Raw genomic sequence first — 144179 nt, forward strand, 5'->3', positions numbered from 1 at the left:
GCAGGAGGACGGGTGAATAAGTTTCACCGAAATTCCCGACTCATACGAAATATCTAATTTGTTGAAGTTGCCTGGCGGTTCAGCTCACGCCGCTACGGATCCTGCTAGTTAGCGCACGGCGCTAATGGGCGAATTCCCAGCCCTGACAGAATCTGCTTCCAGATCAGCAGGCCGGGCGTCGCACGCTGCGCTGTAAATGTATCTGTTAGCAGGCTGAGCCAAGACCCTTAATACACACAGCCTGCATTAATCTGTAATATTCTTTATTGCATATTATATATTATTTTATATACCTCCTTCCTAGCGCGGATCCTTCAAAGAACTTCAAAAATGTTTAACAACAGTTTAACGGCAGATATAATGGTTAATGTTATATCGCAGTAAAATTCTGTGAGGGAAAAAGTAACAGACAGAGGAGAGGAAATAAAAGCTTCTGTAGGAGAAGATAAAGACCTCCGGGACTCTGCAGTCTCGGGAGGGGGGGGCTCTGATGTCCGTCCCAGTTGGGCCCCGAGGCTGTGACGTTAGACCCCCCAGTCCTTTGCAGCACCAGGCACACGAGTGCAGGGGAGTGGAAGGTACGACCGAGGGCAGTACTAGCAGCAGTCATTCTGCCTGGAGTGTGTGTGTGTGTGTGGGGGGGGGGTGGTACAGAGGCTGGGGGGCTCCTCCTGACACCCGGGGGCCTATTGGCTTGGGGTTTTCCAACCAGCAGTTTGTGTGATTATCAGAGGAATCACAGAGGCTAAACTTCTGCTTGTGATGGAAGGTTGCTGGTTCGAGGCCCAGGCTCAGGAGAGTAGTCACATGGCCGTGGGCCCTTACCCCCCCCAGCCGCAGGGGTGCTGCATGTTGGCTGACCCTGTGCCGTGACCCCCCAGTCTTACTCTCCCCTGCATTTGTGTCTGAAAGTGAAGCACTCAAGTACCTCTACTTGTGCAAATGGCAGATAAAGAATAATTTAATTTCACACTGCCTGACATCCATAGCGATTAATCTCTGACACGGCTGGATTATGACCCAAACCAGTGCCCCGGGAGCTGGGCGGCAGGGGCCCTCGGAGCACTACTGGCTGTGAGTCGTAATATTTATGTTGCAGGCCAGCGGTGTAAAGATACATTGTGATGAATCGATGATTAAGGTGGCGACTCAATGCACTGATCTCTCCGAATCGATTTTTGGGGGTAAAACACAGATAATCCTGTTTCTGGGCTGTGTGCTCATGCACTGCAGGTAGATGCGCAAAATGGCAGTCCTGGCGCGTAATTTTCCAAAATGTTGGGTAGCAGGATAATTCTCATTAATATTCACGAAGGAAGCGCTTCTTGGTGATCTTTCAGCAGTGACGCTTTCGGAAATCTCGCCCGCTTTGGAGTGCTGAGCTCTCTCTCTAATGCTTCAGATAATCTTTGCACTGCGATGCTTTTGGCACCGTTAAGTGGCACTAAAATGGCATCATTTTTGCTGTGGTAGCAAACCCTGAAGTAGCTGGCCAGTTAGCTAAGTAAAACGTAATGTTAATCTCAGAGCTGGACGCCATATTGGGTAACGTATCAGTATTGGCCGATATTCATAAAAAATTAACATATCAGCATTAGTCCGATGTTTCAATTGTGGCTGATATTTGGAACTGAAGGCACATCGACTAAATTGATGCAGAGGATTGCAGTCAGTGTCCAGCCATTTTCTGTAGTGGAGAATGAGGGATTTCATTGGCTCATTTACCACTTATAAGAGCTTTCAGAGTACTGGGCCGTGACATGTTTATAATTCATTATTATATCTGGCCTCCTGAGATCCATGTTTCGTTTTCCACAGAATAATAAACGATGTAACGTCGTTCCGCTAATCCCCCCCCCTCCCCATAAGCTAGCGCTCCCTTTAATGCGTTTTATTTTCTTCTGTTCAGTTCAGTAGTTGTTCTCCCTGTTTAATAATAACAATAAAAGTTAATGTTCTGCGATTTTAGTTTCTTTGTATTCCATTTATAATGTGTAATTAATGTCCCATGGTCATATTTGTGATTTTTTTTTTTCCCCGAGCAAAGTTAAAGGTTTTAATTTAACTAATCAAAATAATTGATTAATCAAATCGAATCGTGATAGAAATGAAAGACTTCTGACGCATCGAGTCGTTCCTTTAATAATTGCAGTGGAATCAAACTGCGGCCAGTGATTTACAGACCTACTGTGAGCTACACGCTACGACCCTCATATACAGTGCAAATTCATCATCAGCCCCCCCAGCAATTCAGTCATTAGGTTATGAGCTGATCATCAAAGCCCTCTGACCCCTCTGCATGCACAGTGGGGCACGATTAACAGCTGGGTCACTGCCCTCTATCTGCAATATGCTGCTTTGCCTTTTACAGGAAACTTTCATAAAACTGCTAATTCAGAAAAGCAAACAGACTGCTAACATTCGACACTGGCAAATAATGTTGGCTAGCTAGCTTGTCAGATAACAAGTGTAAAGGATGTTCAGACAGACAGGCATTCAGACAGACAGACAGGCTGGCATGCAGACAGACGGGTAACGTTAGCTAGACTCGCCAAGTCGAAACATGCACGTCCATGGTACTTTACCTAGCTATGTGGATGTGGTCATCTCAGCTGGACAGTTATTCATGCTAAACATAAGACTCAACATTTTCATACTGTGTTGGTGTAGTTTTGTTGTTTATCCAAAATGTGCTTTAGTAGCATTACTTCTTTGTGTCAGTTAGAAATAATGGCCAGTAATGCAAGCTCTGTAACTTGTCACATATAGTTAGCTAGTTCTAGATGTGACAGACCAGAGCATAGCAGGCTGGCTAGCATATATGGCCTTATAGCGGGATGCAGACCCTTTACTTTGTACGTACACTGCACCTGTATGTACACCCAGTGACGGGGGGCTGGGAGGGGGGGGGGGGGGGCTCCAAGGTGCCTAGAGAAACTGATCTTTTGCTATCATGTTCGCTGCTCCTAACTCTCAGTGCTCAAGGCAGGAAGGAAGTGGACCATCTCATTTTGTGGTCTGAATCCCCGAAATCTGACCCTTTGTTAGTCATTTCATGGACTACAATATTAAAATGTATGCAAATGTGACATTTACATCTCAATGTGTAAGAAAAAAATCAACTCAGTGCTGAAAATTCTTCATTATTATCATTTTCTGTTTATGGTTCACACTGCGGTTAGATGCTGTAATTACCAATTACGGTCATGCAGTTTGTGCATAATTGGGTGTTAATGCGAGAAATCGGTGTCCTTTCATTTTTTATTAAAGTTTGTGTTGTGTTCTTACACATCACCGTGTAATTATGGCCTGTAGGTACAGAGATGACAGAGTCCAGTATTATCAGAAAGGTTAATGTATACAGGAAGAATGTGTGCCGTCCGTTTTTCAGTGAAACGAAAGTCAATTCAACCAGTTGTAAATGTTACACAAATGTTAAGTGTAACTTAAGTGTTGCCGCATGTTGTGATTCACTGCGTAAATGGAGTTAAAATGAGTGCTTAATAAAGATGTTAAAGGTGAAAATGCCAATGTTGAGTGGTAGTGGAGCGCATGACAAGCCCTGTTTTGGAGATCTGGAAATGATCAGCAAGATGAATGCTTGTCTTCAGCGTCTAATTGCTGTGCCGTATTTGGTTGCTCAGTTTGCGCGGGCGTTTGTCCATCAGCTTCTGCCTAAAATAAAATGAGAGTTCAAGTGAGCGCGGGTGGCAGGCCGGTTACAGTGGGTGGCAGGCCTGTTACAGCGGGTGGCAGGCCTGTTACAGCAGGTGGCAGGCGGGTGAGCGCGCACGGCAGGCCGGTTACAGCGGGTGGCAGGCGGGTGAGCGCGCACGGCAGGCCGGTTACAGCGGGTGGCAGGCCGGTTACAGCGGGTGGCAGGCGGGTGAGCGCGCACGGCAGGCCGGTTACAGCGGGTGGCAGGCGGGTGAGCGCGCACGGCAGGCCGGTTACAGCGGGTGGCAGGCCGGCCAGCTCAGACAGGACGATCTAGACTCAATGCAGACACCGCCGGATCCTGGCCCCATTCAGTCTATAGCACATCCCTGTGGACATTTGACGAGCCTGTGAAAAATTGCCTGTTATTCCAGCTTTCATGTACGCACGCCTGGGATACTCTTAAATTGGTCCCCGTGTAGGACATGCTGGACACATGGTAGGGAGTATTGGGTCATTCTGAAGCACAGCTCTTAGTGAGGATGAGGAGCAGTGAAACACTCAGCCTTTTTATGTGAGCGGTGTGTGCGCGTGCATGCCGGTGTGTGTGTGTGTGTGTGCGCGTGCATGCCGGTGTGTATGGGTGTGTGTGTGCGCGCATGCATGCCGGTGTGTATGGGTGTGTGTGTGCGCGTGCATGCCGGTGTGTATGGGTGTGTGTGTGTGCGTGCATGCCGGTGTGTATGGATGTGTGTGTGCGCGTGCATGCCGGTATGTATGGGTGTGTGTGTGCGCGTGCATGCCGGTGTGTATGGGTGTGTGTGTGCGCGTGCATGCCGGTGTGTATGGGTGTGTGTGCGCGCGTGCATGCCGGTGTGTATGGGTGTGTGTGTGCGCGTGCATGCCGGTGTGTATGTGTGTGTGTGTGCGCGTGCATGCCGGTGTGTATGTGTGTGTATGTGTGTGTGTGTGCGCGTGCATGCCGGTGTGTGTGTGTGTGTGTGTGTGTGTGTGCGTGCATGCCGGTGTGTGTTTGTGTGTGCGTGTGTGTGTGCGCGTGCATGCCTGTGTGTGTGTGTGTGTGTGTGTGTGTGTGTGTGTGTGTGTGTGTGTGTGTGTGTGTGTGTGTGTGTATTTAACCAACATTTTCCAGTTCTCCACACTCTAAACTTCAATTTTATAAAAGATCTGTGAATGCAATTAAACTAAAATAGCCAAAGTCTTTTGTCTTATTTGGTAACTTATAGTGACTGTTAGGGCTGGGTAAGGGGTTCGGGTTCGGGTTAAGTTTAGCATAGTTAGGAATAGGGTTGTGCCTTGTAACAATGCATTATGTGATAATGCAGAATTATGTAATGACAGATTTTAGCAAAATTTCATTCATTAATATGGTGTTATTGCATTATTTTTATAGTACATTAGCCTATTTGTCTGCATATCTGTCCTATTATTATTATTATTATTATTATCATCATCAACAGATATTTATTAACCTTGTTGTTATTCTAGCACATTGTCCAAAAACCGAAAATGAGCATCAGCATGCTTGGCTGATCCTTTTTGGGTGACTTCTGTGTGTCTGAGACAGAATAGCAGGTAAACGAGTGGGTTGGCTGACTCATTCATTTATGAATGATGTTATGAACTGCTTTACGAAAGGATTTTGAGAAACGCTCGTTTATCATCGAATGATCTTTAGTTTGAGGTAACAAACTACTTAGTGTCAAAAAGCTTTTGGTGGAAATACATGCCTGAAAATTTACCCAAATCTACCAGATGAAAATGCGTTTTTGTCAAGTAATCACATAATGCAGTGTTGTTTTGCATTCTTACATGCCCATGGAAATTGATGGATGATCCCCACAAAGATATGAATACATATGTCTGCCTGCTTGCCTGCCTGTCCATCTCCCCGCCTGCCCACCCGTCTGCCTGCCTGCCTGTCTGTCTGTCTTAATACCTGCCTGTCTCTCTATCTGACCGTCCTTTACACTCCTTACATCTTTAGTACTCTCACTCTCTCTCCCTATTGTCTTCCCTTTATATTTTATTTCTGCTCCCCTTCTCTCTTTCGCTACCCTTGCCCCCCCCCCAATATAAGGTACAGGTTTGTTCCAGTATGTCAGCTCTTTGACCCCCCCCCCCCCACTTCACATCCACCTTCTGAGATTACAGTCACACAGGGGTGATGAATCCAATCAGCCGTGTCTCTAACCCTGTTCACTGAGACACCTGCCCCGTGATCCCATTCAAATCGGGCCACTGGGGGACTGGAGGTGTGTGAGTCCTCATGTTCTGACCCCGCTGTGTCCCGTCCACTGTGCACTGTATGCGATGGTACAGGAAGTTTTCAGATGAAACTTGACCCCAGAATAGGAAATGGCCAAGAAAGATGTCTGCAGATGTTCGACTCATTCTGAACACAGCTGGGTTTCACCCTGGCGCCGATTGGCTCTCCGTCTCTGACTGTCTCTCTCTGTCCTCGGTCCTGCCAGCTGTATGTGAAGCTTCGCTGTGATGACGCTGCCCTGCTGGAGCACGTGGACCAGCTCCTGGGTGAGCTGCAGCCCAGCGTGGAGGAGGAGGGCTCCGAGGACGAGGATCTCCCACTGGACGACATCGGTGACGACTTTGTGCAGAGCAGCGATGAGGAGACGGCCATGGAGCACTGATCAGAGCCCCCTCTGCCCCCCTCTCAGCTTCCTGTCTGCTTCCCTCCTGCACCATTTTCACTGCCTTTGTTGCTGAAGCTGCGCCAAAGATTCACCTTCAGGCTGCAGCAGTGCTCAGCGGTGACTCCATGATGGACACGGAGTCGCACTCCGTCGGCCAGACCCTGGTGACAGATGGTGCTCAGATTCCACGCAGGTCTGTAATCTTAATAAAGAGCCTGTCAAAGACGGACCCAGTTGCAAGAAGAGAATTCTTTCTGGGATTAAACCCCTCCAGTTATACACAGTCTCCTCCTTCGCTGAATTAATTTCTCTGCATTTTAAATCGGGATCATATAGGAAGTTAATTACCCTCATCATGCCGCGCAGCCACACGGTTCTTAGGGCCTCCGTTTCATTACGAAAGTGTGCATGCAGGTTTTAGGACGTCCGTGGTGGAAGAGCAGCCTGTTTGTTTCCGGGGGACGGCAGTGCCTCTTCTCCTGCGTCTCTGTAAGAATAGCTACGCTTGGTGAAATGCGTTTGTAGCTCCCTCTGTTGTTCTCTGCCCATCTTAAAGTTGACTCTGAGGGTCCCGTCTTCTCCGTGCCCAAGTGCCGTCCCCTTTAAAGCCCCCCTTGGCACCACACACGCCTGTTAATGCGGCACCACACCTGAGGGATAAAATCCTCGGGCGCTCATCAAGGCTGCCATGTCTTACAGCCTTAAATAGCCGAACGCCGACGTCCTTCGTGTCAGCGGCGGGCAGAGGAGAGATGAGAGCCTCAGGTAAACAGTAGGGGTGGGGGTGTGTCTGGGAGCATCACCGGGGGGCGGGGGATTTGATGGGAACATCGACTGGTCAGAGCAGCAAATTCATTCAGATGCACATATCACACATCTCTGTGAACATTTCTTTAGTCCGGTAACCAGACAAAATGAAATGTCCTGAAGGATAATTCCACGTTAGTGGAGAAGGTGTGTCTTTTGTGACTGGAAGTCATCAACTTGCAAGAGACGTGTATGACTGTCTTTGCGGAGACCTTTTCCTGGCTGTCAGACCTGCTGCAAAATGACAGTTCTGGATGGGTTTTATATGCGGCACATTCCGTATTTCGCTGTGTAATCTGTAAAATGTTGAACTACTTTATCTCAGAGTCATTTCCCCTTACTGTCAATTATCTGCAAGCATGTTATTTGTGCTCCGCGGGTGACGGGCTGCCAAATTTTAACAGCCACCGATTTGCCAGTTGAAGAGGGGTAAGCATGTGTCCTTTACAGCTGGAGGTGCGAATGTTTGGGGGGAGCGTCTCTGGGTAACTTCTTACCAAAAGTAGCTGAGGATGGTATGCTGACCAATGGCAGGCCACGCTGTGGGTCAGGTGGTTTTGTTCCCATGGCAATGCAAAGAGGGACGAACCTGGAAACACCTACAGGCCGGACTGCTCCCGTGTAGTTGTGGCGCCGCCTGTGGCGTGACATGCCCCCCACACTCGGAGACGTCTCTAATAGCCCCTGGTTCCCCAAAACCCGAGTGGTCGGTGCCATCAGCATACAGCCCCCCCCCGATACCACGACCCCGTGGTGGAATCCAACTCCCCTGTGTCTAACTTCCTCTCCCCTCCTCCAGCCTGGAGCTCATTAGCCAGATCACTGGTCCTCAGTCTTATTTTGTGCCCCCCCCCCTTATAAGTTGTTGACCTTTCATTGCCCTCACCTCCCATGTACCCATCCCACCCGTACAATTTGTTAGATCAGTCATATAAATATATATATATTTATAGATGTCACTATAAATATAAGAAGAAAAAGAAGAAAAAGAAATGTAAATTTGGCTTTAGCTCCGCTACGTTTTCGCACACCCCCTATCCTGGGATTTGTCGTGCTTCCTGCCTCACACTTTGAGAACCACTGAGGCAGATGAACCCGATTTCCTGAAATTTTTTTTCAGATCGAGCCAAATCTGGCTGTCCTGCCCGATCTCGGAGCACAGATGTTTGCCCGACCCCCTCCCGGATGATGCCGGCGGATAAAGAGCTCTGTCGCTGTTCCTGCTGCCCCCACCTGCCTCTCGGAACGCCCCAATCACATTGTTTTTTTAATTAGCTGTTGTTCATCTTGTAGCTGGAGGTGTGACTGGCTATTTGATGTGGTCAAGGTTGCGGAGGGCCAAATGCATGCCCCACCCCCTGCCCACACTCTCTGTTTGGCAGACTGGGGGCACATATTTTTCCTTTATTGGACGTGAAGGCCGGAGCCCCCGCCTTATAACTCAGCTTGTATGAGTATATAAAACACACGTCTCCGTTTGTGGGGGCCAGTGAAAGTGAGTCATGAGTCTGCTGAACCATCCACAGCGGTAAGACCTGTGGACACAATTCCAGGCAGGATTTATGTGTTGAGCAGAGATGGGCCTCTCCGGGGCTGTCGGGACACTGTGCCTGGGCTGAATTCACGGTGAGTAACGGTATTTAGTGGGCCGAGCTCGAAGACGTCTGTTTTGGGGCATGACGAGGCGCGCGAACACTCAAAATTAATAAACAGAATAAAGACTCCCAGTCCGGGCCGGCTTTGACTGGTGGGTGCAGTTCCCATAGTTACATATTGGTCTGCCCCTCCGCCTGAGAGATCAACAGTGTGTGGAGATGGTGGAGACTGTACCACAACAGAGGCGAGTGCTTTGCCATGGGTATCATCTGAGTGAATCTTCCAGAAAGGGAGAGGCGGAGTTTTGTGTAGTGCTGATGAAAAACGTGCGATGCAGGCTCCAGGTCACCCTGTGTTCCCCACTGCTCCTGTGCTCCTCTTTGGTTTTATCTACTTCCTGCATTATCCCGCTTTCTTCCTAGTATCATAATCATTTAAAGTCAAATGTGGGGACATAAAAGAACAGGGGGTAGCAGCACAGCTCCAGCATTTGTTATGTGTGTAATGAAATGATGTGTGTTACAGCCCTTGTGATTGGTGCTCTTCCTGACCCGTCCATTCCATAGTTTTTCTCTCTTACTGAGCTTGTTGTTTGTGTTCCTGCTGTATATATATAAAATTAAGAGTAATGGACCAAAAATAGAGCCTGGAGGTACTCCTCTGTTAAGTACTATTAGAGTACTTTTAGAGAAACGCTTTTGTTTAATAATATGATAATATGTCCTGCCTGCGCATGTATGTACGCACACGCATGTTGCCATGGATTCAGTCAGAATGGGCCGTAATTCATTTCACTTTTAATGAAGAAAAGAAACAAGCTCTTTGTAGATTAAATCCAGTGTTATGCCGTGTGAGGATGCGAAGTGTGAAGATGACAAAACAAAGGGGCTTTTCAAGCAATTAAACAAACATGCGGTGATAATCACTCCTGTGCTGTGCAGAAAGATTCATTTTCTGTAGCCGGGTTCCACAGTCCCTTGTGAAGGTTCAGCCGCGAGATGTTGCAGGTATTTTTATGCGGCCTAGTGGGTTTAATCAGAACAGCTGTAACCTCAGATGGGTAGCGGTGTCGCTCCTACCAGAGACAGCGGCAGAAAACGTGCAGCTGTGAGTGTAGACCGCCTGCGGAGAGTCACCGCGGCGAATATGCCCGCCTTCCGCGGTAAGCCCGCTGCCGTACACCTGTTCCACCCTCAGCGGCAGCAGGTGGCGTCGCGCCGGATGCTGATCATTCTTACGCCTGTGACACCGTGTGTGTGACATGCATACGGCGTGTTCCTCCGGCGAGCGGAGCACGTGACGCACGGCTGTCTGATTGGTTCTCCCGCACGCTCTTATCCCTGCTCTTTGCTTCCTTGTTTCTGTGTGTCGGTTCGCTTTGTGTCGTCCTGCCACTGTCATGGGTCGCAAACGAACATTACACTTTTCAGGGAAGCAGTGAAGTCCATTTTAAGCACATGCTCATGCTCAGATTGCCGGCGCTGCCCCCCATGCTGTGTGCTATATATATAAGGTTGTTAATGGTGGGGGCGAATGAATATGGGACCTGATTAGCACGCTGAAATCATTTTTGAACATCAGGAGGTGCCGTACTAGGAAGTGATTCCTGCTGTTCTTAATGACAGCCTGGATCAGGCCCAGAGCATCCCACAGTCAACATCAGCTTTATCTGCTTAAACCCCAGCCAGAGCTCCAGGTTAGGAAGCACCCCAGACCCTGGGTGAGGAAATGTAAGGTGCCCTCACCAAAGTAGCCATCCGAATGAGTCCCGCACAGTGACGGCAATGGAGCGGTAAATCACTGGGTGTTAAAATCACAACTGTTTGAGGAATAAATATGCCACGAGTTTGAGCGTTCGGCTTATGGCCGCCTGTCCCCACCGCGGCGCACGCAGGGTAGAGGTAGAGAGGTACTCTGCCTAGCAAGCTGGCCCGGAGTCCCGCAGAGCCAAGGCACTTTATCCGATACGGCCCAAAGTGCCCACCTGGGATTTTTCTCTCAAGCTGAAAGGCTCTTTTGACGCAGGCGCTGTTTATTTATCATGAAAGCTTGATATAGGCTGTCGCTGTCCCCTCACACTTCCCGCTTTACCTGCCCTATCGTTTCTCTCAGTGAAAGAAATCGAGTCAGAGATTTGCGTCTGTTGGCGGGAGTTCGGTCGCTTGGCTGTTTGTGAGGCTCTGTTTCTTTCCTGGGTTCCTTTGCCACCTGGGCAGGGTGATACCCAGCGGTACATTTGTGTTCTTTTAAGAGTTTCTAGCTCTGGAAGGTTCCCCCTACTTCTACCTGGTTGCCCCGGGTCCCTCACCATGGGTCGCGCTCGCTCTGGGAATCCGTGCCGTAATTGGATCATTTTAATTTGAATAACGGTAGTAATTTGGAAAGTCGGGCAGCCTTGGAAATGTTAGACAAGGGTCCGCCGTGCCCTTTGGCGTGGAACAATAGCGGCTTGGTTATGAGTGTGTGTTATTTCCCAGTGATGTCCACCGCGGCCTCCAGCCGCCGTCTGCGTGTGCGGAAGAGTTATTAACGGCGTCTGGCTGCGGATGTCCTCCGTACGTGACACGACGCGAATTAGGCTCGGGCTCCGGGAGGAACCGGGGGGGGCTTTACGTTCTGCTCTTCCTTTGTCACCCCAAACAATCCACCCAACAGAAACTCATGCAGACTAACAGAATAGAAATAACTAAGGACGAACCAGAAAGGCGTAAGTGCAAACTTTCATGAAATACAAAATCTGACACAGTGATATTTAAAAAATTGGCAGCCTCAGTTGCAGGAAGCCGCCTCAGCCGTGTGTCATGTTTCGCTCGTTGACAAGCTGCAGAAGGCGAGAACGTGAGCAGATCTGTCGTCCTCCTGAGACGCTGCGACACACAACGCACTGGATGCAGCTCCACTGCGTTTTAAACACCTTGTGAATTGACACTTTTTTTGTTATCCATGGTTATTGCTGGTACATTTATTTAGTTGTTATTAATATTACTATTATTATGCTTTTGTAGTAGGGGTATTAATTAATTACTAGTAATATGTAGATATTCATTGGATAAATGGATAAACATAAAGTGTAAAACCTTAACTGATGCTTCTCTGTTCAGAAGCATGACTGCAATTTCAGCAATTTCAGTTCTGAGTTGGGTGTCGCATGATTCCAGCCGGGAGGAAAACCATCCGTATAAAAGCACACATAAAGTAACAAAGGGAATGTCGATGCTCACAATCTCGCCGAGCGATCTACGTGCCGCTAAATTAGAAAATAATCTCCGATCTGAGGGCACTGACGCTGATTAAACGGTTGCTTTGACTGCCCTGGGGGGGAGGGTGGGGGGGGTTAGTTAAACGGGCACTTTGTGGGAAGGTGGAGGGACTTTCCTGACAGAGCACAGGTGCGGGGGCCCTTGAGGACACGGCTCATTCTGCTGGAGTGCCTTTACCAGGCCTTATCAGGCTTCAGAACCACCGTCTAAACAGCCTTTTTAACGTCAGAAAAAAATAAAACATTCTTGAAGGTTCATTTGGCCCGGGAGCTTAGTTGAAGCCTTATCTTTTGGTGTGATGCACGGACTTGTACAAAAAACGCATTTATCTCTGGGATACCTCAGTTTTTATAGTTTCCCGCCATCAAAACTGCCCGTTAGCTGCTTTCAAGGAAGCGCCAAGCGTCTTTCACATAATCTAAGATGGTGGAAATTATATAATCCTGTTCTATCTAGTTTCGTTAACGTCCCCAGGAAGGGTGTCTGAAGAAAATTTATGCATTTAAAAAAAAAAAGGAAAAAATGGTTTATTCCACATCGTTAAATCCCTGCGAAAACATCTGTCTCACTGGGTACACACGAGGCGGCATCAAAAGTAGCGTCTGGAAACGTCAGTCCTGGATTTTCATAAAAGTGTCACAGCGATTAAGAGATTAGTGCTCCATTTTCCCACCGTCAAGGTCGACGTGTAGGATTTTCCCGGATTCCGCCGTAATTTGAGTCTGATAGCATCTTTGCATTTTCACCTTCAGACAGCCTGACTTGGGCTGCAGTGATCCCGCTTTTGCGTGCTGGCGGAATGCAGGCAGGATCCTGTGTTTCTGTCTGAATCATCTACAGGCCTCGCAGATGGATGTGTGAAGCTAACTGGGTCTGTCTGTTTACAGCTGAGATCCTGCATTTTTGCATAGCTTGCGTGATTAATTGTCAGTTATACCCCATTTTATTTATTATTATTATTTTTTTAGTTTCTGTTGGTATGGCTATGTTTAACACCATTTTTTACACCATCTCACAACCTATTACGTTTGAATAAGTTACAGGCTTCTGAGCTTCTACACAGACCCAGCGAGGGAATGGGGAGGGGGGGGGTCTTTGCTCCGAAAGCAAGAGGTGCATGTCTGATGAATGCCAGTAGCGCCTTAATGCCTGCGAGTGCATCGCAGGTCCGTTCTTATGCCGTCAGTAATGAACGAGTCTGTTTTCCTTCTCTTTGCAGCAGCACTTGGAAGCACTTTCTCGTGCTGAGCTCTAATTATACCACAAATGTGCGTATCTTCCCACTTCCATTACCGTGAAGATGGAGGTAAGATCCTGCAGAGTGTGCCGATGTCGAGCCTCGTCCACGTGGAGCCCGGGGCCTCTGGGGGTTACCGAGCCCCATCCGTTTTCGGACTTGGGCGGGAGGCTGCTTATTGATGTCTGTTGGGCGTGCCTTTGATGGCTCTGCTAATCGGCGGTGAGAAGCGTGCTGCCGCCGGTGTAATGAGCTCCGGGCTTTCTTGTGGGCGGAGCCAGACGCACACGGATCCTTCGGAGGTTTTGTGTCGCCCCCCGAGACAGCAGGACCCCGTCCTAAAGCTGCAGTGAGACCACCGTGTTTCTGCCCCCCACCCATTTCAGTTCCTCCTTCACAGAATTGATCTTTTCCGTCATTAATGACTTATGTTTACTTAATGACGCTTACGGAGATAGATGTGGCGGTGTGGGCCCGGGTCCCCTCTGAGCAGTCGATCACACAGGGCGGGGGGGCGGCAACGGTGTTGTTTAACAAAGTGCTGGGGTCTCTGGGGGCAGTGGGAGAATAATCGGCAGCTAACGAGCGTCGGTGGGCAGATGTGAGGCGGCGTCTTGTCACATTATAGAAGTGCTGCCATTAGCCGGCTTTTCAGCGGCTGAGACGCTCCGGAGATGCTCAGAGAGAGCAGCCGCAGATTTGAGGAGATCTTCCGCTCGATAGGATTCAGCCGGGTGCGTAATGGGTTAAGCCATTTCACAAGCTTTACTGGTAATAACTGGAGTTTGACATGCCTGTCTTGCAATTTTCTTTGCGCGTTTCCATTGAAGCGGCTCGCGGGGGACCATCCCTTCATGCTGCCGTGAAATGCGCCTTCCAGAGCTACAGATGGTTGGATTATCTGCCGTTCTCCGTTGATGGCTGCGCTGCTCCACTGGGACACTTGTCCCATCTCTGTTTCACACCCCGGTCGAGGGGCGTTAAGTGGACGGTGCACCAGGGGCCCGATTCTGTCCGAGACGGGACTGATTCACGCCGCTTGGACTCTGCCCACACAGCTTAATTCTGTTACGAGTTACTCTTACGGATGCTGGGTGTTAGTGTGCAAAAGCAGCTATTTATATGAATAAAATTATTATATAAGAGAGTTCCAAGCCATGAGTTGAGCTAGTATGCTTGTTTCTGGCTGGAGGAATCCAAACCGTTGCTGAAATGACTTAATTAATTAATTAGGAGGTAAAATGGGCTGCATGTTGGTCTATGTTAAAAGACCCACACTTTCCTCAGTCTCAGTCACTAGCGGGGCTACTGGTGGCCCCTCCGCAGCAGCCGTGGGGGCCCAGATGGAGAGTGGACCGGCTGAAGCGGAACCTTCCTGATGTGGACGGGGTGGCAGTCGCTCCAGGTTTTGGGCCTTTGTTCCTTTCTATTTTAGCTTTTCCTACTTTGTTTTGTTGCAGTTTTAAAAGGCTGCTCCTTTTTTCTGCTGTTCCGGATTCTTTTACACCAGTAGTAATAGCTGGTGGCTCAGTTTGGTGGGTGTGTATGGAGCGTTAGGGTTAGCACCAGTGTCAGTGTTATTCTACAATCTGCTGTGTTTAACACCAGTGTCAGTGTTATTCTACAATCTGCTGTGTTTAACACCAGTGTCAGTGTTATTCTACAATCTGCTGTGTTTGTCTGCTAACGTCAGTGTTATTTTATGGTCTGGTGTGTGTTTGATAACATCAGTGTCAGTGTTAGTTTACAGTCTACTGTGTGTGTCTGTTAATAACAGGGTCAATGTTATTTTACGATCTGGTGTGTGTTTGATAACATCAGTGTCAGTGTTATTTTACAGTCTAGTGTGTGTCCATTAACATCAGTGTCAGTGTTATTTTACTGTCCGGTGTTGTAAATCCCAGAAGAGGTGCTGTGAGTCCACTCTCCTCCAGAACAGGCTGTCAGCAAGGCAGTCTGTGCACTCTGAGTAATCAGTAACACAGCATATCATAATAACACGAGTCTGTTTCCATGCGGAGGCATTTGCACAGCAGTGGAGCACGAGCCAGCAGTCTGTGTCTGTTCCGAACATGGCTGGGCTTCTTAAAACGACACTGACCGTCTGTTCAGCTTTCATGCATCCACCTTGAAATGCACTTGAATGTGGTCCTGGGATTAGATGGGGTGGTGTAGCCCTAGTGATCATCCCCTGCTATATCACAGATTTTCTATAGCTGCTTATCCAGCACTGGATCGTGGCACGTTTGGAGCGTATCCCAGAATGCACTGGGTAGGAGGCAGGGGACACCTTAAGCACAAATACATACACAGATCTCACTCCTCTGGAAGAACATGCCTTTGGACTGCAGGGCAAGGCCATACAAATGGGGGGGGCATGCAGATTCCAGTGAGGCGGCCAGAGCAGGCAGAATGCCTTTGTTCCTGTGGCAGGAAGTCGCAGTGCCAGTCAACCCCCCCACCCTGCTCAGATTCTCCGGAATGTAAGAATGAGGTCTGGACGTGACGGCTCCTGGCGAGACGGCCCTCTGACCCCTGCTAAGCTGCCGTTACGCCCCCCCCCCCGCATGGCGCCAAGCCTCCACGCCACACCTGATGCTCAGGCCATTTTCACCCCTGCGGAGGCTGCTGGGAAGGCAATGTTCCCGATGAGATTCCCCAACCTCCTGCTGGGGACCTGTCATCCGGCACCCCCCCCACCGGGGACCCTTCATCCAGCACGCTCTGAGGGATTCCTGCCTAGTGGGAGCTGTAGCACAATCCCAGCGAAAATGGGTTCTGGGGTAGCACACAGTGGTGGCAGCCTCATTAAAAAACACCGCTTTTCTTTCTGGAGTGTTTTTAAGTTGTTTCACAATGATATTTTGGTTTTCTTGATATCTGGCCTTTATTTAGTCTCATAGGTCGACTTTTTGTTCTGTTTAGTGCATATTAACCCTAGTAACCAGGAAGTAAACACTAGGTATGTGCTTATTAGCTGGCCGTGTGAGTAAATGTCCAGGTGCTCATACCCCATCAAAGAACGCATGTTTCCGAGCGTCAGCTGCAGTCCACTGTGAAATTACAGGCTGCTTTTAAATAGAAATCCGACCTCATATTTTATAATTGCAAAGGAAATGTATCACAGAAAACTGTACATTTAACAAACCAATAAAACTAATTAGGCGGCTTTCAAATTACGACTAATGGAAAAAAACATTTTTTGTTTTACATTTAATAATGGTAATTGTGGTGTAACTTCAATACACAATCATGACTCGCACTATCCGTATAAACCGAAGTGGACGGTTGGTTTTACCGCGTTTATTTTTCTGATTTGCTTGGCAGTAAACTCAATTGGAAACAGAGCGTGCGATATATTTGAACGTACAATCAAACCTTACAATTATTACTTTCCAGCAGCTATGATTAACTCTGGTATCTTTTTGTTTAATTTTGCGCTCGTGGGAGTCTCTGACAAACTCGCAATGTGCGACATTCCGAAATGCGCCACACAAAACTATACAGCCAGCAGTATTCTGGCAGGCTGAGCGGCAGTGGCATTACCGGGTCCCACCTGAAGGGGGCGCTGAATCATTGAAGGGCACTTAGAGGAAGTGGGATGTGTGTTACATAAGAATGGCTGAAAGACACACAGCAGAATGACAAGCTGAGGAGGTGCAGGGTTTCCCATAGACCACACAAAAGAGTGTGGGCGGCTCTTTTGATGGAGCGCTAACTGCAGTGGGTACGACTGAGCAAGAGAGGGGCGGGGGTCACCCCCAAGGGGGGGACACACAGGCACGTCGGGAATCCTGAACATGGGAAAGAGAACAGCATCCGTCGGTGAATCGGGGGGGGGGGGCAGACCCAGAGGGTAAAAGTGGTGGTAAATTCACAGGGGAACAGAGGTAGCTGCCCTGTCTGAGAGAAGCTTAGTGACAGAAACCCCCCGAGAGTGTTTGACAGAATTAATGGCCGAGTCTGTGGAGTGTTGGGGCTAGTGATGCGGGGGGGGGGGGGGGTAGGGTAGGGTGGGCCAATCAGAAGGGACGGAGCCTGCGCTGGATCACCCGTTTTATTTCACTTAACAAAAATACTGGTTCGGGGGAAACATCATGGAGAGCAGGAGGCCCGGAAAGTGGGGGTGGGGGTTAAGAAAGGAGGGTTCTGAAGTGGGGGCTGCAATGCAGCTTTGGGAAGAGGAAGACAAGCGGCAAGCAGATTTCTTAATGTAGGCCTCTATGGCTCAGGTGTAAATCTAGCGTAGGAGGGGGGCCAGGAGCGAGTAGGGCATGCCCCCAAGACAGGAGTGCTAAGTCATGTTTGGGGGCGGAGGGGGGGAGTAGGGGGTTTGTAGGGAAGCAGTCAGTCACGATGAACCAACAAAATGTGAGATTGAGGAGGACCTTGGGTACTGGGACCTGCTGAGTGGAAGGCTGTCAGTCCTCTAATGTTCCAGAGCAAAGTTCAGGGCACAGAGTTGGGGTGGCAGGTGGCCTCCTGACGTGGAAGTTCCCGGTCCAGATCCTAGCAAGGTCCTTCTGTTGTACCCTCAGGAATGAACCTGAATTGCCCCTGTAAGAATGTTCACAAATTCAAATGGATAAAAAGGTAATTGCTTTGGCTGGGAGCCCGTCAGTAAGTAGCGCCGTGCGTCTATCTACGACCTGCGGCGTGGCTGTGTATTTATCTCATACCGATATTCTTCACCCAGTGCTCACCACCCCCGAGTTTGCACGCTACTCCATCACCCTCACATCACCCCCGAGTTTGCACGCTACTCCATCACCCTCACACCACCCTAGAGTTTGCACGCTACTCCATCACCCTCACACCACCCCCGAGTATGCACGCTACTCCATCACCCTCACACCACCCCCGAGTATGCACGCTACTCCATCACCCTCACACCACCCCCGAGTTTGCAAGCTACTCCATCACCCTCACACCACCCCCGAGTTTGCACGCTACTCCATCACCCTCACACCACCCCCGAGTTTGCACGCTACTCCATCACCCTCACACCACCCCCGAGTTTGCACGCTACTCCATCACCCTCACACCACCCCCAAGTTTGCACGCTACTCCTTCACCCTCACACCACCCCCGACTTTGCACGCTACTCCATCACCCTCACACCACCCTCGAGTTTGCACGCTACTCCATCACCCTCACACCACCCCGAGTTTGCAAGCTACTCCATCACCCTCACACCACCCTCGAGTTTGCACGCTACTCCATCACCCTCACATCACCCCCGAGTTTGCACGCTACTCCATCACCCTGGCATACATCTGTGACCACAGGAATATGCAGGCAAAGTTTTTATCTCTTTCAGTACACGGGCGCCCCCCCACCCACTCCCACCCCCCACTCTTGAAGGGCACAGCCTGTATTGATGCACTAGGGGACAGGAAGCAAGCACAAGGTGCGGGTGTCCCCAGGAAATCGGAAAATCCCCCAGATTTCCAGATGTGACTCTGCTATAGCAGGCAGGTTTTACTGCTCCCTCCATAAAGATTCTTTCTCTCAGGTTCCCTGAAGTCATTAAAGCAGGTTTTACTGTCAAAATCCAAAGGTGTCATGCTGTTCCTTTAAAAAAAGACTGGCAAAGAAAAGAACACAGCACAGAATGTAAAATTTCACAGTGCCACTAAAATGCGGGCCAGAAGCATCAGCACCTTATCTGAGAGCCTCATCCCTCTGATTATTGCCTTGTACGGGGAGTACGATGGGCACCAGGCCATTTTATTGAAAGCGTCTTGGGAGAGACGTCCGTCTGCCGCTGGGCAAACAGCGTTTAGGCGTTCATATCTACTGCAAATGTCAGGTGTGCCTTGGCTCCGATGTCCCAGTGGATTTCATTAAGGGGTCGTGCTGTGATTGTAACCTCAAACTACCCAGAACTGGTGACTTCATTACACAAAATCACTGGTTTTTCTGACCAAATAGCAAAACAAAGAAATGAGGTAGATATCCAGCTTTGGGGACACAGTGCTGATCATGGTTGTTTAGAACCGTGCCGTTGAAACAGAAAACCTTTTTATTTCTCCGCTTTATTGCCGAGGATTTTGCCAACCTTGCGTTTGAAATATCTTAACAGCCAAATTACAAAGTATTCATCACTGCAGTTAAGGCTGTGCTTGACTGGCATCCTGTGTAAGATGGTGTGCTTTTCTGGGCAGCCGCCGGATCATTGTGACAGGGCCTGGACGTATAGTTACTAAACATTGGTGGATCAGGACTTGTTCCCCTCCTTGAGATGTTAAGGTGACTTCAAATGAAGGCTGCGGTAAGGCAGTGCTCTGCTGTGAGGGGGCGAGTCCCGATGTCAGTCCAGAGTCCATCCCGTTAACGATACGTTAATTAAACAGCACAATCAGCCGAGCATCACATCTGAGTGCCACAACCTGGGCTCGGATACATCGTAATTGCCGAGAATGACGTCTGTGTTGAGAGGTGGTTTGGGAAATGCCACGATACTTAGAGATGTAGCATTAATAACGAGAGGGGGGTGGGGGCGGGGGGGGACCTGCTGTCAGGCCCCCGCTGCCGGAGATGTGTGCACGCTGCCTTTTCGGTTGTGTAATCACAGCCATTTTGGGAGCGTGTTTGGGAGCGTGGGGGAAGGATGAAGTTCCCCAAAGCTTGTTTCTTCTGCTCAGCGGGCAGCAGTGGTGTGCAGACAGTTCCTCGAGAAAGAAGTCAAGAAATGAATCCATTAAATACAAATGAAATTAGAATGGCTTGCCCTGTTCTTTGAGTCCTGGATCAGTGTCACCCAAACCACAGTCTTTCAAACTGTAGCCCTAATGGCACTTAGACACGACTGCACAAGTCATCAAAACACCATTTCCTGGTCTTTAGCTCAGGCTACTGAAAGACCATTATCTCCACTCTTGAAATTCACTCGGTCCTTCCTACAGAATGTGTTAGGAAGATCTTACTCCAGATTCTTTCAGTAGCTATAATGATTTAAAGAGGCTGATAAGAGAAATTTTAGGTTACTTATCCTCGTTTAAAGGCAACGTTTTGGGTTCTCACCTGTTTCACCTGTTTATTCGCTTCTAAAATGGCTGCATGGAGCCTCCGAAGGAGGAGCGTCCATGGAGCCTGATGGAGATGATGAGGTCCGGCACCTCCAGGCCGCCACTGCATTTATACCTTCCTCTACCTCTAGGGAGGTGCCTCCTAATTAATCCAAAAATTAAGACTTAATTAGATCTTGAGGAAGAAAGAATAATTTGGGATTAAAAGATTAGAGTTTGTGTCATCAAAACAAACGGATAATGGCCCCAGAAGGCTGACGCTTAAGTGGGTGCCCATCTAGAGTTAATTATAAAACTAATCGGGTCAGACCTTGGACGGGAAGCTGTGATTGGAATAAAACTCTGAGTACCTTTCACATTTAAAAATGAGTAGCTCCTAAATCGCAGTGCACGGGGAGCATTTCCACTGAAGACCTTAATTTAGCGTAAAATCATAGTTGTATCTGATTTTTTTTTTATTTGCCTAGAATTAATACAGAGATGAGCTGTCTGATGTGGGAAAGAAGTTTTGCCTTCTAACGCGGCCGTTACTTAGCAGATTCCATGAACCGTTTTCGGTTTTAATTCTTCCTCCAGTCTAGTCCCAGTAAGAGAGATGACCAGGCGTTCTAGGTGACCCAGTTTTATTGAGAACCCTAACCCCCATCAACGAAATCTGGACCACCAACTCTTAGCCCAGTGTTTCCCAACTCGGTCCTTGGGGACTCACAGACAGCCCACGTTTTTGCTCCCTCCCCGAGGACCAGTTTGGGAAACACTGCCTTAGCCTAAGAGTTCCTGACTGCTTTCCCAAGTTACCCTCCCAGCTTCGCAGGAATTAATCTCACAAAAGAATTCACTGGATGGAAATCAGTCCTCCTGTTTAAACGGTTCATTGGGGAACTTTCCCTCCCTCACGGCTGTGAGATTCAAATCCTTTTACAGTCCAAAACGAAAGTGTAAAGTATAAGGTTATGCTCTTCAACATGTATAGATTTAGCTGAAGTTTCGACTTCTTTATCCTTTAGCTATTTTTTTAAACATCTTCTGGTCATTTTTATCTTGACACTTTTGACCATGAGCCAGATTTCATATTAATCACTAATTGCACAATGCAGTGGTCTCCATCCACTGATCAATAACTTTGTTTTAACATAGGGGGTGGGTTAGTGCTGTTTTGGGCCTTGAAAAACTTTTCGGAGCACATACTCCCCAGCTGTACAGTCATTCCAAACGCTGCATCACTGATTAAAATGCAGCTCGGATAACGTGACATCGCAATTCCCACGCGTCTCAGCATCCTTAGAGCTTTTGGAGATAGCGCCACATCATCCGGCGGATTGTGTTTCGTGAGATTTACCGTGATCTGCATTATAAACATAACAGACTACCTCGCTGTCCGTGAGTGTGTTTTACAAAGGGAAGTGCACCAGCCTCCCCAGGCGACTTCCTGCTGCGGGTCAGTGCAGATCGACATTCTGGCTGTAGCAGTACTGCTGCCTTCCTGTAGGAGGAGCCCCCTGCGCCGTGCAGATAACCTCATTAAACATGAGGGCCGTGTGCTGCACTTACAGAAAGTGCTACAGTAAGGTAATAACAGCAGGAAATGCTTTCAGCAAGTGGTCCCTGGTCTGAGGTAAATGTGATTAAATCGCATTGTGTTGCTGTTTGACTGTTTAAAAAAAGTATATATTTCCCTGTTGGATGACCTGCAGTGGAAAATAAAAAAGAAAGAGCAAATGGCTGCAGGAATGTAACTGGCAAAAGTCTCAAAAATAATCTGAATGATACAAATGATCTCTTTCTGCTCTTTGCAGATGCCAATGGATACCATGACAGCTGTCAGTAACCACGATTCTCGCAGCCCTGAGGCAAAAATATGATTTAAATATGATCCTGGCCCCTATCTCGTACATTTTTCCAATGGAGGAGGTTGAACTCACGGCCTGTAATATGGTAGTTTAAGTAGTATTATAGCCATAATTTTATATCGTATATCACACAAAATAAGTTCAAATCAGTATACCGAGAATGATTCGCTTCAGAAACTCATGGACAGTGTCTAAGCATTTAGCTGTGCGCCCAAAAACAGCATTTACTTAGCTGTGCTCCCAAAACACAGCATTTAAGTTAGCTGTGCTCCCAAAAACAGAATTTAGTTGGCTGTGCACCTAAAAACGGGATTTAGTTTGCTGTGTTCCCAAAACACAGCATTTAGTTTGCTGTGCCCCCAAAACACAGCATTTAGTTTGCTGTGCCCCCAAAACACAGCATTTAGTTTGCTGTGCCCCCAAAACACAGCATTTAGTTTGCTGTGTTCCCAAAACACAGCATTTAGTTTTCTGTGCCCCCAAAACACAGCATTTAGTTTGCTGTGCCCCCAAAACACAGCATTTAGTTTGCTGTGCCCCCAAAACAGCATTTAGTTTGCTGTGTTCCCAAAACACAGCATTTAGTTTGCTGTGCCCCCAAACACAATGGGTCATATACATCATATATGACAACGCATGAACTTCATATTTTTTCACATATTAGGAAATACATGTTTATTAATAAACTTTTATATTGCTTTTATATTATTCTAATGAAAGACATGTATGATCGCTGCACTTTCAGTTGGTTTAATTAAACTCAGCTATGGTTCACAGTGAATAGGATTTTTCCTTTTCAAAATACTCATTCTAGTTGTGTGGAACCACAATGATTCAGCTGAGTTTATTCAAAGAGTCATTTAATTTTACATTGTCCATCAATGTAGGACTTATAACCGTTTAACAAAACATGAACTTCATATGCATTTTCCATGAATAAAGGACATATATACATGTCTAATGACACATTAAGTTAATATGCACTTCATATCTATTTTGCGTGTCATATAAAGAGCTTATATGATACTGGGCCCAGTCTGTATCCTCAGTCCCGTGATCTCCAGCCTGTCCTCCCCTGAGACCCTCCCCCTGCCCCCCCAACACATCCCCACATTGCCAGGAAACCTTTTCATAACACGTTCTCTAATGTTCTTCTGCTGGTGAAAACTCGGTGTACAATGTTGTCTCTCCCCTCCATCGTAAGCAATTTTACAGGGCAGAAAAATAAATATGGATGGGGGGGCCTCCACGGCCCCTTCCCGCTCTTGCTATGCCAGTTCCTGAATAAGTGTGCGACTGTGCCTTCGCTCGGATGACACACTCATCAGAGTAACAGCAGGTAGCTCCAGCCCAAGGCTGGCATTTCAGCACAGGAGGAAGAATCCTGCTGAGATAAAATGAGCTCCTTCCCACCCCTGACTGGGTCACTGGGTGGCCTTTCGCTCTGTGCTCCTGGGTCTCTCTCTGCCTCCAGTGTGAGGTTGGTCTTGGGGCTGCATCTGGAATAAGAGTTCAGGGTCTTCAAGCCTTGGCCTGTAATTGTCGACAGCAGTTTGGCAGCAAGTATCATTCACGCCTCGCCGTTAAAGAGGTGTCGTGTGTTTATTCCAGTGTTGCCAGGCAACAATGAATGCATTTTGGATAATTCTGGGCTCGCCCCAAACTTCCACTTCACGCTTTATCCCCGATAGCTCAGCTCGTCTTGCAAGTGCTAGTCGGTCGGTAACGGCCTGATTAAGAAGAGGTTGGCTCATGCACAGAGAGAAGACACTCGTCTGTAGCACTGAAAAACAGGTAGTCATGTGGGCAGATGATTGATTTCCGTAGGATCCCTCCAAGTCCCCGTCTGGGGCGAACGATCGCTCAAATAGAAACACGTTTTGGCAAAATGAAATGGATTCATGACACCTGATTTATCACGGTAAATCCTCATGTCAGCGGCCAGGCTGCCTCTGAAGTAAATTAGTTTCTGGGTTTAATGATGTATAAAAGCTTCCAGGATAAAAGGCAGCCCTATTCAGCCAGGCCAGGGGAGAGGCAGTCAAAGAAATGGGCCACTTTCCGTGGGAAATTGCTGAACAAAAGCCGCTTTGTTTCCTAAACCACAGAGCGCAGTAACATTACAGGCAGCTTGAGGACAATGCAGGCCAAATCAGCCAGAAGACGACCGGGGCTAGAGTTAGGCTTTCTCATTTATGGGAGGAACGGGTCTACCTGCTTAAAGCAGGGGCGAGTCTATTACAGACCGAGTGAAGTTCTATGTCTCCTCCCGGAGTGGTGAGGCCTTTGTGTGAGGCAGATTATGAGTTTGGGAAACAGTAGGTCTGAAAGGTCTGGGAGAAAAAGAATCAATTCGAGTTGATTGGAAAAAAAAAATTATATGTTCCAGACACGGCAGCCTGAAGTATGCTGGTTAAAGAGCCGGATTTGACATGCACAATGTCACAAGTGTAATTCCCAGGAGACTTAGAGTCGAGGGTTTGAATGAGGAAGTGCTGGGGGGCGTTTTCCGCTCTTAGCAATGAACCGTCAGCTGGCTCCTGGAAGCTAGAAGCACTCGTCTGTGACTTTTTTTGCTCAGGCTTTGGTTTTACCTGAACTCATCATTTTGATGAATAATCTCTACACCTGCACTGACTCCATCCTAACCTGACCACTATGGCTGGTCGATACTGTATTTTTGACATTATATCGTGCATACACAATAATCACCAGGGCTTCAGATGATGGGGGAGACATTTGGCTGGATGCCAGGTCTTCGGTGGTGTATTATTTACGCCCACAGTTTAAGCAGATTAGTATTAGGGCTAAAATATTAATGAGGCATTTTATGACGCCCAAAACGTAATTAGTATGCGGCATACATGGATAAACGAGTTGGACTTTAAACTGCAAGAAATACCACTGCACCACTGCTGTTTTTTTACCTTGTTTATCCACAGTATCTCCTCTTTTAAACAATGCCATTGCTGCTCCTTTCATCATTGCTACTTTGGTGCATTTCACACTGAAGTATACCAAACCATAGTATACCAGAACAGTATTATGTGGTGTGTCCCGCTACAGTGCATATCACACTGAAGTATACCAAACCATAGTATACCAGAACAGTATTATGTGGTGTGTCCCGCTACAGTGCATATCACACTGAAGTATACCAAACCATAGTATACCAGAACAGTATTATGTGGTGTGTTCCGCTACAGTGCATATCACACTGAAGTATACCAAACCATAGTATACCAGAACAGTATTATGTGGTGTGTCCCGCTACAGTGCATATCACACTGAAGTATACCAAACCATAGTATACCAGAACAGTATTATGTGGTGTGTTCCGCTACAGTGCATATCACACTGAAGTATACCAAACCATAGTATACCAGAACAGTATTATGTGGTGTGTCCCGCTACAGTGCATATCACACTGAAGTATACCAAACCATAGTATACCAGAACAGTATTATGTGGTGTGTCCCGCTACAGTGCATATCACACTGAAGTATACCAAACCGTAGTATACCAGAACAGTATTATGTGGTGTGTCCCGCTACAGTGCATATCACACTGAAGTATACCAAACCATAGTATACCAGAACAGAACAGTATTATGTGGTGTGTCCCGCTACAGTGCATATCACACTGAAGTATACCAAACCATAGTATACCAGAACAGTATTATGTGGTGTGTCCTGCTACAGTGCATATCACACTGAAGTATACCAAACCGTAGTATACCAGAACAGTATTATGTGGTGTGTCCCGCTACAGTGCATATCACACTGAAGTATACCAAACCATAGTATACCAGAACAGTATTATGTGGTGTGTCCCGCTACAGTGCATATCACACTGAAGTATACCAAACCATAGTATACCAGAACAGTATTATGTGGTGTGTCCCGCTACAGTGCATATCACACTGAAGTATACCAAACCATAGTATACCAGAACAGTATTATGTACCAAAAAGTACATAATGTCCAAACAAATGTTTTGCCTGTCATCTAAATGTTGCCTATCATCTAAAGCCCTGGTAATTGATCATGCTCTCACGTAAACAGCGGCTGGGTGTGGTATGTGATTAGCATGTGAGGATCCCCACTCAATTAGCCCCCTGTAGGATCCTCCCATGTAACCTCTGGGCACATTTCACCTCCTCATGCTTCACCGCTTGGCTGGAGACACTCTCTGCCCTGATAATAGAGTCTTTCTCGTTTGGCGAGGAGTAAATTAGCAGATCATGAGAGCTTCACATGTTAGTGTAGGCACCACCATAGCATTTTCTGTTGCAGACCATCTTACCTTCAAGGTGTGTTAGCAAGACACATGGAGGTCCAGCTGGGAGTTCTTCTGTGGTTCTGTCTCCCTCGCTGAGCTTCTTGCTGCATTGTTTGTATGGGAGAAACATCCCATCAGATGGAGAATAACACACTTGGAACCTCCTTCATCTGGACCCCTTTTATCTTGCATCTGCGATAATGTGCAAATAACTCTCTAGTTTCCTGTAGCTCCATTTCAAGGACACCAAGTACCGTCATTTCCCTAAAACTCCTACAGAGACCCTGATGTTCAGGTGCCTCCATCTGCTCCACTGTCCAAGGTTCAACAGCCATTTCCTTCAGACCCCTATGTTTAGTGTGATGAGATGTCTGCTTTAAAACCGACTGCAGGTCTTCTCACACAGATCTTACAAGTGGGGTTTTTTTCAGCCAGCAGACAGTGCACAAGGTAACAAGCAGCTCATTAAAGTACTAGACAGTCTGGCTGAACTCCTAACCCTGAAACCATGGTTCCTGTAATGATTGCCTGGGTGCGTTCATAGGTAGGCTAGCATTCTGTCCAGGGTGGACCTCAGTCCCTGCTACCTGAGATAGTCTCCAGGTATCCTGATACCCTGGCCAGGAAAAGCAGTTAGAAGATAGGTAGATGGATTGCTGGATGGATGGATAGGTAGATAGGAGTTGTGTAGCCTACGTTGTAGCTGTCAGCCCAGCATCAATTTGTGTACAAGGCCATGAAATGGCCAATCAGCACTTGTCTTACACCTTTGCAGAGCTGTCCAGTGCAGCATGTTTAAGCTGTCAGTTATTCCATCGGCAGTCGAAATCTGGACCAAAGCTTCGGTGCGAGGCGGTCAAAAATAATTTAGAAGAGTTTGGACAGGAAATTCTGTGAAGTTCACGGGAGGATTGGAAATCCATTCTCATTATTTCTCAACATCTTAGAAGGAATATGTTGCAAGGAAAGGGATTTTTTATATTCAGACCTGGGTGGCAGGCTTGGAGATGGGAGGGGTACGTTTAGTATGCTTGGTGTGTGGAGCGCATGCGGCCCCCCTTTAAGGCGGCACTCATGGAAGCTGACATTCCTCGTCATCTCTGCCATTCCACGGCAAATTATCTGCTTATGTCCCACGAATAATCGAATTTGAACCGATTTGGGAGTGATTGTCGGCACCCAGCGGATGGTGCAAATCCTATATAGATGTTCATAAGCACTACGAAGGCTGCATGTATCCCCTGCAGGTCTGACAACACAGGAAGCCAGCTGCTCATTTGCCCAAACTCCTGTTTGAAAATGACATGTGGGGCAGGTGGGGCAGGTGGGGCAGGTGGGGCAGGTGGGGCAGGTGGGGCAGGTGGGGCACGTGGGGCAGGTGGGGCAGGTGGGGCAGGTGGGGCAGGTGGGGCAGAGACGGGCTGCCACAGGAGTTAGCGGCATGTGAACAGGGACGGATATGTGAGCAGCTAATCATGGGGCAGATATCCATATGAATCCCAACAGACCATGAGTCTCCTCCATCCCCTGCGCTTCTCTGACAGTACCGGTGTTCACCTCACAGGGGTGCTGTGTGGCTTAATGGGTTAGTACACTGTCACCATATTGCGAAGGCTGCCGGTTCAAATCCTGATGTCACTGTTGGGCTCTTGAGTGACGCCAGGGACTGGTTGATTCTACCTTCTCAATTGTACTTTGCTTTGGGTTAAATCACCTGCCAAATAAATAATCGATGTAATTGAAAAGCAGTGTCCATAACTGCTTCAGCACATAAAGTGCCTAAGTCACTGGGAGAGCCTTCTGAGTCCCCCCCTGCCCCCAGACTGTGAGCTCCTCTCTGCCTCGGGCTCCCTTGCCATGTGAAGGTGAGGGCAGGGGGTGGATTTACAATAATCCTGAAGCGGGTGAAAGCTAATTTGTCCGCGAAGAGAAACAGATAATCCAGGCAGTGTGGGTCCCGACACTTTCATGCGTTTTTTTCTCCGTCAGTTTAATTTTAGCCTTTATGGGATGAACAATTGCCCGTGAGATCTTTGCAATCCCGATTAAACGAGTTACCTTTAACATAATAGTCATGACAGGCCTTCAGGCGAGTTCAACTTTCTCTGTCAGATATTAAATAGGAAACAGTGATCCGCATGCATCCCAGAGACCCGCACAGGGCAGGATCTCTTTGTGTCGCTCCTTTAACAATGGCCCACTCATATGTGTGAGGTACTTACTTCTGACATGAAGGAACCAGGCCCATGCCAGCTGATTAGCCTTTTCTGCTTGGACTGTAGATTATGGTGATTCTTAGATATGAGTCAGATTTTAAAATGGAAGTTTTTCATGCGCTCACCCCTTTATTATGTGACACATTGTAAGGCAGTATTCCTGGCAATTTTTTCATAGTTTTATTGATGTTTAGAGGTTGCTTAACAAGATCAAAGTCTGTAATGGTAAATTATCAAAATACATTGTAGCACTGCGGTGACTAAGGCATTGTGGAGGTGGCGAATGAAGAGGAGGCTCTTTTAAAAGGGCGAACACGCCATTTTATTGTAGCCCCTGAAAAGGCATTGAACAGGCACCGGAACCAAGTATAACGAAAAGCGGCGAGGTTAGATGCTGGACAATAAGGCAGAAATATGGTGGGTAATCTACACAATAACTAGACATGCGAGGATCGGTCAGGGTTCTCACAAGACAGGGCAAATCACACACTCAGCAATTGGGAACATGTATTAACAATCGCAACAACAACAACCGTACAAGAGCCTATATACAATGTCCCAGCATGCTCAGGCACTGCACTGAGGTCGACTGTCCCAGCAACCACCGCCATAGACATTTCTCCGCCATACCCATGAGCATGTCATGAATGAATGGCGGCCAGCGGTCCCCCCCTCAAGGGATAGCTCACATACAGTAACCAGGCTGCCAGAGCTGGGCAGCCAGCAGGCTCTGGTGGTGCGGGTTCCCCCCTGCCTCAGCCCTTCTTCTTGCTTGACTTTGTGGGGACCTGTTGCGGACCACCAAGCTGGGTCTCTGACCGGGCCTCCAGCCTGCTGGATTTGGTGGCCTCACTCAGCCACTCAGTTCTGGCTGCTACTTGCTACCTCAGCCTCTAAGGAGAGGCACGCGCTCTTGCGGCCATGCAGTGCAGCCTCTTGCTTTGCAGACTCATTTAAGTGCTCCTAGTCCTGCTTGTCCCTTTCTCACTACTTGTCCAGCTTGCGGCGTTCCTGAGTTACTCGGACCGCCCAGCTGTGGCATGCCTCTTCATGCTGAAGCAGAGCAGCCTCTATCTGCTGCCTCTGTTGGTCACACTCGCAACTGGGGTTGCACTGCGGCTCCTAACAGCTGATGAGTGGGGAGCCCTCAATTGATGGTGAGTGGTCGGCTCCTTGGAGAATCCTTGGGTACCGCTGGTTTGACTTTGTGTCAAATGAGCGGTTGCTAGAGTCCCGAATGAGGCACATTACCTGCATTGTGAGGGAGTGTCAGTTTCGGCACTACGGCCATGTGGAGCGCTTCCCTGAGGGTGATCCGGCTCGCAGGATCCTCATTACTGAGGACCCAAGGGGCTGGACCAGGCCAAGGGGATGCCCACGTAACACCTGGCTGCAGCAGATGGATGGTCATTTCCTGAGGGTGGGACTGGACCATGCCTGGGGGGGGGGGGTCGCCATGTAGTGGGTGCAGGTTGAGGTCCGTTGGGCAGGCATGAGCGGCTTAAGGGCGCTTTGTATGGGTCCAGGGTTTCTCAGCCTGTTACCTTGTCCCCTCGCAACCCCGGCAGGTGAGCCTCCCGTCTTGGTGGCCGTGGACCTGAACCGACCTTGCTGTGAAACGGCCCCTGCCGGTTCTTCTGCTCTGCCACTGCACAGCCTCCCTTGTCTGCCAGGCTTGGTGGATGATGTTGAGGAGCACCCACTCCAGCCTTCGTGGATGAGGAGTGCCCGCTTCCCAATTCTGAAACCAATGTAGCGCCAAGCAGATGAAGGCATTACAGTGGTGGAAAATGACAAATAGACTGTTTTCAAGGGGACAACATGCCCTTTTATTACAGGCCTGAAAACAACTAACACAGGCACTGAACAATCACCAGAGCCAAGATATAATGGGGGAAAAACAGGGAGGCTAGACGCTGGACAATAAGATATACACAGGGTAGGTAATTTACACAATAACTAGAGACACGCGCGGATCAGTCATTGTTCACACAAGACATGGGTAAATACACACTTGGAAATTGGGAATGAGAATTAACAATGACAACATCAACAACAACTGCGCCACAAGGGGCTATTTACAATGTCCCAGCATGCTCCAGCGCTACAATACTACATTTCAGGCAAATAAAATGGCAACAGCAACAAAGAATATTTATTTACCTGCAAAAAAAAGAGATTTTCATAAATAAGTAAGAGCAACACAAAGTGCAGTTTGTAGTCGGCGATCAATAAATTGACACTATGGTTAAATATTTAAGATGGCTAAGGCCTATTTTAGTCATCTACTGTTAGAAATATTCTCTCTGTATCTTCGGTCATTCATTTTATTGTCAGCAAAAATGTGCTAAATATCTTTTTTCAAGGGTGTTTTCTCAACTATATTTCTTAATATTTTATTTAACTAAAAAAAAAAAAAAAAACATTTTTGACCTAATGAAACGCTATGTAAAACTACAAAAGAACAACAAAAGGTATTTTAAAAAGTTATTATTGCACGGTTGAATTTTTTACCATCAGTATTTTTCATAATTTTTAATTTACATGAACTGAATGCTAAAAAATACCGTTATAGAAATCGAGAAAATAAAACGAGTGCAGAAAAATAACAATCAAATGAAAGGCCTGAGAGATTACAGAGTCTTACCAATGGTGGATGATTAAATGAGGCTTTAAACATTTGAGCTGCTTCCAACCTCGAAAAATCATCAAAAAATTCCCGAAATGTTTTCTTGTATAAGATGATAAATTTGGTGGTGAATTTTGCATTTTTAAGGGTCACCCTACTGTAGATTGTGGATGCATGTGGGACCAACCAGCCCTTCAGAGGGAATGTGCCATTCAATGTGAATTCATGCAATTTAATGTGTATTATATATTTTATTTATATTTTGTTTAGAAGAATTACTCGCCATCCCGATAATCGTGGCATGTAAGTAATTATTTCTTAATGAGGGATTTTTAAAGGTTGGATTTTTTCATTCTGAGATTAAGCTGCTTCACCAAAAGGTGATTTTTCTTTCTAACCCTTTATACTTATCTTTACCTCGGCTGCTAATCATTGTTAATTGTTAATTGTTAATTGTACTCTCAGTGGCTGCATTTATACACATTGAGGCCCATCTCTACCTCCCATGTGATTCGCTGTTTGGCTGAGCAGGTTGTTTTTTTGTTCATAAGCTACCCAATAAACTGGCCACTGACTGTAATTTGTAAGTGTGTGTGTGTGTGTGTGTGTGTGTATATATATATATATATATATGTATATAAACTGTACACAGCACCATCAGTCGTACGGAAGAATTTTTTTATATATGACAAATAAACAAAACATCAATTCATTACTGTTGTTTACCTGCTCTTCAGCTCTTGTTTGTGCGTCAACCTAATAAATTGTATTGGGGACTGGGCCATTCTTAGACCACATGACACCTTTTTAGGCGAAATATCCCATGAAGCTCTTCAACTTTCATGAAACAAAGGCGTGAATAATCAAATAAATGTACAGCCAGGAGGAGGCCCTGAGCTGTGCAGCTGACACATATGATCAAAGCAATGTGGTGTCTTGTCCGCCTGAATTATGGATTTTGTTGCGAGAAATACTGGCTGGGGATGGGGGCGGGGGTGTGGGGGCTAACGCCATGTCTGTATCGATCGGGCCGGTCAGGTGAATAGACGAGGGGCAGCCATGAGTACAGCTCAGCTGGCATGTGCTGATGAAGGAGAAGGTTAGCGGTCGTCCCGTAGGACCCTCTGCATCCGTCCTGGTTTGCTTTATTCCCCGTCACGCGACGACGGCTCATGAAAACGGCAATCGCTCCAGCCTGAGTTAATGGTTACTGGCGGCCAGCGAGATGGATTGGCGCTCTGCAGATTTCTGTGCCGGGCCTGCTGCCGCCAGGGAGTCACATCCATAACGGGAATTTCACCGGCGTATCACTGCGGAACCGCCTGGAGCCCCAGGGCACTCTTAACCTCTTTATCTTTTCCAAATATTTTAAGAAGGAGCAGAGTTGTGCACTTACATGGAGATAGAGGACTCCTAAGACTGGCCGTCACCCAGTTTGGGAGCTAGAATTTCAATGATTAATTGTTATTGTTGACACACCGCAGCACACAACAACAAACTGTGTCCTCTGCATTTAACCCACATGTGACAACGTAACATAGCAGGGGGCAGCTAATTCAGCGCCTGGGGAGCAGTGCTTGGGGGCGGTACCTTACTCAGGGTACCTCAGTGGGGTCTTGCTGGTCAGGGATTTGAACCTACAATGTTTCAATTATAAGTGCACTTTCCTGACCATTAAGTCACCACTGCCCTGGTGGGACCTGCAGGAATGAGCTCCAGCCTATAGCGCGCTTGGCCTTTAACTGTAATTACAAAGAGATTAATCGCCTTGATATGAGCGCAGCCGTCATGGTATGACAGGCAGCCGTCGGCCCTAATGAGATGGGAATAAAACCTTTGGGGGGGGGTATCATATGGGGGAGCGGGTGAAGGACACACATCGTACCTGAGGGACCACACTTGAGGGAGATGATGAAGAGAAGGTCTGTGTTGGTGAAACAGGACGACATGTGCTGACTGTGAAATGGGTGGGGGGGGGTGCAGATGGAATGCCGGATGAACAGGTGACCCCTGGATCTTTAACTTTCCGCAGTGTTTCCAAGTCCAGTCCTCGGGGAGACAGTTAGTCCATGTTTTTGTTCCCTCCCAGCTCCCAGTAGGAGCAAAAACGTGGACTGTGTGTGGGTCCCTGGGGGCCGGATTGGGAAGCACCGCTCTAGACTGACTGAGGGGGTGGCCCCGGCTGGAGCTCACAGGGAGGGTGTCTTAACTCCTGGAAGATCCAACCGTCCCTAAAAAGTGAACCTGGAACATGCAGCCGGACTGAGCTCTCACACTTTTTGCACAGCCTGGACCCCCTTCCCACAAATCACAGTGGTCATGCTCTTCACAGCCGAAGTGCCCTGGGGCAGGTGGGCTTGTCGCCCCCTCATGGTGGCCGTCCTCTGCCTCCATTGTCCCTGGTGCACGGCTTAGATCTGGAGCACAGATTAAACTTTCATGCTCAGGGGGAAACATGCGATGATTTGGACGGCTTTTCTTAACAGCTGCTAATTATCCCTGCTCCACATTTTAGTCAGTCTTTTTGAACTGATGTCCCGTAGTTCTGGCACGGCTGTCCCCCTCTGAGTAATTACAGCACAGGGAGTCGGGGGGGGGGAGGGGGGGCAGTCCTCTCGCAATCCACGGCCCTAGCTGGAGCCCCCCACAGGCCTCTTCTGCTGCCTCCCATGGACACCAAAAATCATTTAATTCTTTGAAAAGCGAGGGGATGGGTGTTTATTTGGTATTATTTGTTTTTATACTCATCTCCCACCCACGTGTTTACATGTCTGTCGAGGGCTTCAAGTAACGACTGCGCTCCTCTTGTGTGGCCTCCCGGGCCGTCTGCGACGTCTCCCTGCAGTCGGGCTCACCTCCGGCATGGCAATTAGCGCCCCCCTGACCCAGTAAATAAAACAGGGCTTTGATCTCCTGTTGGTGGCAGCCTCCGTCCACTTATCTGCGCAGTGACAGCGTGCGGCCACGTGCCTGGGTACTTGGTTCTCTACCGAGGAGCCTGCCTGCCTGATAAAACTGTCATATCGCAGTGTGACGGCCTGGAAAGGCAATGATCAGGCATGTTGAATTTTACATACCTGTAAGTGACAAAACGCTCGCCTGCATTTGACATTCCAGCTGCCTCACCCTTCTCAAATGTCTCTCAAAGGAAAAGAAACTTCAGGCTTCAAGTAAGGAATTATCCTGCGTTCGATTATTTCTCTCCGAATCGGAACTCGGATAAAAACATCGCGAAACGTCACGAAAAATGTCACTTCCTGTTGGAAACACGCCTCTTTTATGACGTTGATGTCGGACCGAATTTTCTTGTTCGAGTTTCCCCTGTGACGTAATTTCAACATGGTGGCTTGCACGGTCAGCAGTAATTCTATTTTATAAATCGTTAAAAATGTTTATTTAAAAATAATCTCACTCCAAATCTGCTAAAATATAAAGCAACAACACACAGCAGCATATTCATGGAGGCAGCCATGTTTGTTCCGAGATGTGGTAGCTGGAATGGGAGATTGTCGGACATGATGTCACTCACCTCGGAATTTCCGAGAGATAATCGAACGCACCATTAGCTCCTTAAAGAGCAGCCAATGGTGATGTCATAGCTGGCTCTGACCATGTGGCCTGCAGACAGAGCAGAGCAAACTCACCTCCGGACGTAACATCGTCTCATTCTCTAGGACTGATGCCTTTGCGCTCAGGATGCTGCACCTGTGCTCTGAACTTGACAGGGTCCCGAAAAGAAGCTTCCAGAAACGACTTCCATCTTTAATGCTTTTATCACCATATGTTACACACACACGCCAGGTACTGACAAATTTGGCAAAAATAACAGTAAACAAAAAAATCAGTTTCCAAAGGGTATTGTACAGTCATGTACAGGTCTGTGTGCCTTACCTCAGCAAATGGTTTTTATTTACATTACAAAGTACAGTACAGAAATACAGTTCAAGTCATACTTTAAATATCTTCAAAAATATTATTGCGTTTCCCTACTTTTCCATTCGTGCATGGGAGTAGCTACAATTAGGCCTTAAGGCCTATGAGTGATGCACCGCTCAGACTCACTCAACACAACTGTACAGTGAGGCAGCAAAGGGCCGTTCTCAGCCCCTACCTCTCCACTTCACCACTGTACAGTGAGGCAGCAAAGGGCCATTCTCAGCCCCTACCTCTCCACTTCACCACTGTACAGTGAGGCAGCAAAGGGCCGTTCTCAGCCCCTACCTCTCCACTTCACCACTGTACAGTGAGGCAGCAAAGGGCCGTTCTCAGCCCCTACCTCTCCACTTCACCACTGTACAGTGAGGCAGCAAAGGGCCGTTCTCAGCCCCTACCTCTCCTCTTCACAACTGTATAGTGAGGCAGCAAAGGGCCGTTTTAAGCTCCTCTTCCACGTGAGTGTGGGCAGATTATGATACAGCTGTAATCCGCATGATCTCATTCAGTCCCGGCAAGTTTACACTCTCCCCTCCGCCAACACAAGGCAGAACAACATGTGGAGGATCGACTTCAAAGGCTAATTACGCTGTTTCGGTAGTGAGATGGTTTTAGGCATTCGATTAACAGTGAGACGGTGCCCATGGAAGGCTGAAGTGTAATTTATGGCTTAAAATTAAATTCCGGTGAAGGCAGTGAGTGGATGATGCTGACTGCAGGGAAATGCACTCTGAGAAACTTTGTTATGTTTCCCAGTTAACTGAGCACTGTCACTGTGAGACACAGTGAAGTGAAAGGACAGCTATAGCCTGGACCACACTGGAACTGACTGCTGTCTTTCTGATCCGAGCTGTCGTGTAACATATTCTAAGTATGTCTCTGCTGTCATGTGAGATAATCTAACCATGTCTGCTGTCCTGTAACATGATCTAAACATGTTCCTGCTGTTGTGTAGCATGATTTATGCTCAGCTCTGTTGTCCTGTAAAATGATCCAACCATGTGTCTGCTCCTGTCTTATCGACCTGATTGGCCTCCGTTCTTCACAGTGTGGATGGAGGCCGGTCTGTCTATGTGGAAGGTCTGGAGTGTGGCTGGAGGTTCTGGCCTGGAAACAGAGGTTGCAGTAGAGGGTGCAGGTGTAGGGTGGAGCTGGCGTGGGCCAAAGGGCTAGGAGCCAGCAGGGCTGGAAGGAGGGAGCCGGCTGGGACCGGATGGAGGGTCAGGTGTGTGGGGCGGAAGGTGGCTGTGGGGATCAGATGGAGAGGGGGGCCAGCCAGGAGGGTCGTGGGGTGGGCGGGGAAGAGAGCGGGTGTGACCGTGGGCAGCTGGATGGGTGCGAGGCGGGGCTGGGGGAGTGGGTGCAGGGGCGTTAGCGGTGCAAGTGGCTGGGCCAGGGAGGAGGCGAATGCGGCCAAAGCCCGGTGGGGAAGCAGTGTGTGAGCGAGGCCAGTGACTGGCATCTGCGGTGGGAGAGGCAGCCGGTGGAAGGCAGGCACCGGGGCAGCACTGGGCGGCTCCGGTGGCACCGCAGGGACGGCCTTGGCATGCTGCTGCTGCTGCTGCTGCTGCACATGCCACTGGGCTTGGAGCTGAAGCTGTTTGTACTTGTCGATCTCATCTGCAGAGAAGGTGATTGGCTGCTCGGCCAGAGGCGGGGAGAAGCTCTTCTGGGGCCTGCTGGACTCCAGCGGCTGTCTGAGATACGCATCACTGCTAAAGGGGTGTTCTGCAGACCAGGATGCTGTGCTGGTCTCTGTCTGGGCTGGGGATCGGGGGCAGACAAGTCTCCCTGAACAATCCAGAGGAGATGGAGCTGGGCCCTCCTCCGGTTGGTCCGGGACGACCCGGGGCTCTGCACTGCCCTGGCTGAGCTCACATCTCTCCTTCTTGGCTCTCCTCCTGACAGCGGGCAGCTTTCCTATCAGAGGTAACCACATGGCGGTATTCATCTTTTTCCTCGTGGGGTTTGTATCCTCTGCAGGCCTGTCCTCTAACTCTTCGGCCTGATTGGCATTTGAAGCAGCAGCGTGGTCCTTTTCATCTGCCCTCAGCAAATGAGGCTGGTCTCTGGTTATTTTCCTCACAACGGAGGCAAGCTTGACAAGACGGGACGTTCCCCGGGAGACCAAATTGGAATTTCCCTTGGAAGACCTCACTGGCTGGGGTTCCTCGAAGCTGTGGGCTCTGCCTCGGGGTCTGGGCTGGGCCTGTAGGCGTCCTGGGCTGCCCCAGCTCAGTTCGGAGGTGTCCGTGCTGCTACATGTGCTGGAGCTCCTCTCCTCCCTGCACCACCCCTGTCTTTCACTTCGCTCTACCTGTGTGACGGGACGCCTCCTCTTATGGACTAAGCTATCATCGCTGCAGCTCTCATCCGGCCTGCTGCCACTTCTTCTCTTCAGTGACAAACCAGGAGATGACCCAGTAGAGGACGGCCATCTCCTGGCCCGGTACAGTGGCCCCTCATCGTCGGAACACAGGTCAGAGGTCTCTGTCACCCATGTGGAGCTGGATTGTGCCGCAGAGCGACTGCCATGGAGCTTGAACCGATTCTGCCTGGCAGAGGAGTGAGCAGGGTGGGGAGAGGATTTGCCCACGGGGCCTAGTGCTGCTGTTGCTGGAACCCGATGCATTTCCTTTGCGTTCGGTGCAGTGGAGAGTGAGTGCGCGAGAGCCTTGGATCCACTCATCGTCACCATATTCCTTCGGCTCAGCATTGCCAACTTCAGATGCCTTTTCCTCTTGCTAAGTGTGAGCCTTTTCGTACCCGCACACTTGTCACTTGGGTCTCCCACGGACACCTGGTAGTCAGCATTCTGAGTACACAGAGCGCCGGGCTTTCCATTACCCTCCGCATTATGGGTTTCACATTCTATGTGACTCCGTTCATTCTTTGGCTTTGAAATTCCAAGACGGTTTTCCAGGTGAAAAGCTCCTCTTTGGCCCTCCCTACTTTCCCTGGACTCATCAGCATTCCCCGGAACCATGTCACATATGTCTTTAGTTAATCTCCTCTTGCTTTGAGCGAGGTTGAAGTAAAGAGGGTTGCAGCTGTAGGATATGTAGGGCTCCGATTTTGTGTACCGGACTTGTTCTTTAGGCCATTTCAACATGGTGTCCCCATCTCGGGCCAAAACATTTACAAACAAAAGCTGTTTCTTATCTGGGTCAGTGTTGACCACGATATATCTCTGTCCATGGTCACAGGCAGCCTCCGATCCCAAGTCTCGCGTTCTCATGCCCTCTCGAGACCCGAGAGTTTCCCGGATCACAGTGCCTACTCTCTGGGACGGGCTACCTCCCACCTCTGCCGGGTTCTCTACAAAGGTGGCACGGAGCCTCCTGTCAGCATCTTTCGGCTTTTTGTCTGACTGCCTTACTCGGGGCTGGAGTGGCGATGTGAGGGAGCCCTCCTCTTTGGCCCTGCTGAGCTCCCGTCCTTCCCCCTCGCTATCCCATGACGTCTTCCCACTCATCAGGTCTCTCCGGGTGCCACCATCAACCGTGTCTGTTGTGAGATCTCCATGGGATGCCACCCGTGCCCAGAAGGCCTCTGGGTCTTGCCTCTGCCTCCAAAGTGCCACCCTGTCTCCAGGGGCCTCCTCCACACTGTCGTTGAAGACCGATGCAGACGACTCTAGCTTCAGCTGAGTTTTCCTGGAGAAGCAGAAGGAGACCCCTGACCTGCGGCCGCTGTGATCCCGGCTCCCTTGCGATGGCTTCTTGCGACTGTGCAGCTGTTCTCTCTGCGGCGGCGGGAACCTGGAGGTCACCACTGCAGAGGTCCCCCCGGAGCCTGGGAGGAGGTGCCGGGCCCCGAGCCGAAACTCCCGCCCGGGTAAGAGGCGTTGGCCATGTTGCTGGGATCTGTACTTCCCTGGACCTCTGTCAAGTACAAGCAGAAACAAGGACATGAGCCAGTGATGGATCCCCAGTGAAGAGCCATTGATGATAAACGCAGCGTGAAACCACCTCCTCCTCCTCCTCCGCCTACTCCTCCTTCTAAAGCTGCAGCTTAATTGTGCTCATCCATAACTCTGTGATTTAGCCAGGAGCCCGAATTAGCTGCAGATTAAATTACTGACAGATGTTCAGATCGCATTCTGAAAGCCAAACACTGCATTGTTTTTTTATTATTATGGACTTTGAAACTTTACAGACTGGGGCTGGATTTACTGTACACTAAACGGAGCATGGGCAATCTGTGGTTATGAACATAAGGATGAAGATTATGAAAGGAACAGGTTTAATTTATTGATTTCTCAGAGCCCCCCTATACACTCCCCTCCCACTGGACCCTGCCCCTCCCTTGTTGTAATTGCCCCATGCATGCCCCCCATGAACCCTGTCTCTCGGGTGGGTGTATTTGCCCCATGCACTCCCCCCCATGGACCCTGCCCCTCAGCTGGGTGTAGTTGCCCCATGCATGCCCCCCCATGCTCACCGATCAGTCTGTTGCCGCAGCTCAGCCAGCTGGTGGAGCCGTCTCAGTGCTCTCTCCTGCTTCCTCTCGTCCTTCCAGGATTTGGAGGCCACGTTTCGGGCAAACTCCCTCTGCTTGAGCTCCTTGAGCCTCTGTGGGGGAGACAGGGCCTGTCACATGGACGCGGGACCATGGACCCGCGACTCGGCTCTCAGCATTCAAAACTTCCAAACAGTCCGAAGGCCATCACCTTCCCAGCTTCCACATTAGGGGTGATAATCCACTGGACGTCTGGCCCCCAGACTCCCCCTTCAGTCTCATTTAACAGCACATAACATGGCACTGGGGCTGTCCTGTGTTACTGCCTGACGGTAAAGTGCGACCAGTGGTATGCAAACGGGCATTTCCCTCTTAGCATTGTTTTGCCTCATTTTGGGATGCTAAAACCCAGCAATTCTTATTACAAGATTAATGATAATGATGCTGTCTGTCTCCGTGATAAAATCTCTACCAAAACGAGATTGCTTTTAAATGACATTAGTATGAATACGCAGCGGCCTCTTGGGACTAGAATCTGTCATGCCTAGTGTGTTCTGTGTTCTGTTTTCACCACGTTCTTCCTGCGTGTGAGCTTTTGTCCTGGATTTTAAAAAAAATAGACGCTGTTGTGGAGAAGAGAGCAGGAATAACGGGCAGCCGGTGCTGTTTCATTACCCCGACAAGCCAACGGCGTGACCCGATCAGCACAAACCCTCTGTTATGCACTCTGCCTTTTAAATGGGAAGACTGGTGACGCCAGAGCGGCGAGGAGGGAGGCGGGGTGGGAGGCAGGGTGGGAGTCTGATCAGCTTTCAGTCATGTTCAGACATCAGAAGCTCTGGACTCATTTAGCACCGGGAGACCCCTAGAACCCATTGGTGGTACCGGGTGGTCCAGTAGGGGCAGTGTGCCACCCCAGACTTCATATGAACGTACTGCTGAGCACAGTGAGGGAGATGCTATGTTGCTGAAGGCACAGCCCTTCAGATGAGACTCTGCACTGAGGTCCTGCCTCATTAATGACTCTCATTAAAGATCCCATGGCATCTATCCAAAGTGCTGGCCGTTAGCCCTGTTTCTCTGGCCAAGCGACTTCTCAGAAGCTTCCAGGCCACCTGACCATCCACCAGCACAGGAGCCAGCAGACTGTTTATATCTGCTGAGATTTTCTGAGCCTGGATCAGTGATGTGCTTCACTCAGGCCCAGGCCTTATGGTGTGAGGCTCTGTGGAGGAGGGCGCAGGTTCAAATCCTGTGGCCGACACTTGGGCAAGGTTCTTAACCCTAATTGCTCCAGGGACTAGCTGATCCTGCTTTCTCATCCTAATGTGTAGATTTAAATGTAGTATGTAAATGGTAAATGGTGCTACACCCAGGCCTTACTGGGCTTAGACCACACTACACCCAGGTCTTACTGGGCTTAGACCACACTACCCCCAGGCCTTACTGGGCTTAGACCACACTACACCCAGGCCTTACTGGGCTTAGACCACACTACACCCAGGCTTTACTGGGCTTAGACCATACTACACCCAGGCCTTACTGGGCTTAGACCACACTACACCCAAGCCTGACTTTTGGAGAATAACTCTGAATATCGGCCTCACAGATCAAAGTCCTGCAGATTCTGGTCCGTATTTGACTTTGTCATTTGGTGGTGGGGCGGTGGGGGGGGGAGCAGTACTAACAGCAGCAGAGGAGAGTGTGTATCTGAAAGGCTGCTGGTTCACACCCCAGGGGAGCCTGTTCTGTTGTAGCCAGGGGCAAAGTGCAGCCTGAACTGGGTCAGCAGATGCACTCAGCTATAACCACTCAGCAGCCGCACACACAGCCAAGTAAGTAGTTAAGCAAAATAAAACCCCGATGTGACTAACCCAGAGAGGCACAGAGGCAGGCTTGCCCTCTCATCAGCCCTTTAATGGACCATAAAGGCCCTCTGCAAGGCTGTCCCTCTGAGGAGAAATCCTAGTTAGTAGTTCGAGTGAAAGGAGCTCAGCTTGTACGTATGATATATCAGTACTGTAACACTACGAGCGTAACGCAGTCTGTGTGGCTTTCATCTTCAGAAAACCTCAGCATCAGCTAAAGTCATACGTGTAGAAGCTTGAGAATAAACAGAGCCAGAACCCAGGGGGAGGAGACAAGGCTCCTGGCACGTCCCTCTGAGGCCGGGTCTTTGCCCTCGAGCTCTCTAAGCTCAGGCAGGGAGAGCTATTAACCCCGAAAGCTTCGCGTCCCTGTGAGGAAGGGCGTGCTGACACTGCTCTCCGGCTTTGGGCGAGTGGCCGGTGGGTCAGGCTGCATGGCTGATAGGAAAACACCCGCTGCTCGGGAGATTGCGTGAGATCAAACGGAAAAGTGGCGTTAAGCGACGGCCGTGTCGATGTGTGGCTCCGGAAACAATCAGTCAAGCGGGATTCTGAGCTGAGGCGGGAAGCTGGAGGCTACAGCAAGGCAGTGTGGGGCGGGTTTCCGAAGCCGCGGCACTGTTCTGGGCCTTCGAGGCACATCGCTCTGGTCGACTTGGGTCGGCCACCTCCTGGCCAAACCACACGAGCTCCGACACTCAGAAACGGACAGATGGTTCATCGGCAAACTACAGAAAATGGGCTGAGAGTGACCATGTGTGCGCTTCCCCAAGCTCAACCAATAAAATTCATTCACAGCAGTGGGTGGGGCCACAGGGGCACAGGCTAATTGGCTGCCAGAGTGCCCCCGTCCTGTCGCTTACAAATTCAAAGCATATCATTGGCTAAAAAAAATCCTAGAATCAACCCTAGTTCACCGAGAATGATGGGCCATGGTGATGCAGACATGTTTTTCTTGCCACCTGTTCCCTGGAGTGGATCTATCTCCATGTTCCTTTGAAGCCGCAGTCCAGCTGGATATGACAAGTTCCGCGTGTTTCCTACTCCTGGTCACGCTAAGGAATTAGCCGCAATTACTTAAATTTGCGCAAAGCATTGCTGAGAATCCTTCGAGTCTCGCCTGCTGACGAGCGACAGGAGGTGGGATGGCTGTGGTCTGAGGCTCAGGTATGACACGCGCCCTGACAGCTCTAACTAACCGTGACCTCATGCCTTTCAGCTAAGATTAGCAGATTTGCTGCCCTGAATTACTTAGCAGACATGGCTGCCTGACGGTAATCCAGTGAAACGTCTCTGTTGGCCCGAATCCTGCATGTATATCCACAGGTAGGGCGGCCACAACAGGAAACACAGACTCACGTGTCCGTATTTCAACCAAGAGCCATGCTAAGTGGACTAAATGTAAGCTTATTTCTTGGAAAAAAAATATGATTCTGTCAGCTCATTTGTAAGATGGTAACTTAAAGCGAGCCATTTATAAGATGATAGCTTAAATGAGTCATTTGTAAGATGGTAACTAAAAGTGAATCATTTGTAAGATGCTAACTTAAAGTGAGTCATTTGTAGGATGGTAACTTAAAGTGAATCATGTGTAAGATGGTAACTTAAAGCGAGTAATTTGTAAGATGATAGCTTAAATGAGTCATTTGTAAGATGGTAGCTTAAAGTGAATCATTTGTAAGATGCTAACTTAAAGTGAGTCATTTGTAGGATGGTAACTTAAAGTGAATCATTTGTAAGATGGTAACTTAAAGCGAGTCATTTGTAAGATGATAGCTTAAATGAGTCATTTGTAAGATGGTAGCTTAAAGTAAATCATTTGTAAGATGCTAACTTAAAGTGAGTCATTTGTAGGATGGTAACTTAAAGTGAATCATTTGTAGGATGGTAACTTAAAGTGAATCATTTGTAAGATGGTAACTTAAAGCGAGTCATTTGTAAGATGATAGCTTAAAGTGAATCATTTGTAAGATGGTAACTTAAAGCGAGTAATTTGTAAGATGATAGCTTAAATGAGTCATTTGTAAGATGGTAACTTAAAGCGAGTCATTTGTAGGATGGTAACTTAAAGCCAGTCATTTATAAGGGGATAAAAGGAACTTTAGCATCATGACTTATGAACAAACTCAATTAGTTACAGAATTTCCTATTTTCTCCACTGCGGGCAATTAAACTGCACACTAACTCAATCAGCCGGGGTAAACAGAAGCTACAGTGCAGTTATGCACTTCTATTGTGCTCTGTGTCTGTAATCCAGCCTTTAATATTCTCAGTGGAATCTTATTGGTCACTGCAGAGTTTTCTGAATGTTTAAGAAAAACTTCCAGGGTGACAGCAGGAAGTATCGGCAGAGTAAGTCTCCGGGATGGGTGCATTGATGCAGTGGTTTATATCCACTGTCAGTTATTTAAATTCCACATCAGTGTCTCGTCTCCAGATTTGGAGCTGATATCAGCTTAATTCCTCAGGGGCCCTCCCGTGCCTCAGAGATATGGGCCAGTGTAACCAAGGTGCGCCATATTCCATAGATTGTGTTTTTTTTAGGGGGGGGGGGGGGGGTTGTGGACATCGAGTTCTCTGTTCTCTGTTCATCGTGTTTGTGAGCTCAGTCAGTCGCTCTGCCTGTTTTTGCTCTGTGGTCCCACTGGACACGGTCAGCACAGAAATGCAAGAGTCTCCTACTAAAGATTGTTTCTTTTCTCCATTTCCTCTCATTTCCCACTTAATCACACCTAATATTCATCTCTACATCCCGCTGGGATTCCGGAATGTTCCCCACATGCCGCCTCCAGTGCTTCCGGCAGCTCTGTAGACGCAGTATGTGCAAACGGGTCAATTACAGGCTAACGATGTTGCTTTAATTAATAACATCATCAGTGCTCTCAGGAATGCTACAATAGGTTATGTCGGATTTTTATTTCTTTCAGCTTTCAGTTTCTCTGCTTGTTTTTTAGCTCAGAAGTGCACAGCTCCACAGTTAGGTATTCCACTCATACCCGGCGACGGACCAGCCCCCTGTCCAGGGTGATTCCCCTGCCTCGTATCCCAGGATTTCTGGGATCATTATCTCTGTTCATGGCCTGGCTTACAGATGCTTCCTGCCTGTTGTGAACACACGGTTACACTCCCAGTTATATCAGAATTAATTCCGGCCCCTCCTAGATCTTTTCTGGTTGGCACCATACTTCCTAGCTCCGTCACGGCTGTCGAACCTGGGTGGGACATCAGCAGCCGGCAGAAAACGTTTCCCCTGCCCCTCCCAACGTGACGAACAGGGAAGAATTAACACACCTCCTTATTTTCTCCACTCCGGTGAAGTACCGTGGAGATCAAAGAGTGTGTTACCCATCCCGACGGTGCTGATAGCTATGTAAATATCTCCACAGAGGTTCTGTTCCAATTATGTAAAGTGAATTCTCATCAGTGTAGACAGGTAGGCTAAACTCAAAGCAGAGCCCCAAATTCCCCCCTGTTTAACCAGCTTTCTCAGCACATAAAAGCATCTCTCTGAACCCACCGCAAAATGAGATTTGTTTGGGTTTTGTTTAAGGAACCATCAAGGCGTTTCCCAAAGGAAGAGTGACCTGTCACTCAGCCCTTTACCCTAGAGTGAGATGCAGTGCCTACTCCTGGTACCTGTCCAGCAGTTTGAACGGGCAAAAAAAACACAGCTGCTGGTTCCTGTCCTGTTACTGAAGCACTGACTCCCCAGTACCGCAAGCCGAACTCGTGCAGAAACAGGTCCAGCTAGTTTTTTGGGTTTATTTTGCAGGCCGTGTTTCACCTCTGAATTCGGTGTACGGCTTAATCCGCAGCAACTTTGACGGGCACAACTGACGATCCTTTTATGTGATTCAGACTCGCAGCTCTCTGACCACCATGGAAGCTTAGGAGGAATGTACTGTAAGGAGGTTAGATTGGCGTCCTACTGGGTAGATTACGACTCAAAGCTGCCTTTCTACCAATCTGCTGTGTAGCCGACAGATTATCCGCATGGAAACCTCAGCCTCGAGACTAATCTCTCCTCTATTTTGTAAATACAAAGGCCGACTGTCTGCTGTCAGGTCCCGTTTGAAGGGGCCGTACCATCCGGCCGATCATCTGGCCAGGCTCACTGCAGAGATTTTCTCGTTGATGTCCGTGACGGACAAACAGGCCGTACATACGGGTCACAGGCGGAGGCGGCTGGTGGCGCGGTCCCCCCGAAGACGGCCTTTTCAGCAGACATTAATCACCTGCAGCCACGGCGTGATGAATAATTCGGGATTTTCACTTCATCCGGCTGTGTCAGTCAGTGGCATTTGTCAACTTATTTGGAGCGAGAGCGGAGAGGATGAGTGATGAAAGAGCTTTCAGGCGGAAGAGAGGAAGGCACTCCGTCACTCTGCTGCCGGCTGTCAGGCCTGAGCAGAGACACCTCAGGCGGGTGTCACATGGGGCATCGTCCCCACGCTGAGCGTGAGTGTGTGTGTGTGTGTCTGTGTGTGTGAGATTGAGCCTTCGGCCTGCACTCACATTCCCAGCCCCTAATTTAACTTCTCATAGAAACACACAGATAAAATGTTCAATTACATGCTTATATAACTGAACAATTATATCCATTCATCCATCTTCCAGCTGCTTGTTCTGATACAGGGCCGTGGTGGAGGGGGGGGGGGGGTATGGGGGGGTCCATCCCTCACAGCACAGACAGTGGCATACCTAGAAATTCTGGGCCGTCTTTGTGGGGACCTGAAAGATGGTCCCCGCTGCATCAAAATTTTTATTACACTGTGTTTGTCCCCACAATGTAATATAAACATAATACACGAACACACACACACACACACACACACACACATACACACAGTGGGCAATTTACAAACACCAGTTTAGTTAAATCTCTTTGGATGATGGCTTGAAATCCACACAACCGGCAAACTCGACAGAAAGGGGACAAGATCCAACCCCCCAGCCCCTCAGGTGAGCGACAGTGGTGCTGCTTACGCAGTCGCCGTACAGCCCGAATAGGTTTATGGTTGTATTTCTCAAATTTTGAATACATAATAAATGTTTGGCAAATGCCGAAGGATAGGATGCTGTTTGTTATTACGGCTTTTTTAATGGACTCGCCTCGCAAGTTCTGTCACTTGTCATCAACAAACAAGAAACAGGGCCAGCAGGGGGCGTAGCGACTAATGAGGGTTAGGGTTAGATCAACGGGCCGCAGTGTGGAGTTTCAGTAGAGTAGGTTCTGCTGTTACTTCAGCCATCATCAAGGTGCAGTTAATATGCAGCCTTGGGGGTCAAACTTGACGTTTCGGGGTGATTTTATAGCTCGAAATATCTAAACATTGGGGAAAAAACTGGTAAAAAAAAAAAAAGTGTGAGCATGTTAAATCCAGAATCCAGAGTCGACACGTCACTGGCAAGCAGTGGGGGCGGAGCACCCTGGCCGGCTGGGTTGGGGGTCTGGGGCGGAAGCTGCTCGGGGGCAGGTCCAGGGCACCACCCTCACTTCCCCCCTTTCCCTCCCATTCGTTTGCGGGCCCCAATTAGCACATGAATGGAGAGCGTAAGAAGACAGGCTCCTGCTTTATTAATTTCTTCTTTCCGCTCTAAAAGCGGCAGTGATGTTAATTAAATGCTCTAATGCCACTCTTTGGCGGCCTTTATTTATACATAAGTGAGAATCTCGTTCTAGACTCCGTCTTAATTGTCTGGGGTGTTTTTACATGCTTGTGCGATAGCCCCCAGGAACGGTTACGTTCACAGAACGTGCGTGTTTCTCTGAAGATGCTCGCCGTGAATGGCTCATAAAGACTAATTAAGCCGCCCGCTTCACTCACTGAACACTTCTGTCAGAAAGTACTCTCCTGTGTTTACACTCAGTCCGGGAGATTAGCGATGCCATCGCAATCCGAAGCTCTAATGTTACTCCAGTGTAGTGTAGAGTGTCGCTCGTTGGGGATTGCTGCCACTTAGCCACGTATCATTGATTCTGTAAATGGAAAACAGTAGGGGTGGTGCAGTGACCTCACACGTCCAGGTTGTGGGTTTGAACCCCACCTCAGCTCTGAGGTGTTCGTGTGTCCTTCCCATGTCATGTGGGTTTCACACTGCAGTCTGAAAATGTGCGGTGAGGCAAATTTTTCAAAGTGCATAATTGTGTCTGTGCCCTGCGATGGGCAGGTGTCCTGTCCAGGACGTACCTCACCTCTATGGACTGGAGTTCCATGGACTTCAGGACCCCTCACCATCCAGACCAGGATGATCTTATCTTATCTTATCTTATCTTGCACGTGTTTGCAGGATGGGTTGGTAGACACTGGTATTAGTATGAGCTTCTGTATAAATGCCACTTTAACCATAGGCATACATCATTTCTGCCTGAATAAAATAACGCAATATTTGGTTCAGTTGTGCTCTGTTTCCTGACTCCAACTTGCTGAACTAAAGGTAAACTGGAAGCCAAGGTCCACAGCACGAGTGTTAATGTAAATCAGGCTTTTACAGAGAACTCTGCTGATTCTGCTGCGCTGTGATGTCGGCTCGGTCTCAGAGAAGCAAAATTGCACCGGGCAGCTAAAAGGAACCATTGAAAGTCTGAGCCTCTGCTTCCCAGCAATGAAAGCAATTCGGAGACAGTGTGATCTGTGGGAAATAATTTCTGATGTGCAGCAATAGACCAACATTAGGTTCTGTATTATTTCAGTCAATGACAGGGCAGGGTCACCATGCACGTGAAAAGCACAGAAGTGAAACATCGGCACCCTGAGATGATGGGAGGCTTCGGGGTCTCACTCTGCATGGTCTTTACACCTCGGAGTTCTAGCGCCAATCAGCCAAGCAGTTTGCATCAGCAATGAAACTCACACTGTGTGTGTATTTCAGTATTTTCAGTATTAGCATAAGTAATTTTTAGCACATAAATGTTGTCCTCAGCAAAGCCAGGGGTGAATACATTTATTTAATTTGCAACAGATCGTTATTGGGGGTAGATTTTAACCAGAGAAAGGAACAAGATGTGTGTGTGAGTGAAAAGGTTCATAAAGCGCATTAAAATCCCAAAGCTGTAAAAGAGTACAGGCAGGTGTGGTATTCAGCATGTTGCAGTAGTTTACAGTTTCCATTGTGAGATGAACTCCATGTCGTGGACGTTAATGCTTCTGCCAAACCACGTTTGCGCCCCCGAGTAACTATCATTTTTTTTACCATCTGGAATGGTAAAATGGTTATGGTGTTAAAACTGGACAGAAGTTGGGATTTGCCGAACGTCGGGGGCAGGGTCAGAGGGACAGGAAGTCGGCTGATCATCACCCCGCAGACTCGGAGGGCAGCACGGAGGAGCAAGCAGATGGGCCATTTGCATAGGCGTGTAAACAGCGATTCGGCTCAGTGTCTACGGCGCTACCAGGCAGAATGTGCATTTTGTTCTTTTTAAAGCTTGAGAAAAGGTGGGGACCCGTCACACGTGTCGTTCCCAGCGGCTTGACTCATCTTCCAGAAGCTTTTCACAGCAGGAACGGCGTGTAAAAAGAAATCACCTGCGATTGCCCCGCAGCCCCTGAGTCCCATACGGCGAGTTGACTGCTTTTCCTCTGTTTGTTTCTACCTCTTTCGCTTAAATTGTGCTCTTAGTTCAGTTCAGTTTCTCCATAATGCCACAAAAGCAATTTACCCTTGAGTCCTAAAGAATTATTACGTGTCCTGACCCAGCTTCCGGTTTGCTGTGACTCTCTCCAGCCGCCCCCCTGCTACCCCCCTGTCAGTTTAACACAGTTCAGTGGTTTGTGGTGAGCAGTTAATTGCCCATGGTGTGTATATTGTCATGTGTTCTTTTTTTCTGACAGGATCCCCTGTAGTTTGATAGAATTTAAATTACCTAAGATTCTGAAAAGGTGCAGAAGTTGAGTAACTTGAAATGGAAGAGGAATAACTTATAAAATAACTTCCTGAGAGCCAGGCCAGGAATCCAAGCCTTATTTATAAACTGAGGCACAGTATTTGGTCCATCTTACAACCTAAGGTTCAATTATGTAGCCTGCTTACAAACTTAGGTGCAATGTTGGGTTTATCGTACAACCTAAGGTCAAAATAATTAGCCTTCTTACAACCTAAGGTCAAGTTATATAGCCTACTTACAAGTAAGGTCCAATTATGTGAACTGATTACAAACTAAGGTCCAATTATGTAGCCTGCTTACAAACTAAGGTCCAATTATGTAGCCTGATTACAACCTAAGGTCCAGTGATGGGGCCATCTTACCAAATAAGGTCTAGGTGTGTCGACTGCTTACAAACCAAGGTCCAATGTTGGGTCCAGCTTACAAAATAAGGTCGAATTATGTGTTCTGCCTACAAACTAAACTCTGATATCTGGGTTCAGCTTACTAACGAGGGTCTACAGTGAAGGTGCGACAGGCAGTTGCGTCATTCATGGGGGCCTGCTATGCAGCTCCTTATCCACACACATTAGCAGTTCTGCTTGTGTATTCCCCCCCCCCCCCCCCCCCCCCCTGCTTATGTGTGTGTCTGTCTCCTCTGCTTCTTTCCGCCACGTTCCCACAGAAGGGGGAACCGGCCAGTACCGCTGGTCATTATTCAGTGATGAACTGCATGTACCTCTCTCATTTGCAAAGATCACGCTCATTATTATCTTTGGTGTACCATACAATATTCTTTATACTGGCTATTTGTCTTATTTTGTTGTAGTTCGTGAAGAAGTAAAAAATCTATGGTTCAATTATGTCGTCTGTTTACAAACTAATGTGTAATTCGGGGTCCAACCTGGGAAACAAAGCCCAATTATGTGTCCTGCTTATAAACCCAGGTCCGCTCTGCAGTCCAGCTCAAATATGAATGGACAATTACATCCCAGTCGCATTTCCAGTCATATCAGTAGTTTGGCTGGGCCTCTCAGTGGGTCACCTGTGGGCCAGTCCAGCCCGCGACACAAGGCCATGTGTCCTGTGAACGTTCCCTAAATTTAAAGGCAGACTGTAAGTCATACATTGTTTTTTGTAAGAGATTTTATTATAAAACCTAGGGGACATTTTTATGCAAATATCCTTATCTGTGAACTCCCCCCCCCAGACATAGGTGAGCAGGGACCATCTGTAGTAACTTTCAATGTTCCTGGAAGAGCAGAGAGCCAGGTGTCCCAAACGGACTTAAGGGTTCCCCAGGGTGCCCGGTGGAACCGGGGGCCTCTTCTCAGTCTTTAACCTGTCAGCTTCAAACTAAGCAGACATTTATCTACAGCAGGTAGCTGTAGCAACGTTGTACAGCAACGGTGGAAGAGGTGGGAGAGCAGTTAGTGTTAGGCGATTGCAGCGCATGTTTGATTACAGGAACCCTCACCTCCAGTCAGGGGTGATTCTAGGATTTTTAAAGGTGGGGAACATAAGAGGAGCCATAATTCAGAAAAAGGGGCCAACCTTACCATTAGCTAATCATATGTTTTGAATTGGTGAGTGGCAGGGAAGGGAGCCAATCAGCTTTCAGCTGGGGTTAGTGCTCCTTTTGCCCTGTGCCTGTTACGTGAAGCAGTCTGGTCAGTCCTGGTCACCAGCATGTTGTAACCTCCCTCTTGGCCTGACTCCGCCCCCCTGTCCCTGTAAATCCTGGGGACGGTCGTGTGCTTACCTGCTTGTGAGCATGGTCATAGGAATTTATGTGGTTGTCAAATTCCTGGTGCTTCTGATACTGTTTGTCACATAATTCACAGTAGAAATTAGCCTTCAAGTCCTCCACAGCCTTGGTGATAGCCTTTCCTTTCTCTGCATAGTCCTGCAGATGGACAGAGGTGGGAAGCCATTAGTGCAGATCTGCTCAGTTATGAAATGTCTCACCATGAAGTTACACGCGGGGTAATTTTCCACGGAGAGATGCGTTCCTGCTCTGTTTGAAATGCCGCACCCTCTCTCTCTTTCTCTCTCTCTCTCTCTCTCTCTCTCTCTCTCTCACGCTGTTACATTTCAAAGCTGTGTGGAAATTAAACAAAGATGGCTGTCAGTTTCCCCCCGAAGGTTCGTACTATTCGAATCCTCCGTCAGTATCGTTTAACTTATAAAAAATAAAAGCAGAACACGGCAAAACAAAACCGAAGGCAGGTTTGGGTCTGGAGAATCTCTGGTGAAGCCGGCAAAGTCAGTCGGCAGCAAAGGCAGAGTCTGCCACTCAACACTGAAAAAAATACCCAGAATGCCATGAATATGGATGGAGAGGCAGAGGGATGGTGGTCCTAAGCCTCTATGATATTGCCAGCAGATAATCTGGAATCTTCACGGCTGCTCCATATTCATGGATGACTGCTGCTAATGGGGAATCTCGGAGGGATGTACCAGCGATATGGCCTGGGGGGGGGTCCCGTTCGTGGGCTTCCCTGCTATTCTCCAAGGCGATCATAGCATGCTGAGCTGCCTTGGCGGAGTGAGGGTCTCGACACACAGGGAGAAAACACAGAGAGTAACGCAGTCGGAGGTAAAGGGTGACACACTGGCCCCACTGGGCTACAGGTGTCAGGTCTCATGGATTTTCACCAAGTTATACAGGTTTATAATCAACCCTCTGACTGCTTTCTCTCCAGCTAGGTTGACGTGTATGCCCCACCCCCCCCACCCATTCTGACAGTGTGGATCTTGGGTCACAGCCTGCCTCCTCTGGCAGCCATTACACGCTCGTCATGCAGAGGATATGGGTCCAAGAAATCTGATTGGTTGGTCCTGCTTCCTCTAGTTGCTTAGACCCGGCTCCTCTGCAATCTGATTGGTTATCTCTTTGAACCAATCATTTTTCGTTCTGCCCTCAGAACATTTCTTTGTAAATATAACTCCCATGAGCTGAATGGACAGGCTGGTCCGTCCGTGAGTCACAGAAACAGCTCGCTGATCCTTGCTTTCTTTGAGTCAGGGCACAGCAGATGATGATCTGGGATTTGGGTCCTGCTGTCTAACTGGCCCTCTGTGCCATCTGTGTCTGACTACACTGCCGCTGGCACCAGTCTGCTGTTTAGATCATACTGGGTTTCTCCTTCCAGTGAACTCCTCACAAAGCTTCTCACAATACCGACTTTTCATTTTCATTTCTTCTGCTAATGAATGCCTTTTATTAAATATGTATCATTGGATTAATTCTATAATATCGTTATTAAATATGCAATATGTGAATGGTGAGTTGTTCAGCGGGTTATGGATATGTTCCCAGATGGTTGTAGGTTCAAACCCCACAAGTGGCTGAACAAACCTCTTAATCCCAGCTGCCCCAGGATCTGTCTGACCCTGGTCTCTGACCCCAAGCTTTCCTCAGTTTGGACAAAAGAACCCCCTATATTAATAAAAGGCAAAGTTACTGCACCTTCATAATGCATACATAGAACATTCATAAGCAGCGTGTAAGTATACCTTAACATCCTAATATACCTTAACAGCTTCAATATACCTTAACATCCTAACATACCTTAATATCTTAACATACCTTAACAACTTCAATGTACCTTAATAGCAAACATTATTGCATATTATTATATGATTATAATGTTTGTTATTATTACATAATACTTGTTATTAATGTATATTAAAGGTGTTAAAGTATGTTAGGATTTGAAGGTATACTTACATGCTGCTTATAAATGTTCTATGAATGTATTATTAATGTATTACGAATGTATTATATAGGTGCAGTTAATGTAAAGCATTACCAAATGTACGTAATGCAGTATTAGCTATCCTGTCTCCCAGGTGATTTCTGAGGACCTAAATCCTTAGTGCTCTGCAAGGTAAAATCTGTGCTTAAACCAATCAAATCTATGCTAACAAAAGATAGTCACCGTGCAATATGCAGCCCAAAGACACAGATGAGGCTGTACTGATGACGCTGAAGGCAGTCCATACCGCGCCTGACCTCATGACCTCCTCTCCGCAACTGATGCTGTGTAATTAGCATAGCAGAGTGTGCAAGCAGGAGTCAGGGGGCACTCAGCACACCTGGGCAGGGCAGATGTAGGCTCTGGCGCTGACCCTCTATCGCCCCCTAGCTTCCAGTAATAAAAGACAGATGGGTGGAAAATCATCGCCATCACGGGAGTATAAAAAGGCATCTCTCACACAGCTCAGTGACACCAGCAGGGTCCCTGCCAGGAGCGTACCAACTTGGTAATGCACAGGGGGGGTTCACAGGGGAGAAATTCCTTCAAGTCCAAATCCTGAATATGTATCATTTTCATTTCATTACCCCCCACCCAGACAAAAGCTGTGCGTTAACCACAAAAATGGATATTCTTCCTCTGAAGACATTCTTTCACACAAATAGCATCCCCACAGATTTGCTCATCCTCTAAGTTACTGTTTTGACTTCCCCAGATGTTCCACAGACCTACAAATTAGAGCGAGTAAACTTCATGTATAAGTTTATACATCTGTCGTCTCAAGCAAATGTGCGGTTTGATTTTTTAATGCAGAAACAGCAGATGTTAACTGTTAATTGGTTTCTGCTACGTAGCGCGCCTGAATTGGGACTGAGAAAGCTCGCCCTTTTATAGCTTGCTGGTTTTTCCATGGTTTGTGCCACAGTGCTGCAATCCCTGCAGAGAGGAAATGCAGTTGGACCTTTTTTGGGCTCACCTAATTCCTGATTAATAAACTCCGTTCTACCAGCCTTAAACCAAGCAGCTTTTTCTTGCTGACTTTCTGTAATAGTTAACTAAAGACTTCTTCTAAGTCTCAGGCCTGCCAGACTTGGACTAAACCCCCATTTATCTACCAGGAGCTGGGGGGAGCGAAAATGTGGACTGTCTATTAGAGCGCACGGAGGGAGCAAAAACACGGACCGGCTGTGGGTCCCCGAGGACCCAAAGGGGAAACACTGATGTATGGCATGCAGCTGCCTACAGCCATGAATGAGGATGGAGAGCAGCGAATGCCAGGTAACTGCAAAGCATGTTTAATTGCAGAAACCCTGACTCCCAGTGCACTAAAGGCAGCCTCTGCTCAGAGTTTTGTATTGGCAGAGGTGACATTATGAAAGCATATCATACTGGGCCTCCAGTCCAGACCAATCCAATTGTATTCCAAATTCTTTAAGGCCCCTGTCCCTCCGGGGCACTTGAAATCACTCTAACAACAGCTCCTTCTGACGCCTCTCTGAGCCCTTCACTTACCTTATGGTTTTTAACATCCTAACGCATTGAATAATGCACATGCAGTCTGTCCTCTTCTTTGCTTCATTTATTATTAAGCTGTGTACCTCCTGAACCAGTAACCAGACTGGTCCCTGTACGCATTGTGTAAGTTCATCCTGAACGAGTAACCAGACTGGTCTCTGTACACATTGTGTAGGTTCATCCTGAACCAGTAACCAGACTGGTCTCTGTACGCATTATGTATGTTCATTCCTAAATCGCTGGCTGAGTGAGGATGCACATTCATAATTATGCACTTCCGGAGGGTTCTGAAGCAGAGAGGAAGCAGATAATCACCAGTGCTAGAGAGAGACGGTGCTTTTATGACTCTCATGGTTCTCATGACAAGAAGCTCACAGAACAGGCGGTTTCTGCCCCGTGAAGCTGTTCATCTTCAGCTTCAGCAGTAGGACAGTCTCAGGACATCTCGATGCTGCCTGCATGATGTTCTCCACAAAGCTGACGGCATCATGGACAGGATCTCACCTCACTCCCCAAAGCCTCGGTTAACGACCGTCAGCGGAAGATGGCAAGCAGTGCAGAAACGGTGAGCTGTTGTCCACCTGTTCACTTTACCGTTAATTAAATTCCAGCTGGGAGCTTTGGCTCACGCTGACGGACAGAGGATCTCTGCGGGCTCCCCAGACGTGGGGGGCAGGAGAAGGCAGCGGCTGCTACGCGGGAATGTATCAGGGGAAGCCGATGTATGTTTGCTTTGATGGCCCCGGGGACTTTGAGGGTCCCGAGGCTGACATCATGTGAGTGACTGTGACCTGATGCCATCCACCTCCTGAGGGGGCTGGCGGTTACTCCTGGGAAGCCAGAAAGAAGCCCTGAAATCAGAGGGAAGGGGGGTCTTCGTCATCCTGGATTCAAAAGCTTGAGGTGCCACACAGCACAGAGCAGGTGGCAGGTGGCCAATACAGAGGGAGGTGATGTGGGGTGTTAGATATGCCTCAGCACGCTCTCAGGACACACTTCGCTGCTCTCCCTTATTTACTGCATAAAATTCTACTTGCTTCATCACTAGACAGTCACAAAACAAGGTGATATATTTACATTCGGCACTTTTTTCCTGAGTTCTGAGTCACACCAGTAACTTTCCTTTCAATTAAAACGGCTCGCCTTCAGATCATAATGCGCAGTCATTGTTTTCCCTTCCCAGTCAGTCTCAGTCCTCCGGGAGTACACGGCCGCACTTGTTGCAGTGGAGGCTGCCTGTCAGAATGCCGCATCGCCATTGGTGGGTGCCGCGCCATGTCATCGCCACCAATCCTGTCTGAATTTCAACACGATGACTCACGCCACCAGCCCCGAGACGTGAGGCTGAGAATGCCGGCCTCGCTCGCACTTCAGCCCGATTCAGAAGCATATGTCACTCACACACTCTCATGCTCAGTGAGTGACGGAAACGCCCCCCCCTCGAAACGCAGACACCCAGAGATCTGTGCTTGGGGGTGGGGCGCTCATTCTCGGCAGAAACCCTGAAATTGTGCATTAGGACGAGATGCTAGTGTTTATTCGTCAGACTTTAAGCTGCGTAACTGAGTATAATGTTGCATAAGCTACAGGATGAGCCTCTCAGGAGAAAATCTATGGCTGGAAATAACAAGCCGTAGATTCAGTCCTCGGTCCAATGAAACAGGCACCTCTGTCAGCTTCCCGGGGGCTTTTGCTAAACTGCATCATTACATCGTTAGTTGTATCCTTAATGAAAAAATGGCTGATCCAGCCTTAATTGCGCGCCTTGCTAATATTGGCACGGACTCAGCAGCTCAAGTTTGCGCGGTGTGAAAGCTCTGTACGCCTTCCTCTAAGGAACAGAGGCACTAAGCCTCTGGTTTTGCGATGGGGACCCGTCGAGGTGCCTGTAGAGATGCCTGACAGAAAACGCACATGGGCATCTCCCTGCTCGGCAGGTCCTTCGTCTGCCTTCTCGCTGGAAGTGTGACACCTCCTACTCTGCTGGGTGTTCTTCATGAAGGCACTTTGGCTAAGTACCTGGCCCTAGGGTACAATAGCTGCTTCTCTGCCTCACAGGTGCAGTCCTTTCACCGATATGCCTCGTAATATTGTGCGACACAGACTCTGAAACAAAGATAAGTTGGGGGAGGGGGGTAGGTGGGGTAACGGCTTCAGCCAATCAGACCCACAGATCCATGACAGCTGATGGGGGAAGATGATGACCATGGTGTAGAGACAGAGAGGTTGGGGTGGCACTGAGCAGCCCAAAGCGGTAGCGGGTTCCAAGAAAATACTGGGGAAAAGTTTGCGTTTCAAACCCAGTATAGCATGCAGTATACAGAAGCACACACACAGCCAGCTGGGGGCCAGATCAGTGGGGCCCCTTCCAGGGCTCCGCCATCCGCCTCCATAGCGGCTGCGGTCTGCATTTCTGCTATTACAGTAAATTTGGTATTTGTCTTATTGTACTGTATTCACTATACTTACTGATTATAGGTAGGTTGTAGTTACTGTTGTGTGGTTATTTGACCTTCTTACCCAGACCGGCTGCAGTGAAATAATGTCCCCCCTGCAGACCAGTAAAGTGTACCTACCTCTCTCTCTCACTCTCTCTCTCTCACACACACACCAACACTCACACACACACACACACACACACACACACACACGCACACACACAGGCCATTCTAATGAGCACCCAGCTTGCTGATTTGCTCCGGCACTGTGCTGTGATTGTGATTCTGCCCAATCCCTTCCCTCCTTCATAAATGTTGCATGTTGTTATCAGCCAAGACAGCGGGCTTCCCGCTAACGGCGGATCCATGGGCGGTGTGGGGGTGGGGCTGCAGAATCACCATGGGAGCTGAAATGCCCCCCCCCTCCCCATGGTCCCTACGCACCAATAAATCATATGGCTGGAAGTTAATTACCAGTGTAGGAGGGTATTCCTCACAGTCTGGCCATGTGACGCCGATCCCGTAAGACCCGCTTGGGCACATTACTTCCGTCTTCATAGAACTCACCCCCCCACCCCGGCCTGCAAATGAGTCCTGATTAAATATCTCTCTGACCATTTGTGGTACTATTACCTGTGTAATGTGATCATTCTCTCGCCGAGTTGCTGCCTCTTTCCCAGCCTGGCTGCTAAGCTGATAAGGGCATGTGCCGCCCTGCTCGGGAGCCCCCCCCCCCCCCCGCTGCAGACCCCCCCCTGCCTAGGAACCCCCCGTGCCCGGGAGCCCCGCCAAGGCCCTCGCCTCATTCTCTCTGCATTCGCCTTTATCTTAATTCATTACGCGCCTTGAACGAACATGGACGTCATGTACACCAGGGGATTGTTCCGGGCTCTGGGAACAGGAGTCTTAAGAAGCCGCAGCGAGGGCGGTGTAAGCAGAAAACGAAAGGAAACGTGAGGACAGGCGCGTCTTCTGCTCACGCCAGCATTGTCCTTAAACCGAATAACATAATGCCGCTCTCCGACTGGAGGGATTCACAGAGCCACCAGCACACATCAGCTCCTCCGAACAGACATGGCAATGTTCTTGTAGATACATGCTGCCTGTTTTTGTAACTTGTTCTCTCAGACCTGAAGGTCACAGCCCCCCACCCCCCATACATGGCCTGGCGACAGCAACCTGCCCGATTTTGGATGCCGATCTTTAGAGGATAATGATTGTTTCATCTCCCTTCATACACCCAGAATCGGTTCTCCGTGATCTGCCACCGCAGTGGTTCCCTTATTGCCGCGTAACGCCGTCCGAGAGCTCGGCTTGTCAGTCCGTTCTCGACTTGAGATCAGTCCGTCTGTAGCGGTCCCCATGGAAACAGATCTGCTAAGCCTGCGCCTGTGATAATGACAGGCAGGAGTGATGACAAGGGGACGCTGGAGGTTACAGTGCTTCCTGAACCGCATAACGCGAACACTGGGGAGATTTTCAAGCATCGCTCTAGGAGAAAAGACACCAGTATTGGGTGACAAGCTGCCTCTGGTGTGCCCCCCCCCCCCCCCCAGCTTTCATGGCATTTTTCACAGAGCTTGGAGAAACATCTGGATGAGGCCAACTGAACAGTTTGCAGCAAACAGAGACCCCCCCCGCCAGCGTGTGTTCAGGAGCGGTGTGCCCCCCTCCTCTCCCCCGGCAGCGTGTGTTCAGGAGCGGTGTGCCCCCCCCCCCCGGCAGAGAGTGTTCCCTAAGGCTGGATCCGGCCGATAAACAGCATTGGATCCTGCTCCTCCTGACATTAAATGAATTTAATTTGAGACCCTGGGGTGCAGTTTGGTTTTTATCCCTCCCCTGGCCCTCTGAGTGCCGGTCATTTCCAGAGAGGTGACTGTGCTGCCTGTAGTACAGTGAAAGGCTCCATAAGCACACTGACCTGGCAGATGGACGGCCAGTTACATTTTCCAGCCTTTATTGTCGCATCTACTGAATCACGTACAGCCCAGCTGTCTGACTGAATAAAGGAGGCTTTTGTCCTTTATTGAGTTATTGTGCCTACTGGATGGGAAGTTAGGTGAAGGTAATTATGAAATGTGTGGTGTTATTACAGCAAGGCTCAATGTGCTTGTCTAAGGTCCACCATGTTCCTGAAATGGTCTGTTCGTATAGCGTGACCTATTTGTAGTTAATGGCATGAAGGGTCGGTGACTCAGGTTATCGTGGATATCGGTATTGCTGATTCCAAAGCCTCACGTCGCAGGATGGCCTGGTGAAAGGCTGTGCAGATGTTTGTTTGCTGCGGTAACGTTCCCGCCTGGCCCTGCAGCAACCCTGGACGAGCCTTTGTCTGCCTTCCTGACATGACTTTCACTGTTTTAAGGGAACAGGAAGCCCAAGGCGAAGGAGGACCATGATGTAGAGATGGAGGGAATCTGGGAAATCGGAAAACCAGAGAACTGCTGCGATTTAAACGGGAAACTGTCTCAGAGGAAGAGAAAACACCACGGCAGACCAGGCCTTGCTCCCCCCACGCCCTCCCCCCACAGCTTTTCCCAGTCTGTCGGAGGTCCTTCCCGGCAAAGTGAGAAAGTCTATGGGGCCCTGGGCTCCCCGTCCTTCTCCCAGGTCAGTCCAGTGAGATTCATGGCTCTTTTTGACAGTGAAACCAAATATATTTAAACAATCCAAGGTTTCATCAGACACAAAAAATGCTGGTTATTAAAGAGAATAAAAAACATGGCAGAAAATATGTCCGTCTTTCATGTGACACTGTAATTTTAATGAGTGCGTCTGTCTGTTAATCCCGCCGGCAGCTGGTTAATGCCGCGATTCCCATTCAGGAAGCTCAGAGGTTTGCTCTGAGTCATTGTACCTGATACCTGCAATATGCTGCCAGTGGCTCCACGTCAAAAGGCACTGGGCCTCTCCAAGCCCAGTCCAGCCTCGGTCTGACACAGATCCGCCTTTGCTGGTTTCTGAAGGATACCGACAGATGCTACAAAAATTCCAGTGAATGCAGTGGTGGGTTGGCTGGGGGGGGAGCATTCCTCAGTGTCTCTAACCTATTTATAAGTGTACAGACAAACGCTATGTGGTGTTCGGAAACAAGCTCCCCTGAAGGTCTAATCAAAACAGAAGACACACACACAAGCAGCAGGGTGAGTTCCCACAGAAAGCTTCAAGCTCCACTGTAATCAGCTAGTAAGCAGCATCCAGACACGGTGCAGCTTCACGCCGTTAAGTCTCACACGCGAAAGCGCAGGAAGTCCAGCACATCTCTATGATCAAGCCTCTTCCATCAGCACTGCTTCACTTAGTGTTTGACTGTTGTGATCCCCGATAGTCGCAGATGAATCTTTTTCCTCTGCTAGCTGTTAAACTTTAATTCCCATCTTTTCCCCCATGAAAGGTGAGCAGAAGAAGCATTTCAGCACCATCATTCTGCAGGGAAGCATCACGGGAGTGACAGCAGAGTTCCCATGCAATCAGACCTCAGGTGGAAGGCATGTTGATGAAGCGTTCTACTCATAATGCTGTTGGGCTGCTCTTCCGTAGGGGGTGTAAGAGAATACCTAGGCGTTCTCAGATAGGGCCAGAGGGTCTAAGCAAAATGCAATTAACCTACTCGTCATTTGTCATCTTCCTTCTCATTCTGACAGCCTGATCAGATGAGGGGCCCCCTGGTGGCAGCTGAGCCCTAAGCAGCCGCTTAGTTCCCTTATACCTTGGGCTGGCCCTGCCCTCAGGTCGTCGATCCCTCAGGTCAAAATGATTCCGAGATAATGACTGTAAAAACAGAGAGCTCCTGCTTTTATAGACGCTTGAAGTGCACTCTGCAGCGGCGGCGGCGGCACACGACCCCCCATCCTCTGCCCTTCAGCTAAGAGCTTGAAGCGGAACCAGTCCAATACAGTGTCCAGCTGTCACGCTTCTCACTTTTCAAACTGCTCTGATAAAAGAGGCCTAAACAGCAGTAATATAATGATAATATATCATAATGAAACATTAGTGTAACAGCAAGAGGTCTACCATGGACTCGCCTCCCATCCGGTACGTATAACAGCAAGAGGCCTGGCATGACCTGGCATTCCATCCGGTGCGTGTAACAGCAAGAGGCCTGCCATGACATGGAATCCCATCCGGTGTGTATAACAGCAAGAGGCCTGCCATGACCTGGCATCCCATCCAGTGTGTGTAACAGAAAGAGGCCTGCCATGACCTGGCATCCCATCCGGTGTGTATAACAGCAAGAGGCCTGCCATGACCTGGCATCCCATCCGGTGCGTGTAACAGCAAGAGGCCTGCCATGACATGGAATCCCATCCGGTGTGTATAACAGCAAGAGGCCTGCCATGACCTGGCATCCCATCTGGTGCATGTAACAGCAAGAGGCCTGCCATGACCTGGCATCCCATCCAGTGCGTATAACAGGATGAGGCCTGCCTTGACCTGGCGTCCCATCCTGTCTCTATCCCAACCTGGTGCCGTATGCTGGTACAGCAACAGCAGCTCGTCACGCAAGATCTGTTTCTTTTCTCTGGGAATGATTCTGTAAAGTTCTCCCGATGTTTGCGTTACAGGGTTGAGGGGGTGCCGTAACCTTGAATGTTCCCCAGTCATCGCTACTGCCTTCATTATGACAGGAAATCCCTAACCCCCCCACTGTGTGACCCTGACCAGGGTAAGTAGTTATAAGATGGATGGATGGATGGATGGTTAGATTATACTAAGTGCAGCTGAAAGATGTTAGAATGCACATTCACAATAGCAGATTCTGCTATAAGGACCTCTGCTGTGCTATTTGTATGACATGAGGAAGCCATGGAGTGTAGGGATGTGCACAGGAATGACCCCAGAAGCAGCTTCTCATTGGTGTGACACTAGTGTGGAAGAAGGTCCTCACCCTCCAGCTCTCCAGAGGAAGCTTGAAGAGTCCTGTAGAAAAATCAAGCTGCAGAAAGATGGAAAGGCACCATTAAGATGCATGCGGACTGCACTGTCAGTAACCTTACTGCCCATTCTTCCATCTAGAACATTCTGAAGGCGGGACATCTTTAAGAGGCCCTTGAGGTCTTTTCGCCATGCTTTGGATTCGCAGCGGATTCCGAAAGGACCCCGAAAGGCTCTCAGACTTCCAGCAAAGGCTCATAATCACCTCATTCTCACTACGCAATGCATTTAGGTGGGAAGATTATTACTGGAAAATTAAATCATGGACTTAATAACCAAGATGATGAAATACAAGCAGTAAATGATATTAAAATGCAGCGGCTGCCTGAGCGGCTGCGATATGAGAAGCTGATCATACACTCACTTGGTGACATGATCGATTGATTGGGACACACAGTTTGTGTGCCGATGCCACTTTCCTTGGATGCCAATCCCACAAAGTAAAATAAAATTTTTGGTGCTGGACAGAACACATTGTTAAAAGCGAACTTTTTGTCTGGATCAATCAGCATATTTAAACTAAATAAAATACATCCAGTGGTATCGCTAAGGGGGGGCCAAAGAGCTGATCTGTCTGACGGTCATCGTACTGAAATATCTGTCCTCAATTATGATGATTACAGCGTTGTGAAGGTTTTGGGAAATGCAGCCCTGGCCTACGACTGTTGGGATGTATGAAATTCTCAAACTAAGATTATTTCGGAACCATAGCCTCATATTTCCAAGGCTTGTGATGCATTTCCATCCAACCATCCATCCATCCATCCATCCATCGAGAGGTGTCCTCTGTGAGTAACCACAGACTTCAGAGAGTGAGCTCCTTGCCCGTCAGCTTCTCGCCTTTTCTGCTCTTCCCCATGAGATGCTGCTCTCTCGTTTGTTAATTGGCAAGGCTTTCGGCTGTCCTGTCTGCCCCGGAAGGGGAATTCCTAATGATGCTTGGATCCGTCTCGCGGTCCTGCTGGCCTAGCTGATAGGCTTCCCCGTAGCCAAACACAGGGCCTTCCCGTGTAAAGCTGCCCATCTGTTAAACTTTAAAAAGGTCGTTTACTGGGATGCTCCAGTTTTAGGGAACAGTAAACATAAATGTCTGTGTAACCATGGCACTCGTTACTACATATTAGAGGCAGTGACATCCGCTCAGGTGAAGCTCATGAAAAAGCATCACAAACGTCTGATTAATGTAAAACGAATTATAACAAACAATAACAAATAGAACAAAATTTGTCTTTTCTTAACACATTTTAGTGTTTTCTTTGAAATGGCACTCTAGAAAGCACAGGAAAAATAGATCTTTTTATACAAGGGACTTCTCAATTAATTAAAGACATTTCACTGAAAATCGTCATTTGTATGCAGTCGCTGTCAGGAGAAATCAAATGCAAACAAAAAGTACATCCCATCATCTGATTAACATAATCGTACTGACAGATTGAAAGGGGGGTGTATGTTTTTAGACATTTTTAAGAGCCAAAACACTAATTTAACATGAGAACAACCGCCCGTGTTGAGAAGTGAAAATTAAATTTCCAGCACACCACTTAACTTTTGCCGCCACGCAAATTCATACACTTTGAATAATTCGCTTTAGAAATACTGCGCCGGGCTTATTTGCATAAATACATTTCAGCGTCGTAATTCCACGCTTCTTTTTTCATGTTACACATTAAACTTTAGAGATGCTTCCACATGAAGATTGTTTTGCCATCAGACTGATGCACATCTTCACGCCGATGTAGCCTTTTCACATCCTGCTCTGGCTACGTAAATATAACATATATAGAGAGTCATTTTTACACATCCTTAGGACTTGTTCGGTTACGTGGCACAAAAAAATTGCAAATATTCAAAGCCAAAGTACATGCGTGTCCGGTAGCTATAACCATTATTGTCATTCAGTCATTCCTCATTCATTTACATTGAACGCAAGGTTGCATGTTTGAACCCTAAATTGGGAAGGGCTCCTGTTTACTTTCGTTTTAGGAGCGTGGACAACCTCAGAAAAAAAAATCCATTCTAACATAATTATCCATTAAAGTTGCCTTGGATCACAGATTCTGCTAAGCAAACGAACGTCATAATATGATAATGTAATCTAGACAGCGGGAAGGTAGGAAACACAACAACAGGCACACAGAGAAAATGAGGCCCCTCAGTAAGACCACAGAGCTATGGGTAATGAAGCAGTAGTTAGTGCTGGTGTCCCTACTGTGGGCTGCTGGATACAGAATGTGAATAACAGGATGTATCCAACGCTGCGTGCATCACCACCGGCCTTTGCTGACAGTCCTAACAGCAAGCGGGAAAATCGCGGAGGATGAGGAATATTCCGAAGCCCAGGCCCTCGCCATTCCCCCCGAGGACCCGAAAGGTACAGCTGCCACATTGCAGGAGGCTCGGACATAATCCACCAGAGGCTTTTCACAATAATAGGATGTTTATGAGGACCGGCAGGGGGGCGCACGCATCAAATTCCGAGAAAAGCAAATGTTTACTGCAGCAGATGTAGGACGCGGATCGCAGTCTTCTGCTAGTGACCACGGGACCGGTGCCGACCGGCTGCTTCAGGCGAGGCGGCGAGTTTGCGCTCGGAACCTGCTGCTTCCATAATGACTTTTCCTCGTCATTGATTGGACACACGCTGTCATGCTGATTGCCTCGAACGGGGTCTGAAACGGAGACGCTTGTGTTCCAGCGTCATCGGTACCTTCTGCTCTGCACAGTTAGGGATAACCTCTTCGTGATATGATGTAAGGATGAAAGGGTGGCTGAATTTTTAAAAGATGTGGGGTCTGATGTCGAACGTGCCTCGGGTCACATGACAGGATGTGATGTCACGCATGCCCCGGGTTATGTGACCAAGTTAAATTAGAAGTTGGTAGTCCAATCAAGATTAGTTGGATGCTTATGTTTTCATTGTAACTTAGATCATTTCTACTTGCACTTAAAGTATGCAAATCAATTAACAAACCATTTGGTGTCACTTTTTACACTTTAAGAAAACGTTGATTCGCTCTTGTCACACCATGGCAACTTTCAGCCAAATGTTCTAAAAAAACTGCACTGTTTAAGCTCAGCATTACAGCTGCCTCCCCTTCCTCATTTCCAGGTTAAATCACCTGACAAGTGAGCGTTCACCGGTCCCCATTTAAAACAGTAAAAAGGTCCTTGATCTAACAAGGAAAAAAGGTTTGTGTTTTCGGTTGTGCACTGGGCCACTGGCCCACAATCAGAACTTAATTGGCTGTTAAATTGCTGAGTTGTGCTGTAGCTTTGATAGATTCGGGTCTCGATCCCTGTCTAAGTGAAAGGGAGCAGGAGGCCTCTGTCTATCGCTCTTAAATCTCCATCTTCTCCCAACCCGGTTAAATGGGATTCTGCTACGGCCGGCACCATCGTGGACCAGAGGTGACTGATCTCACACCAGTGTAATTATTTTCCCAGTTTCAGTGGGAACATGAGGGCCGTGACCTGGGAGGGGACTGGTCCCCTCATTATAGCCATGTCATTCAGGAACGAGAAAGACGGGTCTCGATACATGGGTTAATGGCAGGCCGCTTCTGAGTCTCTGCATGGCAGGTTCTGGAGGACCGGCAGAAGGAGCGGAATGACCAGGAGGACGAGCCTGTCAATGCGCCGCTTTCACAATTCCGGTAAAGATCAGGCTCCCACCATCTCAGTAAGAACACAGCGTGATGCGTACTAGAGGGTGACACCACAGAGGATTTCCACTCTCGTCTCATCTCGCTCCCACAAGAAAATTCCTTTACCATCCCAATCCCAGAAGAATTAATCCCGGTCCCTCCTGATCACGAGAGGGGGGGAGAGGGATGGTGTTACGATTGCAAACCTAGCTAATCCACTGGGCTATGGTTCTACAGCAAGTCTAATTTCATAATAAGACCCAACTACAACCCTGCAGCTGCCTCCAAGCTCGCCATGCACATACTCTCACTCGACACAAACACACTTTTCTGTTGCTGTACCACTTTTCACTGTATGCGCAGTGCACACTGCAGGTCTATCGCAGTGCATTCTGACTTACCTGAAAGCTCTGAAAGTGAAATCATTGACATTAGGGTCATTGTTGTTAACTTTTCGTTGCGACACTATCTTGACTGGCACCGACTCCAATTTGTTTATGACTGCGCCATGCAAACTCAAAGCCGGCGTCATGCACTACTGCACACGTGCAACCAAGCAGCAGCCAGCCACTAGCAGACAGGAGAGTTTTGAAGACTTAAAAAGTCAATGACACAGCTAATATTTTGTTCAAAATAAATCAAAAACAACATTAATGTACATTATATCACCATTTAAAAACTGCCCTATTAATATGATTTCCACTCCTGCCCGCTCCTGTTGACATTTTCTCCCATCCCCCCCCCACCCACCCCCCCGGTAATTAATACTGAAACTGACTACTGAAACTTGCCAATACTGACTAATACTGAAAACTGTCAACCTCTAATTTATACTGGTCCTGTCCTCCAGTCAGGTGGTGCTAAAACTTGGATGGTGGGGGTTTTCCCAAGTATAATTATGTCACAGGAGGCAGAGACCGGTAAGGCCGGCCTGGGTAACGACTCAGTCTTTATCACCTGAGCCTCCCCAAGACCAATCAAGACCTCCAGAGAGCAGTAAGGCTCCCGCCTTGGCCTAAGAGCGTCACATATCCAACATCTCACAGATGTACCATCTACATTTGTAGGAAATATCATTTACCCCAATAAACCACCTAAACCCAGAGAGCAGGACTTCAGACATTCATGTCAATACTAGGAATGGGCGATCAGGACCTTGGCTGTTCTGAACACAGACACACTTTAAACTACTGAAGGGTTTTCTGGGGTGTGTTTCAGCAATATAAGATGCAGAGAGGCCTGCAAAGCGGCAGGGGTTTGGGGGCGACCAGAATGACGCACTGTGTGAATTCTGCACCTCCGGTCACTCTGTAGGTGCAGTAGAGAGAAGAGATGGAGGTCAGTCCCCCCTGAAAGGAAGCCACCAGGTCGGATTTCTGGACAGCGAGGGCCTGGATGGTAATTTAGATAACCTACGGGAGGTCTGTGTCTTTCTACGCCTGTGTGCCGAATTGGGGCAAGCGGGTGATGGGTGAAGCCATGGTACCGAGGCCGGCATCACCGTGCAGTGACCGGCACAGATGGAGAGGACCCTATCAGGAGATGATGCGATCAGTTTAATCTGGAAAAGGAAATGAGAGGGTGTGGCCACAATGACTGCCCACTGCAGACCACCCCATTAAGACCACATGATCATGCCGGAACGCAGGTCCTGGAAGGAAATGAGAGGGTGTGGCCACAATGACTGCCCAGTGCAGACCACAACATTAAGGCCACATGATCATGCCGGAACGCAGGTCCTGGAAGGAAATGAGAGGGTGTGGCCACAATGACTGCCCAGTGCAGACCACAACATTAAGGCCACATGATCATGCCGGAACGCAGGTCCTGGAAGGAAATGATAGGGTGTGGCCACAATGACTGCCCAGTGCAGACCACAACATTAAGGCCACATGATCATGCCGGAACGCAGGTCCTGGAAGGAAATGAGAGGGTGTGGCCACAATGACTGCCCAGTGCAGACCACCCCATTAAGACCACATGATCATGCCGGAACGCAGGTCCTGGAAGGAAATGAGAGGGTGTGGCCACAATGACTGCCCAGTGCAGACCACCCCATTAAGACCACATGATCATGCCAGAACGCAGGTCCTGGAAGGAAATGAGAGGGTGTGGCCACAATGACTGCCCAGTGCAGACCACCCCATTAAGACCACATGATCATGCCGGAACGCAGGTCCTGGAAGGAAATGAGAGGGTGTGGCCACAATGACTGCCCAGTGCAGACCACAACATTAAGGCCACATGATCATGCCGGAACGCAGGTCCTGGAAGGAAATGAGAGCGTGTGGCCACAATGACTGCCCAGTGCAGACTACCCCATTAAGACCACATGATCATGCCGGAACGCAGGTCCTGGAAGGAAATGAGAGCATGTGGCCACAATGACTGCCCAGTGCAGACCACCCCATTAAGACCACATGATCATGCCGGAACGCAGGTCCTGGAAGGAAATGAGAGGGTGTGGCCACAATGACTGCCCAGTGCAGACCCTTGGAAGGAAATGAGAGGGTGTGGCCACAATGACTGCCCAGTGCAGACCACCCCATTAGGATTACATGATCACGCCGGAAATCAGATCCCATAAGGAAATGAGAGGATGTGGCTATAATGACTGGCCAGTGCAGCCCCCCCCCCCCCACTCCTCACCTTTAAATACAGCGCTGACTAAACAGGAGGGCGTGTTTAGAAAGAACCCCCAATACGTCTGATAACCCAGGGCCCCAGGACCAAGGCTGCCTTCCCATTTTTGGGATTCTGGAACATGTTCTTCAGCACCCAAGAGCAGGAAAACAGCTGCAGATGAGTGAGGTGTTGGGAGGCATCATGTGGCAAGCAGGAAGGAAAAATTGCATGCCACCACTGTGCATGTCTATCCCGCAGTCCAAACCGGTCACCTAATCCCCACCCCGCCAGTCAGAGCTGACTATATTCCCACTGTATTCACATCACGCTACATTCCCACTGTATTCACATCATACTACATTCCCACTGTATTCATATCATACTACATTCCCACTGTATTCATATCATACTACATTCCCACTGTATTCACATCATATTACATTCCCACTGTATTCATATCATACTACATTCCCACTGTATTCATATCATACTACATTCCCACTGTATTCATATCACGCTACATTCCCACTAAATTCACATCATACTTCCAGAAACACCCATCCATCCACAGACACCTATGCAGTGCCTGAATCCTATCCCAGGTGACACAGGGCACGAGACAGGTGACACCCTGGACAGGATGCCAGTCCGTCACAGTCTTACAAATATATATACTGAGTTTGAAATATTAAGACGTGCTTGAGACCAAATGTCGAAATTCATCCATCCACGAGACACCATGACATAAGATCAGAGCTGTCAGTTCAGCTAAAATGCAGACAGACGAGGAAGAAAATGACCAGCGATCTGACAGATGAGCTCCACCGAAGATCTGCGTCTCCACAGAGCCAAAGATCTCCATAAGCCAACCTGATTACTGCATATTTAAATTATAGCATCATGTAATCTATAACGAGTGAAATTAATTACATGAGCAATCCCGAATATATCATTAAAAAATTTAAAGTAGAACACATTACGAGACAACTGCAAAATTAACAATGTTTATTAAAACGGGAGGCTTACTGTTCAAAGCATCAGGACATTTGAACAGGTACTGCATCATTTGAATTTTAATAAAACAATATTATAAAAGGACTGTAGCACAGTTATAACCACGAAGACAGTATTTTCTCAAAGATCTCGTCTCCTAAAAGCCTAAATTGATTTCAGAAACCTTCCTAAAAGATAACTTATGAAAAAAAATGTTCTGAGGTTTGTGTTTTTTTCACAATTCTGTGACATCTCTCTTAAAATTCCATATTTCTGACCTTCATTCAAAGATGAGGGCTAGAGTGGAGATTCAACTTGCTAAATACAAGTGCTGGATCCCATCACAGTTTATGAAGACTGCTGTTAAATTGGCAGGTGCGGGACTGGCTTCTACAGTACATGTCCGGCATGCATTTTTCATGAAGCTGGTCTGGGATTCATAATTCTGGCTGCCAGCTTCTTGGGGAGTTTAATCTACGCGTGTCAAGGCTGCTGGCTCATCGCTTTATTACAAATGACTGGCAGCTCTGTAACTGGGCCTGACTGTGCTGGACAGCTGACCAGACCGTGGGCCAAGCCGTGCCACCATGGGGACAGTGGACTCGGCCCATGTTCCTCTTGTTTCTCGGATCTAATGGAAGTTTTATGCCACTCTGTAGCATTTGCATCTCGATGTGGTAGCCTGTGGCAATGGGGCCCCGCCCATCCCACCCTACCATTAACATCTGGATGCCCCAAGGATGATCTTCAGGGCTCTGTTAGGGTTGTTAATGGCCTCTCATTACCTCTGCAGCCTAATATTTGGCCTGAACGAGCAGCCGACCATCTGCTCCACACTCTGGTCTGACAAACAGAGGAAGTATTGCAGCATTTTCTTGGGGGGGGGGGTGCTCTGATGTTTGGTATAAAATCTCACTTCATTTATATTATTCAGGACATTGAGTCGTCAAGGAGACCGTTGCCATGGTAAGACCAGCCCCACATTCCATTCCAGGTCAGTACTGCGGCATCAGTGACATTCTAATCAGTGTCCAGTCACTGGGCCACACCTCTAATGCCCTCCCCCCCTCCACTCTGGCACCATCCCACCTCCCACTAGTTTATTCTGGATGGTCAGCATTGCTGGACCACGTCAGTGGTACACAGGACTAAACCCCAAGTGCAGCTGATGCCTTGAGCCAAGGGGGTAGCGGCCTCATGCTTCAGGGAAGTTCATGCTGCATTTTCACAGCCCACATAAAACAGCTTTAATGATGCTGGGAAGGTAAGCAGACTCCACAAGACGTACATGAATAAACGGCTGCAGAGTGTGGAAAGATGCCAGGAGATTTACTGTCAGAATCAAACTTTTAGGTGTTCACTGTGCCCCCCTTCATCTGTCCCACCTCCCATTCCTGTCACATGACCAGGGGTTTTTGAGTCCTCAACCCAGACCAATCTAATTATGTTCTAAATATTTGTCACTCAGTAGTTCAGTCATGCTTTGCTGTGCATGTGGACAATAAAGTTGACTTTGATTTTGAATTATGGCCACGCCTCCTCCTCGAGAGCCCTCTGCGTTGGTGTCATGCGATCATCAGTTCTATCGACACTGTGAACTGCCCACATCTCGCATCACGTGCAGTTTTCCTGTGCCATACAGATTTTGCGGAACATGAGAGACGCTCTCGAAGGCTTGCTCTCCTCGATAATTTCCTTTCTTTGCAAGAAAGAAAGCCAAGAAGTCCAGAAATAGCACGCGTGATTCACGGCAAAGCAGAAAGAGGCGATTCTGAGTGCAGCCGCGCCTCGGATCGCCTGGACTGGGACGGAGCGCCTCCCCAGTCGACAGCGAACACTTGCTTTGAAAGCTGTGCTCTGTAAACCTCTAAGAAAACGGCGCAACTCAAAAAAACAACACGGCATACTGATTTTCCCTGGTGTGGCTGTTGTGGCCACATGGCATTCCGCAAGAAAAAAACACGCAAACGATAAACAAGGAAGCTATAAAGAGCAAACTGTTGACAATGGGGGTTGAGTGTCACTTTGTGACTCTGGTCTGGGCCTAGTGGAGACCACAAGACCCTCATGGTAAAGTGAATTATACCCACTCTGTGTAGTAAAACGTTATTCTGGACATGTTCAGGAAGGAGTAGGCAAGGCTGCGTGTGCTGCTTTACAACTCCACCATAATTTGGGACGTGGGGGGCAGGTCATGGAAAAGCACCATCAAAAACCAGGCCAATAAATCAACAAGCGATCCTGGTTTCACACACAGCACCGGTGATCATTAGAGTAATGGAGGAGGGGTTAGCGGGGGCGAGGTCGTCCATCATCACGGCCACGAAAGTGAAACCCCGGTAATTAAAACATCAGCACTGGCCTCCCCCTGACGGAGCGGCAGTAATTAGTACATGGCCCGCGCTCCGCTGCTTCCCCGCTCGCTCGTTGACCCACGAAAGCTGTGGCAAGCATTAGAGTCGCCACTGTGCAGATTGAGCGGAACGGCGGCATGCTCCCGCAAGCAGGACCGCCCCCATCTGGGACCAGGAGAGTCAAAAGGGCTCCCGTTAATCCGTGGCTTTGCTCAGCAAAGATGCCCAGGAGCTATCCCCCACCTTCCGGGATGTTCCGGGCTCACATCAACTCCGGGGTCTTGTCATGCATGGGCAGGTCTTTGCTCTGGCTCCCTCCCTTTCATTTTCAGCCAGTTCCGGAGCTGCAGGACTCTCCACATCATTTGGGTTATAAAGTTTACCTGAAGACTGCAGCTGGTCTGCAATATAGGACAGCAGGTGGCAGGGTGATTAAAGACATGAGCTCATAACCCAACGGCTGGTGGGTCGAATCCCTGGAGGGGCCCCACCGCGGTGCCCCTTAGCGAGGCGCTTAACCCAAATTACTGCATTATGTAACACATAATCCCTGCAACAGTTGCACCGCATGCTCCCCCACCCTATCAAAGGCGTCCTGATCCTGGCAACCAGCCAATGAGGAGCCCATTAGCAGAAGAGGACCTGCTCTCCTGATTAGTCAACAAGGATGCCTCTTACTGGCCATACTCAGGATGGTGTACAGCAAGAACAAGCTGCAGACTCTGCTCCCTCGGGATGGTTTGCTCTCCTCCACACTCCTGTGCCTCTCCGCCTCTCTCTCTTTCTCTCTCTCTTCCACAGGTTACTTCCTAGCATTCTGTCTTATCCCCTCATTACCCCATTTCTCTTCTGCTTCTCCATTTTCCGTTTCATGCCTACTTCGTGCTTGCCGTCCCATGACCCAGTGTGATTCCCTCCGCAACACGACGACTGACCCTTCCCAAACTCACACTCTCTCACCATGCCGTGTGTGAATACACGCTGCCTCACATCCACATTTATAAATAGATTAGACTGCATGCTGCTTTGATATGCCAAGCTACTCCTACCAGGTGCTGTGGTCGATCTGTAGTGAAAGACCTTCACAAACACCACCGCTGATTGGCTGCTAATTAGCCCCTGGAGGCCAAATTCTGATCGACAGCTCCGTCGTACCTCCTAACCTAGTAAGACAACTTTAACATCTTTGTCCTGCTTGATGCTTTTTCAATCCTCATCCGTGTTTGGCTCCTAATTGCAGGAAAACATGCCTCTGAAAGGTCTTTGAAAGGTTTTCCTACCACGTTACATGTTCTCAGACGTTACATATAGCGGGAGATGCTATCTTACAGATAAACTGCTTTTTCCTCTCCCAAACAACCCAGTTTGTTAATAAGTAAATAATACCAAAGATTTTAAATCTGGCAGAAACTATTAGAGATGGGATTCTAGGAGCTGCCATACAAGGCAGATGTAGGGGATGCAGAGAAGCCCAGAGACATCTAGCGGCCTGCTGTGTGTGCAGACTGTTTATGTGTAAGTCTGTATCATAAATGAGGGACAGGAATATCGATCTGGCATGTTAAAGGTAGAGGGATATTCTTCCTTGCCCCATGCCTGTTGTCACGCCCTGCTCGTCCGATCCTTCCATGTGCCACGCCCCCTCATCTACCTCGTGTGGAATCCTTGTGTTACCAGCTGTTTCTTGTTGCTGATTAGTCCGGTGTATTTAAGTCCGTGTTCAAGTATTTTCCCCCAGTCTGGTCATTAACGTTGTGAAGTCTAAAGTCTTACATTCCTGAGTGTGGTTTCCTGCAATAAATCCCTCGTTCCCCGATTCCTTGACTCCCTGCTCCTTCTTCCCCGGTCTATGCCACAACATCTGTTCACCGGAAATGCCACCTTCACATCACGAGGGCTTCAAAGACATGTTTGTCTCAGGACATCTGCCCTGTACTGCAGAATGATGGGAGCATGACACAAATAACACTGGAGATTTGGTTACTGCATGGAATGCAGGCAACTGAAGGAGTTCCCAGGATGGATATTCCGATGGGGGAAAACTGGTACCTGAAGGAACTCCTGGGTTAGCATTCCGATGGATATAACGTTGGGGGAAAACCGGTACCTGAAGGAGTGCCTAGGTCAGCATACCGATGGATATTCTGATGGGTAAAACTGGTACCTGAAGAAGCTTCCAGATCAGCATTCCGATGGGTATTCCGATGGGGAAAATTGGTACCTGAAGGAGCTTCCGGATCAGCATTGTAATGAATATTCTAGTAGGATAAACATTCCATCAATCATACCACATGTCAAAAAAGTTCTCTTGAGCTGTGTGACCATGAGCACGTCCTCCCCACATGGGTGACAGCATATGAATGCAGCAGTATTCCCTTGCATGAGACTCGAGGACCTCGACGGACCGGCCTTTGCTCGGATGACCCAGATATCCACTCTTTCCCTGGATGCTTACGGGTATCTGGGCTGAGTAGTGGAGGGGAGATGGCCTCTTTAATTGGGAAGGCTGGGGCCTCTTGTGGGGGTCTCTTCATTTTCCAGACCAAAATGGTTACGCTGATGACACCCCCCCTTTAGGACACCATCCAGGGGTGGCTACGAGTGCTTCAAACGAGCGCGGTTCTCCTGGTGCCAGTACGTAGCCTGTACACACACACCCACCATGATGGGGCTGGATGTGACTGGTGCACCTTGGTCAGGAGAACGAGCCGTCACACAGCCTAAATATAACAACGTTCAGAACAGGCCTGACGCCATGGAAACGGGCAAAGGTTCAGGGTCGAGGCTCTCATGAGCTCCTTCGGATCTAATAGGCTGGCTTTGGAGCCTCCGGAGCAGCAGTTATGTTACACCTGTGCTGTGTTGCAATCAGGATATCGAGGAAGGATCATGTGAAGCTGCTCAGAGCCAGAGACTGGGAATCCAGTTCAGACTGATCACTGGGCATCGCTGGCCACCCGTAAGGCTCGTAGCTCGGGCTGTTTTGGAGTCTGCTGTCAGACGACGTTTAGTTTGTGTTTTATCTTCAGGGTTTGGTCTGGGTTGCCGGCACCTTCAGCAGTTTTGTGGTTCTGTGAGCCCGTTTCTTGTTGCCGTGGTGAGCTGGAATTACACGGCTGGTGTCCTGTGTAACCAGCATCTTGTTTTAGGTCCATTTAAGCATGAAGGGATTCCCAGAGATTCCCAGTGTTCTGTCCCATGAAGCAAGGAAGAAGCTCTTCATTAATGAGAAACAGGGAAGAACCAGGCTGAAGTTTGCAAAAAAAAAAAAAAAAACATTATTCACAGACACGCACCCTTGTGTTGGAGAGAGCCTCGTGTGGAGAGCGTGGCAATGCCAGTCCTACCCACCTGGAAAGCCAAAGTGTGCATAACAGCGCAAAGGGCAGGAAGGTTTCTCCCCTGTGGACTGATTATTCTGTTGCCTGTAGCGGGAGCGCCGGCATGGAGTCGCGGTTTCAGAAACAATCCTCTTATTTATTTTCAGGTCTTAATGTAGAGGGTGTGAGCTTGAAAAGAGAACGAGAAAAGTGACGGAATTCATCACTCAGAAGCCGCCGTCTAAATAACTATAAAGGCTCCATCTTCTGAAGACTGCTAGTTATCAGGGGCACGTAAATCAGGACCTGAAGGTGCGGCAGCATCACGCCTGAAAGCCCAGCTCCTCCTTGGGCCATCTCACATGCCCCTGTTGAATCATTCGGTGCGCGCTGGAATTAATTGAATGTGCCAAATAAACTTGATTGCGACAAGACCATAAATAGCTAGCTTTGACTGGCAGGGGGCCCTGTGCGGCTTGGAATTAAAAAAGACAGATTGTCTGAAAATAAAAACCCAGAATTTTCAGGCTACAGATACAACGGGGATTCTGAATATTTTATGGAACAATCTTAGATGCATTTTCTAAAGCTTCTTTGAAAAGAAAACACACCACAGAAAAGCCTAATAAATAAGAACAATAATGGAATATGAAGTTCACTGGAAAAGGGCCATTGCTGTTTGTTTATAGGGTTCTTGGCTTGCAGCTACCGGGTGCTTTTTTGTGCGAAATGGACTTTAAAATAGAACCTGTGTTTTTTTTAATGAGCTCCTTCTCCAGTGTGTCTGCAGCTGCTGATTCTCCTGGCCAGCTTCCACGAAACTGCATCCTTTGTAATTTTCACTGTACCACTTGCAGAGGTGAAGTGTTATTCCATGTTATAATGCAATAACGGCACTTTTAATCATCCCCGTGGGGGTTTCGGGAAGCTTTCAGCTAACACATCCTGCTCTTTATGACAGACACACATGTATATACAGCATGTTGAGGGGTCAGAGCGTAGGATCAGCCATCCCAGTGCCCCTGAAGCAGTTGGGGTTAAGGTATTTCCTAATGGGCCCGGCAGTGATGATTATCCTACCCGCTACAGCATTCAAAACCACAACCTTCCGGACATGGACAGTGATTCTAACCTGCTGAATCACGCTCTGATGCATTATTCTCCATACACAGCTGTACTCCAGAATCCATTTCCCTCAGCATGGCGGCACTGAGGTCAAGTTCAGGGTGAGAATTTCACCATGACCCCTAGACACTGACCGTCACTGCTGGGCCATCCCGCTCCTCGTTTAGATTTGTCTTTTAAGAAAAGATGTTATTTATTTTAAGCTCCCAGTTTAACAGGGAGCCGGTAAGTTGCTGACCACATCGTACCAAGGTGACAGAGCCAAGGTCATGCGTTCGCTCTCCAGAAACATCCCTCCTAGCCTGCATTTCTACTGCGGTGCAGTTAAGCTGCAGTCAGCAGTCGCGGGGGGCATACGGCAGTGTTTGCAGAGTCGCTCATCCATCATCCTGACCTCAGATCACTTGCCATGACTCTAATAGCCTGGCCTCACCCATAGAGTTACGGTGGTGTACACAGAAACGCCCCTGCATCGCTATAACTGCATCGCCACTTGCAGAGAGGTCACCGCAGAAAGCAGCTAGCTAACTTAGCTACTCTGACCTAACTAGTTGATCTTCCCGATGTTTTTCAGGCTGCCTGCTACTCTATACACCTCACTGCCCGTGTTTGTTCCCTGTTGAATTAGATGGCCCTGAAAAATCATTTAAAACTATTTATTCTGCCAGAATGTATTCTTTTGTTTGTGTGGGGAACAAAGGATGTGAGAATTAATTTTCTGAGGTATTTCTGTCTCCCCTGAGGACCTGCAACCCGTGTCACTGCAGTCTTGAGATGCTTTTGAAACCGGCTGTTTACCTTATTCAATTGTTATCATTATTTAATCTAAAGCAGTTCTGCATAAATATATGAAACTAATTCTCTGACTCTCTTCGTACTCTTCAGTAAGCCTCACGCTGATATTCCTCCTTTTTCCTAATATTATATTTCATATATTTCCTACTCATTCTCCCTAGTCATAGTCACAGCGATATGTCCTACTCGCTCTCCTCAATCATACTCACACTGGTATATCCTCCTTAAAAATGCACTATATATATATATATATACATATATATAGTATATATATATATATATATATATATATATATATATATATATATATATATATATATACATATATATATATATATAGAGAGAGAGAGAGAGAGAGAGAAAATATCCACATCTTAACATTATAACTTCTTATCCCACAGAGTCGTTTCCTTAAAATTCTACACCATCACAATGTTATTCGTTCAGTGTTTCATCCACTTAAACAAAGATAAGAATAGAAATGTCTCATATTGAAGTACAAACATTTCTCCTGCTCCCTTCAGTGAATAACATAGTAAGAAAAAACATTCATTTCTAAAGGTATTATGCGGTAAACACGACTGTTTCTGGCTAATTTTTAGGCTGAGTTTAGACTCCACGTCTTGCTAAGAGTGATTGGAGCACATTCTGCAAACAGGCTTTGTCAGTTGGGATTTCTCATGCTAAAGGAAAGTGGGGAAATTCGTCTGCATTTGAAAATATGAGAGTTTCCCCTGATGCAGGGCATGATGAGACTGCTGTGTATGAGGCCGTCTCGGGGTGTGTTTCATTCACTTGTCCTACTTTTATTTTCCCGTTGGGTCCTTTGTGAATCAGTTTGCTCCGTAGTGGTCTGACACATACCACTGTGCACTGTTGGGTCCGTCGTGAGTCAGTTTGCTCCGTAGTGCTCTGACACAATACCACTGCGCACTGTTAGGTCCGTTGTGAGTCAGTTTTCTCCGTAGTGGTCTGACACAATACCACTGCGCACTGTTAGGTCCGTCGTGAGTCAGTTTGCTCCGCAGTGCTCTGACACAATACCACTGCGCACTGTTAGGTCCGTCGTGAGTCAGTTTGCTCCGCAGTGCTCTGACACAATACCACTGCGCACTGTTGGGTCCACCGTGAGTAAATTTGCTCCGTAGTGCTCTGATACAGTACCACTGCGCACTGTTGGGTCCAGTGTAAGTCAGTTTGCTCCATAGTGGTCTAACACAATACCAGTGTGCACTGTTGGGTCCAGCGTGAGTCAGTCTGCTCCATAGTGGTCTGACACAATACCACTGTGCACTGTTGGGTCCGTTGTGAGTCAGTTTGCTCCGTAGTGCTCTGACACAATACCACTGCGCACTGTTGGGTCCGTCGTGAGTCAGTTTGCTCCGTAGTGGTATGACACAATACCACTGTACACTGTTGGATCCGTTGTGAGTCAGTTTGCTCCGCAGTGCTCTGATACAGTACCACTGTGCACTGTTGGGTCCGTTGTGAGTCAGTTTGCTCCGTAGTGGTCTGACACAATACCACTGCGCACTGTTAGGTCCGTCCTGAGTCAGTTTGCTCCGCAGTGCTCTGATACAGTACCACTGCGCACTTTTGGGTCCGTCGTGAGTCATTTTGCTCCGTAGTGCTCTGATACAGTACCACTGTGCACTGTTGGGTCCGTTGTGAGTCAGTTTGCTCCATAGTGGTCTGACACAATACCACTGCGCACTGTTAGGTCCGTCGTGAGTCAGTTTGCTCCGCAGTGCTCTGATACAGTACCACTGCGCACTGTTGGGTCCGTCGTGAGTCAGTTTGCTCCTTAGTGCTCTGATACAGTACCACTGTACACTGTTGGATCCGTTGTGAGTCAGTTTGCTCCGCATTGCTCTGATACAGTACCACTGTGCACTGTTGGGTCCGTTGTGAGTCAGTTTGCTCCGTAGCGGTCTGACACAATACCACTGCGCACTGTTAGGTCCGTCGTGAGTCAGTTTGCTCCGCAGTGCTCTGATACAGTACCACTGCGCACTGTTGGGTCCGTCGTGAGTCAGTTTGCTCCGTAGTGCTCTGATACAGTACCACTGCGCACTGTTGGGTCCATCGTGAGTCAGTTTGCTCCATAGTGGTCTGACACAATAGCACGATGGACTGCTAGGATGCTCTAAACACGTAGCTCCCTCCATGCAGCTATCCTGTGATGATGCCCACAACCTTTGTGTTTGTTATTATAAATCCAGTTTACACACTCAGAGGTTATTCTTTTGTGCCTGAGCAAGGATTCATCCAGATGTGAGAGGCAGGTATCCATGTGCCTTAGCGGAGCCCTGTCACACATACCAGCAGTGAACTTGCCAGTAATGAAGTTTGTCATTGCTGTTCCAAGACACAGCATAAGTATGGAAATGAGCAGCAGATTTTCATCATTAGGCACTTTCTCTCTTTGGTCCAAGAGAAGGAGCAGCCATATTTTTGGTTTAATAGAGATGGACGCTGCAAACTTAAATGGTCCAAATGTTCAGCTGGCGGACTGTCTGACCTCATGCTTGTGACATAAATTACAGCTTGTAACAGAAAATCTGAGACACAGATGGGTTGGTAATGACAGGCTGCTTGCCTCTTGACATCACTATGCTTTCCCAGTATTTACAAAGGAGATGCCATTAGAATTACTCTATGGAATTTAATTACTTTGTCCAGACTTTAATTTTATGAAGAACAACGATTCATCAGCCTAGCCATGATTTAAAAAAATTGGCCATTGTACAAGTAGGCCTTTGCAGCTGGGACATGATGAGGTCAAAACATTCAAACGAGAGAGATGAACTCCCCCAAACCTACTTTAACTCTGCTTTTGCCAGCTAAATCCCTGAGAAGAGAAAAAAGATCACGCTCACCAGCACGGTCAATAGGCTCAGCACTTGCTCCACTCTTAATTTGCAGTCGGATTACTGTACAGCATTGAAGTGTTTTCTGTTTAAACCCTTCTGCAGACTAAAAGTTGAATATGAAACTTTAAGCTGCATACAACATTTCCAGATGATGATCTCCATTCCTGCAGTAATTCCCCAGGTACCTTGTTACTTTCACAATCCAGCAACATGGATTGATGACATGAAGAGATATAAAACATTAACCAATTACCAATGGGCTTATGGCACTGCATTACCCCTGCTGTTGCCTGGGAGCCAGTGGATTGTTTGCAGTCAGGTTAACAGCTTCTCACCCTGATGTGTGTGACGTGAAGCAGAGCTCTTGTTGTCCTGTTTGCAGGTCAGTTTCATTTATCAAGCTGCCCCTGAGGTGCTCCGGTCAGCCCATTCGCCTGTTACGTTTCTCTTATGTTCCTTTTATGTTTTTCAGAGTCTGATGTGTGAAGAATTCAGGATTCATTATAGCATAAATATCATCAGCTCACTTGATCCGCAGAGAGGTGAAGAGTCGGCTTACTGGGACTCCCGACGAGAGCCACATCTCTCCGTCAGTTTTAGATAAGATGCCAAAACATCCGTCAGCCTTCACAGACATGGGACTCGAACCCCTGTCTGCAGAAGGGAAGCCTCAGTGCTGGAGCTCATGGTGCCAGCATAGGAAGTAATGCTACCGACAGTCTATCCACTTCAGTCATTCTGCTATCAAAGTCTGATTTTGAGGAGGAAAACCATATCAATGACTTTTCATATTTTGTAATTAAAGATTTGTCAAGGCTTGTAATTGAAAAAAAAATTCTTTATCGGTGCTGCACTATAAGCATCTGTTCACCTCCTCTCTGAAATGCGGGAAGCCCTCAGCACTCTCTGCATTGCGACTTTGAAGGGCAGTTTCCCATTGGTCACGGTGCGAGAAACCAGGTATCATGTGACAGCCTCGTGCAGCAAATGGCTGGATATACAACTGCATTGAGCGTGACTCAATATCGACAGTCAAACATTATTAACCTATTTGGAAACATAACATTTCATTTCTGAACCAAATGAAAACTGAGATCCTTCACATCGCCTGGGGTGACATTTAATGTCTGCAGTGTTTATTTTCCTAAGACTAACTCTCCTGGAATGGCAAATTACATAAATAAATGGTTACATACTGTACAACTGAGCTCCATGGTGTAAATGTTTTATAGATATTTGTTGCCTCATCTGTGATGTTTTTTTTGTTTATTTTTGTTCAGTTTTACAGCATATTTAAGTAAAATTGCAACAAAATTATTTTCTTACATATCTTGCATGCAAAAGACAATCAATACTGAAAATGAATCCAGCTCAATACCATTTTCTAGTTGGACTGGAGAAACATTTTCCCATATATATTGCAATTTTTTTTTGCTTATATTTTTCAGAATTTTTTGAGAAAACTAGAGTTGAAATCAATGAACCCAAGTCTTGGGAATATATGTTACTTTTTGTTTGTAATTTATGAGCTGGACCTGTAAATCCTTTCATGCAATCTAACCAGAAATGTTAGCTTCAAAAGATAACAGGGAATAAGGGAAGATAACAAGCTGGAAAGTGAGCAGAATTCCAAACAAGAATTTAGATTTCTTTTTTTATCTTTCTCCAGCGATCACAGGCAGTGTTTTATTATACATTTGTCTTGTTAAACGTGTTCCCTCCAACTCTCTATGACCACAGCATCCATCTTTATATTATTGCATTTTTGGTTTATGTTTTGTAGTATTGGCTGTAATATGAGAGACGGAGCACGGAAATGTGGCTATTATTGCCTTTTCTGTGTCTGGGATGTTGAGGGGAGGGGGGGCTGCATAGCCAGACCCTCAAAGGGTCTCACGTGGCCCGGAAGCATCCGCAGATCAGCAGGCCGTCATAAATATGGGGGATTATGCTGCTCAGCTGGCCAGTGTAACCTGCAGAAGCGGCCAGTGTCCATATGTGATATGTGGGTTTAAGTCTGGTGTCTGATCAGCCGACCGGCCTGCTGCCCTGCCGAGGGGGCGGGGGCATAAGTGAGGTTCTCCACACCTCTCATCTAAAAAAGCCATTTATTTCAAAGGAGGCCATTTTTCACGGAGGAAAATATGAATATGCGGACACCAGAGTAATATGTGGATCCACAGCCGTGATTCCGGCTTGGAACGGCAGCACCTGGCTCGGCCACACGGACACAGACATGCCGCCTGCCTCGGTGTATGACGCCCCGCGCTCTTCGCTCACTCACACGGGGTGCGTGAGGGTGTGCATGTGGGAGTGCTCGTGCACGTGAGCGTCGACAGGCTTCTCCCAGTGCCCTGCTTGATGAAATGTGCAGAAACGGTGGCTGTGGATGTAACGACCCCATGGCGGCCGTCAACTCAGGACAATCAGATCTAACACAACGTGGGTCTCCAGCCTTGAGCCCCGACCTGTCATCCACAGAGCTGTACATGATCCGTCAACTGAAGCGAAACTGTGCCAAACCATTCGAGGGTGTTAATATTCTAAAATAATCTTAGAGCGGAAAATCACCTCGATATCTTTTATACACCTGGGAAAATGCCAAATTGCCTCCATATTTGGTACATGCTCAGTTAAATTAAATTTACCAATTTAATTAGATGCTATTTAATTTAGATGCTAAAACTCCCAATATTTCAGAAATTTCCTTCTATAAAAAGTCTAGAGGGAATGTATGTTTAGTAAAATGATTCCAGGTTTCTTTGAGATGTTGATGAGTCCAATGTGATAGTTTATTAAATACAAACATGCGACGGCATATTTTGTGATATCAAAAACTTGTGGAAATGCTGATAAGACAGTGGATAGGGGAGATTTCTGACACGCAGCATCTGCTAACAAATGGGCGATTGAGAGCTGCATCAAATCCCTACAAGTCGATAAGCGAGTCAGCTGCCCCCGATATCTCCATAATCCTGATAAAACAGAGGGCTTCCAGTTCCTATCGCTCATTTACAGGGAGATTGGGGGGGGGGGGGGCTGTTCATACACAGCATACTGTAGGCACTGCAGAGGATAATTATGGAAACCTGCTGCTTATGGTGAAGGTAATAATTAAGCTGTTTGTCACTTCTAGCTAAGGATGCTAATTATATGTATTATATACGTATTATATGTGCATGATATATATATAAATATATATGACAGTACATTTTTAGTTTTACTATAGCGCCATTTGAATAAAGACTGATTGCAGAATCTCTCTTTGAATGACATGTTTAGGATGCTCTATGCAGTATTATATGAACTCACACAGAGTGGCACATGATCCATGCACTACAGGTAAAAATCCAATTAACAGGATGGAAATGACGCATAAAGGAAGAGTGCTCTTATCAGGTAGGTGTGATATTGCAGTCCAAAGGTGATACGGGTCAGTGCAGCTGGACAGCATGCAGGAAGCTGGATGCAGTTGGATTTCTCACATCCTGATTGTGTGAGACAAATTGTACGATGCATCAGAAGGGGGCGCATTCAGAGACGAGTGGGTCTTGTCTAGTAATGGTACCTGAGTCATTCCTTCGGTGCGAAAGTCACCGGTGTTCCCAGTGCAACGCGGGTCACGCTGCATTTGATGGCTGATGGGGTCGCACCGCGGATTGAACTTTCTGGGCAGCGCTGGAGAGCAGCTTGCTCCCTGCAGCTGATTTAATGCTGGCAGTGTGTGAAAGCAGGCAAGGTCTCCCAGACCTTAAACCGTGTCCAACGTGTGAAAATAACAGCGGAGGCCGGCGTCTCTGGCCGGGAGGCAGCTGCTGAAACTGGCCTTGCAGGGAGGTGTTACGTGCGTGAGGAACCGTCTGCATTCTTCTGCGTCTGCTCCTCTCTCAGAATACTTTGGTAGTGATGCGAAAAACGCACGTTGTTTACAGTCTACATAAGAAATACTTACGTGAAACATGACTGAGAGGCAAATGCATTTATGTACATCCTGAACTTTCGCAATCTGTGGGATGGGAACAGAGCACCTTTCATTGTCATTAAAGCTGTTCACCGTAATAAACAGATGGGTATTAAACTAGTGGAATGAACATTTTATGAATGATAGGTGACTCTGGATGCTAGAAAGGTACTTATCCATTTGGACTAGAAGGTCACACCTTGTTAAGAGTAAGAATTAAGAGCTGCTTGGTGGTTACAGTACATGATAGACAGGTTATCTACTGATTCGAGTATTTAGCTTCTTGTTAGAGCAGTTAGAATGATCGTTATTACGCTTATAGGGCTTGTTAACGATATGGATATTACTCTGAACTTTTTAATAGACTGTAATGAAATGAAAGTGGACATTTATGGTTGTAAACTTACCAAAGCTTAGCTGCATTTTCTGGGGCAAACTGAATAGAGCAGAAGGCCGTATGTCCGTATGCAATGGAATGTTGGTGGAATGGTGTCCCTCGTCCTCAACGTGCATGTCCACAGTCCTAATAACATCGACAGCTGGATTCTATCAAAAGTGGACTCTTGTTATTTCATTAATAAACTATACATTTTCTTCCTGCAGAAAATGACCTTTATAATCTTTTGTGGGTTTGAAAACCCTTAAAATCTTTTTGTAGGCTAGATAAGCACCGACTTTAATGGCTGGATTTCGAGAGCAGGTCTGTCCTCCAGCGCAGCGATCAATAATATCGACTTTGACGAAACGCCCATTCTGCCACTTAGCTGTGTGACATGGGGGACTTCCTGCTATTTGGGGGTGGGGCAGGTACAGAGAAAAATGTGGTGGCTGGGGTGAGGAAAAACGTGAAATGGGGGCAGGGGTGAAATTCCACCAGGATATTTTCAGAGGAGGCGCACATGGTGGGGGGGGTGAAAAATGAAAACTGTCACTCTCTTTCTGCTAAGTGCACAAAATAAAAACAACAATATCTTCTAAAATGACACGATAATTATATACACAATGTCTTCTTCTTTGTGTTTATTTAGAAAAAAAATTACAGAAGAAAATGTTCTGCTAATTTCTGCTAATCCAAGTAAAAATAAATCAGGCACTTGTGATGCTCCAGTTTTTGCTTGTTTTTTGCAGCACACTCCGCACTGGCCTGTTAATGTGCACTGAGCACTGCGTTTAGCGCAGTGCCCTGCTCCAAACAACCGTGTTCCGTGTTCTGTGTTCTGTGCCCTCCCTGTCGGCAATGCGGCCCTGATGAACGCCTTGCTTTCAAAAGGTACTTGAAGTCATGTTGTGTTTTTTATTTTCCTATTTTTTTCCCACAGAAGTAACAAAAGTCTCCAGCATTTTACAAAGCTTACTTCGCCCGAAGCCTTAGTTCAAACAATCATTTAACTGTTTAATTTTTTTTACTTATACACTATCAGAACAATGAAATTTATTAGTGGGTTAGTACCAGTGGAATTCCACAGCCACACTGACAGCAGCTGTAGTATTACCATTAATAACAAGGCTGTACAGGAAAACTTAATGTGTTTTAGGTGTTTCTATAACTAATGGAAAGACAAAGTGAATGGAGACTGTAACATGGAGCAAAAAGCAACATTTCCGTGAGCTGGTTTTCCTGTGAAAAGTCCTTGGGAGGGTGTGCTTGTGGGAGGGCGTGCCTTGTAGGAGGGTGTGCCTGTGTGAGGGTGTGCCTGTGGGAGGGTGTGCCTGTGTGAGGGCGTGCGTTGTGGGAGGGCGTGCCTCGTGGGAGGGTGTGCCTGTGTGAGGGCGTGCCTGTGGGAGGGAGTGCCTGTGTGAGGGCGTGCCTTGTGGGAGGGCGTGCCTGTGTGAGGGTGTGCCTTGTGGGAGGGCGTGCCTGTGGGAGGGTGTGCCTGTGTGAGGGCGTGCCTTGTGGGAGGGCGTGCCTTGTGGGAGGGTGTGCCTGTATGAGGGCGTGCCTGTGGGAGGGAGTGCCTTGTGGGAGGGCGTGCCTGTGTGAGGGCGTGCCTTGTGGGAGGGCGTGCCTTGTGGGAGGGCGTGCCTGTGGGAGGGTGTGCCTGTGGGAGGGCGTGCCTTGTGGGATGGCGTGCCTGTGGGAAGGCGTGCCTGTGTGAGGGTGTGCCTTGTGGGAGGGCGTGCCTGTGGGAGGGCGTGCCTTGTGGGATGGCGTGCCTGTGGGAGGGTGTGCCTTGTGGGAGGACGTGCCTGTGGGAGGGTGTGCCTTGTGGGAGGGCGTGCCTGTGGGAAGGCGTGCCTGTGTGAGGGTGTGCCTTGTGGGAGGGCGTGCCTGTGGGAGGGCGTGCCTTGTGGGATGGCGTGCCTGTGGGAGGGTGTGCCTTGTGGGAGGACGTGCCTGTGGGAGGGTGTGCCTTGTGGGAGGGCGTGCCTGTGGGAGGGCGTGCCTTGTGGGATGGCGTGCCTGTGGGAGGGTGTGCCTTGTGGGAGGACGTGCCTGTGGTAGCTCGCTATGGACAGTTTTCACCTCCCAGCTAGTCAGCTACCTGCCCCACCCTTTTCTTAAGATCCACCAAGACGACACGCATAAAAACACCATTCATGTATTACTTGGAACATTTAAAATAATAATTGCCGGATACATGTGCATTCATGAAAACTGTTTTGCGTGACGTCATTCGAGACCAATTAAAATGAGGGAGCTGGTGGCAGGGAGCCAATCAGAATACGGGGCGCCACCCCTGTCACCCCCATTAGCTCTGCCATTGACTGATGGAGCAGAACTTGGCTTTATGATGAGTCACTACTGGAGTTGACATTGAGGCCCTGGTTTCATTGAGGAGAAGGAGCTAATGCAGTTAGGAAGACTTCCCAGGCAGCCCCTCACTGCCCCCAGACCCAGTCTCATGCTTTTGCAGCATCCAGCTTACCTCTCCTGTCACCTTCAGTTCCAGTCTTCTGTGGCACCCTAGCAGCAGTGTGACGTGAAATATGAAATTCGGAGGCAGCTTTTTTTACAGTGACAGATTTCCCTAGTAGCTCTGGTACACATTTGTTCAAAGGATTTGCCTCCAGCTTCTTGCCCATTTAGCCGGCACGACATCCTGAAGTCGAGGGTGACATTTAGCGTGGTTATCTGATGATATCCCTAGCCCCACGGAATGCCCTTCACCCTCAAAGTTGGGGGTGAGCGATAAGCTCTGAGTCCTGAGGAACATCAGTCACCTGGAGTTTTCAACGGAAACATATGGGATTGCTAGAAGTTCAAGATAAAACCAGCACTGCTTCTCAATCTCCCAGCGGTGTTCATGCTCCCATGAGGAGGGATGAAATGAAGTTATTTTTCGGTTATTTTTACTTTAAAATCATCCGTACGGCCCTTAGGCAGAGCAGCACGCTGTTGTTATGGATGTCTGGTGACCAGCACTGGGGAAATTATTCACAAAAGTAATCCGTTGCAGAGGTGGAAACTCTGAGCTATTAATTCTCCCCAAACGAGCTTCATGGGCCGAATGGCCTCCTCTCGTTTGTAAATTTCTTATGTTCTTAAAGGTTCCGAAAGTACAAATCCAGACCAAGATTTTGTTTCAACCAACCAGTTGAGTATAAAGAGTCACAGTGATAGAGGACTCATCTGGTTGGTTGAAACAAAACCTTGGCCTGGATTTGTACTTTCTGGACCTGAACTTTCCACCTGTCTGTAATGGATTAGTTTAGTGAGTAACTTCCGCAATGCTATTGGCTGCTACAGGCTCTGAGTTTGTGTGAAGCCATCATCTGGTTAAGCAGGGAAGATGACACCATCTTCTCCACGCCAATGAGAATTTGGGGGCCAATTCATACTTTACTTTACCACATGTGCTTTTGGTCACCGGCAAGGGGACGAGATGTAAATGTTACCATTAAGGGTTGGCTGCAGATGACTGTGGCCGGTGTGCGTGTGTCTCAGATTTTAATGTCTAACGGAAATCGTGCATAAGTGTGCGCATCAACCGCACCTCCATCCATCCATCCATTTTCCAAACCGCTTATCCTACTGGGTCGCGGGGATCAACCGCACCTGTGTATGATAAATGATTGAGTACATCAGGGAGCGCGGGACTTCACAGGCCAGAGGTCAGCGACGAAAGAGCAGAGGAAGAGCGGCTGTGGATGCTGTAGTACTTATGGTGAGTAGCAGTATGAGGAGTGTCCGTGGGCCCCGCATATCTAATTTTTCATACCGTTCAGACATTATACTATGATATATGGTATTTTAAGAAACCAACGCTATTCAGGAATTTTGGAATCCTGCCAATAATATTCTACCGACTGGGTGGGGTCGGATTGGGGGTAGAGGTCCTGCCTAATTTTGTCGTAAAAATTTTGAAATACCACGGTATGCCTTATTACCTTAATACTGCCCAAGCCTAGACTAATAACTTTAATTTCTTATAAAAGTTCACCCATTTCACTATACTTTTTATGTGTTTGTTGCAATGCATCTGCCCTCTCCTGGTCTGATGGAATATCACTGCTGTTTGCAGCACCGAGCGCGACCATCCGCATCTGCAGCCAGACGTAGCACGAACACAAGCTGCTGCGCACATGACTGTCCGCAGCCCGAAACCGGATGAAGGCGCATGTGGAAGCGTGAGGCAGGCTTGAGTCTGCAGTAGCGGCGGTATTTGTGTCAGGCCTGATGTGGCCGAGCGTGTGTGCTTGCACACCGGATCCGGGTGAATGTCTCTGTGAAAGTTCACTGCTGCCACGAACGTTCACAAAACCCCACAAACAGCACACATACATCTTCATTCATGACACACTACAAATTTGAAAACAATGACTACAGTTTTTAAAAGAATTTCAGCTCCCTTTATACTTCCATACTAGTTCTCGACAAGCAGTCACATACTGATACATGATAGAATCTGGATTGACACCCCCCCCACAGCAAATTTTTTCGTCAATGACCCCCACGGTCGGCTGTCACTGCTGATGGAATTTGGCCCTCGGGGAAAATGAGTTGGGGACATGGGCGTCGTTAGGTCCGATCACTCGGGCCATAAGCCTGAGTATTTTATATTTTAAGCCTGGTTCTTAGCCTTTTAGCCCCGAGGCCAGTCATCCGTCAAAAGGATAAAAAAGGTCAGTTTGATTTAGCCCCTGATGCTTTTCAATAGCTAGAAACGCCCCTGGTTGGGGACCCCTGTTCTATACCATAATCCATACTTTTATTAACGTATTAAAAGCCAGTAAATGTACCATATTCTATTATCGTTCCTTACAGGTTGACAGTAAACGTTTCCTTCAGGTACCAAATAGGCAGATCAGGACCCAACATCATTTCTTTTTCCTAATGTGATTACACACGTTTTTTGCTAACCTGCTATGACTCATTATTCTTTCATCTTGAGGCACGGGCAATCTGTCTATTCACACCCCATTTATGTGACAGAAATCGGCAGTCATTCAGTCCGGCCCCCTGTCACTTTGCCGTTCCTGCTGACAGTTCAGGGGCTCTGGTCCAAACAAACGGGCGGCTTCAGGAAGGGCCGTATAATCACGCTGACAGGGAATGATTATTATTTTAAATGCTCCCTTCTGTATAATCCCACAGACCTATCTGCCACTTTCTGTGAGGCCTGCGAACAAACAATCTGTTTTGTCAAGGAAATATTCAGGCGCATGAAAAATGGAAAAAAGGCATTCAGTGGCTTGGATAAAGCCTGAGAGTGTGCCGACCATTTTGGGCCACTTGTGTACTGTTTGTTCATTCACTTTTGAATTTCACAGCGACTGTCTGGCCCATTTAAAGGATTAAAATCATATCCTGCAAAAAGAAATGATAAGCATAACTGCATGTATATATAGCATAACCGTTTAAAGCTAAAATCTGTGCTGATTATTCCTGTTCTGCAGTATATGCAGCGTGTCGTCCCACTATGACTGTATCTAAGGTGATTAGTCTTATTTTTAAACGTGACATGATGCAGTTTGCTTTTTACCCGTAGTTCTCATACTCCTACTCTTCTCTGCCTTCTTAGAATAGCGGTACAACCCAACTTCTGCCTCCTGCCACCCCCTCCTTCACCACAGACACCTCCCCTTCTGCCTCCTGCCAACCCCTCCCTCACCACAGACACCACCCCTTCTGCCTCCTGCCACCCCCTCCCTCACCACAGACACCACCCCTTCTGCCTCCTGCCACCCCTCCCTCACCACAGACACCTCCCCATCTGCCTCCTGCCACCCCCTCCCTCATCACAGACACCTCCCCTTCTGCCTCCTGCCACCCCCTCCCTCACCACAGACACCTCCCCATCTGCCTCCTGCCACCCCCTCCCTCACCACAGAAACCACCCCTTCTGCCTCCTGCCACCCCCTCCCTCACCACAGACACCTCCCCATCTGCCTCCAGCCACCCCCTCCCTCACCACAGACACCACCCCTTCTGCCTCCTGCCACCCCCTCCCTCACCACAGACACCACCCCTTCTGCCTCCTGCCACCCCTCCCTCACCACAGACACCACCCCTTCTGCCTCCTGCCACCCCCTCCCTCACCACAGACACCTCCCCTTCTGCCTCCTGCCACCCCCTCCCTCACCACAGACACCTCCCCTTCTGCCTCCTGCCACCCCCTCCCTCACCACAGACACCACCCCTTCTGCCTCCTGCCACCCCCTCCCTCACCACAGACACCTCCCCTTCTGCCTCCTGCCACCCCCTCCCTCACCACAGACACCACCCCTTCTGCCTCCTGCCACCCCCTCCCTCACCACAGACACCTCCCCATCTGCCTCCTGCCACCCCCTCCCTCATCACAGACACCTCCCCTTCTGCCTCCTGCCACCCCCTCCCTCACCACAGACACCTCCCCATCTGCCTCCTGCCACCCCCTCCCTCACCACAGAAACCACCCCTTCTGCCTCCTGCCACCCCCTCCCTCACCACAGACACCTCCCCATCTGCCTCCAGCCACCCCCTCCCTCACCACAGACACCACCCCTTCTGCCTCCTGCCACCCCCTCCCTCACCACAGACACCACCCCTTCTGCCTCCTGCCACCCCTCCCTCACCACAGACACCACCCCTTCTGCCTCCTGCCACCCCCTCCCTCACCACAGACACCTCCCCTTCTGCCTCCTGCCACCCCCTCCCTCACCACAGACACCACCCCTTCTGCCTCCTGCCACCCCCTCCCTCACCACAGACACCTCCCCTTCTGCCTCCTGCCACCCCCTCCCTCACCACAGACACCTCCCCTTCTGCCTCCTGCCACCCCCTCCCTCACCACAGACACCCCCCTTCTGCCTCCTGCCACCCCCTCCCTCACCACAGATACCTCCCCTTCTGCCTCCTGCCACCCCCTCCCTCACCACAGACACCACCCCTTCTGCCTCCTGCCACCCCCTCCCTCACCACAGACACCACCCCTTCTGCCTCCTGCCACCCCCTCCCTCACCACAGACACCTCCCCATCTGCCTCCTGCCACCCCCTCCCTCACCACAGAAACCACCCCTTCTGCCTCCTGCCACCCCCTCCCTCACCACAGACACCTCCCCTTCTGCCTCCTGCCACCCCCTCCCTTACCACAGACACCACCCCTTCTGCCTCCTGCCACCCCCTCCCTCACCACAGAAACCACCCCTTCTGCCTCCTGCCACCCCCTCCCTCACCACAGACACCTCCCCTTCTGCCTCCTGCCATCCCCTCCCTTACCACAGACACCACCCCTTCTGCCTCCTGCCACCCCCTCCCTCACCACAGACACCTCCCCTTCTGCCTCCTGCCACCCCCTCCCTCACCACAGACACCTCCCCTTCTGCCTCCTGCCACCCCCTCCCTCACCACAGACACCACCCCTTCTGCCTCCTGCCACCCCCTCCCTCACCACAGACACCTCCCCATCTGCCTCCTGCCACCCCCTCCCTCACCACAGAAACCACCCCTTCTGCCTCCTGCCACCCCCTCCCTCACCACAGACACCTCCCTTTCTGCCTCCTGCCACCCCCTCCCTTACCACAGACACCACCCCTTCTGCCTCCTGCCACCCCCTCCCTGACCACAGAAACCACCCCTTCTGCCTCCTGCCACCCCCTCCCTCACCACAGACACCTCCCCTTCTGCCTCCTGCCACCCCCTCCCTTACCACAGACACCACCCCTTCTGCCTCCTGCCACCCCCTCCCTCACCACAGAAACCACCCCTTCTGCCTCCTGCCACCCCCTCCCTCACCACAGACACCTCCCCTTCTGCCTCCTGCCACCCCCTCCCTTACCACAGACACCACCCCTTCTGCCTCCTGCCACCCCCTCCCTCACCACAGAAACCACCCCTTCTGCCTCCTGCCCCCCCTCCCTCACCACAGACACCTCCCCTTCTGCCTCCTGCCACCCCCTCCCTCACCACAGAAACCACCCCTTCTGCCTCCTGCCACCCCCTCCCTCACCACAGACACCTCCCCTTCTGCCTCCTGCCACCCTCTCCCTCACCACAGACACCTCCCCTTCTGCCTCCTGCCACCCCCTCCCTCACCACAGACACCTCCCCTTCTGCCTCCTGCCACCCCCTCCCTCACCACAGACACCACCCCTTCTGCCTCCTGCCACCCCCTCCCTCACCACAGAAACCACCCCTTCTGCCTCCTGCCACCCCCTCCCTCACCACAGACACCTCCCCTTCTGCCTCCTGCCACCCCCTCCCTCACCACAGACACCTCCCCTTCTGCCTCCTGCCACCCCCTCCCTCACCACAGACACCACCCCTTCTGCCTCCTGCCACCCCCTCCCTCACCACAGACACCTGCTCTCATGCAGTCCCACTGACCAGAGACAGCTCCCCTCTAGCCCCCTCCCTCACCATAGACAGCTCATCTCCTGCCCCTTCCCTCACCACTGAGTACCACCTACCCTCTCTGTGTGCTGCTACCCTCTCTGTGTCTCATTTACTTCCTCTCTTCATCATCGACTCCTCTGTCCCTCTGTTGCGTACCCCTATCTTGAGAGGTGCCCTCTCTCTTCTGAAGGCTTTTCTCTGGCTTCTCTGGTTCTCTGGCTTTCTCTGGTTTTATTCCATCGCTGCCGCACAGACCCCGGCTTCTCAGTCCACAAGGCGTCCAACCCGCTTGCACAGGTTGTCCGGCAAGCCCAGCTCCTTTCCTCTGATGCGTCTCAGCATCTAGGAACACCTGCCCTCACATTTCTCCCAGTTGCTCGGAGACTGTTCTACAGCCAGGCATTCAATGCCTCTCGAATCGCAGACGCTTGTTATTGGGCAGAAAGATGGCGCTGATGAGGGCACCAATCAGAGAAGGTCTCCAATTTGCTGGACAGCAAATTCCTTCTGTCAGGCACATAGCAGAATCAAAAGAGGAAATATTTTTTTAATGATCTACAAGTCAACTCTCTGTCTGAAAGCCTGTTTTTCTTATCCTTCCTCAGTACTGTATGTTCTCTGTGTTCACTTAAATCCAGTGAAATCCATCTAACTGCAAAGTATGCAAAAAAAAAAAAAGAAACTCATTTTAGCACAGTCAGGAGAGACTAATGTGCTCAGGTTTCTCTCTCAGAGACTAACCCACACACAAACACACACGCGTGTACGCCAAACACACACGCGTGTACGCCAAACACACAGGAGTAAAAGGACCTGCCCATTACCTACGCAAACTAAGGTCACTGTAACTTCACAGGGATACCAAGTCGTTCTTAATTATAAAGCAGCTTTTTCCTTCCACTCTGGTGCTCCTGGTCCTGCTCTGCTATCCTTTATATGCTGGAAAGATAAACCCAAGGCTCTTAAATGTCTTCAGGGGTTTATGTTCACGTTTTGGTGAAGATTTTGCTCTTCATTTGAAAGAAACATCACAAATGTATTAAAAGAGGTGGGGGGGGGGGAGATGGTTAGGTCAGTATATAAGAAGTGTCAAGTGTTCATTTCTTTAATCTCCTGCCCAATTCATTTAATCCCTGGGGGCGGAGGGGGGTGGGGGGGATAGGAGGGCGGTACCTGAGCTGGGAACTGCTCACCATGTCCAGAAAGAAGCTGTACAGCTTTGAGCAGCCCGCTCCCCCCCCCCCCCCTGTCCCCCTCAACCAATTTACTGTTTTATGAACTATAGATTGTGACTATATATGCTTCATTAATGTCAAACCACAATTAAGCATTTTGCACAATGTCAGTGCCTCTGTATCAATGAACGATGTCGCCATCCTCATCCAGCTGAGCTTCGCCAATGACGTCACGAGCCCGTCGGGTCTCCCTCCCACGCACAGTGTCTGCCACTGTACAGTTAAAAGTCGGTGCATGTTTGGTGACACAACGGGAAACTGTCAGAAACACCCCAGTCGCAAAAACCAACATCAGTGGATAAAATGACATCAAAGTAGATTTCTGATCTGAGTCCAGAGGCTGTCATAACACTCTGTGCAGTTTTATCTTCGTTGATTACAAAAAACATCGACTGCATGTTATATCCTTTGTGGTAGATGTACTGAATTTTGCATGAGCAGGAACTTATGCAGGTAGCGTGAGAAATACATTAGTCACTGGTTTGAAAATCACACCTTCCCTCCATCCTGCAGGATGCCCAGCCCCCCCCTCCCCCCCACAAATGCGATGGCATGTCATTTAGGCACGTCGACCATCTATCGATGTTTCAGGCAGAGTTGGAGACAGAGAGTGATGTCCTCTGTTCGCTCTCCACTCACTGATTGTGCTGTAAGAACCACAATCGCTGGCTGCTTTCATCTTCTTGCATGCAAAACGCAATAACTTTACAACAAAAAAATATAGATATTAAAAAACTTTTTCAGGCTCCTCAGCAGCAAAATAAAATTAAATTTAAAAAGCACTCACACAATCCTTTACGTACTGCAGGAAAGCACCCATTACAGGACCGGCACACACAGCCGCAGGAAAAGTGATGCAACGATTTCTGAAATTTGACTTTGCGTCCATCTTTGGCATTTTGGGTCTAATTTTAGTTGTTGTTATTAAGCTAGCAGGAGGTTTCAGAAGCCGTGTCCTGACGGTGCTTTTGCGCAGTCCTTAGGTTGCTCGAATAAAACACAGCGGTATAATATATGATAATGATTGCCTCTGGTCGAAGGGGACGCAGGATCCTTACACTCCTCTGCTTGCTTAATGATTAATCACGCGAGAAGCAGGGGCGTAAATATTTGATGTACGCGGCAATCTTTCAGGAGGTCATTCCGGATAAAGCTCGGATGATTAAAAGTTCAACACTTTAGAACTAAACTGTTTAAAGTGATCGCAGCCCTCTGCAACTCCAGGAACGCCTAGAAGAATATGCTCATTTTTAAAATGAAGAGATACGGAAATGGGGTGGCTGGATGGGGGCTGTAGGTTCTTATGTCCCACGGAAGCTCTGGTGGGGAGGATACCCCACCCTGGAAGAAGCCTTGAGATGCTGCTAGGGGTACGTCCTCTTACTGTTGTTTAGTACTGCTCAGGAGCATCACATACATTATCTCCTAAAGCAGGACATCCATCTCCCATAAGCTCGTTCCCTTTGCGTTCTGCCTTCAGCCCCCAGGCAGGGCTGCTGTGTAGCACTTAGCAGCCAGGGTCAGGAAGGGCTAAAGTGGACCTAAATGTAATTGCTAATTAACCTTTAAGTCCTCTGGGGTCTTGAACGTCCAGCCTCTAACTTCCAAGCTCATGTGTTGCACAGGTTCTCCACCTGCTACCCTCAGGGTGACAGGCTCATGAATAAATAACCAGGCTGTAAGATTCCCGGCGTTCTGTCTGACACGGGGACAGTCCACACGGCTTGTAAAATGAAGGTGTCCTTCAGGAAAGCTCTGATTGTCCTGACATCGTGGGGATGGGGGAAGGGGATGAGGGGGGCACAGACAGGAGAGAAGCTACTCAGAGTTCATTTGGTTCAATCAAGATGAGTATTAACTGAATCGAGACCAGGTGGGAAGGAAAATCCCAGCGTCATTCGGGCAGCCCTCTGGATGCGAGGATGCCGGTGTTGGTGTGGGTGTACAGTCACATCGGCACAATGTGCTCTAGGGTGTTCAGTCACGCCGGCGCTGTGTGCTCTAGGGTGTACAGTCACGCCGGCGCGTTGTGCTCTAGGGTGTACAGTCACGCCGGCGCGTTGTGCTCTAGGGTGTACAGTCATGCCGGCGCGTTGTGCTCTAGGGTGTACAGTCACGCCGGCGCGTTGTGCTCTAGGGTGTACAGTCACGAGGCATGGTGTGCTCTAGGGTGTACAGTCACGCCGGCAAGTTGTGCTCTAGGGTGTACAGTCACGAGGCATGGTGTGCTCTAGGGTGTACAGTCATGCCGGCGCGTTGTGCTCTAGGGTGTACAGTCACGAGGCATGGTGTGCTCTAGGGTGTACAGTCACGCCGGCGCTGTGTGCTCTAGGGTGTACAGTCACGCCGGCACGTTGTGCCCTAGGGTGTACAGTCACGCCAGCGCGTTGTGCTCTAGGGTGTACAGTCACGCTGGCGCATTGTGCTCTAGGGTGTACAGTCACGCCGGCGCTGTGTGCTCTAGGGTGTACAGTCACGCCGGCGCTGTGTGCTCTAGGGTGTACAGTCACGCCGGCACGTTGTGCTCTAGGGTGTACAGTCACGCTGGCGCGTTGTGCTCTAGGGTGTACAGTCACGCTGGCGCGTTGTGCTCTAGGGTGTACAGTCACGCCGGCGCTGTGTGCTCTAGGGTGTACAGTCACGCCGGCGCTGTGTGCTCTAGGGTGTACAGTCACGCCGGCACGTTGTGCTCTAGGGTGTACAGTCACGCCGGCGCGTTGTGCTCTAGGGTGTACAGTCACGCGGCACGGTGTGCTCTAGGGTGTAAAGTCACGCCGGTGCGGTGTGCTCTAGGGTGTATAGTCACGCCGGAGTGGTGTGCTCTAGGGTGTACAGTCACGCCGGTGCGGTGTGCTCTAGGGTGTATAGTCACGCCGGCGCTGTGTGCTCTAGGGTGTACAGTCACGCCGGAGTGGTGTGCTCTAGGGTGTACAGTCACGCCGGTGCGGTGTGCTCTAGGGTGTACAGTCACGCCGGCGCTGTGTGCTCTAGGGCTTACAGTCACGCACTCACATCCCAGCACGTCTGGCTGTTGAACCCCAGTGCAGGTCATATCTAGTGATCATCTGTGAAACGTCGGTCAGTCACTGCGGAGGAAGCGAGGGCAGCCGCATGGCCTCTGCCTAGTCATCAGCAGCCAGATCCCACTCGCCTGCTGTGGAGGATTTTACCAAATGCGACAAACGTGTGCTGGGTCTGCCCGCTACTCTGACTGCCACATGTTACATGCCATCACTGCTATCTCTGTAAGCTATCTGTAAGAAGCCCATGCCACTGTCTGTCACTATGGCCACTGTGCCCCCTTTCTTTCTCCCACTGGCTGCTCCTTCAAGCTGCTCGCAACACACCAGAATTGTCCACAGATCCGCGCTTCCCATTCAGGCCTCTGGGTGGCTTCATTCCCAGGCAGCCGGGGGGTTGTGGCAGCTGCTCCAAAGTAGCGCATCCCTGGAAATCCTGTGGTTGGACTAGCCTGACAAATCAATCATAATAACCCAACACGGCACAGTGCTGCTACCCCCCCTCCTCCCGGCCCCCACAGGCAGCCTGAACAGCGGAAAGCAAAAGCAGGGGTGGGCTAGCAGAAAGGCAGGAAAGCTTACCCGAGAAAAACCACAGCTACCTGGACATGTGTTCGTGTGACTGTCGGCCAGGGGCATATACTAGGATGAGGCCACAAGGGCACTGGCCCTAGCTGAAAGCTGATTGGCCCCCAAAACGCCCCCTCACCTGACACTCATCGATTCAAATCATTGGTCGGTCTCTTTGTATGAATTATGTCCATCCTAATATCCCCCCTAGATTCTCCCCTGATGCTGGGACACGTTTGTGCGATCGGTACAGTTCACTGATCCCTTATTCGTAATCAGAGGGAGACACACGAGGGTCTGAAGGCCGCAGACCTCTCATTGCTCTTTAATGCATTGAATCGGGTTCGCCGCAGGCTATTTATGCAAAAGAACATCTCGAAGGTGGAGCCCAATAAAGCACAAGGACGGCAGATCGGCTGGTGGGGTTCCAAACGATCGCCAGGGGTGCAGAGAGGGCAGGGCGTCTACCGCCGGTACCATGGGGCCACAGTCTATTATCCTGAAGACATCTGAAAAAATCACTGTGAAATTAGCCCAGTGCTATCTCTTACTCAGCAAGCATTAGTGTGCCAGAATTAGCCTGAAAGCTCAGCTGCCTTTCATTTGATGATATATCCTGTGATGGGTAGAGTGCCCCATTTAAATTCATTTAGCCCGTAACTCCGAACTACCGACGTCGAAGGGAACAACCAACGTAAGCGATTCAGGACACCGGCATCTCCGAGCCCTTTTAGCGCCTTAAACAATATGCCTAAAGAGACTTCAATGCAAATTTTATTCGTAGGTTTATCTGCAGGGAGATTTTCATGGAATTAAAATTATTTAGTGACGTTCCTTTCTGGTTTGTATTGTTCAGGGGCTCACAAGCAGGATGGCGCTGCATGTAGGACGGACTGTGTCCATCAAAAATGTCAGCATTTTTAGGACTTCGGAAATAACTGGAGAGAAATGCGTAAAACGGAAACAGAAGCAAACGTTTAACGTCAAGGGAGGACCCAGGATTACATGTTCACATTACAGACTTACAGGTGGCTGTGTGGTTAGAATTTCTGTGGAGGTGTCTACTCCAAACTCCTGGAGATGACCATACTCTACAGGCTTCAAACCAGTTACAGTCAAGCAACAATTACAGGGCTTCATCTCTTTGTATAAATAATTATAAATTAGAAAGCAGCATATTCCACAGGGAAATAAAGCCAAAGAACCACTGAAAGCCAGCTGCCATTATTACCAGCATGTGAAGTCATCATACTGATATTATTACACTGAATAACCAAATAACAGACGTCTTTGTGAGTCACACTCCTTCCCCGATACACACACTCGTTCTGCAGTAAGTAGTACTGAAATAGCTTCGATTTGATCTCATCTGCTATGAGGAAATCGGTTTGTAAAGGTCGGGATTTGAAACTACGCTCCTGCCCTCCAGCGCTCTTCAGAGCTTTAAAACATCATTTGAAGGCCAATTTAAAGACTCTGCTATTCTCCAGTGCGAACAACTGTATGCAGGTCTATTCATGTAATTGATGACAACAACGCTAACCCTGTCCCAGTGAGTTCCCAGTCAATAGCCCAGAGTCTTTCACAGAGCCACAACCTCACCCTGTAAGCTCCCAGTCAATAGCCCAGAGTCTTTCACAGAGCCACATCCTCACCCTGTGAGCTCCCAAGTCAGTAGGCCAGAGTCTTTCACAGAGCCGCAACCTCACCCTGTGAGCTCCCAGTCAATAGCCCAGAGTCTTTCACAGAGCCCCATCCTCACCCTGTGAGCTCCCAGTCAACAAAGAACTATACCTCTCTCTGTGAGATTTAAGCTCATAATCTGAAGTCTTTCACAGAACCACACCCTCTCCCTTCAAATGGCCTATCAGTGTTGAGATGCCCATGTGAGTTTATGGCTAGAAGGGGCAGCAGGCAGAGCAGGGGGCAGGTCATTGCCTGGTCACAGTATTACATCCTAAGTGCCCGGAATTTAGCCAGAATATCTTTGGTCAGATTTTCAGGTTTATCAATGGAGCTACAAGCTGTCTGGACTGTAAAATCTGTGAAGGAGCTCTCACAGCGCTAACACCAGCTAATGTACGAGGCAAGCCACTTAACACTAATGGGAAACACATTGTCATGTGCAAAACATCACAGTTCTCCTGGTCACTCCCCCAGCATAATCACACATAAATTGCAGGCCACAGGAGCGGGATGGGCCCCATAGGCCAGCGGGGAGGTCAGGAGAGAGCTCCACGGCTTCCTGGACATACACAATCCAGCAGTTCCCAGCTCACTGACACTCTGCAAGCTGAACACTGGGCAAGAACTGAGGCATAGTGCGATAACTGACAGACACCTCTGCACCTCAAACGGAGATGTTCTGATGAGGGGGTGTGTCTCGAGACAGGCCACTGTGGTATCATGCCTCCACTTAAACCAGCATCTGGTGCCGACCACCGCCGAATCGATGGTCTACATTCACCAGAGCAGTGACGTCATTGCTGGGAATGACGGCTCAGCTACCAGCTCCAAGTCAGGCCTGCATTTAAATGAGCTCTGGGCCATCTGGAGGTGGTAACGACAGAAAACCAATTTAGACCCGTGTCTCTCCGAAAGCAAACTGTCCAACCGCAAGCTCAAATGTATTTCGTGCTGTCTTGACACCAACAATGCAAGTTTTATTGCTTTGTAGCTTGGGGAAGAAATAGAGTCAAAAATGTTACCCTGGGTTAAAGAAACACTAAATAAATAAAAAAATGTCACTCTCAACTTACAATTTTAGCTCAAATTTAAACGTTAACCTGTCTATAAAACTGGGGATTTCTTCTGAAACAGTTAGTTTGTTACTGTAATGTTGGTGCAGGACACTAAGAAAAGGTCAGGCTTGCTGTGAAGATCTACAGATGTGTTTGTAGTTTTCTGGCCTGGTTACTACCCGAAAGATCAGGAACCAAAGGGCCCAAATCATTTATTCATAGACTGTGAAACTGTCATGAAATATGAAGTGTGCGTGAAGCCCGACTGATCCAGATCCACTGATCCCATCCCTGGGTGGCAGTGAGCCTGAAGCTGATTCAAGGAAGTGAGGAAAATGAGGCAGGGGGTGCCCTGCATTGCATGCCAGTCCAGCACAGGGCACAGGCCATTGGACACAACATACACTCTTCTGTCCATTCTGCCTGCCTGTCTGTCTCTCTACCTGCCTGCTTGTCCTCCTGCCTGTCTGTCTGTCACTTTACCTGCCTGTCTGTCCTCTTGCCTGCCTGTCTGTATGTCTCTCTTCCTGCCTGTTTATCCTCCTGCCCGTCTGTCTGTCACTTTACCTGCCTGTCTGTCCTCTTGCCTGCCTGTCTGTATGTATGTCTCTCTTCTTGCCTGTTTATCCTCTTGCCTGTCTGTCTGTCACTTTATATGCCTGTCTGTCCTCTTGCCTGCCTGTCTGTATGTCTCTCTTCCTGCCTGTTTATCCTCCTGCCTGTCTGTCTGTCTCTCTGCATCCCTCCAGTGGACCAGGCCAATCTGTTTTTGTATTTAGATGGTCTACACTCCAGCATCTTGCTTTCAGTAAAATTAAAGCAATCACTAATCTTCCTGCCATGAGTGGGTCAGTGGGGCCGAACTGCCTGGAGCCATAGAGCTGGAGCCGCCATTCCCCTGTCAGCGCAGAGCGAAGAACCCAGACAGAAAACAGGGATGGAAGGAGTCAGCGATGCCTCTGCACTTTCACAGGCACAAGGTCTCCAGCCACCAGGAGAAAGGCGTGAGATCGCTGCACATGCATACTGATGGAGCACAGTGCATGTAGGGCCCCCCCGCTGCTGTACCCTGGGGTGAGGGGCCCCTGCTACCGTACCCTGAGGTGAGGCACTTAATCTACAGGACTTCAACAAAACTGCCCACAGACATGCAGGCAAATGTGCAGGCAGAGTCTAATGTCCACAGGATGCAATAGCAGATCGTCTCTCATTAGCTAAGAGCTGGTCGCCGTGGTGATCCTCATGAGCCAGATGTGACGGCCTCATTTCTGCAGGATGGATGTAGACTGACTGACCCGGGAGCTGCTATCACTCCCTCCCTAAACAAACACTGCTGCTTTTCTACAGGCATCAAACACTGAGTGACGTGCGTCATGGCTGTCTGCCAGTAATCACATGCCGGTGTGTTTATAGATGCTTAAATGAACAGCTACACTGTGCCATGTGCTTTAGCAGATAATGGACGGCAAGAAGCTCTGTCTGCATAAACACCTCTAACCAAGCACATCGGGGCCAGAGTCTTCCCAGCGAACTCATGGTAACCTATTTAACTTTAAAAATGTCTGGGCCCTGGGCACCCTGACAGACTCGGATGGGCTCCTGACCCGAGGAAGGGAAACTCGGAGTTATTCTGCAGCTTTAACGAGGTCCCTCCTACAGCTCTCACATATTAGAGCTCAGGGGTTACGACTCAGCAGCCATCCTCGGCTGCAAATGGAACATGTGACCTCTGGCTGCCTGCTTTCCGTACGGACAGGGCGCCCGAGCCCAGCGAGCGATGGTTGAGAGGGGGGAGGCTGCAGTCAGCCTTCACAGCACCTGTTCTGCTCCTCTGGCATGATGTAGGTGACACGCGTCTCAACACGGCTGCCTTTTAGTGAAGGTTATGGGACCGTTACAGCATTCAGTCAAAGCGGATTATTCACAGACCAATGGAAATGCTTGATTTATATGCCATGGTTAAAGGGGGGCGTGACCACATGGCAAGGCTGCGTCACAGCGGGAAGAAAGCCAATGACCCGTGAGGAAAAAAAAATCGTCTTTTAATAAACATGGTGTTCTGCGTAAGCTGTGAATGATGTGGGGCGGCTTCTCAAGGCCCCGACGTGAGCTTCAGACTATGCAGGTGTGAAACACACACAGACCCAGCGAGAAGCTCTACCTCACACTCCAGTCCTACCTGCCAGTGACCATCTGCAGCTGAGGAAAAGGAAGCCCACAGAACATATCAGGAAAAGCGAGAACTGGACCTACAGGGGGCGCCTGCTCACGTCACCATTCATCTCCCTGCCTCATCGACACTGGGAGAGCGTCGACACTGACGTCAGTTGTGTGACACGGTGATGTGGCTATTTATGGCCACCCCCCAGGCAGGGCCGGGTCAAGGTCCTCGACGAGGTACCCATGTTGCCTGAATACTAAGTAGTGAAGAATATTTAAAAAAATCATTTTTAAGTGACATCAGAGGAAGAGCAGAGGCCAGAAGGTGAGAGCAACAGTGTTTACATGAAGGTTTCAGCTCAGACATCGGCCAGAATAACGAGATGCTCCAGGGAAGGAGAAGATAAAAAACCGAAAGAAAACAAATCAGCCATTAACTCAGACGTCTCCAAGCCAACGATCTGGGCCCGGAGAACGGGATCCCTGTTCATTCTTCCATGCAGGATTGTCCGTGGGATGCGGTTTGTGAAGAAAACAAACCATTAAGGCATTCGGAGGAGAACAGGAAGAGGAATGCAGAAGAAATGAGGGGAATGCAAAGCGGCCAGCGTGTGTTGGTGAGTGATGGGCTGGAGAGCGGCCCGGCCAGAGGACAGCCGCTCCTCTTCCTCCTCATGTGTGCTCCTTCAGGACAGAGAGGACACACCCACATGGCATGTGATACCGTGGGCTCCACATTTCGGAATTTGCTGCCCCCTAATTCACTTGCCAGTAGCTTGACTGCACCTTCAGATCTGGGTCATGTTCACGGGACATCTGACACCCTCCTGCTGGAGGCTCTGAGCTTTAACTACATCACCTTGCTAACTGGTCAGTGCTGTCTGGGCTGCGGGTTTGAATCTGGCCCATATTTTCTTAGAATCTGTGTTTCCCCCATATATAAGCCTGGCCCCTCCCATAATCCAAAAAAAGGTCAGCATTGTACAGAGGAAAGAAGTATGTGAGTATGATCTAAATCTATTTATGGTGGGTCTTTGCAAATATGTTCGTGCAGCAATTTTTGTAAAACTAATTCACGAACTTAAATAGCCATATCATCCTGACCTCCTCAGAAAGAACAAGTTCGTCGTAGATCAGAAAAGACCGTCCATTCACTGTGGGACCGGCTCAGGGTTGCAACTCCACTAAAGCTTCTTAGCTTTTAATTCCAAGGTGGGTCCCTTCAGGCAAATTATAATATCACTTAAAAAATGTGGCTTTAAGATAATATAAAAGCTGTCAGGCAAATTGTGTATAACTGAGCCCATACTATACAGCATTTAAACGTTTAATAAAAGGAGAATTATGAATACAGGCTTTAGGACTCTGTTTGCACGGGGCCAGTTCGCTCGGTCCACGGCGTTTCCTCCCCTTATTTTGATAAATATTTATTCCGCTCCCTGAAAATGACCCTCCCTGCATGGGTGTCTGGATTCATGCATATTTCATCAGATAACAGTGACCTCCTCTATGGAACATTTAACCTTCCACCATATGAAAAGGGGGGTCCGCAGTCAAATGGGAAGGAGTTGAAATGGAATTGAAAAGAAAAGGAATGTAAATGGCGTAGCACGTGAACAGATCAGCCACTCTGACACGCTCCTTCGGCCACGCCCCCTTCTGGCCTGGGTCCTTCTGAGCACGCTCAGTGCCGAAGAGGCCGCACCCTCCATTATATGAACTGTGTTCATGATAGAATGCCTGTCAATCCGCAATGATCGTTTACATGAAATACATTCCGTATTATTATTAAACATTATTTAATGAAATGTGAGAGGCAGAATGGTGGTTAATGTATGATGAAGGTAATACAGCCAAGCCCACAGGACGGGCTCATCAGACTAAAAATGCATATTGAGGTTTAAAAACACCTCTGTCCCAGGAGAAGTGGCTTCGTGTGGGACCCCAAACTATGGGGACGACTGAGTTATCAAACCATATGATGTGCAACTATAAGAAAAACACTGGCATCCTCCACTTGATGCAGATCTCTCTCTCTCTATCGCTCTATCTCTCTCTCTCTCTCACCAGCAGGGACACGTTCTTAAATCATCGATTGCTTTACATCATTTATTTACATACCCAAAATGTTCCGCTAGGTAAACGAACGGCTGGTTTCAGGTGTAGGCACAGCACATAGGGTTTTCTTTGAAGAGACATTTTATCACCATTTCTAGTCCGAACTGACCTCAAGACCTCCCTCTTCCCACTTAAGACCAAACTCGTGGACGTCTGTCATGTGGCTTTAAAGCGCATTTTTTATCAGCCTGTCCAGACGCTCACTGCGGGGAAGGAGACCTCTCCCAACCTTTGGTCGGATAAATAAAACATCAAAGCAGGTACAGTAGTTGACCAGCGGGAGGAGGAATCATCTGCTACAGCCTCATTGGGCCGCCCCCTCATATACCGTATGCTTTCTGGAAATTTCCATGCTCCCATTTAGCTTCCATTTACTTGATCAAGGGTATAACAGCCGGCCATGCTGAGGCCTGAAGCTAGCAGCCCATTGGGTTAAAAGTCCTTAATGACTAAGGGTCCTTTGGGTTAAAAGTCCTTAATGACTATGATTCCTATCCCCCTCAGGGTTACAGCTAGCTGGATTAATTAATCTAAAGTGGTTTACACAGCCTCCAATTATACAGACTATAGAACTATACGTCTCACTGAAGAGCATCCTAAGTAGCTGTTTGCTTACGGCCAAATCTCAGACATGGAGGCCAGCTCTGTTGGGGCCGCAGAGCACCCCCACACATTTTCATCACCTTTTCAACATCCGCACCCCCCCAGATCTATCCAAACCTAAATGAAAGCACATCAGTGTGCCTTCAGTCCCACCCCTACCCAAGCGAATTCGGCAGAGAGCCGCAGTTATGCTGGTTTAGAATTCCTCTTAGAGCCCAACATACACAGGCTATCAGGATGAAGAATATTCTATTTTCTGCAGAGAGCAGAATGATCTGTAATACCTGTCCTACGTGCCACGATAACAAACCGTGCTCTCATTCCCCATTTAAACGTGCTTTCAGTTTAACAAGTGCCGGGCTTCCCCGCCTCTGAAATACGTTCATTCTGAGTCTCTCCACGGGCGCGAAACAGTCAGGGGAGCTTCTGCACACTGGCTCACGGGCGTGAACGGCGCCACTCAACAAACACGCTAAAAGGCCTTTGTCAACAGATCCGAGGCTGCTAATCTGCTTATTTGCCGTAGTGTTCGCGTTTGTCTGCTACATGTGCTGCTCTCCCCAGCAGCTGCTCAGGATCAAGAGAGCCAAGTTCCACGATCTGTGACTTAGTTACTCACAGGCGTTTTCCGCCATGCGCCTGGTCGCGCTGTCGAGGCTTTGGGAGGTAAACCTGGAGAGGCTGCTTTGGGAGGGGCTTACAGGAGTGTCATTCTGCCTCTGGCATCTGCCGGATCATGCCAGTGTCGCCGGGCTAGCCGCGCGCTAATGCTCAGTACGTAAAATGCGCTTTCCCATGCGAAAGAGGCTTGGAAAACCGGATTTTGCCGCGTCCTCTGACCCTGAGCGCCCCCAGTCCTTCGGTCCAGGTACAGCGGAAATAATCCCTCGGGATATTCCCTCCAGGCAGACGCACGTACAGCAAACATGCCGGCTTCGCGGAGCGCAAATTTGGCACGTAATTAATACAGCTCACCGGTAATTAATCTCCCCGTCGAGAATTAGGAAGACTCACTCTGTTAAATGATGGGAATTATCTAACAGATGGCCAATGGAGAGCCTTAATTAATTCAACCTGGATGGATGGACTACCCAAGATTTTGTAATTAGGGAGCACTGAAGAGGACAGTCACGGACCAAATGCATTATGGGAACGGCTTCAGACAGCTCTTATATATTACATCACACCCAGGAACATCTGTATCGTACTTCATCTTGGTTTGCACCATGCCAGGAAGTAAACAGCTGAGACCGGCTCATTGGTTACTGGAGAAACGCTTAGACTCCATTTAACAGATGAGCAGTTTATGGAAGTGAGTTAATCTCAGGCAGAAAGACGTACGGTGGAGTGACTCCAGCAGGTCAGCTGCGGCTGCCGCCAGCGATGCAGGTTACCCCCCTCTTGACTACAACCGTGAATTAAAGTGGCAGTACATTCACCGGTGGGTCAGTGATCACAGCAGCGCGCCCGTGGTAGCAGCGAGATAAATAATGAGTGACGCATTACTCTGAGAAGCGAGGATGGGACCCCGCTGATGTGGAGCCACTGGAGGACGTAGAGAGTCACTGTCCCAGTGTGGGGGGCGGGCGGTGAAATGTGCAGGTTCAATGATGGTCCTAACATGGCACTTTTGGTTACAAAGGGCTTTTCAGGCCTGAGATAAATGAATGATCCTTATCAAGGAAACGTGGAGGAGGACCATGCTGGTCCATGACTAAAGGGGACAGCAACAATTCACATCTTGTTCCCTGCACTGCAAAAATCCAGTAAAATATATCTTCAATTAAGGCAAGTGACAGCCAACAAGTTAATTATATATAAGCATAGCAGGACATACGGATGTGCTCCCCCCATGCTGAGAGGCTTCCCTCGGGGTGCTTCTTCCCACAGCCCAAAAACACGCACTGATGTGAGAGGTCCCTGCGATGGACTGGCATACCATCCGGGCTGGGCACCAGCTTTGTGTCTCATATTACCTGGCACAGGTCCCACTACCCCCCGCCCCACCACACACAGGATAAATGGTTTCTCCAGTGTTCCTATGACTTCCTGCTCTGAAATCGTGACGGCCAGTGAACTTTGGTGCAGACACAATTTATAACTTCCACTAAAATCCAGCTCACACATTTCTCAGTACTGACCATGTGTCTACAGAGTTAAGCCATCTGGCAGTCAAATGTCCTCTGACCCGAAAGTTTTGTGAGCATCTATTAATTTCCCATATATAAGACATTTGTTTTAATTGCACAGATTCCCAAAATGAGCTTCCTGAGTGCCGAGTCATTTCTTAATGGCAAGGTCACATTTTGGCCATGTTTAAAAGCTTTCTCACACCATGATTTTCCTTTTTCTTAACCCTCCATATTTCACATGTAAAAATGTCAAAAAGTAATGTTTCCCATAATCCCCCACATCGGCTCTGTACCGTGTTCGGTTCCCCTGAAAGCAAACGGGTTCCACCCGAGGGTGAGGACCTAAAAGGTCAACTTTGGGATTAATTACTGCACAAATGAGCAGAAGAGGTGTATATCGTTGGAAAATGCTAATTAAAGAGCTAATTAAAATCTTCAATTCTACAGTGTGGCCAAAGAGCAGAGTACAGAAGTTTTAAAGAAAGCTGCGGTGTAGTCTTTGGGGAATCATGTAAGGAAATAAAAATGAATAAAGGCTACAGAGTGCGTTCTGCACGGGTTATTTGTACGCTGTGCTCTTCCTCGGCGCTCTTCATCTTCCTCGACAATAAGCAATCTCACGGCAAAATGGGGAGCTGGAAATAACTCAACGTGATGGTTGGAAACTGTCTCATTCCCATTTTATCAGACGGTTCCTACAATCCCACGAGGAGAGACAGGAAATACTGCTCAGAGACGAAATGCAATCAACGCGATTTATAGTGACATGCCAAGGACCTCCAAGTCACTTAACAAATGTGATTTTTTTTTATAGCTCCGAAGATGTTTCAAGTTCAATTTTCATTGTAGATTCATTGGACCAATGTCTGTATTGAAAATACCTTCACGGCACATTTCTCTAAAACTAAACACACGGTGGAGAGATGTTCAATAGGTGTGGAGACCGGTGTGCAGCCAGGCAGGGCAGAGCTGGGCCAGCTGAGCCACCACCGTTCAAGACAAGGGTGGGAGCAATGAGCGACTGAATAGCTGTGCTATTTTAGGTGGTAGACTAGTGCACGTTTTTGTGTGGATTGGAGGCTCAGTGGGTACCTCTGTTACCCCTATAGCTGCGGGTTCCAGTCCTGCCTCTGCTCTGTGAGCATGTGAGTTTCCTGCAGTTCCTTCTGTTCTTCCCCAAAGTCATGTAGCTAGGTTACCTGGCACCTGTAAACCCGTAGTGTTTGAGCACGCAGTTACGCCCTCGGTGGCCTGGCATCCCACCCGGCTGTCCCCTGCCCTGTGCCCTCTGCAGCACGGACCAGGCTATAGCCCTGTGACCCCAACCGCTATGCTATGAAATATAAACCGTAAAATAGAAATGGATTTGCAAATGTGAAATACAACATGATAATGATTTTTATAGGCGTTCACATTAATGACCCAGAGCGATTTTTTCAAAACGTCATATATGTTAATTGCCACATAAACTTTTAGCGGCACCAGGAAATACAACAAGCACATTACATTCTTCTTTAATATTAATTAATGTGTTATTCAACTAAGGCAAGGTGTCCCAATTCGTTCTTGTTGCAGTCCTTGTATTGCACTGCTGAATGGTTTTAAAATGATCTCATTGGTTTACTTCATCAAATACAGATCATATATTTACACACATTTATACATGTCTCTTTCATTTTATGAATGCCTTGCTTATAAAAATAATATGAGATTGATATCAAATCACAGGTTGGTGTAATTTACATTTAAATGACATAAATGCCAGGTGATTTACTTAACAAAATAACCATAAATGGAGACATTTTATATCCCTCGTTAAATTACACCTGTTTATTATTCATACTTCTGGTCTAATAATCTCCTGTCTTCAGGTTTCTTTATGATGTTAATAAATCAGAATAATCCATAAACTATAACCCTGTACTGGTGATTCTAAATTACTGAGAGAATCCAGCTGACTTATTTCAAAGCGTCTGACACAATAACTTCAGCCCTGCGCTGAAAGGATAGTTAGGAAAAGCTCAAACAAATAATGGAAGCAGAGTGTTTACTCTTGACAGGGTACCTAAGCTAGAGGGAAACACACACACTCAGGCCTGGGCCAGTAATCACACACTGGGAGGTTTCAGGGGAAGGCAGTTATCTGGGAGGTGTTGACAAGATCTGCTGCTGCCAATGTTCAGGAAAAAACTGGCTGGGACTGAAAGCGGAGAGGAATGCAGGGTGGTAGCTTGTCTCATGGAGATGTGGGTTAATGTCTTCCTGCAGATAAAGCCAAGCCTACGGGGAACCGGCTCACCTAGAGGCGAGGCAGGCAGGGAAGGGATGGACAATGCTGGATGTCATCTTGTACAGTAAATAAAAGGCAACCGATTTCGGCTGTTGTGCTGATCGTCCCATTACAGGCCAGGCCTAAAATTATACTGTAGTCATTCTAACTTAATAGCAACGCACATCTGTAACTCAGTCTGGTTGTAAAATTGGTTCCTTTGAAGTTCCTCTTAAAAACTGTAGGAGAGCTTAGCTTAGCATTAAGTCTGAGACATTTTGGGGATTTTTCCAGTTGATCAATTATTTTTTTCATAAGTGTCCAAGTACCATTTACCTAATGATGTATCTGCATCCCACACCTCCAGCCATCCAGTATGTAATTTAGACATTATGGTGAAGTTGGCCATGCAGGGAGAACGTGAGAAAGGACATGGGGAGGGTGGATCATTCCTCCACAAGTCAGCGAAAGGTTCCTGTTTGATGTACACAAAGTTGGGGGGGGGGGGGTGTGTCTACTGAAACATGGAATGACTGACAATGGGAAGACCCCCCGTCCTACCCAGAGTCCTCTCTGCTATGAAAAGGTCAGTCGGGCGTTTCATTAAGAACGGGGATACGAAGGCGTAGCGGGAAAATGTCAGCTGGGCAGTCCTGTAATGTGAAAGGTGACCCAGGGCCAGGCTGTGACGCGGTATTTATGTCCCATTGAGCGAGCGCTACGCTACTGCCTTCGCCGCCCATGACCCAAAGCCAAGTCACAAGATACTTTCCCAAACTGTCTAATTAGCGGGGTAATTTCATATACATTCTGAACATCCATTAGACCAAACAAAACACACACAGTGTTGTTTAATAAAAATTTATCAAGGAATGAAGTGTTGCTTCTAATCAACTCTGACTAATTTATTTGAGATTAAAGAGCTGGAGTCAATTATAGTTTAAAAGAAAGAAAGTGTGACAGAAAACATTATGAAAGACTTACATCATGAGTGTTGCTTGCAGCCTTGTTTATTTTTAACAGTCGGTGCCGTTCACCACTGGGTCCTTTATCCACTTATCCAGTATTTTTAACATTGCGCTTAAGGACCACTGCACCCTATCAGAGCACATTTCCAGTCTGAGAACACAGCCAATTGGAGGCCGATTAAATGCAGGAAACTTAAAAACACAACAGCTCCTGGTCATATTTACACAAACAGGAGATCTCCAAATATCCATCCACCCTCCAAACAATTATCCGGTACAGAGGAGGATGAGATGCCAGTTTATTAGAAAATACATATAACCAGACACTGTGGTCAATTAAGGGAAACCAGTTCAACTAATTATATATATATCTGAACTGAGGAAACTCACACAACATGAAGAGTACATTTATATTTCAGGTGAGGCTGAGGTGCACCCTGGACGTGATGCCGGTCTATCACAGAGCATAGTCGCATGCTCACACACTACGGGCTATTTAGAGACTGCATGACTTTGGAGGTAGAAACAGGGCTGCATCTGGAGAAAATCCATGCAGATAGAGCAGATGCAGATCTCAAACCCTGGAGCTGTGAGGCACCAGCACTACCCACTAATTCACTGCCCGAAGATCAGGTTTAATATTTAAAAAGGGTTTTCTGGTGCAAAAGCGAGACACAGATGACGTCCCCTGAAGTACCGTAACCTGAACCCGACGGTGGACACCCAGCTGCAGAGATTCCCAGAAAACAAGGGAAGACAGTGTTTATTGTTTTTCTCTTTGACTATGCAGTATGCGACCACTGTAAAATGAGAGTATGAAAGATCAGGAGCCTAGGAGGCAGAGAACCTGTACACTGCGGGCAAAGTCAACACTTCATGGTCATTATCTCTGGGAAATCATCTGAGATTGTTTAAAGCCGTTTCAGTTCGAATTAATGGAAAACTCCTCCCTCTTCTGTTTACCTCTGTCATCCTCTGTTCATCTCCATGCATTGTGACTGAGCTTCACCGGATGTCTCAGTCATCATGTCTCGGTCCTGAGTGGAGCCAGTGTGTTTGCTGCAGCCCATGACTGTTCATTGGTCCATTTTCCCTGAAGCTTTTACCAGATGAGGCATGTTGGACCTGAAGTTCATCCCAGGACATGCAAGGCATCATCTCTCCATGTTCTCCAAACTCACAAGCCCTGAAGAAATGTGATTCCAGTGCCCTGATGGCCCTAACCTGACCTTTACGTGTGAATGTGCTGAAGTCCAGTCCAGGATCCGCTTCAACGTGCGAGTTGTGCGCTCTGAGACCGGCTGCGGACTTGCACGGGCCTAAGTGGATAAACTCTCTTGGAAAATGGAGGGTTATATTTAGCTGGATCCATTTGCGATGAGGGAAACAAAGAGACTGAGTCACTGCACTTTTAAGAGGTTTCTGCTCATGAGCGGCCACGGTTTTTCAGATTTAAAACAATCTCTTGTGTGTCGTGAAGTATTTGTTCGGAGGTCAAAATGAATCACAGGAAACCACGGTCCGGAGACTCCCCGACCAACTGCACGCGATCGACCCGAAGCTGCAAACCCATCGGGTCATTTTTACTCATTATTAACGGCTCGAGGAGCCGTGACCATTAAAGCTCTTCCTGAACGCGATTCTCAAATTATTATTCTGTTCTTCCGATAGCACCGAAAGCGAAAGGGCAAAAATAAATATGAGAGGTGCAGTAATGCATTCAGCTCTCTTAAAGCACTGGTGACTGCAGGAGGCACGCCAAACCGCAACTGGAAGCAGAGAAGCAGTTAAGACTGCAGATCATGCTAACATGCTAATGCTGGCGTCGGTCACATTGTGGAACGTCAAGTCCAACAGATAGGAAGATTAAAAAAAAAACTGCATTTTTACTGCGTCGCAAACCGTATGCCATTCATGCTACTTTTTTACACATCCCTGGTGTAAAAGACGAATCTCAGATCGGCATCTCGCAACAAAGTTGTGCTTAAGGGAACGTTTTAATACGAGAGGCAAAATGGAAAGAGGTCAATAATGATTGTTAAAATCCACGCTCAGAGTAGCCCTGGGCTTAGCTACTGTGGATTCTGACTCAAAGTAAATCTGCTCTAAGTTCTCTAAAATTAATCTTTTTTTATTCAAGCTATAACACTGATGTTTCATGATGCTAAATGAGCTAGCGGCACTCACTTAACAAGACAGCTCAGCACATTGAATGCGCTAGCATTGCGTGCTTATTTAGTGAGTACCAAGCACTTAGCAAAGTAGCATCCTGTGCTAATTGAGTTGGCATTCTGCAATGAATGAGCTGCCCCCTGGTGCCAGCGGAAACTCCGAACTGAAGAAGACGAAGCAACACGCGAAGTCCGCTAAAGAGTCTACCAGCTGCTGTAGGCTTGTTTGGGCACCTAGGAAACAGTAACTATGGAGCTCCTTCAGGAATTATGGAATGAGGAGCAATCAACTTACAAGCTTATATTGAGGTGAGTATGGAGAACATGTTACCTATAGCCGTCAATATGGATATGGGTCACTTCTGTCCACGTCCACAAAATGCTGCAACATGGATATTATGGCATTATGGGTAACATCCATCAGAACAGATGGTCTAGGTAGGCCTAGAGCCAAGACAAGATAAAGCACGTATAGTCATCATCCCGAGAAAGCATGATTTGCATGCATCTCAGGTGAGTTTCCACATGGCTTCTGCTGGAAAGGCGTAACAGGTTATTATTATTCATATTAATATTGTTGTTCTTGTTGCTGAATCAGTGCTGTCCAATACAGACGGTAGATAGACAGAGAAGTTTGCTGCCATTTTTCTGGCTGTTCACAAAGGGAATCAAGCTTTGTCGCCGAGAAACTCTGGATAATTATTGACCAGCCAGGGTTTCCAAACAGCTCGAGGGCAAGTTTGTTTAATCTGCCAAAAATGACAGACTTCGAAGATGGAGCATCTCTGCTTGATTTTCTGAGAATCGTTAGCACACCGACATACTTTGCTGTCTTAACGCTGGACAAGCTGTGTCTCTTTGGTAAGAGATTATTTTTTTCCTGATGCCCAGTGAATTTAAAGTAAAGTGCAGGTACGCAGGCGGACAGCAGACACACTAATGCGGTTCCCTCGCTGGGGACTGGGTACGATACCGCTTGCTGTGCGAAGCCTTTCACAGAGAGGAAAGGGACGTGTCTCAGAAATTGGATTTGTCAGCCTCACTTTACAGACTTGCCCCATCGGGATGGATCCCCGCCCACCCCCAACCCCACCCACTCAAAAGGTGGATATTTCAGGTTCAGAGGGAAAAAATCCAGACCGAGATTTTGTTTCAACCAACCAGCTGAGCGCTCTATTACTGTACCTCTTTATGTGTCAACTGGTTGGCTCAAACAAAATCTTGGTCTGGATTTTTTTTTGTTTCTGGACCTGAAACTATCCACCTTCGCACCTGCTCATCATCACTCGTTTGGAGAAAACCGCAGCTCTCAATACCTAATTATAATTTTGTGACTAATTGATTTTAAAACACAACAAATTGTAACAAAAGCGATCCAGCCTGTGTCTTTAAATGTGGGGTAAAGCAAATCAGCTAAGAATGGAAATGAATGCAGAGGAAAAATGCGGCTCCTGCGCGGGTCTCGGCCACCTTTTCCGCTCTCAGATGGCGTGGGTCAGGAAACAAGCTCTGGGGAAAAAAACACCTGAGCCTATATTACGTGGGTAACATAAAGAGATTTACCGAAACTGTCCTGCCCCGATCGTCCGCTCCCCCCGTGTGCCGCGCCCCTTCGTTAACCTCGTGTGGAATCCCCGTGTGATCAGCTGTTTCTTCTTGTTGTCATTAGTCCTCTGTATTTAGTCCGCGTTTCAGTTTGGTTTCCCAGTCCGGTCATTGTGTTGTAAACCTGTATTTGCTGCCTCTGTGTTCGTTTGCTCTTTAATTAAACCCCGCATTTTCCCGTTTCCTGGCGCCCTGCCTCCCTTTCTGCGCTCCGTGAGACGTGACAAAAATGAGCTTATGTTACACACACTATGTCAGCTATTCACTTCTAAATGGGACTGTGGTATGGATGTGCACAAAATCCTTCATGCAGATTCCCTGTTATTGACTCTGTTAGCACAAAATCACTTTAGTACAATATATATTTTTTAAAATATTCATTTTCTGTTTGCATGTCTTGGCAAAAAGACTTTTGAAATTCTTTTAAACACGCAGAAACAGGAATTTGTGCCAAAAGTCTGGAATCATTTTGCTTTTTCTCCACAGAAAAAATGACAGACGTCTAGAAACATTTGTGTGATACTTAGAAAGCCCTTCATTTAAAATATAGTAACACTTCAGGCCAGATTAGGCAAGTTCTCCTTCAGAGCAGACGGGTGTTTCATAGAAATGTAAATCTCAGCCAGCATAATCACAGTATATGGATGTAGAATTACATTCCGTAAGCCGTGAATTAGAGGTGAACTGCAGTTCTAGGTAAAAACTAACCAAGGCTCCATTATTAAGGGTCACACAGGCTGCCTTCAGAAGATTGAATGCTTGTTGTGCAAACCACCATCTAGTGGTCGACAGTGGAAACAGAGGTGGATCGATACTTCACAGAGCACTACCTGTATGTGAGCCCTGCCGTCTGAGCAGCACTGTATACTGATGGCCATGTAAAGATAACCTGAACGCTCATATATATGATTGCATGATTGCATCACCACCTACACTGGCGATGGAAGCAGCAGCATCTATCCAGGCAGTGAACACATGATGCAACCTTCAGCAGAAACTGACATTTCTGCAACAGCTGCTCTGACTTCTTTCTACCCAACTGATCATCGGTTCCATATGCCACTTTGAAATGAATCGGCACCCAGAGAAAGCACAAATGCTCCACATTTACAGACAAGGTCTTTCTGAATTCCTCAAATTCACTCAGTTTCAAGCAGTAAACAGCAGAAATTGCTGCGAAAACTGAAATAGTTACAGAATAGGGTGCTTAACTAGGCTCTCAATAATTAGCTGCTATTTAACTTTTTTTTTTTTTTTTTTTAACGGACACTGAAAGGGAACTTGATACCAGCCTCATATCTCAGGCTCAAGTACAGACCTTGGGAGGTTTATTCGCAGTACAAGCAAAGAACGCATCCTATTTCAAGCGAGGAAGGGAAATAAACACGAGCAGGGACCCTGAGCGTCTCCCGCCGTTCTCACCCAAGCGAGAACTTTGATAAAGGCATTTAAAATGTCGGACAGTGAAATCACACGATGATTCATTTTGCGTTTCATGTTCTCTGTACACTGAGTTTTTCAGACACTGAACTACACGGCTGTGGATGTTAAATTAATCTGACTGGTGCAGCATTCCGTCCGCGGAGGGGAGGGAGTGCTCTCCATGGGGGGTGGGGTCTGTTGGGCGTGTACTGAGCCGTAAGCTGCACCTTTGTGTGCCTCACGGGCATCACCAGGTCACGCTGCTTCCTCATTGGTAAGGCTCTTCATTTTTGGGGCCACTGTCTTTAAGGGCGTAAGACAAAAACACCCTCTGGATCTCCGCAGTGTAAAACGTCTCTTTGAGTCCTGGACTCACTGCATCTTTCTTTGATTTCAGGATATCAAAGACCTCTGACCCCTGACAAGAACCTGACCCGGGTGGGGCACCACACTGCATCAGCAAAGTTATTACAGTTTCTAACTGTCACACTTTGTTTTCCAGCAAGAGTGAAAATGTCAGCTGCACCCTTCTAAGGGTGATGTTCTCTGGATGGGGAGAAACGAATAACATGTCAGGCTTTGATACAAAAGATGTCAGAGGGCTTTATAAAGACAAGCCCTGTGTCTTTGGGACCACGGTCCACTGCGTGAGAAGATCACAGAATCATCTAAGCTAGAAGCCTGCCATTTTTACTGAAGTATAATATCAACAAACAGAATCCTGTAGATGCTTTAGAGTACACCTGCCAGTCATTATCTTTTATTAACTGAAAGCTGCTGTAAACTGACTCATTTGGAAAGTATCGATTGAAGGCATCGTTACTTCTTTAAACGTTGAAGGGCTGTGTGGAAATAACACAAATTCTGTACACCGTCCCAGCTATTTATCACAGCAGGTCTTGAACTTGAAGTTGCAAAACAATTATTTGTGAGTGGCATCGACCATAAAAGGCGAGACAACTTAACACATTACCGAGGGAGGCAGCCGTGATATTAGACTGACCGGCATCGCTTTCGGCGTTTTGCTGCCCAGAGGCACCTAAACGCAACTAAAGGAGTAACATTTAATAACAGCGAGCATGACATTTATTAACAAACGCTGCAGCTGCAGCATTAGGATGGATGACTGTGAAGCACCGAAAACATGATCTGCAGGGGGACTAAAAAGCACCTTACCGGCGAGTCGCCTCCAGCGCTCTCACACAGCGGACCCCTGAAAACTCCCTTAATGTTCCGCAAATGGCCATTGCTGAGATGCGTGGAGCTGATCACTAGGTAGTAGCACGCCATACGGTCCACAGTGTCCCATATGTGGAGATGTCGACGCTGGTGCGGGTTATCCGGCGGCCGGCTGTCGGTTCCGGAGCCGTGATCAGAGCCACCCGCTCGGGGGATCGGGGTGTCACCGACAGACACCTACAGCGGAGGAGGCTGCTGGGCGCCTTCAGCTCATGAAAGCGGCTCCACGGCGCAGTCGGTGTAAACAGCAGCTTGTCCCATAGTGAGGGTTTCTCCGTGTCTATTACAATGCAAATTCTCTCCTCCCGCCGGGCAATAAAAGGAAACTCCACTGCCTCCCGATCGTATGTTCAGGTCCTCCGCTATGATTTAGCGACGGTAAACGCAAACACTGAAAGTCAGTAATACGCCAGAAAGTGCATAAAATGACTCTTCCACTTCTAGCTATAACCGAAGCACGTGTGATGTGTTGCGTCCCGTAGATATTGATATTCTTGAACGTCTCCAGACTATTGGATCATCTGTGACATTCCAGTGGCCATTCTTTTCGGCAAGTTGAACCTTTCACTTGGGTTGAGTAAGATATTTTCTTGCCTGGCATCTACAGACATTCACTCTCCTGAAGGATGCTTGAGTATCTGCTCCTTCAAAGCCCGTATATCTTTCCTGTCTCAATTCTCCAAACGCAGCATCAGAACATCTTCACGATCTGCTCAGTGCTCCGGGTAGCAGCTGCTCGCTTTCTGCCCCTATAAGCCAATTCATCTCCCGGCGTCCAGAAACATCAGCCTGGGCTCTTTGCATTAGGAGAAGTCAGTGCGGCGCTCAAAAGGGAGATCCAGATGAAGAGGGATCGTGAATGACACTCTGTCCTCCGCTCTTCTCCATGACGGTGTTTCTGCAGGAGGTTTCTATGGGAGGTTTCTCTGTGTAGATAAGTAGACAAGAGGGAGGGGAAAAAGACGAGATGCGACCATGTGAGCTGAAGACACCCAAAATGTTAGCTATTACTGGGACGTGTGCAAAGCTCGGTACGTGTGGCGAGCGATGTGCAGCGTTTAGGTGAGCCGAAGAGGAGCCGCCGCAGAGCCGCATGCAGACGCTGCGCTCGGCAGGAGCGGCGATCGCTGTGCCATAACTTTGTACCGAGCACGGATCAGAACCACAGATGAAGAAGTGCAACTATGGGCGCTTACAGTTATTGTGTATTAGTGATGTATTGATCAGCTTCATGTTTTAATAAATTTGGATAATTTAATAGATTATATTTCTTTACATGGGCAATAAGCGTAGGTTATGTGTATGTATTATTCTCTGTAAAAGTTAACACGCTGTGGTAACTAATGCAAATTGTTCTGAATTGTATTTAATTGTATGTTTATTTATGAGGGGTTGGTGGGTCACAGATGTGCAAGGTTGAGGTCACGTGCAAGTTCTCAAATGCGCAAGCGGACTGTCGCTCAGCCACATGCATGGATGTGAGCGCGCAGTTCCTATATTTCTGTCATTGTGGGGAATCTCCATTCATTCATATGGGCATAACCCCAATCCTAAAAAATATATAGCTTTCTATTGTGGAGACCTGGAACAGGTTTTTATCACATTGTAGGGACAACACACACACACACACCTGTACTCATATCTTTGTGGGGCCTGTCCATTCATTTCTACTGGCAAATCCCTACTCTCAACAATCACTACCTTAACCCCTAACCAGAGCTAAGCTTAACCATAAGTAACTAAACAAGTCTTTCTGCATTTTTAATTTTTTGATTGCAGTCACAGATTTTTATAATAATAACAACAACAACAATTGATACTTTATTGATCCCCATGGGGAAATTATCTTTACACCTCCTGTAACTTGCTCTCTGTAGAATAAACTGCCCGTGAAGGGCAGCCACCTGTTGGGGCACCCAGGGAGCTGGGGGGTTAGGGGGCTTGCTGAAGGATCTGCAGATGTGCTGAGGCTGGGTTTGAAGTGGTGACTTTCTGATTACACATACCTGTACATACTGTAGGCTTATTGGATTTATATAGAAAAATAATTTCTGAAAAAAATAACAGGTTTTAACACATTTTGGGGACATTTAGTCCCCACAACATAATATATACCTGGACCACAGAGAGAGAGAGAGAGAGAGAGAGAGAGAGAGAGAGAGAGAGAGAGAGAGAGAGTTAGAGAGAGAGAGAGAGAGAGAGAGGAGTTAGAGGAGAGAGAGAGAGAGAGAGAGAGAGAGAGAGTTAGAGAGAGAGAGAGAGAGAGAGAGAGTTAGAGAGAGAGAGAGAGAGAGAGAGAGAGAGAGGAGTTAGAGAGAGAGAGAGAGAGAGAGAGAGAGAGAGAGAGAGGAGAGAGAGAGAGAGATTGGTATATGTGTCTCTTTGGGGGATCCATTCATTTCCATAACAACCCAGGAGTTTAACCAAGTAAGTAACACAGCAAACAAAATACAGGACTTTTGGTATTTTAATACATTTTTTTATTTTTAATTTATTTTTATTTTTTTTAATCAAATTGAGTTTCTTCTTGGGAAGGTCAAAAACAGGCTTTATCCCCCCCCCCCCCACACACACACACACACTTAAATCCTTCCATGTCTGTCTGCGCTGCACTTCCGAACGTTATATTTTTCACTATAGGTATCATGAACACACAATCCATCCTATGACATTATACCCATATTTCATTCCTACATCCCCTACTTTCATTCATTTTGTCCGTATTTAACAATTTGTGACAAGCTGATGTAAGATGATGCATATATGAGTCTGACAGAAATTGGCTAAGGAAAAAAGATTGTTGATGTGTCCCACAAAACGTTATTAGATTCAAACGTGGGACTTTGTATCAGCCTGCAATATGCAGTATAAACTAAAGTTATTTCTTACATTCTCATATGTGTCAAATAGAAAGATACCAGAGGGAAATAGGGTAATCATCCCGAGAACAAGGTCAGCTTGGGCAGTGTCATCCCTGCCATTTCCATTCTGTAATATGACTATTACCAGACTCTTATCCCACTATTATCCCACTATTATCTGACTACTGTCCGACTACTATAATAGTCAAATAATAGTGGGATAAGAGTCGGATCACTATTATCTGACTATTACTGGACTATTATCTGACTATTGTCCCACTATTATCCGATTTATGTCGTGTTATATCACCTTTGATCGTCACGTGTTACGTGTTTCTCTGCTTTTTAATCCGGCCCCTAAAGGACATTTGGGCACAAACAGGAAATACATGAACCTTGTCTCTGCTGCATCTCACTGGGTGCAGTGTTCCTCAATGAAGGTAAAAACGTCAATAAACCAATCTGACCTTTCCATCAAAACAGCCCGTGCACCTTACCAATTTTTCTGAACATGTGGGGATGTTTATGGGGACGCTTTGCTGTGCATGAATCGTAGCTCCAGGAACTGTAAGTCTGAAAATATTATTTACACAGTCCACGCTTCAATTTTATATCGGATAATCGCAATTTTGTAACATAACTGCTATGAGTGAAACATTAGAATAATCTGTTTTTCTGATCATAGACTTCATGCAGATAACTTGTATTGGTAATAATACTATTCTGTCACATTAGTCATCTGACCAGTAATTACAGCTCTTTTTCTAACTCACTGCACAACAATACTATTATGTAGCACAGCCTAGCTTCAATGATTAGGTGCGTTCTGTGTGTTCTGTTTGTTCTGTGTGTTCTGTTCCAAATACAGCTTAAAAAGCGAGGATTTGATCAGAACCAGCAAACATGATTGTTGACAAATGGATTTCTGATTAGAATAAGTGGCTGACATGTTTATGCATCTTTTTATGGAACAGATAGCTTAGCAGTTTGCCTAGTCATCATTTTCTCTGAGTATTAGATGATCCAGTGTGCACAATGAACACAGGCCGCCTGAGTACTAGATGATCCAGTGTGCACAATGAACACAGGCCACCTGAGTACTAGATGATCCAGTGTGCACAATGAACACAGGCCACCTGAGTACTAGATGATCCAGTGTGCACAATGAATACAGGCCACCTGCGTACTAGATGATCCAGTGTGCACAATGAATACAAACCACCTGAGTACTAGATGATCCAGTGTGCACAATGAATACAGGCCACCCGAGTACTAGATGATCCAGTGTGCACAATGAACACAGACCAGCCGAGTACTAGATGATGCAGTGTGCACAATGAACACAAACCACCTGAGTACTAGATGATCCAGTGTGCACAATGAATACAGGCCACCCGAGTACTAGATGATCCAGTGTGCACAATGAACACAGACCAGCCGAGTACTAGATGATGCAGTGTGCACAATGAACACAAACCACCTGAGTACTAGATGATCCAGTGTGCACAATGAATACAGGCCACCCGAGTACTAGATGATCCAGTGTGCACAATGAACACAAACCACCTGAGTACTAGATGATCCAGTGTGCACAATGAATACAAGCCACCCGAGTACTAGATGATCCAGTGTGCACAATGAACACAGACCACCCGAGTACTAGATGATCCAGTGTGCACAATGAACACAAACCACCCAAGTACTAGATGATTCAGTGTGCACAATGAACACAGACCACCCGAGTACTAGATGATTCAGTGTACACAATGAAGACAGACCACCTGAGTACTAGATGATTCAGTGTGCACAATGAACACAGACCACCCGAGTACTAGATGATTCAGTGTGCACAATGAACACAGACCACCCGAGTACTAGATGATTCAGTGTACACAATGAAGACAGACCACCTGAAATGCATGTTTCGCTTCATTAAAATTGTTTCTTTACCTCTATTCTTCATTCTCACCTAGTCTTACATCTTTGGTGAGATATAGAGACTTGGGTATTGAAATACATACACTCCAGGGTCACGCAGTTAGGAGGTACCGCCCACATTACGCCAGACACCAATCAATACAGCCACACCTTTCTGTCAATAAACAGAAAACTATAGCTTAAACTTCTGTTGATAAAGGGCACGGTCACCTTGATTCTGAGCTCAAGGTTGTGTTGATTATTCTACGTTCATGAGTCAGAATTCCGACTTCAGGGGTCTTTCCAGTTGAAATTTCTGACTAGAAACAAGTTACAAGTTCAAATGGAAAGTGGCATACTCACCGCATCACATTATACGAAAACAAATGTAAGAAATCCCATTAAATGTGCTGTAACAGCAGGACTATCAGGACATGTAGTGTCCTGTAGTGCCAGTTCCAAAGTTAACAGGGACAGAAATGGTCTGTGACAGGGGCGTTTCTCATCTTATTTGCTAACCCTCATCTGGCTTTATCTATTCATTTGATTAGAGCTCATCTTTTTGGCATTGCGTGGAGAATCCGCTGTCCATTTGGCAATGGGTTACCTAAAGATCCTGCTATTATCTGGGCAATGCATCGTGTAAAATGGTGTGGAAGAAATTAAAAACTGTGTTTTTTTGTTACTTCTCCCTTTGGCGTCGTTCATCTTCAGGAGGCTTATAATGTTATGAAATATTAACTGTGGTCCCTGGGCATGTGGCTTCTTTGGGGGGGGGGGGTGGCAGACCCCTCCCACTGTAGTAGCACATACATGGGCAGCATCCCCGTTCCTGTAATATGGGACCCCCTTCAGGACAATTGATATTAACGCTATGGCAGTGAAAGATTATAAGAACACTCTCCAGAGGATTCTCTATGAACAGGCTTTTGTGTAAATATAAAACACTGAATTGCTGCTATTTTTTCACATGGGGGTGGGGAGGGGGGTCTTGATATCGCTTAAGATCACTCCAGGAAGTCATATATTGTTTATAAACTTTAAATGACGTGTTTAGCTGGAGGATCACCACCACCATTGGTAGGAAATGACACGTGAATCTCCTGTTGGATTTGTATCTCTCTGAATGGGGGGGAAGGGTACAGCAAGGGGTGATTCTAGGATTTTTTAAGGAGGGGGGAATAAGAGGGGTTATAATTCAAACAGTTTGCCAACCTTATTATTAGCCAATGAGTGACAGAGTTGTTGAGTGACAGAGGCACTCCAGGGGCCAATCAGCTTTCACCTGGGCTGTTGCCCCTGTAGCCCCGGCCCTATATTTTCTCCTAGGGCACAGTCATTATGGACATGGGCCCACAAACTGAATGCTGCTGGCCAGACCCCATGGCGCCCCGTTGGGTGAACTTGGCACCCCCACCATAGGTAAGCCTGCAAAACATGGAACTGCAAGAACAGATAAAACTCATTTATCTGCTTTGAATACGAGTGGCAGCTGTGAATGTCTGGAGGCCATGTCATGGCCTGGGGTCAGATCTGACCCCCAGACAGCCCACATGCAGTTCGTGCACACAGGTAACGTAAAGCGTGTGCGCGGTGTCACACAGACCAAGAGAAATATTCCACAATCTAAATGGAAATGCATTTGAAATTTACTATTGCTCCTCTGCATAATTACAATAAGAAAAATTTATTATTATTGTAAGGGATAGGGAGCAGCCATGTTTATTTATACAGGCTTATTTATTTGGGGGTGGAATAGACTCAGGCGGGGGCCTTTAATTAAAGGCCGATATTCACCAAGGAGCTGAGCTGCTCTCTCACTCGAGGAACAGTTACTGAAAAACAAAAAAAAAATTAAATATGAGTTTAAAGTAATGAGGTTAATAAATGTCAAGTAAAGGAAGTAATCAGCCCAGTGAGACTCAGTGACCTCTCTAATTATAGGAAAGCTAACAGGGTTCTGGGGACTCAGGGCTGGGGGCTGTCCCATGGACCTGGCGATGTAATCCGGCGTGTGGATGTTGGCTGGTTACCATGACACCCGATCCGTCAGCACCGTGGCAACTCAGGACTGACGTGAGATTCAAGTCTGCAGAAAAGCGGGGATGTTCCCGCCATAACCTGGTTTTGCTTAAGTTTTCACATCTTTGCTTTATGATTCTGCTCCCTTACACCTAAGTGAAGAGTGTACTGCCCTCATCACTGTCCCTCCTCCCCAAGGGGGCCACGGTGGCCATTGGAGATCAGAGATATGTTCAGGAACTGCATACGCCTTAAAACATCACACTGCGTTCCCAGTAAGACAGCATCATTAATAAGTAAGAATGAAGTTTCACTCACTACGCCTTCATCTTCCAGTGCAGTTCATTTCACCTGCTTTTGTGTGATTTTAACTCCACACATTTTCTGATGCCAGTTATTCAGTGTAATAAGCAGTGAGTCTGGGGTCTATCCCAGCAAACAAAGGGAAACAAGGCAGGGGTACCCAGTGGATGAAAAAGGAAATTAAACTTCATTTCCTATTTGTACAAGTACATTGGAATATGATTTTTTTAATAAATCCCGTCTTACACTCCTTGTTTTTAAAATACTTACACACAAAGAATGCCCTCACACGCCTGAGCATTTTTTGGGGGGTGGTGGGGGGACATTAAGGGGTGATACACATTTTTTGGGAGGATTAAGGGCCTTAATCAAGGGCCCAATGGAGTAGCTCCTCTGCTAAGTATGGGATTAGGCCGGCATCCCTCTGAGCCACAGAGCCTTTCATAAAGCATGCACCAAGGCAATTTAGTGTCACAAATATATAGCAAATTGCAGGTTTTAGGACATGCAAGAAGGATATACAAACTTCATACAGACAGTGTGGAGGTGGGACTCGAACCCACAACCTGTGAAGTATGACCCCTCTGAACCCTGGAGTCACTTATGTTTGATTAAAGATATAAATATATATGTTTAAATAATGTAATGTAATAATAAATAATGTACAGAGAACACGGAGCGATATTAAACAGGGCTGCTCGTTCCATGACGTTTTGTAGCTCCTAAGTGTGTGAGTATTGTCCGGACAGCAGAGGGCGCCCTCTCCACATGACCCCGGACGCACTTCTGGTGACAGCTCATCAATCAGGAATTCTCCTTGCACCGGGAACAAGGTGATGGTCCAGCTGTTTTCCAGGTGAACCTTTGTTCCGTGTGGCAGCTTTCATGAAAGGAAAAAAAAAACAGAAATGAAATATAAGTTATGAGTGACTGTTATGAAAATGTACTACACATTATGAGTTACTGTGCCTATGAATGTAGCAGTGACATTAAAAAATAGGAGCTCAGACATCCGCAGCACAAGCCTGATGCCCCCCCATCCACCGCAGGGCACTCTGGGACACCTTTGAGGGGACACCTTCCTCTAACAATGTGTGATCTCATTCCAAGGATTCTAAAACGATTTTCACCTCCTCCCATCTCACCTCTATCCATTCTTCAGAGGCGGAAATTTAACAGGACCAGTTCAGATCTGACCTTGGGCTTTAAATTGACTTTTGTTTTTACCCTTGGCTGATATCATCCAGTCTGAATCTACTCTGTTAGTAGATTACGCCCTTATGACTACAGAGCAACATCATCCAAAATCCTTTTCCACCATCTGTGTGTGCTGGTTGTAGGCTTGAAAGGGAATTCCCGCACACGCGTACAATCACACAGCTCCAGGCTACATAGAATCATCATATCTCAGTTCACTATTTGCTAGGCCTAATGCGTACAGGTGCAAGTACATCATTCATGAGATCGAGATAATGTTCTTCATCAGAGAAGGCGTCATGGAGATCTTCAGCAGTTTTCCCCCTGGTAAATCATGTGTGCCACATTGAACTGGCCCTTACCGTTCAGGATCTCTGAGTATTTGACTGCCTTCACAATCATATCCACTTGACTAAACCACGTTTTTGCTCCTGGGAGAGTTCTGCTCCCAGCTCCTGAAAGGGAGCAAAAATGTGGAGTGATTGTGGGTCAACGAGGACCGGATTGGGAAACTAAACCCATCTGATATCAGCAGACCGATTTTTTTTTTTTTTTGACTCCGTCAACTTCACATGGCCCACTGCTGTTGAACGAGTTCCAGATGACTTCCTCCTGGGTGTTATGAGTCACCTGGGAAGGAGGTGGCACTGGCTGGTTATTGCAGGGCTTAACAAAGTAACCCTCCTGGCTCAGTGTCTTCTGGGTTTTGACCCAGTAGAGACAACTCAATGACAAAACTAAATAAAAAGTGTGTCATTCTCACGTATGGGGGTGTTTGTTGTTACACAGCTCTATATTTGTGCCGGCAAGCAGGGAAGTACTTAAGGTGAAATCTCAAAATGGATGTTCTGCCTTTTCCAGGGATATAGGCACATGCCCACATGGGCACACACTCAGAAACGCACGTGATCTTTCACACTGCTCTGTGTGTGAGACCAGGTCTCTTTCCTCTCTGACAATTACCCAGAAGCCATTTCTACCTGTCTTTCCATAACTGTGAAGTATCACCTTATTCAGTATACAGGACCGAGGACTTACTCTTCATAACAGAAACACATCAACGTCCCAAAACCCTCAGATACACAAAGGACCTTTAAGATAACTAATAATTATCTTATTAATATAAATAATTTATTTGTAAAAACAAATGGGTCACACCTTGCAACTCACAGCGATATCATTGAAAATCATTCCTGCAGTAACATTTGGGAAGAATCAGGTGCAGTGAGTCCAGGAAGTGTCGCTAAATGATGTGGAGCGGGATGATAATCTGCTGCCAGTGAGCGCACCGTGGTGGTAGAATCACAGTAATACAGTCACGGAGCGGGGTGATAATCTGCTGCCAGTGAGCGCACCGTGGTGGTAGAGGCACAGCAATACAGTCAGGGAGCGGGGTGATAATCTGCTGCCAGTGAGCGCACCGTGGTGGTAGAGGCACAGCAATACAGTCAGGGAGCGGGGTGATAATCTGCTGCCAGTGAGCGCACCGTGGTGGTAGAGGCACAGCAATACAGTCAGGGAGCGGGGTGATAATCTGCTGCCAGTGAGCGCACCGTGGTGGTAGAGGCACAGCAATACAGTCAGGGAGCGGGGTGATAATCTGCTGCCAGTGAGCGCACCGTGGTGGTAGAGGCACAGCAATACAGTCAGGGAGCGGGGTGATAATCTGCTGCCAGTGAGCGCACCGTGGTGGTAGAGGCACAGCAATACAGTCAGGGAGCGGGGTGATAATCTGCTGCCAGTGAGCGCACCGTGGTGGTAGAGGCACAGCAATACAGTCACGGAAATGGGGAGGGTCCTGGAGTCCTCATAAAATTAACGATGGCGGCCTGGAAGCACAAAGACGGAGCAGAGCCAATGCGTGGGCAGCCTTCCTGTTCTAATTTCAGGAATTTGTTGCTAAATCCCGAGCCTTTGGATTAACGTCAGATGTGGAAAAAGCCAAAGTTTGGCAATCGCTTCCTCTTCTTCAGCTGGTGCATCCATAATGGGTTGTGCAATGGGAATTATACTCAAATGTAATTGCGTAACTGAAATTTTGCTCAAATATAATTATGCTCAACTGTCTCTCAATAGTCGCTGATGATTATATGCTGCCTGACGAATGGGCTTGTAGGAAACATCTCGCACCGTGGAGAGATGCCATGCTGACTACAAGGTAGGAAACCCTCGTTCCCTTCGTGGTGAAAAGCAGCACAGTGACCCCCCCCCCCCGACTCACAGGGGGTTCTGCTGCTGCACCCTTCAGACAGGACTTTATGCGACTTGTTTTGTTACCGCATGCAGCTTTGGACAGAAACATCAGAAGATGAAATAATTCAGCACAGTCGTCCCACATTTGTCTTCTGGGACGATGATCCATTTGATCTCTGCTTCAGAGGCAAATTAATCAGACATTGACCCAAACTTCCAAAACTACTTGATCATCACTTCTTTTCAGGGATGTTTTATTGGTGTTCAGGCTAAGCACTCTGTCGCGTGATTGACAGTTACCAGAAGAGGGGATGAATTTACTGTGAGACAAAGCTATTTGAAAATGTACTGCTGAAAATAACAAATATTGAGAGACAGACAGTGCCTTTGGTCATAAACAATTTAAAAGTGATTAAAAAGGGGCTGTGATGAGTGTGAGAAGTGGCTCTCTGTTGTGCGTTAGGCGTGTCTCACAACATGCAGAGTCAAAACCACAAAGGCTTCTCAAGAGCCTCAGAGGGAGAGCAGAATCGCAAATAAAAACAGCCTTAAACCTACATTACATTCCCTAAGTCTGCGTTTCGTCCCATAATTGGAATCATGTCCCAACATTTTGGGTGTTTGACGTGGAAAAGGTTTTCACCTGCAGAGACGCATCAGAAATTCATGTGATTTAATGGCCACCTTGGGGACCTGCCTTACCGTGGGGGGGTGGGTACAATGACAGAGGCAAGGTGAGGTGGGGGGGGGGGGGGCGTTCCCCATCAGGTGCTTTAGTGGGCCGCTAAGACTCTTAACTTGCTGGTGGCCCCATTCTCTTTGTGACATTACGGCTCAATTTGTTCTAACAACGTGTCTTCCCGCTTCAATGGAGTTCATTGAGTGGGAATAGAATGAGCCCCCCCCCCCCCCCCCCCCCCGACACTACCTCAGCAATTTCACACAATGGCTGGATGATCCACTGCGAAGAACAAACTTTTTCGTCTACCGAGATAATTACAGCTCCGAGAGCTTTCCAGATGCGCTGCATTTACTGATCCCATGGTTTCTGCAGAAAGCAGGTTTCACTGCTTCCATTTTATCATTAGTTTCTTGTCTGTTTTTGCTGGGAACCGATTTCAGTTTTATCACAGTTACTTGTTTGTTTTTTACAATAAGCTTCATAACCAGAGAGCAATCAGAGAAAAACATAATTAGCTCACAGAGCAGATCCTGGGGAGTTTCGGGGGAGGTTTCTTCACTCCCTGAGTCCCCATTTACAACTGACTCACATCCACAATAAACAAGCATTTCCTGGTACTATTAGCAGATAGCCAAGGTTCTGGAGGCATTCAAGTCTTCCCACATTCTCCACCCTTTAGCCCACTCTCAGTGCTCTCTATAAAGCATAAACCGGCAGCTTCAGCTGAAAAGGAAGGCCTTGTGCAGGAGGTACAAGTCAGCTTCAAGTAAATGGGGTTAAGGCACTAACTGAGAAAGCTGCGGCATGATGAAGCACTTTACCAGAGCTATTAATAGGAAAGGCGAGTGCAGGCTTGGAGTGAGTGGCCGACAGGTGATGTCGGTCATGCTGGTGAGGTCGAGTGAACTGCGCCCCCCCCCCCCCCCCCCCTTTGTGAAAAGGCACCTCTGCTTTCAGACTTTCTGATATTCAATGATGTCTGACTGCCCATCGAGAGGCCTGTTGATAAACAGGGAGGTACTCATGAAGACCATTAAGCAGAAATGCAGCCTATTACTGAAGAAGGCTTTCTGTCTTCCACCCTTTCCATGACTTAAATAAACTCGTTTTTATGTCTTGTTTTCAATCTGCCATGCCTGTACTCAACCAAATATAGTATTTCAAAAGTTCTTTGGTAGAAACTGTCAGATTTTATGCTAGCAAAGGAAGAGCCCTCCCAATAAAAGTGCAATACTAAAGGCTCCTATAAGGTCTGCTTAAGGTCTGCTGGGTGTTTAAGCCATCGGTTAAGTATACAGATTTCTGGGTCTACAGGAGACTCTGTTAACTTAGTCTAATATACTCTGCATAATCCCCCAAAGCTACATTGCCTTTGGCAAATGCTTTTACCCAAAGTGATGTGTCATTAAAAGGTGACAAAGCAGGGTCAGTCAGTCCAAAGCTGAAGCTACTCCGCTGCTCCATGGGATGTGAGCTGGAGACATCCCGACAACAGACTCAGCATTCTGACACATCACCCCCCACACAATGACACGGGATAGAGGTGGGAGCCAAAACAACCTCATTCGAGCCAAGCAGAGCATCTTCACAATTCCTTCAAGGTTCATGAGAACATAAGAACTTTACAAACGAGAGCTCAAGCTCGTTTGGGGAGAACTTAACTAACAATTCAGAGTTGTTAACATCTCATCTAACTCTGATTTAAAGGAACCCAGGGTTTTAGCTTACTCTACACAAACAGGAACACTATTCCATACTCTAACTACACACTGTGTAAAGAAGTTTTCTCATATCCAGTATAAAATGTTCTCCCACTAATTTCCACCTATGGCCACGAGTTCTTTCACTTGTTATACAGTCGTTTTGCTCTTACTGGTCTCTGACCACGGCTTCCTCGTACTCTAATAAATTTCACAGATGGAGATAAGGGGATAGTGAAAACCGACCCATCTGTGTGCAGATCAGCAGGTCGCCTTTAAAGCTGAAGGTTCACCCTCCTTGCTGATGCTGGGAACGCGATCGCTGATTGCTGCGATCAGAGATGCTAATTATTTACACGTAAAGGTGCCTGCGAGATAAGTTGTTTTTCACACTTACACGCCGTTGCTTTAGTGAGAAGCTGCAGAACCCGTTTATGCTACTGGAGGCATTGTTTTCTTTTAATCACAAGGGTGCAACTCGCCAGAACAAAGTGTCTGTTATGATCAAAGGGTCACTTTGCACATCACAGTTAATAAGTGATGCTGTCTCTTCACTGCTCTGATCACGCAGTGGATTGGCTCCTGGGACACGGAACATGAAGGTCTTCCTTGTTATGTATTTTCAAACACCTCCCCGCCTTTTTGCTGCACTCTGCTGTTTGTCAAAGAGAATAGCTGTGAATTGAAACTTCAAAAATCCAATCAATTAATTAGCAGTTCAGTGGGACGCAGACCCTTAGAGACACCGGCAGCCTCCGCACACACGCGCCTCTTGTTCACTCTGTGTTTTCTAGCTTCGGTGCTCCGGTTTAATGGACCACGGTGTTTTTAAGGAGTAAATTCTAATTAAAGGATTGAAAGGTACTGAAATCCCTTGAAAGACAGAGATGAGCTGGAGGGGCAGCATGGACAGAGGTGGAAACGTGGCCGTTCAATGCCCTCCCCCCCCCCCCCCCCCGGACCACCGTCACTCTTTACATTTCCATGTAGAAAGCAGCCGCTGAGAACCAGACCATCTTCTTAAGTGTTTTTAAAATTGCACAGGTGATTCTCCAGCTGACCTCCATGTCCCTGGCCAATGCTCACATCATTGCATCCAAGGGTAAAAAATGTGACATACAGTCATTAATGCAATGATTGTGTTTCAGTGTGAGAAGCATCATTTAATCCTGCCTGGAAAATTGCTGTTCCTTCATTCACGCAACACTGAAATATTCTGAAGTTAAACCTGCTTTAATGGATGACAGCAACTAAGTAAATATAGCTACACATTTATATTCCATCTTATTAATCAAAATAAGTTTTAATCGATGTTCTTTATCCATGGCAACAAGAAGAGGCATTACTGTGACATTTATTGAGGTGTTGTGCAGATACGAAGGTCTGAATTTCCAGTGAGTACCATGGAGGGGCCACATATGCTCGAGCGAAGAAGATCCTGCTGGGCGACAGGGGGCTCAGAAGAGGGTGGTGGGATTCCTCAGTGTTCTGTGACTTTATTCACCCAGTAATTCGCTTTTTTCTGATCGGTGCAGCACCTATGAAGCGGAGGATCACTGAGCTTTTTCTGCCCACCTAGGGGCACCAAAACTGCCAGCCTTTCATCCTTAACACGGACGACCGTGGTCTCTCTGAATCCTGATGGTCTACAGTACCAGACCGCGGCGGCCACGGTCTCAGAAATCGATTGACTGGAGCGGTTTTCTTATGGTTTGGTTTAGCTATACATTTTTTTCCAAGCTGTTATTCATACTTGCAGCTACTGCTGGACTGGCATCTCGCCCGTCCAGGGTGCCCCCCAGCCATACACTGTACTGCCTGGGATAAGATCCAGACCCTCCTGTAATTAAGCCACCAGCCAAATAAATCATTCAGAAGTGCCGAGATCAGCAATTTTTTTCCAAATTAAAAAAAAAAGGCAAAACACATATATTTTTAGTTTTGGTCTAATTATGGCAAGTCACTGAGATAAATGTACGGAATAAAGTGAATTTCACAGATGTTCGGTTCAGATTAGATACTTTGGGATTTCATTTGCAAGACCTTGCCTTGTAGGCCCATATAAAAAGGGAAAAAATGCATTATGTGCTCCTGAGTGACAGAATAGTCATTTTTTCCATGCATAATTGGATGCCATAATGGTTAAGTGATTCTGCCTGTGAGGTGATTTGCAAGTCCCTCAAAATCACAGGCAGTAATAAATTAAGTAATTTGCATGACGTGCCCCAGAGAGGCAGGAAGATGTCATTAAACGGTGACCAATAAGAGAGCAGTTCTGACAGCTGCCCTCAACTTCCTTATTGCAGAGGGTTCAGAAACTCCCCCCCCCCCCCCCCCCGCCTGCCCCCAAAAAAACTGTCTATATTCTATTCCCGTCCTCTGTGATCCAATCCCAAACCTGCTCTCAGGACCATGAACATGGGAGAAATGGTGTCACATGAATCAAGACGTTATTTGAACGCGGGCCAAGAAAAACAGCAGTAACCGTCAATTTCCGGCAAAAGGTCACACGTGGCCAAATCTTATTTATCATTAACTCTGAGGCCTGAAGACTTCCTGGGCTGGGAATAGCCACAATGTCGCCTCTGCTTTCTCCCCCTGACTGGCTAAGAAATACTCACAATAAAGTAGATGACAGCTCCATCCATTCTAGTTTGCACCCAGATCATTTCCAACATTATTCTGTAAAATAGATGAACGGAAAGATAAACTGCCATGATTAAAGAAAAAAAAACTGAATACCCCCCAACACACACACACACACACACACACACACACACACACACACACACACACACACACTTTGGTCTACAGGGCTTAACACAGACTCCTATGCTTTAAAGTTGGTGGGGGGGGGGTTATCAATGCCCTCTGCATGGCCAAAGTACTTTCTGGCCCAAAATGTGTTTGTGGAGGCCAAAGGTGGACTTTCCGCAAACTCAGCTCTGAGTGGACGGCCGGGTCAGATTGCAGCAACCCGGCACATTTGGCCTGCTATGTGCAAGGTGACCCATCCCAGAAGATCCTTAAACACGATGGTGTGCAGCTCTTGCTCTGTGTTGCCCTGCAGGAGCAGCCTGGCGAAAACGCCACTGGATCGAGGTCTTTGTTCCCCAAACCAGGGTTCAGCAACTCAGGGTTCATAACCGTGTTCAGTTAATCTGGGTGGAAAAAAATATGCATAATGCATTATTATTAATATTATTAGAAGAGAAATACTATATATCTCTAATTTCAGTAAACTTGTTTCTCAATCAAGCCACATTGTTGTCATGTCCTGACCCTCCTTGTCTCCTCCCTAGCATGACTTTGAAAAGTCACACCTCTTAATCATTTGTCTTCATCCTCTCAATCCTAACCCTAATGTTAATCACTCCCAGCTGCCAGTCATTAGCTCCCTCGTTAGTCTTGTATATACATGTTTCCCAGGCCTGTGTTCCCCAGTCCAGTCATTGACCTTGTACTCTTGTGTTGTCTGTGCCCTGGTTTCCTTTGCTCCCCCTGTTTTGATCCCTTGTGATCTTTATTTCCTGTTCATGCTCTGTGAGTTTAATAAAACCCCTTTTGTGGAGCCACAATGCCTGCCTTTAAGTAATTCGTTTGTCCGTTTTAATACCATTGGGAAATCCCAAGCATGTCTAAGGGAGTTCCATTTAAAAAGTGCTTCTACATCCATCAGTAAGACATGGAAGCGAAGAGCAGAAGCTGTGCTGGACCGCTTCTGCTTCATCAGAACCCAATCTGTAAAACTTAAAGTCTGAAAACCTGCTCAAATCAAGAGCCAATCAGGGTGAGGCGCATAATCACCAACCTTTTAAATATTTAACCAGAAACTCATCAGCGCTGAAGAGACTTTCTGATGGAAAACAAAACACTTAATGAAACAATTCTGTTTGTGCCAAGTAAATTTCCGACAAGATGTGACAATCAGGGATGTGAAATGGTGGAAAAAATGCGGCTTTATGAGTGAGTAACTCTGCGGGCGAAAGCATCAGCAAAGTGACGCCATGATAGTAAGAAAGCTGAGCTGGTGATGTAAGCTGCTGTAAGGAGACACATGGCCATGAATATAGATCAGGGACAAAGACCACAAGGGCTCTGCGGGAGGAAGGTTGGGAATGTTTGACACCGGATATGTTGAACACGGGTCCTCTCCAGACTGACAGGGATGTACTGAGCTTTACTTCCTTGGATCAAAGCCTTGCTTTTTCCTTGACCCCTTTACAGTACGTCCCTCACCACTTCTCAGCTGAAATAAGTGTGTTACATAACACTAAAAAAAAACAAAGTACATGTGAAGGGCATTAAATGAAGCTGTCTTGTAAATAGCTATGCTGTGAACACTTCTTGCGAACTCAGACCGACTATCCAGCTGCTCCTGAGGTCATGATGGAACAAGATCCATGCAGGGTGGTCCAAGGTTTCATTGTAACCAGGGAGTTGCAGACTCTTACACAAGCACTGAGGCTGCAGCCCTGCCAAAGAACATGGAATCGAATTTGTTTCATTTGATGTCAAGCTGTGTAGAAGATTCTGGCTTGGCGGAATCGAGGGGCTATTCTTCATAAAAGGTATCCCTTTGGAGACTTTGTGATTCTGTTAAACGGCGGTCAGGTCTGATTTCTTCTGGCCTTGCTGTGCTGCGGCACATTTATTCAGCAGACACTTCAGTCAAAAGCGACATACAAGCGCGGAACGCTTGGGCTCAAAGATCAGGCTTCTCAAAGAGTCAGCATCTCCAAAGCAGCAGCGGTTAAGAGTCTCGCTCAGAGGCCTGACAGCGATATCATTACTCTGTGGGGATGGGATTCAAAGCCATAGCCTTCTAGACAAGAGTTTGAATCCTTAACCTACCGAACCACTGGCCTCTCCGAATCTGCCCTACAAAAGGGCTGTTCAAATCACGGCCCTTAAGGGTCGAGGCCTGATGATTTTCCAGCCAACCTTTACCTGTAAAGCCAGATGTAAAGCCAATCAGTGGCCAATCCGAACTGCCTGAGAGAACTGAAAACAAGGCCCGGATCCAGAATCGAGGGCCGGCTTTGAAGAGCCCTTTCCTAGAATCCCCCCACGTAGTGGCTGACTTATTCAAGCCAGAAGGAGGAACAGGCCGTAATCTTCCAGAAAGCACCGACGGCACGGAAGCACTAAACAAGAGATTCAGCAGCTGACTGAGGGTGGCGTGACACTGAACGGCACGGCTTGGACTGAAGACACAGGACCCCTCCAAATACAAACAAAACAGATCAATAATTTCTCCTCAGCACTTCCCGCTGTTTCCATCTGCGACTTGACAGCAAGCAAGCAGAAACAGACAGTGTCTCGTCTCAGAGAAGCACTATGAAGGCCGGAATGAGTGTCGTCAGGCACAGGTGCCTCCAGAACATCTACTTCCTTGACCTTGGCCACTTTATATATCTTTAGCAAGTGCATCTGGTGTAGCAATAAAGTACACACTTCAGGCCTTATTGAAGTTATAACCTGGGGATTTTAATTTCATCGCCCTCATCTATATCTGGGCTGTAATGAAATTCCAAGGCGCCTCACACATAAAGCTGCTCAGCGCCTGAAATCCGGCCCCCTTATCAGGTGGGATTCCAGTAAAGCCCAGCAAAGCCTCTTCTCTGCTGGTCCTGAGAAGAGGAAGGGAGATCTGGCAGGAACTGATATTGGCACTTCCCACAGCTGGGAGGAGAGCACCTGGGCACAGAACCACATGCCTGGGAGGAGAATATCCCACGGGCGGGTTTGGCGTCCGTCGATCCTCACAAATGCTGCCTGTGACGTCTCTGGTGTGCTCACCTGGGCTCCATCCTTTCTCGCTCGCTACATTATTTATGTTCCTTGTGGAAAACCTCATCCAAAGTGGCTCGGGTAGCTTTGAGTTTCTGTCAATGCATCCGTGTTCATATTTGCAGCTAGTGCCGCTCGGTCTGAGTGTCTCCTTCGATGGGCACAAAGACAGGGCCCTTCCTGGAACTGCAAGCTTTCAAGCAGCAACTGGGAGGCCGAGCTTTTGGGTCTTAAACTCCGCCCCCTGCTGCAGGTCTGGCATGCTGTGCAAATCGCTGACACACTTTACCTTATTTCCTCTTAAAGCAACTCTCATACTGTATGTAGCACAGTGCCTCTTACTGGAACCTCTTCGGTCATTTTTCTAATACTGCTCGAGGATTTAAAAAAATACACGTATATAAATATACACGCACGTGGCCATTCTCCTGACCCCTCACACTGACAATGTGTTTTCGGCAAAGACTGCTGCTGACTCAATGCTTTTTTGCTTATTACACCATCCTCTGTAAACTCTAGACACTGCAGTGTGTGAAAATCCCAGGAGAGCGGCTGTTCCTGAAATGCTGGAACCGTCATATCTGCCACCAACAATCACATTGCGTTCAAAATCACTTCGATCGGGCGTCCCAGTGCATCTAATTCTTGGGAGCACTGTAACTGAACCTCGAGATGCTGTTTGCATGCTGTGTGATTTTCTGTTTGGGGGAGCAGGCTGTTTGTTGGCGTACCTATTAAAGTCACATATATATGTGCGTGTATGTATATATAGATAAATAAAATAACAGCGGAAAATAAAAACGCTGCCACCATTAATGGTTAATGCACGTCACTTTTACCCACTGCTGTTGATGATTCTCTCCAGACACAGTGTGTCAGTAACGATGGCTAGAGAAGGCCAGCTCTGCTGTCTCTAAGGAGAGCAGATATTTTGTACAAGGAAGCCCAACCAGAAAACAAACCGTTATTGTTTTCTTAGAATACTCTCATACAGCATCACATTATTATGGTAGAACTGGAAATTACGTATGCCTGAGACGACCCAAATGCGATCAACTCTATTCGCATTAAGAATAGTGGAATAACTGAATGAAACAGCCCTTATAAAGCTCTCATAACCCTTTCACACTAGGGCTGGTGCCTGAGCAGAGCTTAAATTCTGGCCTGGTTGCTGCATTCACACCAAAATATCACTGCAGTGCGAGGCCGATATATCCGGGCCAGAGCTCATTTTAACCAGAACACCAACGGTAGTTCGTGTCCGACCGCTGAAATCGTTGGCAGATATACTCGCGGGACACTCAAATTTTGAATGAAATGTATGGGGTTAAACCCAGGAACAGTATTAAAAAAGCTAAAAATAATGTATTTGCAGTAAATTCAAAACGTCTTGCCCTTCATCGCATTTCGCACGATCCTCCATTTTTGTCTTCACTATCGAAACCGTACCCATCTCATGGCAATACGCACACACTGACGTCATCGTCGTACCTTTTCGGCACCAAGTGCAGTGTGAATGCGAGCCGGAACTTTGGTGTGGCCCATGTGGGCTCCAGCCCAGCTCCAGCCAGGGCTTGGTGTGAAAGGGGTATGAGTGAGGCAGAGCAGGATATTAGGGTCTTTCTCTGGGCTGACATGGCCAGATCAGCCTTCAAGTTGTTAAATCTCTTCCTCTAAATTCCTCTAAATTCTAGGTTCTATTGCTGAAGGATTTTTAAAGCACTTTGGAAGGACACTATACCAAAACAGATGAAGGTCATGGATCAGCGCTGAGAGGAGATTTCATCCCAAATCCAGTGAATTCTATCTCTATTCATTCTTCCTATTTAAAAATGTAATTTCACGAGCAGAGTAGGTCCTTTTATTGAGTGTTTTATTTTTAATGGATATCAGCAGGATGAAGGGTTAGCTTACTGGTTGCTCAGGAAGGGAGAAAGAACTGAAAAAAATAATGTAACCCATCCTGCAATCACTGAATTCTATTTTAGGCAGCATCAGACACCAGGCTGTTCTACGCCCAGGACAGGATGCCAGTCCCTCACAGGGTGCAGGCAGACAATGGGCAATTAACAGACAGCAAGTAGCTGAAGCGCATGTCTTTGTATCTAGGGGTGGGGGTTACCTGTAAGAAGCCTGCCTGGTACAGAGAGGACACGCCAAACCTGCACACAGAGATTCAACCCTTCCCCGCCGCCCGTCCCACACCTGCCCCCGAGCTACCCAGTGAGCCTTGATGCCACACAAAACATGCATTAGTAGTTTTATGCTCACATGTTATAAGGAGTTATACTTACCAACAGAGCAGTGTGGGATTTCTGTACCCTGCGGCCTGAGAAAGGAAAGAGTGCTGGAGAAAACAAGAACTCATTTCATGAAGCCCTCCATGACAATCAGTCATGGTAAGTGCATATTTTTAAAGCTTGAAAGCCCTTTGGCTCCGAAAGGTTGTTAGAGCGAACTGTACTGTCAGACAGGGAGCTGGTCAGGTGCACTTTGGCCTCTGTGTGGAGCTCCGCACTCAGAGAAGCCAGCCTCCCGTGGCAGACTGCGATCCAACCGTGAGAGCAAACGGTGCTCGTCCCCTACTGATTGGCTGAGCCTCTAAATGCCTTCGATAATAGGAAGGGAACACACCGCTAATGACCTCACAGTATCAGACATCTACACTCTCGACGGCAGAACCAGCTGAACGTGACACAAGGTAGAATCAAGACCCTTTGGCCTTGATCTGACCGCCTTCTGAACGAGCGCTTTGTTACAATTCCATCGCAGTGCATCACTCCGTGACAGGAGAGGGGTCTGTCGATGGTGAATGCTGTCCGGACACCAGTGTCAAGATGCTGCCTACCAATAAAATCATGTCTGATTTCTCCATAGCAACTAATGTAATCAAATTATCATGATAAGTTTCTATAATTGTAAGTTCACAATCATCATTCATCTCACAGATGAACCTTGGAGAAAGAAAAAGAAGGAACAAATCTCTTCACACATGAATTACTGTGATATTGTGATGTCATGATCTGGCTTTGTGTTGTGGTGTTCGCCTCTCTTTGGCAAGTCCCCCACCGCGTGTGACGTGTCCTCTTGTGTGGTTCCCCCATGGTGGAAAGAGTTGCTGAACCATATCGGGTCTTCAGACTCTCTCTCCACCTTCAAGAAACACCTCAATACCCATCTCTTCAATGAATTGCTCTACTAGCCTGATGTCTCTTTATTTTCCATGAATGTCCTTATGTTGCAGGGGGTGCCACCGCTCATCATTCATTAACCAGCCAGAAAAGGTGTGCAGGAACCCTGGAGCCCCCGACGGCGGTGGCACAGAGAGCGAGCAGGCGGTGAGAGCGGAGTGGCCGGTGCGCCGCATGCTGTGCTGGCAGTTCAGGAGAGACGTGAACCCTGCCACTTCATGGCTGATGCAAGGTTGTTCACAGCCTCCATCCGCAGCCCGGCTTTTGCCACTCGACCATGTCATGCAACGATCGCATTTTCATGTACATTGCTGGTTCTGCATATTGCCCTTTGGTTCAGTCCTCAGTCTTGGCCCACAGCACCAGCGATGTTCCCACCCTCTGGCTAAGGACACCTTAGGGTCCCAACCCAAAGGAGGCCCTCTGGACCGACCCGGCGGAGCTTCCCTGGTTCGTACTCTGGAGTTTTGACTACAGCAGCAGGCTGCCTCCTTGTCTGTCTGTCTTCCACAGAGCCACCTACAGGTAGGAGGAAAGAGGCAGCAATGTCTCCGCAATTAAAATATGCTTCTGCTGTCAGAGGCAGAGAATAATGATGTCAGAGTTATGGGAACATCCCAGGTTAATGACGCAACACTCTGGAAACTCTTCTGCAACTGAGAACGCTCCGGCCGGGCCCACGCAAGTAGTACCTCTGTTTGCCACTCTTACCATCAGCTTGGTTTTCCACTCACCCCTCACCCCTCCCACACACACACAAACCCCCCCCCATAACCTGCAGTTTCCAATGTCATGCCCCTTCAGAACCAGCAAGGATGTGCATCCTACAGAGTACATCAGAAAGCATTCCTTTCCTCGAGATGAAGACATCATCTTCATCACCAAGCCACGCAGTACGGATTTGAACTCTAAGCCCTCTGCGCGTGAGACATTACTGATGTCAGTTCACCGAGACCACAGCAATATCCCTCATTATCTCTCAGAGGACTGACTACAGGCTTGCTAAATCCCTGCAATACATACTAAGACGCACATATGGCTCAACACATATAAAGACACACGAGTAACAGAATCCTCGTCACTTCTTCATGTGCAGCAGACATGAAGGCCCCGGCAGAGTGCACCTGCAGACAGTGTTTACATTCTGACATCAGCCGTTTAGCAGAGTGGAATATGGAGGTTAGATGAGGATCCTGAATCCCTTTTCCGGTTGTCTAGACTCATAAAACAGGCTGCAAAGGACATTGCCTCAGCAAAACAAAGTGGCCTACCTGCTCGATCTGAGTCGCTGAGAGGTATTACAGCTGCAAACCCTCAGACTCGGCCTGAACGCACATCAGCTTATCGGTATTCAGGAAGCGACATTAGGAGGCTAGGCCTCTCTTGCGCATTGAGCTGGCGGTCTCCCCTTTCCCCTCGCAAACGGTCCATTTGTAGCTTTCCGGAACTTTCTCCGAGTCGCGTTCCTTAGCAGGGATGCCAGTCACGTTCGAACACACATATCAGGAACGAGCAGGTTTATGTAATAACACTGACACATCACTTTAATTGCATTATAAGGAGGACTAACAGATTCAATTAGACCTCCTGGGATTTAGAATATTCCACTCTTTCAGCTCTGAAGAAACGGTGCTCTGTAATTACATGCTCTGTTAATTACTCGTCTTCTGAGGGAGCCAGTCATTCCAGCCTATGGAACATTTTTTTTGTTTTCATATCAACAACGAAGCAAATGCCTTCAAAAAAACAAAGACCATTAAACTAACAAGATCCCAGTTAGGCACATGTTAGTCCTGCCATGCCAATTAACATCCGGAAACAGATATACATGACTGACAAGCAGAATGATATAGTGAAACAGCTTGTTCCCTTGTACCCCCATCATTACTACCCCCCTGCCAGTTGAGTGTGGGGGAGGGGGTTCAATAAAGAATGCTACTTATGGAGTCAGTACTTATGGGTGATCAGGTGGAGACCAGGTACCGGGGACCCAGTAAAAAAAGCGTAATGGTATTCTGACTGCCGGCATTTTAGGACGACAGGGGACAACCGAAAGTGTATCACAGCGCCGGTTTAATGGATGTCAGCTGAGCTGCCCCTCACTACAAAACTGAAGGAAAAAAATGTCCATTTAAAAAATATTTAAAAACATACAATATTGACAGAAGCTGCATAGTCACAGCGATGGATGAAGATCTAAGAGAAATCGTGCAGGTTTATTGGACTACTTAGATAGATGGCTTTCTGCTGACCTCAAGTTAGACCACTGACACATGTGCCCACTGAGGTGTTGTGGGGGGCACGTGACTATGGGGGGAGGGGGTGCTGGTGCTCACCGTCCCAAGGGTGCCCCGCCTCCGTGCCCCTGAGGGAACTTAACTTAAAGACTCAGCTTTCCAAATGAAGGGAAAGAAATATACAGTCACTGCACAGCAAAACCAACCTTCAGGAAAGTAGACCTGAGGGATTTTATCTCCAAATGGACGTGCCCTCTCTTTATGGGGGGGGGGGGGGGGACTCGCCCCTCCTCTGTAACATTCCTCATTATAACGCTCATGTATGGGATTTTTCTCAGTGCGAGCAGGTTTAAGCAGGTTACTGGCACAATTCATTTTTTGATTAATCCGAACACAAAACGATTTGATTTGTTTGCCTTGTTTTTAGACGCTTCTCAGATGGGCATGTGTGGACTGAACAGCAATGGATTAGGGGTCAGAGACAGTCCACAACGGCAGCGATTACACAAACCAGCGGGTTCACACCATACAGACGCCAGTTCAGTAATACACACATACTGCACTGCCTGTTCATCACAGTTTTGCAGCCTTCAAAACTTACGCATTACTGCTGAGAAATGGCCATAGCATGGGGTGAGGGCCGGAAGATCTGACTTCCGCCTCCTGTGGTGATCCAATTACCAGTGAGCTAGCCGTGAGCCAATTAATACTTTGTTAATGAAACCCAGCCGACCTGGTTTAGGCCAATCGGCTAACGTCAGATAAATAAGGTCAGCCGGGCGGATTCAGGAGGCTGCCGTACTTGGTATATTTCCAGACTGAGGACTCGTGTGTGAATGTTGAGGAGACACGTGCTTTGCTTTCTGAGCTCGAATGGCCATTTTGCCTCAGATTGCGTAAATAAGCCTTTTTGGTGGAATCCTGCTGACAAGTGTGGGAGAGCCCTGCACTCCAACTGTTTTAATTAAGATGAAGCTCAGTGAAGGAGCAGAAAAGCATAAAGATAATAAGGGCAAAAGGCAGATCCTGAGCCTGCACTACAGTGTAGTAAGGGCGTCAGTGCTGCAAAAGGCAGATCCTGAGCCTGCATTACAGTGTAGTAAGGGCGTCAGTGCTGCAAAAGGCAGATCCTGAGCCTGCACTGCAGTGTAATAAGGGTGTCAGTGCTGCAAAAGGCAGATCCTGAGCCTGCACTGCAGTGTAGTAAGGGCGTCTGCAAAAGGCAGATCCTGAGCCTGCGCTGCAGTGCAGTAATGGCGTCAGTGCTGCAAAAGGCAGATCCTGAGCCTGCAACTGCAGTGTAGTAAGGGCATCAGTGCTCCAAAAGGCAGATCCTGAGCCTGCACTGCAGTGTAGTAAGGGTGTCAGTACTGCAAAAGGCAGATCCTGAGCCTGCACTGCAGTGTAGAAAGGGCGTCTGCAAAAGGCAGATCCTGAGCCTGCACTGCAGTGTAGTAAGGGCATCAGTGCTGCAAAAGGCAGATCCTGAGCCTGCAACTGCAGTGTAGAAAGGGCGTCTGCAAAAGGCAGATCCTGAGCCTGCACTGCAGTGTAGTAAGGGCGTCAGTGCTGAAAAAGGCAGATCCTGAGCCTGCACTGCAGTGTAGAAAGGGCGTCTGCAAAAGGCAGATCCTGAGCCTGCACTGCAGTGTAGTAAGGGCGTCAGTGCTGCAAAAGGCAGATCCTGAGCCTGCACTGCAGTGCCCCTTGTGGCACTGACTGGAAGGCATGCATCCTGTGGAACCTCCTACGGACGTCCACTTGCCCAATGGCGGCTGACATTATAGCTTAGTCCCACGTTATCGTACAGTCAATGTTAGAGTAAAATATCATACCCTTCATGCTGCACTAGTTCACTTTGCACTCTGTTTTCTGTCAAACAGGAACAGCTACTAATGTTAACAGGTGACAGATCTGAAGCTAATAGTTAACCCCAGCTAATTTGGCACTTAACTGAGGTCCAGAGAGCCTTCATTCTATTCAGCGGGAGGCCCCTTTTATTCCAGACAACTGCATACTGATGCAATCCATGTGTCATTTGGCTAAAAACGGTATTTTCACAGGTTTCGTCGAGTTTCCGCCCAAGGAAATCGTGCAATTCCACAAAACCCACATGTCATTAATAAAATTCCATATCCCATTACAGAGCATCGCCACAAATCCCAGCCCTCTGAGTATTCCTCTGTGCAATCCCATGTTTATGCTCTGGGGGGCACACTGGGGGGGGGGGGGGGGGCTATGCAGTCATTAGTGTTTTCAGGCCTCTATATTTAGCTGTACATAATCAAGCTGGGCCAAAATGGGAACAACCCCCTATCCTACAAGCCAGCTGCCCCAATCCAACTAGCAAGAGTACTGAGCCGAGTTAATGCTCTGTAATGACTGAGTGTCAATGTCTGGGGGGAGTGATGAGGGTAGCTGTTCTACAGTCAGCAGTTTCCCAAAGAAAGCGGTAAAAACATGTTAATGCTTGATGCCACAGAGAACCGCACTGAAGAAAGGACTAACGCTATGGAAAAGCAGCGGCATTTCCAGCATGTGGATGTCTGCCCGTCTCCCACGTCTGTCTGCATCCTGACCTCCTGCGGCATCGATGCAAGGCAGACGCCTGGGCAATTAGCCCTTGTTTGAAAGACAGATGGCAGGTTGGCATGAAGAGGGATTTTTGAAGTGTGGTAAGCAGAGAAGACGTCCATTTAGCACCAACGTGACAGTAAACATGGCCTGCATTCCAGCTGAGACGAGCATAACACAAGCAGGCTGATATCCAGTCCTATTAAGCTGCACCTGGAAACCAGTACATCACCACAGTGTTCATTCCCAAGGACGGTGAGCAGCCTTCAAAAACAACATTAAATACACCTCATGGGAAAACATCCCGGAGAGAGGTGAACGTCGAGTCTTTTAAGCTCGTTAAGGTATCAGCCGCTGCTGATTGATGGCGACGCTGATCACGACCTTGAGACGACATGGGAAAAACACTGAACATTTTAATGCTGATTGCATTTCATTTAGTGCCGCTGAGTCGAACCATTTTGCTGTTCATGACATCTTGGGAGATCATTGACTGTCATCACCTGTTGCAATATTGAATTACTCCCTTGAAAAAGGGTTAAAATGGACAATTAACACAACTATGTAGAAGCATACAGTGACTGGATAATTGCTCCATCAGTAACTCTCTTCTCAGTGTTATTCTATCAAATGTAGACCCTCCATGATAAAATTGTCGTTGTCTCCAGCAATCGAGCAGTGAAGCGATTTTGAAATACAACATCGACAGCCAAAAGATAAATTTAGCATAACAAGTGCAGTTCTACAAAGGTTAGAATAATTACTTGGTTTCACAGAAAACATACATAGAGTTGAC

General features: G+C 47.8%; 2 protein-coding genes across 3 annotated transcripts in view; one reads left to right on the top strand and one right to left on the bottom strand.

Moving 5' to 3' along the window:
• si:dkey-12j5.1 (uncharacterized) overlaps positions 1-6561 on the top strand; it is a 56817-nt gene extending 50256 nt beyond the window's left edge. For both annotated transcript variants that reach the window (XM_049025551.1, XM_049025552.1), the window contains one exon: positions 6153-6561. In XM_049025551.1, the coding sequence (XP_048881508.1) occupies positions 6153-6329 (177 nt within the window). In that variant the 3' untranslated portion in view covers positions 6330-6561. The remainder of the gene's footprint in view (positions 1-6152) is intronic.
• A 28887-nt stretch (positions 6562-35448) lies between these two features.
• LOC125748859 (G patch domain-containing protein 8) lies at positions 35449-117676 on the bottom strand. Its single transcript, XM_049025517.1, has 4 exons — positions 116651-117676; positions 51128-51271; positions 39616-39746; positions 35449-39056 (listed from the first exon to the last, which is right to left on the bottom strand). The coding sequence occupies exons 1-4, from the start codon at positions 116762-116764 to the stop codon at positions 36242-36244; spliced, it is 3204 nt and encodes a 1067-aa protein (XP_048881474.1). The 5' UTR covers positions 116765-117676; the 3' UTR covers positions 35449-36241.
• Between the last annotated feature and the right edge of the window lie 26503 nt (positions 117677-144179).

This window comes from Brienomyrus brachyistius, chromosome 9 (genome assembly GCF_023856365.1).
Source record: "Brienomyrus brachyistius isolate T26 chromosome 9, BBRACH_0.4, whole genome shotgun sequence".
NCBI lineage: Eukaryota > Metazoa > Chordata > Actinopteri > Osteoglossiformes > Mormyridae > Brienomyrus > Brienomyrus brachyistius.

What these genes read in the sequence shown, in the direction of transcription:
- LOC125748859 (XM_049025517.1), bottom strand. Translation starts at nt 116,764, where the DNA reads ATGGCGTGCTACTACCTAGTGATCAGCTCCACGCATCTCAGCAATGGC. An exon ending in GCGCTGGAGGCGACTCGCCG is followed by an intron (nt 51,272 to 116,650) that starts GTAAGGTGCTTT and finishes GTCCATCTGCAG; the next exon opens with GACTATGCAGAGAAAGGAAA. An exon ending in ATGACCATGCTCACAAGCAG is followed by an intron (nt 39,747 to 51,127) that starts GTAAGCACACGA and finishes TCTCCCCCACAG; the next exon opens with AGGCTCAAGGAGCTCAAGCA.